Source organism: Numida meleagris, chromosome 3, assembly GCF_002078875.1.
Source record: "Numida meleagris isolate 19003 breed g44 Domestic line chromosome 3, NumMel1.0, whole genome shotgun sequence".
In the NCBI taxonomy this organism is placed as follows: domain Eukaryota; kingdom Metazoa; phylum Chordata; class Aves; order Galliformes; family Numididae; genus Numida; species Numida meleagris.
In genome coordinates, this window is record NC_034411.1 from 48,353,002 (window position 1) to 48,483,595 (window position 130,594).

At 41.1% G+C, this 130,594-nt stretch overlaps 2 protein-coding genes across 5 annotated transcripts in view; both read left to right on the forward strand.

Annotated features, from left to right (window-relative positions):
* UST (uronyl 2-sulfotransferase) overlaps positions 1–18,279 on the forward strand; it is a 189,259-nt gene extending 170,980 nt beyond the window's left edge. Inside the window, exon 11 of the mRNA XM_021390489.1 lies at positions 1–18,279. This exon is cut by the window's left edge and continues 1,154 nt beyond it. The gene's annotated coding sequence lies outside the window, so the exon portion shown is untranslated.
* On the forward strand, positions 58,145–121,205 carry TAB2 (TGF-beta activated kinase 1/MAP3K7 binding protein 2). Of its 4 annotated transcripts, none has more exons than XM_021390189.1 (7): positions 58,145–58,686; positions 99,926–100,115; positions 105,308–106,817; positions 115,108–115,268; positions 115,908–116,001; positions 117,212–117,292; positions 119,169–121,205. In XM_021390189.1, exons 2-7 carry the CDS (start codon positions 100,014–100,016, stop codon positions 119,312–119,314), a joined length of 2,094 nt encoding a protein of 697 aa, XP_021245864.1. In that variant the 5' UTR covers positions 58,145–58,686; positions 99,926–100,013; the 3' UTR covers positions 119,315–121,205. The 4 variants fall into 4 exon arrangements, with proteins under 4 accessions (XP_021245864.1, XP_021245865.1, XP_021245866.1 ...); XM_021390190.1 differs by lacking the exon at positions 58,145–58,686 and adding an exon at positions 59,832–59,856; XM_021390191.1 differs by lacking the exon at positions 58,145–58,686 and adding an exon at positions 63,116–63,224.

The following is a 130,594-nucleotide window of genomic DNA, read 5'->3' on the forward strand; positions in this document are numbered from 1 at the left end:
TTGGAAACTGTTCAGCAAATTTGACCTCTGCTTTGTTTTAAAAATATCACAGTGTCAAGCAGCATCGTGCATGCCTTATCACTCAAAAGCTGGGAGAAGGGGATGGAATTATGATGTAGTCAGCTCTGATTTTCCAAAACAATGCCTTTTGAGTCAAAGGAAAAGTTTGAGCTTCTCAGAGAGGGAAGCAAATGTCCTCTCTGCTTAGGGGAAGGGGGCTTTTCTGTAGCCTGCTCTGACTCTGCACATGCACGTACCATCACCCTAAAGGAGCCTAAAGTGTTTTTGTGCAATGGCAGCCAGCTCCTATGAGGAAGACAGGATGAGAACTGCCCCATTTCTCTGTTCTCACCACAGGAAGGGGAACAGAGGCAGCAGCAAAACCTTGGCCAAGACCAGCTCTGATCAAAGCTAGGAACTGCTTTGCAAAAAAGGCAGAAAAGTGCAAATTACATAGGAAAACTTACCAGATAATCGAGAAAGTCCAGGAGAGGGTGAACAGGGAAAATGCATTTAGCTGCCAGTCAGCATTTTTCAGGAGAGCTGCGTCCTTTGCTAAGGTGAACAAGATCAGGCCCTTTCTTCCCTAAAAAAATGCACATGGTCCTGTGGTGTCCCCCTCCCCAGGCTGTGGTGTGGGTCATGGTGTAGGTTGTGGTGTGAGTTGCAGTGTTGGTCGTAGCACTGTCTCTGGTGCAGACAAGCACACAGAAGCATGGATGCCTCGGGAGCCCCGCGCAGCTGGCAGCCCAGCCAGCTGCTGAATCGCTGTGTGGCCTGGCCTAATTGCTTAAAGCTTTCCTCTCCCTCACTGCAAGAGCTGGAGCAGAGAGTATTTATCTACTCTGCAAAACTTTATGGGAATTGGTGCCGTTTTGTAGAATTCCTAAATAATGTGGATCACAATAGCTGTGGCAGAGCCAGGCTTCGCAAGCTCAGATGTTTGCGATGGTTGTCTTATTCACATGCAGCCTGTGAAGCCAGGGCCTCATTCAAAGAGAGCAGAGAGCTTGCCCGCCTGCCTCCACCAGCCCCAGCAGCATGTGCCCTGCACCCGCTGTGCCCCAGGCTTCAACCTCCCTTTCCCAGCACCTGAAAGGAGCCAAAAAATGCCTCTTTGCTTAGAGGGATCAGTGCAGGCTAATCTACAGGAGCCTCTTTGCTGAGGACCAGGCTGCATGCCTTGATGCCCGGAGTGTTGCTAGCTCTTCCTTCCTCCCTCCCCTCTGGTTCAGTGTAGATGAAACAGCCTCCTATAAAAAAAACAGCAAGCCTAACAAGACCAAAGCATGCATTATTTTTCCAGAAGCTGTTAGCTCAGTGATCCAAAAAGTATTGCTCCCATTCCTGTTTGCATTTCTTGAGAGGAGAACTGGCAGAGAAATGGTGTGGATGAGCCCTGAAAACTGCTGTGGGTACCTGACCCCCAGGGAAGCGCTGCATTATTCGCTGGGACTCCAGCCTGGGAGGCTGCGTGATGGCTCCTGTTGTCTGGCCAGGGACAAAGGATCCTAAATGGAGGTGCCACCACACAGGGCATGGCAGTCTGAAGAACACAAGTGGAGCAGAAGCAAGCTGGAAGGCCGCTGTGTAGCACTGTGATTAGACAGCCAGCACCTGCTGGGATACAGGGGAAGGTGGAAACAGCAGGGCATGGAGGACAGACACTCCCCATTCAGGTGCTATGGGGCTGGGCAGCCATAAAGGAGCTCACAGTAAGCAGCACAGCCACCAGCACAGCTGTAGGCACACTTCATGCAAAGCCGTAGCGGTGGGTCCGGGTGATGCTGTTTAAAGCCTCGCTGGCTTTCAGGTGCTGGAGCCAATGCGAGGGAGGCTGAGCAGCCTCTGCAATCAGCGCAGAGCTCATGCTCCACAAAAACACATGCCGAGCTTTCAAAGAATGCATCTGTTCATAATACCTCTTCGCAGCCCGCGGAAACTGGGGAAGGTGAAAAAAAAAAAAAAGACTTTTCTCTTCGGAGGCTGTCGTCTCAGGTACAGCTGTCCCGCCCCGGCCCGGCGGGCGCTAGGGGGAGCCGCCAGCGCGGCGATGCGGTGCGGTGCGGTGCGGGCAGGGGGAGCGAGTCTGGGGGCGGCAGGGGCCGCGTCCCGCTGGTCGGCTCCGAGAGTACCGAGGTGCTGCGAGGTGTGCACGCCCACAGCCCTCTGTCAGTTATTTTGGTCAGGATGGCACGTGGATCCCAGGACGGGGGCACAGATTAGGTGGTTTAAATCTTATGCCTCGGGCCCCTCTCCAAGGAAAAGCTGCTGCTGACTTACAGCTGTCTCGTGCTCTCTGTGGAATGAGAGGGAAGTCCATTCAGTCTGGTGAAAATAAACCCACCGTCATAGCTGGCATTCTCGGTGGTAGTCTCAGTGCAGAGGCCAAGGATTTGAGGGCAGTGACACATGAGGCATCTCACTCCTAAAGAGCTCGATCTGGGTTGAAACGTGTCATCAGAAAAGCATGAGGAGCCTTGCGCTCCCGCTGTCAGTACAGTGCTTGCCCTCTGCACACAGACCAGCTTTCCTTTTCTGTCCTGCCCGTCTGGCACACAGCACAGGGACCATTTACTGTACATTCACGTTAAAGGAGAAGCGCACCCACTTTCTTCTCACTGAGCTCGAGGACTCGTCAGCCCTGCACCTAGTGCTTTTCCATCGCCATTTACCCTTCTCTCCTGTGGGTTAAAAGTCTGCACCCAGCCTCATCATCTTCCCTATGTCTGTGCTCCTCCCTGTTCCTCTCCCCCTTGGTGCTGGGTGCCTGCAGCGCCTAGATGCAGTGAGGGATGGGCGGGCTGACAGGGTGAGGGCAGCTCGCCGGCCCCGTGCAGTGGCAGCACCATGTATGCCACGCCCTGGCAGCAGCCATCCTGTTGGCTCTCCTAATTATGGCTGTGCAGGGGTGTGAGGGACACTTCCAGAGTATGCCAGCCCCACAGTACCAGCCCACTGAGCACCTGTGAGATGGATTTCTGTGAGGAAAAGCACTTCTGTTTTCTGGAGCGTTGCTGGCTGGAGGGTTGCAAAAACGAAGCATGCATATTTTATTTGTTGCTCTTCACATCACTTACAATGAAGCTCCTACGAGATGTTGAACAGGAATTAACCCCCACTGAGGAGTTGCTCGGCCCACTGGCCCACCCCAGGTACAGAGAGCAGCGCGGTGCCACAGCTTGCAGGAGCACAGCAGCCGTGTGGCCTGTGTGTGCTCTGCCTTCCCTGTCAGCCCAGGATCAGGAGCGAGTCCAAAGGCCATCCCAGGCAAGAAGTGCTGGCTGTAATAAGGATGATGTGAGAAAGTGGAAGCTTTCATCATAGATGCCTGGAGTTCTTTCTTTGCTGTGTTATCAACAGGTCTGAGAGGTTATACAGACTCCTCATAAAGGGTGAAGCCAGCTTCAAATGGGTGTCATACCATTTCCTCCTGAATTCGTGTGATACGATAAACATAACTGCAGAGCCCAGCACACAGGCTGCATCCTGCGCCCTGAGACCAGGAGGTGCAGACAGCAACGTGGTGGCAGCCATTCCACCCGCAGGGCCTGGCGCACACCAGAAGCCCTCCAGAAGGGTTTCTGTCCCTCAAAACTGACTCGCCGCCCCACATCGCTGCTGCAGTGATCTCATGCTTCACAAGAGTTTCCCGGTGGAGCCCAATCCAGCTGCCAGTGCCTCTGTGGGTGAAATTAAAGAGATGCATCACCCTGGAGATGACCTGTGATCATACTAAGTTGAAGAGCACTCTGGGAAAAAGAAAAGAAAAAAAAAAAAGGGAAGAGTAAGAAAAACAGTAAAATAAAATCTATCGAGTCTCCAGGCTTTCCCAGGCAACTCTGGGTGGCCCAGTTTGAACTCTTCCCCCTGCAGCCACTGACATAGATATTTTCTTGACATGGCTTCCACACACTCACTGTGAGCCCTCCTCGGAGCTGAATGTGCTGTCTTCTCACTCACTAAGTAAAAAAAACCTAAGGTTGGAAAACATAAAACGCAGCAAGGCCATGCAGATGGCTCGTTGGGGTCTGCAGCACTCGGCTCCTGCGCACCTTCCGCTGAACAATGTGGAAACGATTTTTAAACTCAGTGGTGCCAAGAGAAGAAGGGAGGCACAGCTGCTTGGAGTCGTTGGGTGAGGAAGTTGAAGAACACCAGAATTAGAGGCAGGTCTTTCACGCAGCTGATTAGTGCGATGGAATGTCACATTTTGCAAAGAAAGTTTGCTTATCAAGCTGTAGATTTATTAAATGTGTTCCAGACTTGCATTGCTTCATTCAAGTTTAACAGAGCTGTAATACTTAAGATGCCCTTTAGCAATTTAATACTCTCTTGTACAAATCATTGGAAAATTTAAAATAGAAAAATATGTCCAGGCTTAACTGTAAGAAGAAGGGGAACTCTGTACGAAAACAGAGCAGAAAGAACGCATGGGTAAAGCTGAGTATTACTGAATATCTTACCACATGTACTATTCTGCTGAGTTATTAGTACATGCGCTCTGATCCGTAGGCCAAAGGAGGAACTAAGAGTAATAAGTTACAGAACAACAGCTTTTGGCATCAGGGCTGGAGACTGGCATCACACCATGCCCAGAAATCACTCTTCAGAAAACACGTTTTATAGATTCTTTGCCTTCAGTGAGTACAAATGCGGGTTTCTTCTTGAAGGAAATGAAAGGCAGTTGTTGGTCTTGCTGGTAAGAGGCAGGAAGTACTGCTGTCAAACATCAGGCAACTGCTTTTGCAAAAAAAAAAAAAAAAGGATGTAAACGTTGAATTGGTACATCATTAGGACATTAAAGACACTATTTGTTGGAGGCAGAGGGAGGGCAAGCCTGTGAAATGCCTTGCTGCTCCATAATTACTTGTGAATATAAACACATCCACATAAACATATTTGTGCATAAATGTTTTGGGCCACATACCATGTGCAAGTAAGCTCTTCTGAGTCTCTGCGTGCCCGACGTGTGCAGGGATCCATCCCAATTTAGACAAGAGGATGTTATTTAACATTGTGCATGCATGTGGGAAAGAAGAGAAGGGCTTTATTTTGCGGTAGTCAATTAGAGTGCTCGACTTTTTTTAAAAGAGTAAAGGCTCTTAAAGCAGCCTGCCCAACCCATTAGCTGCCCTACAACGCGTGCTCCTGAACCTGCAGCTGCTCTGCAGATGGCTGGAGCAGAAGGTGCAGCAGTGCCTGCTGTACCACACCAGGAGACCTTCCTGGGATGGAAGAGAGTGGCAAGCACACCTTTCTGAGGGCAGGGGTGAAAGACACAAAGCTGTATAACACAACACTGCACAGCAGCCACTTCCAGGGGCACCAGAAAGCTGTGTCACTCAATACACGGCTAGCGTGTGCTGAGCCAGAGAGCCAGCAGCCAGGGTGAGTCAATGGCATGCACAGCCCACGGGACTGCACGGAGGTCGGGAAGAGCCAGTGCTCCCAGGGGACAAACGCACTGGGAGTGTAAGGGCAGCACGATTAAGGATTTGCCAAAATTCACAGAGTTAAGCGACAGCTGGGCCTTGGATCTCCCCTCTCCTGCCCTCCTCACACACTACCAGGCCCTGAGCCATTTTTAACAATTATCGTTGCCTTCCCCTGGCGACCTCACACTAACTCTTTCCATACTATTTAAGGGCTGCAGGCCTGGAAATGACCTCCTGAATCACTGATCCCAGTCCCGTCTAATTGGAGGCAACCGCATCATATGATCCCAGTCAGAAATGCCTCAAAGTGAGAGGGTGGGAGGACTCGTAATGATTTCATCCTTCCAAATTCCAGAGGCAACACCCAAGCATTTGTGGCAGAGATTGTCTCTCACTTAGACATTGTGGGAAGACTACCATCGCCTGCTAGCAAAAGGAGTTTGTGCTGAAAGGTGTTTTGGTTTGCTTGCAGCTTTCTCAGTGTGGCTATGGCAGTGCAAGTGAGATGGGATCTGAGTAGAGCAGCCACTCATCTCTCCCACAATGCGTGTAGCAACTGCTTGATGCACAAAGCAGCAGCTTGCCAGCATCTGAGACACCAGGAGAGCCTGCTAGGCCTCACAGAACGCTACTGAAACAGAAGCTGGTGCAACATAATGAAGATTGGCAAGGTCTGGTGTATGGTAACAGGGCCTAATTTAAGCATGAATGTGCTAGCACCTCTGCCTTTGAAAGACAAGTGTTTCACGGCCTCTGGATACACAGAATCTATTTCCCTGAGCTAGGGTGGGGGGCTTACTTCTCGTTCTCCATTATCTTTCTTCTCTCACTTTGCTGTAGCTCTAGCACTTGGCAGCCTGCCCCTGAGCCTGCAGCAATGGCAGGAGAGAGGACCTGGGCAGCTGGTGGTTCTGTCTCTGCAGGGTGCAGGTCTCTGCATGTTTTTTTTCTTTCTTGTCACCTGATCCACTTGGTAGAAGAGTTGCACTGTGGGATCAACCTTCTTACTCACTGGACAGCACATCCTACAAAGCACATCTCCTACCAAAACAGGGAGCGGGGTGGAAGAAGCACAATGTGCCTCAGGTGGGGATAATTGGCAGTGGGAGAGAGACAGGTGAGTAGGTTTGCCTTGAGGGTTGGATAGAGAAGCAACCAAAACAAGAGGCACAGGGCTGTTACACCAGCCTCTCTACAGACCTTGGTAGCTGCTGGAGGCCTGGGTTACCTGGATGCTGCTTAAAAAGTGCTCTTGGACACAGATGATATATGAGGGAGTCTGAATACTGGCTAGAAGCATGGAGGAAAAGGTATGGAAAGTAGTCTGGAAAGAAGAGAATGGATACTTGTAGCAGCTCCTGACTGTAGACCATGGACTCCTAGCAAGAGTTGGACTCACCCAGGTATGAGGAGGCCCAGCAGCATCTTCCATGGTGGTGTGGCAGAAACAAGCAACAGGATCTCTGGACTTCTGGCCTTCCACAGGAACAACCCCCTTGCGCTGCTGTCTCCAAAGAAGCAGCCAAAATATAATGGTAAACAGCTACATGTTAAAGAACAAGGGCCCACTGAATATCAAATAGTGTTTTAACTTGCTCCAGAATGCGGGGATGAAATTCAGTTTCCTGTCACCACTGAATTGTGACAAGCTACTAGCAAAAGTGACTTGAGAGAAGCTGGCGAGGTTTCCATAGCTGATATCTGAAAGCTATGTAGAATTATCTGCCTCAGCAAAGTGAGGATAGCAAGCAAAAGAGGCTCTGTTGTCAGGAGTAGGCAAGAGGAATCACATAGCTGAGATGTATTGAGGTAGATAATGCAAATAGCTCAGGGGGGTTTAGTCTCATCTTCACCAGATACATCATATGAACTCAGTAAAGCCGCTTTGTCAGGAAGGAGACAGGGTACTTGTACACACTGTGTGGATTTCTTCCACATAGCACTAATAAGCTGCTGCTATCACTGTAACTCAGCTACAGGTTAATCACTTACATCTAAATTTTAAAATTTAGAAACAACGCTCTTATGAGTCCTGTTATTTAGGGTGGTGTAGATTAGGGTAGGATAGGAGCCCAGGTTTTGGATTTGGGTTGAGAAGAAGTAGTGTGAACCTTTTCTGAAAAACTGGGCATTCCTACAGCTAATGGCTTGAGAGGTCAGTCATTCACGGCAAATAACTGAAAATAACTGGTGGGTACAGAGAAGTTCATCACAATCCCAAGCAGTTAAAGCTGTTATTCATTGCGGGGAACTGCACTGCCAGGGGCTTGGGCATTCTGTGCATTAGAGTGCACCCACAGGCAGCCAACCTGTGCAGGGTTTTTCCTCTCTTTTCATAAAACCCTGGCATATCTGTGGGAGATGAAGTCAGAATCTTTTGACTTGCACAAAAGTAAGAAGAATGCTTCATCCATTTCTGCTGGAGATATATCTGGTTATTTCTCCATGTGGTTGTGTGAAATTTCTTGGCAAAGTTCAGCTCTTAGGAAGGCTATTATAGAACAGAGATTCTGCTGCATCAGCATTGTGTGAACAGATATTAAAAATAGACATAAATAGGAATGGCAGGTGTTGGTAGCATCAGTCTGTAAGTCAATTGCATGTGGTTTCCATAAAGTTCATTCTTTAAGAAAATCAATACTAAGAAAATATGATGACTTCTGCACCTACTCTGGAAACAAAGAGATCGCTGTGCGAGACCTGAGGAAGAGATCTCCTCAGCTGAAAATGGAGTAGCTGCTGCAGCTCCCATTGCCTGTCCTGAGTCCTCAGCCTTCTGCTGTCCCTGGTGCAAGAGCGGTGGCAGATAGCAATCAAGGAGTCAGGACTTCTGCTCCCACCACTCTTTCTTACCTTTTCCGTGACTGCTTTGTCTCCCAAAGCTGGTCACAAAACACGTGGTGTGGCGACAGGCTTAGATGGAGATGAGGAGGAGGAGTTAAACAGAAGCATTTTCAAAAATAATTTGGAGTGTGCCCTGATGGTGTGGTAGTGGCTAGGAGTGGAACAGCACAACTTCTTAATGTGTGGCAGGTCAGAGCTAAAAGCTCAAGAAAACGCTGTGGTGAACAGCTGGTTTTTCCCAGTGCCTTATGTTGCTACGTAGGCAAGTGGAAGCTGCCTCTGGAGGTCCATGGATGAGTGCTCGTTGCAAACTGACAGACCCAGATGTCTCTCAGCTTTCAGGTTCACAAGCACATCTCTCTAACAAGAGCAGTAGGTTTGGGGCACTCTTTGTCCCTCTTTGTCCTACAGATTCTCCTTCCACCCCATGTTTCTCCAGATTAAGTGATGCTAGCACTGGGGCAGGACAAACTTTCACCTGCCAGAAGCCCGTTCTGACACTGCTCCTGAGCCATTTCCCCATGCACTTCCACCAGAGGTAACACAGCCTCACATTATCCCATCCTACAGCAGGCAGAGGGGGAGCAGCTATCACCGAGTCCTACAGCAGACCGGCTGCTGTCAGCAAGAGAGGATTTAGCCTGGGGGATCTGAAGATTTTAATTTCCTTTCTTCTCTCTCTGACTTTGCCAGTTTCCTTCCTCTGAGGTCTTCTATACGCACAGCTTGTAAACAAGAGCAGAGGAGAGAAGGAGGAAGGGTCTCAAAATAGCCTGACTGCCTGCTAAACTCTGATCAGGTGGTGGCACTTTGCAGGTCTGTCGTGAGGAAAGGCGACAGGCAAGGTAAAGGTGGATTATGGGAGTCCAGCCAACAGGATATTAGAGAGAGAAAACTTTATAAATTTTTAACAGATAATTTTTTGCTTCTGTAAGGAAAATATTCAGCTTATGTTTACAAGAAAATACTGGCTGTCCAGGCACATCTTCACTGTCACAAACGGAGCTATTATAAATGTGCAAAAAGGTTCCCCCATCCAAAGCTGAGATTCCAAAACTACCTTCTCTGTGAGTTCTGTTAGAGATGCTGGAAGATGACCACGGTCTGCCAGTTTCTTAAGGAGTGGTTCTATTTGTTACAGTATTTGAAATGCGTGATCCTGAAATAATGGCTCAGGGATTGCTCAAGAGCATAGGATGCATCATCTCTGGGAAGATTGCTTCTCTCCCCTCTTTCTGCTTTCTCACTTGTAAGACAACATCTTCTGGAATGGGGCTTTTGTGCACGTTGCCAAAAATCAGTTTGTGAATTTGTGCTTCTGAAGCGAAGATGTTGAATGATGTAACCCAAATTGCCAGTCAGCTGGGTAACGCCAGTCAATATTCTGGAGCCTGGAATGGAATAAAGTTCACATACCTGCATTCCTTCTAGTTGTAGCTCACTTAAGCATTTGAAATATCCACTGAGTGAATACTCTGGGGTTTGGAGGTCAGCAGTGCTAAAAAGTGCTCAGAGGCTAGTTTGCGGAGCAAGGTCTTTGACTGGAGGAAATGAGATACAAACCAGCACTTTTTCCTGGGGCCTGAAAGAGAAAGGATACCTTGAGAGCTTGAACAATCTGCCCTCTGTTACAATACACACCCTGTTTTACCTAATTCAGTGTCCAGGTCACAGCAGCGAGCTCCCAAGCATTGAACATCTATGATTTATAGCAGCACAGATGAGGTCTTCAGCTTCTGCACTGCGCACCTCACAGTAGCAACAGTGATACTGCTACAAGAGAGTGAGAGGAAACTAACTTTGAACAGGAGAATAGTCACAATTAAGCCTTTTGGAGAGTTTTTAGCATTCTGAGCCTAAGCATAAGGAAAAGGTGCTTCTTCAGCTTAATGCTTTTTACATAAACAAATGCTGACTTAGTAGTAGTGTGTGGATGGGTCCACTGAACATACAGGTTTGACCTGAACGATGTATTCCCCCAGCAGTTTCCTTGGATAGCACATCTGTAAGGGCAGGGCCATGTTACTGGCTGGCCAAGCGGAGTGAAAACAATGGAGCTTGACCTGCAGCATAGAGATGTTGGCCCCAGTAAGCTCCCTCCCTGCTCTGTGAATTAGTTTTGTACTCACAAGAGGTTTGATAAGAGACACAGAAGTGGCATGGAAAGTGAAAACATGATTCAGAAGCAAAAGAAAATATGCACAGTAAGTATCTCTTCCTGCAAACCTTGCCTGGCTTTTATCCTTACCCTGTAACTCCTAGAGCTACCCCAAGTGCTGACTCCCTCTTCCTTTAAATGGTTAAAATCTAACTGTGCTCAGGAGGGCAGAGGGTAGTTCAAAACATAAATAAAGATGCGAGGCTAAACATCGGGCAAGCCACACTGATGTTTCAACATTCAATGGGGTCGTACACTGAGCCGTACACCCAGCTGGACTCTGCAGGATATTTATAAAAATTTGCCTCAGTAAGCCCATCTAACTCCACTCTCATTTTCCAGTGTCCAATATTGGATGTCAGTTCTGCTGTTGCTGCACTAACAGCATCTCATTTACAGTCTGTAGCCCTTCCGCTCACGTACACGAGGACAGAATGATTCAGATTAGTCTTGCCAGCCTTATTTTGTGTCTGGGCTTCAGAGAGAAGGTGGGGTGCCAGGCTCACACAGCAGTCAGTGAACCCTGGGAAAAATTATTACCCCAACACAAGGCATAGCATCCTCCAGTTTATCAGAGATGACTGGGACCATTGTAAAAGGTGACAGCAAAGTTATGACAGGCAACCATACAAGGAGATGAAAGTCTTTTGTTTCTTTAACTTACTGTCAGTCTCCACCAGTGATTACTGGAAGCAGAAGGAGGGGATAACTGGAGATGCAGAAACTATTTTCTGTTGAAGAATGTTTGTATCTTCATATTTTGTTTTCAAGAGCATCACAATCATTGCCTTGAGCACAAAATGTCTCTAGATATCTCTACATGCTCTATATAGGTAGAGTGTATTGAGAGACTACAAAGTATATAGAGAGAATACAGAGATATACTCTCCATATCTCTGTATACTTCGGATCATTGGATTTGACAGCCCATTATTTGGGGTGATGGGAAAGTGCCTGTGTTTGAACTGCCAACCTACGCTTGCCAGCCCATTATTGACCTTCTTCTGGAAGTGAAGAGCTGGAGTCCAGCTGGAGCACAGCCTGTGCTTTAGAAACACAATCGAGGCATGTTCTGATGTTGGCAGCATAAGCCCACCACTTCCAGGGTTGCAGGAGCCTCAGACCTCACACTGGTGAGACTGAGCCCTGGAACTATGGTTCCCTCTGTATTGATAAATATCTAAGGAATGCCCCTGAATGCATGTCCTTAATTACTGGAGCTGTGGGGCCTAGAAGGACAACATAATCAAGCACCCTTGCTTAATTGTTTAAAGTGCTGTGCATGTTGCTTGGATTCCTCTTGACACTGCTAGATTAGCTATGAAATAGGAATGCTAAACTTTGAAAACAGGACAACCATATGCCTTGGTAATTGCCCTTCTCTTTACCTCTCCTACCTTGCCCCTTCTCTGTGCTCCACCTCATGCAATTCAATCATATTTTATTGCTATATTTTATGGTGGTGTAATTAGTCCAGAGGACTAACAAATATATGCCTCTACAAAATGCATATTAGTTTCCATAGTTGTTGGAATCCAAAATATTTTTCTACCACTGCTGTGTGAGCTTTTTTCTTGTTCTCTGAGAAACAATGTTTTGTGTTGCTACTCTGGCTCCTATTCCCATTACTTCCCTTATAATAACAAGAAATTTCTGGGTGTTAGAAGCTGTCCTAGGGCCAGTGAGCTCTTCACCAAAATTTCTTCTCCAAAAGAGTGGTCAGGCACTGGAATGGGCTGCCCAGAGAGGTGGTTGAGTCACTGTCCCTGGACATGTTCAAGAAACGTGTAGATGTTGTACTAAGGGATATGGTTTAGTGGGGAAATACTGTTGGTAGGTGGACGGTTGGACTAGATGATTTTGTAAGTCTTTTTCAACCTTGATGACTCTAGGATTCTATGATCCACTGCTATTATTGTTGGGATATCATGGATGTGTCAGTCAATCTATGTGTAACTGAGCAGGGTTTTGACTGAAGCCCCCATAAATACTAATAGCAGCAGCAGCAATGAGACAGGGCTGTTCCCTACGCAGCAGACATTGCTGCTTGTGTTTAATTACTAACTGGTCTAGGAAATTCATTGTATTTCAACCATTGCTCTAGGGACTCTACCTGCCCACCAGCACCACATTAGCTCCAGTCAGCAAGCTGCTGGACACTGACTTGACAGCAGCCCATGGCCAACTTTGTATGCTCTCTCTGCTGAGCAGATGGAGGTATCTGTCCCTTCCCATGCAGTGCACCCTTTTCTCACTGACTATCCAGTGTCTAGGGGAAAATTTCCTCAAAGCTACTATCTCAGAATCTCTTAAATAATGTCCCAACAGGGCTTCTTGGACATGTCTGCAAGATTGAGCATTAGATTTGCTTCTAAGAATTGTGAACATTGCTACTTTTTTGAGAGGGCAAATTTGGCCCCTTCTGTGCTGCCAGTGGAACTGAAATGGTCTCATTCACCTAACAGCCACTCTTCTCAAGAGAATGCAATAAAACCTCCCAAAGTGAAAAAGAAGCAACTGACATTTGCCAGCTTCATGTGAAAATGATCATTTATTGTAGGGAGCCAAAGAAACCACTGGAGCAAGCTATCCGAAGAAAGTTTTCAGAAACAGATGACTCCTGTTGAAGCAGGTCAAACCAAACCATCTCTTTCAATTTCAAAACCTATGAAGCTATGGTGAAACACAGGAAAGCACCCAGAGAACTCTTCTTTCACTGTGAACAAGATACAAATGAGAGGACATGACCACAGTGTTACTCTCAGGAAGTGCTAGTTAAATCTCCCATCTCTTTGCAGTTTTCTCCTCGCAACTTCCCCAGTGGGCATCATGACTGCACTGATCTTGAGCAGAGGCTTTTATGGTTTTGTCCAAGATGACTGGGCATTGTGTAGTACCCTATGCCAAAATCAACCTCTAGATCTTTCATAATTTACTGAAAATGTGATAAATGCGCCCCTAGAAAATGTGCAAGCAAGAAAATCTCTGTTTGCATTTTGTGAAGCAGTGAATCTCACTGCAATCAATACAACATCTCTTTTCATATTATTTGCTAATAAGAGTCAGTCACTTTCATGGGGAGACAAATTTTTTTCACTCACTTCTCTGCAGGGCAAATGTCTTTCCCTCCCTGTAGATGGCAGCGTGCAGGGAGACCCTCTTCCAATAGGAATGGCTGCATTTGGCCTGCCAGCCATGGGATTTGTAGGTGCTGTGGGATTCAGCACTGCAGTAGCAGTGGGAGGCTGATGTGGTGCCCACGGTACAGCCCTTCCACCAGCAGTCAGCTCAAGTCCTGTTCAAGTGCCTAGTGTGCCACTGCCAATACGAGCACACGGGGGCTCACTGACTTACCCACACAGGCTAGTGGTAAACAAGCGACACTGAGAGCAGTCTTGCGGCCTCCTTTTACGGGCAGTCTGAGTATAGCCATGTGCCTTACAGCATGTTTTTTCTTTTCATGCTTATCTTGGCCAGTGATTGTTTACACTCATCTGTGGGACTGAGGAAATTAAAACAGCAAGCGAAGGTGTGCTGGTGGGCCTGTCTGTATTTCTCACTCCCTACTCAAGATCCAAATTCTACCTAAAATGTAGCATGGAAATGTCTTCCTGCCAGGCTCCTGCTAGGACCATGCCATGCCAGGGGTCTCGCTCAGAGAGCAGCCTGACGTCGTATGAGGGCAGCAAGTGGTGGTTCACGTGGTGGTTTTGCTTCAGGATATGATAAAGAGGTTTATGTTGAGAAAAGCGTAGCAACAGGTCAGAAACATTCACGACAATGAATGCATTCCAGGATTGCTTATGCTTACCGTGCCTTCACAAATATTTTTAAAAAGCAGTCTGTGTTGATAGAAAGCAGTTCCATTGTATCAGGAGGCCCAGTCTCAACTGTTTTCATGGAGCTGGGCATTCGCTCCAGTGACTTATCCAGAACAACTCATCTGAAGACATGGTATCGCACTGAAAAGCCATTTCCTGGTAACATGGCATCTTCCTTGGCAAAAGCTTCTTAAAACAAACAAAAAAGGCACAATAGATACATTTCTCAACTCCAGACTTGTTTTAGATCGTATCTGCCTGACAGTATGCACTGTTGGTCACACAGTAAGCAGCTTTCCCTAGTTTTCTTATTCCTGCTAGAAGATCCTGCACACCCTTTATGTATGTTTGCAGATATAGATCTATGATTACTTTGGAAGTGCAAAATACTTGGCATAAGGGATTGGGACAGAGTTTCCATGGCTCTGACAAATCTCTGTGCCTTCAGATTTGGCTGGCCCAAAACAAAATCTGTGCTTCAAAACGTGATTTGGTTTTTCAGCAATAAAACAAACATCTCAGACAGTGCTTTTTGGCTTTGTATCACCATCTGACCTTCTGCCTTCAGGGCTTAGGAAGGAGGCTGGGGGGAGAACACACGCACAGCTGAAATTGGCATTTCAGAGTGATTTCTGGCTTTGATTCCTCCTTTATGGAATCCTATCAACCAGCCAGTTGTCTGAGTGTGAGTTTCTGAGTGGTCCTGCTTGGCCTCTTCAGTGTGAATCAGCAAGTGCATGGGATACCACCTACACCTTTGAAGACAGCATCAAGCAGGGATTTAAGGTTATTTGTTGCTTAGGATTTGCTATGGGCTCTTTGCTCTCAACTATACTCCATTCTTGAAATGGACAATTTGTGCTGCCTGCCTTCCCCTTTCTACTCCTTACATGCTCCTGCTTCTTCTTTCTCCAGCCAGACCTGGAGAGACTCACAGTAATGCTTGTTACTGAGTTTAGGACTGCTCAGAAGAGCTCCACGTGGTGTGTATGTAGTGTTAGTGAATGAACAGTTTTGTATTGGGACATTAATTACCGAGGGGCCTGGCACAGAGCAGGAAATACAAGTCCTTTTCTTACATAAACATGTTCAGTTTTGGTTGGCTGAGTACCTGGATACCAATTCCCTATGGGTTGGGATCACTTTGGTGTACTTATGCAGTTACGTTCCTGTTTTGAATTTAACAACTCCCTAACTATCATCACCAAGGAAGAAAAAATATTGATATGCAAGTTACAAGAGACAGCAGACAATTTTGTTTTCCATTTCAACAGAAACGAAGAAAAATATTTAGCCAGAGGCATCACTAAACAGCCTGCTCTGCTCACGCAGAAAACTGGATGAACCACATTTGTCATTTCTTGACACAACACAGTATTTCCTAATTTTTGTTCTTTTCAGAATGGGGCCTTAAACAGAAGAAGTTCTCTCTGTGTACCTCTGATAATTATATCTTGTTATAGAAAGGAAAAAAAAAAACCAACAAAGTAAAAAACCTACACATGTTGAAATGGGGGGTAAGAATCCAAACACTGCATCACACATGCTATCTAACTGCACAAGTATCAGAGGTTTGTGCACTGTAAGAAATACTGTCAACACTGAAAATAGTCTGGGAAACGCTGCTTTGAGTTTTAATAATATGGAGTGTTAATTTAAGAGGTCTTAGGATAAGTACAAGCATCAGCTAATTACGTTTTATAAGCAGAATATAGGCAGAGGCTTTTCAGAGATCAAAATGAAGTACACTGCTTAATACAGTGGAAATATATGGGGAAATAGTTGGAAGTGTGTCTGTAAAGTAAGTTTACTGATTTATTTACCTCTCAGTCAGCCTTACTCTCTCTGTCCTCCTTCTATTTGCTCTGTTTCCAGCATAAAGTCTCAGATGCAGATTTTGGGAGGGCTGTGGAGGAGAAGATAATTGCTTTATTTTTTAAAAAATTCTGAAGAGGCAGGATTTTCTTGCAAGATAATCCCGAGAAGAATTTCCAACAAAAGGCTATTGTGGCCAGAGAAGCAAATCTTTTGGTTTTCCTTATGTTAGATAATGATAGTTAGTCTGAAACATGATAGTAGCCTGCCTGTAGCAGCATGGCATTCAGTAGGGACAGAAGACACTACTGATGAGGGGTAGACATATTTAGAAAAATATCTTTGTGGACCTTTGAGAAGTTGGCAGAAAATAAAACAAGGAAGGTAGAAGAAGAATGATTATTAACTTAGGAACCAAAGTATTTTATATCATATCAAGCTGATTTAGTAATTTGGTGCAACTGAAGAGAGAAAGAGAACCTGAGTTAAAAGGAAGTAAACCAGGACAGAAAACTGATCTGAAGTGACCCACACCATTGCAGTGCCCACCCTCATTCAAGTTTCCAATATCTGGTGAAATTCGAAGCGCATCACAAAAGAATTTGAAGTCCCTGAAGAAGACAGAATATTCTAAAGCATGGCTCACATGCCAGACTTCAGACTATATGAATACTTCAGTGTCTCAGAAAATTATCTCCAGTCATCAAGAGCAATATTCAAGTGAAATTATCTAAGCACCAGTAAGAGATAAAGTATGGAGCGTTAATAATATGGAACCTATGCACAAAGCAGTGGAAGATGGGAAAGAAGGGGGTGGCCTTACTTGTGTTATAAGCAGCAATATGACTACTTTGACACAACACATAAAGAAGAGGGAAGTAGCCACATGACAGATGAAGATGATAAGATGATCTATAGTGACACAGAAAAAATACTTACTCTGTTTTTATTTGTATCTGGGAGACAGAAGCTGATGTGCATATATGCCTTCTTTCTTCTCACAACTAAAAAGGACTATATTAGACTACTCTGACTGGGAAGAAATGTTTTGAAAATCAGAAAGCCTAGATTACTTGCAGTCAAGAGACTTACAGAGATGATGGAGAAGACCCTGGCCTAGAAATAATGTTACAACAAATCCTGAAACACTGGAAGGACCCTAGAACAATGCACAGCATTCAGCCAGCATCCCAGTAGGTCACCAGGACACTTGACAGCACTGCAGTTCAGTTTGCCTGAAAGGGGATCCTAGGCCAAAAAATGGGATAGCAAGCAGAAAAAAATGAATTGTTAATGAAATTTGACTGGAACAAAGTCACTAGAAGTCTACACTGTTTTACAACATAGCATTCTTGTAGGAGACTAATGATACACAATGTGTGTGTAGTTTCTTCCAAAGGGATTAACACAGGGATTGAAGCCACTCCAAAAAACTCATTAGAGTGTTCCTTTCAGATGGCCATGCATGTGCAGCAGGTTATTCTGTGTTGCGTAGGTATGAGCTGACTGAGCCAACCAGATGGTAGTTTGACTACAGTGTCTCAGTCATCAGCTATGGGTCACAGGTAAGGCTGAGGCAGCATTGATCTTGCCACACTGGCATTACTGATCTCTGCTGTAAAAACTCCACAAAGGACTTTGACAATTTGTTCTTCTGAAGGCAAGTCAGATGATCAGTGTGACTGAGCATGTGAGCAAGAGACACTAGCAAAGCACCGAAGGGAGTAGGATCTCAGCAGCTGGAAACGAAACCAGCTCCTGGTAGGGACTGAAAAAAAAAAATGAGATTGTAAGAACAGAAAAGTTTCCTGCCCCAATCCAGTTTGAGCAGGGGTGGGGTTTTATCCCTGTGTACAGTACTAGGGAGATTGTTTCAAGGCCCACAGTTTTAGAAGGCAGTTGAAATACTGGAGTGGGTGCAAAAAACAGCCACAAAAAAAATTGTGCAAGGCCTAGAGAAAAATGGCAAAATAAAGACTTGGAGAACTCAGTTGGTTGAGTGTAATAAAGACTTGTAAAAAATGAGAAGTGACTTGATTACAGAGGATATCTCCCTCCTGTGGGAAATTGTCAAGGACAGAAGAGCTCTTAATCTAGCAGAGAAATGTGTAATAAAAGCCAATAGTTGAAAGTGGAAGCCTGAGAAATCCAAATGAGAAAATAATCAGAGATGTTTGACAGTGAGAATAAACATTAAAACAAATTGCCAAAGAAAGTGGTGGGTTCTTCATGTCAAGCTATCATCACATCAAAGCTCCAGGCCTTTCTAAATGATGAGCTTCTGCTAGACAGCCACTGAGCTCCTTATGAGAATAACCGTCCAAAACTTTATAGCCCATCCCAAGGACTGAAACTTAACTGGCTTCAGGAGGCTCAGACCAGAAGTGATGTTGGCCTCTCTAGCCCTCATTCTGTGGGTCTAAGAAACTGATATCAGTTAGTTTAAATTTTAGAACTCTTATCTACCAGCCTTATATGTCATCTCCCATAAACAAAGACTTCCTGCAGCTATCATCTGATGGGACTCTGCAGTAGGTGAACAACTTTATCTGCATGTCTGGAGTTGCTGCTGCTGACCAAACCTCTCACTGTAGCTAAGTACCCTGCAGTAACAGGGGCTTTTCTCAGACATTTCTGTTTTCCCCAGAAAAAAAAAAAAAATACCAGTTTCTCCCTCACTGTCTTCCTCTCTTTCTTTCTTTCACTCTTTCATTTTCTCTCCGTCTTCAGTCACAATTGCCAAGTCTCCTGGAAAATATTTTCTAGCTTCTGGAACAGATTATTATCCCTGCTTGGTGCAAATCTTCTGTACTCTATTTCTCTGGGTGGTTTTCAGAGCCTCTTGGGGCCCACTACTTCCTATGATCTGGCAAAATCCCTGACCACCACATGAGACCTTGGTTTGTTTATTTTAACATTTATAGTGCAAAAAAATGAAACCAGCCGATGCCAACCATTGGTACAGAACAAAAAAAATTAATATAGACCAAACACATTTCTATCCACTAAAGAAAGATGTAGAATAAAGGCCTCACTCAGTGTGAAATTAAATAAAGGCCAGAGTTAAAAGTTCTGTCTTGCGACACATCCTACAAGTGTCCAAACTGCATGGTGAGAAGCAATAAATACTGGAGTCAACGGCTTGGGGGTACGAGTCCTCCTGCCTGGTCCCAGCAACTGAGGCCCAGAGATAGAGAGCAGGAGCACTCTGGTCCGTTTCAACAATTGTAAAAATTTAACAGCCCAAGGGCAGATCCCAGCTCCTGTTGGAGAGAGCAGGGCTTAGAAGGCGCTCAGCTCTAGGAAAGCTGGCATTGTATCAAGGTTCACGTGACACAGGCGCCAGAGGAACACTTTTTCTCACCTAGGCGCCTGCTCTTCTGGCATTCCTGTTTTCTTATTTCCCTGCTGCTCCTTGTTGGAGATGGACTGTGGAATTGACTTTCTCCATGTTCTTTTCTTTGGTCTTTGCATCTTTCTCTCCACTCTTCCCAGCTTGGGAGATTTCTCCGCTCAGCTGAAATACGTGAGGTTAAGGAATTAAGTGTCACTGAGACATTTGGGAAAAGCTGTCTTACACTTCATTGTAGCATGCATGCCCACATTGTAAATGGCAGTCTGTCTTCACTTCCTTTCCGAGGTCCCTGGTGTTGCTGCTCACCCCAGTAGGGCTCCTGGGTTTCCAGCCCTTAGTTCCAAGGCTGAGACAGTGCCAAAGCTATTGTTTTTTGTGCTGGAGTTATGTGATTTCTATGCCAGAATCTTAAGTAAACCAAGGAAATATATTAATGTTTTTGTGTAAATTTATGTAACTTTTTCCATGAAGACCCTCAAAAATGGCAAAAGTCTTGCCTTGTCATTAACCACACAGAAATGTATGGGATACGTGTGTCTTCTCAAAGGAGCAATAGTTTCTTCAAAACTCATGTTTGCAGAGATGTTGGGTAGAACACCACTATGTATGCAACTCTCACCAAAAGGCCTCTGCAAAGGCACAGATAATCAGAGGGACATGAAATTGGTTTTCCATGCAAACTTCTGTCTACAAGAACAGCTGCTGCTGCTCCTGAGCAGTCACAAAGCATGGCTACAATGCCAGTTAGGTTGAGGGCCAAGGCCTACAAAAAGATGCAGCATCCCCCAGGTCCCAACATGGTACTGCTTTTCATCATGAGTGGATGTCTTTTCTGTCCCAGAATGGGAGCTCTGCTGGATGGAAGAACAGTAGTCATTGCCAGCCATGTGCTCATGCTCTGGGTCCTGCTGGCTTCACTGCTGCCTCTCACCTTGGGCCCCAGCAGTGCTCCCTTTGCTTTCCTACCAGGAAACTCTATTGTATGTGAGATCCCAAACACTTTATAAAGTGCCTTCAAGCCTTAACATGCGTATCAGCACTTTGTAAAGCACACAGGGATGGAAACACACATGCCAGACTCTTTGAGCAGTGAGACTGATTAGCAGTTCAAGGTTCGTCCTGATTAAATGCTTCTTTTCACAAAACGGTGGGCTGCTGTCTTTTCTTGGAGCAGCCTTTTATTGCTCAGGAGCCCAGACACACCCTGTGAAATCTTCAAGCATTTTTGAGGTTGGTGGGTGGGTGTAGGTCTGCTGCAGAGACCTGCAATGCAGATGCTCAACAATTAAGCCGTAAGTGGACTCCTACACACTTGTAAGGTACACAAGACCCATGCAGTGCCTGCCAAGTTCCCCAAGCAGTAACAATTCATGACACTCTTGAGATATCTGCCAGATGCCGACACAGTGTTCTGAAGTTCCTATTTCAGGACATAATTTTAAAAATACTTCTAGCTCAGGATTTAGAGTGCCAGAAGGCATTTGTGTATGAATTGTAATGTAAACCATAAACCCAACAGGAAATATCAGAGCCTTCTCCTCTTGTAGATATGATGCAACTTTGGAGCGTTAAGAAAATATTCCTTTATTGGCAAGAAAACAAATACATTTTACTGTCCCATATGTGCAAAATGAAAGAACCAATTAACATATATCTGGCGAAGAAAAAGTATTTTTACCTTCCATCATTACCCACACATCCCAAATTGTATATTGATTGCAACATGTGAGTATTGCACAGGGGGCAGATGGTGAAAACTGCTAAGCACTGAGTCTGGCTGACAAGGAGGCACTGCAGTTTCAGCAACTGAATCAGCAATTTGCTTGGCCTGAATTTGCTCATGTTTCTGGAGCTCATGCTGGGAATGCTCAGCGACCGAGCAAAAGCTTTAACATAGTTGCATTCATATCATCAGCTAGCTGGTGTAGCCACTCTCAGAGTACTAATTCTTAACCTTTCAGCATATGCCAAAGTTAATTGCAGTGGAAAAGGAGTCCGAAGAAGAGACACTTGTCTGCTTCGTCTAATGTAAGATCTACCTTCTTGGGTCTAAGTTGAATAAAAAGTAAGTGTGCATGTATTTATTTCAAAATACTTTGAACCTGACTTTATTATTTTCTAAGTTAAGATTCAGATGGGCACAAGGAACTCCTGATGTTATCAAGATACTAGCCTTGTTCTTCTCAGTGTATTTTTACACGGTAAACACATAGACAACAGCAACAGGGTGACCTACAGAATGCAACTCCCACCCCTGCATCAAGCCATCCTCAAAGTATTTTCTTACCCCAAAATCTAGACCAGAAAAAAAGCACGTATTTGTTGTTTCTGGGTTATCATCCACTGGCTCTTTGTAACAGCCGAACAGATTCAAATATCCCCTATCACCATTTTGACGCCCACCCACTGACACACCTACTATGCTTCCTACTAAATTTGTGAGATTAGGTTTAAGAGTCTGGGCTCTCTCAAACATGATTGAAGCTAGCTGACAGGAGAAGGGCTGACTGACAGATGGGCTTTACCCTTGTTCCTCTGAGCCCTTGCACTGTTAAGTGAGATTAAAGTGCTCAAGGAGTGGAGTTATGATACCTCCCTAATTGCTTAGTTCAAATGAATCCAACACTTGTAATAGCGTATTAAATGTATTTTAAAATATTTTAAAGCAGCAGCTTTACGACAATACATTGTGTAGCAAAATACAATGAAGCATCTTACCGAAATAGCCTACTACTTTCTGTTGTCAGACCTGCTGCACAAAATCAGCATTTTACATCACATTATGATAATGAAGAGCTTCCAAACAGCCATTACATGGCATGAGTATGTGGGAAACTTCTCATTGGTAATTTACAACAGAGGAAATTTTGCAATTCTGGAAGAAAGACTAGTAAGTGTAGTCAAAATGTTCCTCTTTCATTTTCTCTTTCACCGTTTCCATACCAGCCCAGTGTGTAACCAGATAGCTTTCTAAGACCTCTGTTAGCAAGCAGAGTTTAGTTTAGTGTGCAAGCACCAATCCTAATATTATGAGAGCTTAGAGGTCTTTGAGTGCAGAACAAATAGGTTTTAAAAGCAATACCAATTGCTAAAAAGATCATGTTACAATAATAGATTTGAAAGCTTATACTCCAAGCAGTGCTGTGGATGAGAGCCGACAACAGAGATGAAGAATTTTGTGAGCTGCTAGGAGCAGAGCAGGACTTGCTTATTGCACTAATGAATGTGGGTTGTGGGACAGCTGACACCTCATTGAAATCAGGCCTCTCAATCACTCATGATTACTGTGGGACTCAGAAGGGATAAAGAAGTAGCTCTATGAGACTGGTTGAGGAAGGTAGGAGGGTTTGTATTTGTATATTTGGTAGTGGTCTGTGCTGATTGAGGTGAATGTTGTTGTGGTAAGTATAATAGTAATTAACTCTCACAGCTAGATGGAAGAAAAAAATGAAGAGAGTCTCAAGTAAAGGGAACTAACCTGCATTAGCTTGATAGAAGACACTGAAAGCTATTATTCAAATGAGAAGGGATGGATGGATGGATGGATGGATGGATGGATGGATGGATGGATAACTCTGATGATCTGAGCCTCAGTCTGGAGAGACAGTGAAGGAGCTGGGAGCCTGCTCAGCTGCTGCTTGACAGACTGCTTTTTATTTATTTTGAGAGGAAGCCTCAGAAGATGAGCTCTTGGTATTTTTCAGAATGCTTGTGCTTCTGGGGATTCCTAACACTTTTATTTACAGTTTTGTAATATTTGCATTCTGGTTTGCATGTGGTATATGCATTGGAAGTAACTTGAAATGCTGGAGGTTTCTTTGCCTGCATGCCTAAATACAGCAACACCTTGCTTGGCAGAGTAGAGAAAAGATTGAAAGTGTTTTGGCTGTGAGTCCTGATCATGGTCAAATCATGTTATGGATGGCATGTAAGATGAAGTACTGACAAAACAGCACAGCAATGAAATTCTGTTCATAAGTTCACTAGTTTCCAAGCAATTGTTAAAGGCAGCTTCTTTCTGGACATCAGCAGGGCAGGAATGGAAGACAAAGTGAGGAGCAAGGGAGCATGTGGCCCAAGAGTGGCATACAAATCCTGCCCACACACACGCTGTGAGAACAGTTGAAGCTGACTCACAGGCAGCATGAGATGAGTATGTTCTGCAGCAGATGCCACTCTTTGCTGTATCCCATGGCTTTAGTATTTTACAAACATCCTGCTGCCTCTCAAATGTCTGTAAGGATGGTTTTGAAAATGTAAGCCAAAGATAAGCAATGCAAAGGTGTCTGGTTGAGTCCACAAGCAGGCAGAACGAGTCTGAACGTTTGCCATTCATCTTAATGGCATGTTATTACTAAAGTCATGCAGCAATACATGGTTTAGGATTGTTAACTATTTCATTGCAGGGTAAAACTTGCAAGGAAATGTTAAATTGATGAATAACGTGTAGGTATGCTTTAGTCTTTCTCAATGCCATCTCATTTTGGCCTTATGTTGTTGTAACATTTTTATGTGAGCTTTGTATTTGCATTATAAAGGACTGTCTAGAAATTATTTCCTCATTGAATTAGCTAGTTTTCTGACTATTATGCTGCTTACCTAACAACCTACCTTTACATCACAATTTGACACTTCTGTGACCATGAAATTATAAGATTCGAGCTTCTGAGGGAAGCAACCAGGGTAAACCTTACGTGATAGCAAAGATCAGCAAGAGCCACTCAGCTAAATGAAGTCAAAAAATTTGATGTGTGCATTGTTGTGTCTTGGGAATTCCACAAGTTTTGAGACACATGCTGTCATCTGTTTAACTGAAGGAAGCAGATGTCCCTTCTCCAACTAAACATAATGTGCAGAACTTTAAAGGTGGAGGGGGACTCCAAGTCAAGTGGAAATTTGCAGTAGATCTACCAAATTGTTTTTCACAAGTTGGGTACTGCCAGGACTGCAAAAGAGCTTTTAATGTCAAACTCATTTTATTATAACAGAAACTGGATCCTGTAGCTTTTTTAACAGATAAAATTTTGTAGGAGACAAAACAGAAGAAAAAGCATTTGGAAACTGAATTCCTTCTTGCCCACTGTGTTCTGGCAGAAAGGGTCCTTTTTTCAGGCTTCCTCTCAGTTCAGCAGCTCAGGAACTTTCTGTATTGCACCAAAGCCTCCTCTGAGAAAGATCCCTGAGACTCTAGGAAATATCTTTTGTCCCATCACTGAGGCCTGGCTGTGTGTCTGCTATTCTCAGCAGTTTGCCTGTCTCTGCCTGTGATGCAGGCTCTGTGCCTGCTGAGTTCTCCTCACATCCTCACAGGAGTACTCCCACATTTTACTCAGCAATTAATTATTTTAATTTTATTGCTATTTAATTGAATTCATAAACTATACATTATCTAAAAAAGCTCACCCGGAAAATGAGAGAGGCTGATTAGAGAGGAACTATCTGGGGGGTGAGGGGAGGGGAAGTTGAAGGCTATGAACTGTCAGATGAAGTGAATTTTTAAGACTAGCTTGGCACTGAGTGTCTGTGGTGAAAGAATATCATGAAGAGCAGTCTCTGGCCAAGTCTTTGGGGGCTGGTTTCTTTGTTCTTGTTCGCTTTAGTGCTTAATCCCATAAAAACTGTATGTGGTGTTACTGAAAGAACTGGCCCGTGGAGAAGGCTGGTATGGCTGTCAGAAGAGGACAAAATAATGAAGGTCTTTGGAAAGAGCTATAGGAGATCAGGTAGAGGAAGAGCTATGAGAAGTACAGAAATATCAAGCATTGCCAGAAAGAGAAACTTGAATGAAAAGAGAGGAACTTTGCACATGGTAAGGTGTTGCTTTGTAGTAATATTGAAAGTACAGTAATATATTTCAACCTGCACACAGAGTCTTCAAGAAAGGTAAGTCACATGCAGGAAGGAAATTATCTAGTAAATATGCCTTAATGTGAGAATTTAACTCTTCTCACAGGCACCTTTTCTTTTTGATGAATAAAATACAGATTTACTCTCAACATAATATAGTTTTGAACCCATACACCTGAAGCCTCATTTGTTTGCTGTACGTATAGAATTAGAATCATAGAATTAGCTAGGTTGGAAAAGACCTACAAGATCATCCAGTCCTACTGCAGAATGTGGAAAAAGCATTTTCATATTTAACTTTGACGTTATTCTAATTAAAAAAAAAAAATTGTATTACTCTTAGCCAGAGAGATAAAACTACACAAATAGCTTTCATTTCTTTTGCTTTTGACAGGACTGCCTGCCCAGCAAATTTTGCAGACGCTGTGGTCAGTGCACCTTGAGCCCCAGGAAGCTGTGCAAAGCAGAGCCCCAGCTAGTCCCCTGGTAACAGCAGGCCTGAGGCTGTGTGGCTGTCAGAGTAAATGCCACATCAGCAGGGATCTGGTCACAGTGGGGAAACTGGGCTGCTGGCAGTGTGTGGCAGGGGGATGCTCTGGGCACGAAGGCAGAGCATGGTGCCCTGCGTGCTGGGATGGAGTCCCAGGGAGACCAGTATAATGCTGCGGGTATGTGCGTAGGACAGAGCCGCTCCTTAATGAGCCCGCAGCGTGCCAGCCTTTGATTGGCATAAGGCAACCACATGGGTTTCAATCTCTTCCTCTGCACGCATAGTGACTATTAATGAGAGGATTACTGTGAAGTGCCCTGAAACTAAATGGCATGTGTAGAATCTCATGGCTACGTAAGTCACAGGCAAGCTTGGATAGCACAAGAAAGGTGCGGCCTTCTTCACGTTTTCCAAAAAGAAATGTGAAGATCAAATGCTCGGTGTCAGGCTCCTGCACAGAGGTACTTGCTCATAACGAACATCAGCTCTAAAAGTTCAGTTGCCATTGCTGGTATGCAAATATCTGGCATGGTTGTCACCTTCTTCCTATAGTGCAGAAAGTCTAGTGCTGGGAGAGGTGATCCCATCAGCTGAGAAAGCTGACAAGCCAGTACCTTCTGCAGATCTGATTTTTAAAAATGTTGTAAACAATCATATGCCTGGATTTACCCTGTAGGACAGTATAATACCTGGCTATGGAACTGTGGGGTCATTGCTTGCCAAAATAAGACTGAATAAGCTGATGTTTTGCAGGTACTCCAGGCTCACCCTCATCTCCAGAGCACATTCTACAGCACTTCATAGTTAAGGTTACACAGACACTCTCAGCAAAACAAGATCCCTTCCACTGGGGTGAGGGGAGCAGAGAGATGGCTGCTAGCTGCCGGCCTAGAGTGGAAAGTGAGTCATGGTCATGAAATAAGTCACTTCCACTCCATGTGAACGCTCTTAAGTAGTATTCAGGTTGGTTTCTGTAACAGTGAACAGCCTGGGCTCGGGTTTGCTTCTGGGCTTGCTGCTTCTGCTGCAGATAAGCAGGAAAAAGTAAGCTGTACAAAAATGGGTGTTTTCAGCTGATGAATGTATGATTGTGGATTCTGGCAAAATTATTCTAACTTCCACTGATTGAACATGTGGTTTAGTTTTGTTTCATGCATCTATGTAACTTCTTTTTAAAAGAAGAAAAAAAAAAACTCAGTAGCAGCTGCATTGGCTTCTGCTAATATTTGCTTCCCTAACAGAAAACCTAAGCAGTCCAGCAAAAGATGAAACCCTTTCTTTATTTTTATTTCAGATCACGCCTTTGAAACGCGAGTTTCTGCTGGCAGATAAAACGCGAGCCTATCTATAGCAAGTGGGAGGCTGTGCTGGGAGCCCTTCTTTTGGGAAGCTTCTTTGACCCCAAACAGGACATTTTACAACATTTGAAGATCTAGAGATGATAGCAGTATTTTTTCCAGGACATATCTCAGAGAAGACGGAGGAGTGTCGTTATTGTTGTTTCACCGTAGCAGATAGAATGCTGTCTGGAGACACCGCCCTTGCTGGAAAATTGATTGAGGTTTGGATTTGAAAGGTGGGCATTTCCTTTACTTTTAGTTACCATATTAGGTTTTCACAGAGGAAAAGAAAAAAAAAAAAACAGCCTTGTTTCTCTTGTTCCTGTTACCTCCCTATGTCACCAGGACTCGCTGCATGAGAAGTGAGCTGCTGCTGCTTTTTTTCCTCCCCCTCTAGGAACAGTTGCTTTCGGAGTGATTCTGGTAACCTGATACCACTTGATGTATTTTTGCTGGAATATGCAGCCTACATAAATTGCACCATAAGCAAATTTCTTTATAATGGAAGGATCGGGAAGCTGCAGCTTGGCAGGCCGCTTCATTGGTGTGTGGTTTTTTTTCTTTTAAGGTGGATTTTCCAGACACTTCTTAACAGATGGTATTTGCTAAAAAGGAGAATGTTGCTAAAAGGTATTGGGAATATGTGGTTGCCACTGTTTGTACGGAGCATCCCACCTGTAGGCTAAGTGCCCCAAGTTCAAAAGAGATGCTGCCAGATACCACTCCATAACCTAAAAGGAAAACTGCTGCTGTTTGCCCTTTCCTACTTTCCTGACTAATTATTGCTGGTGTCACGGGAACCCAGGGGCCCTTGCTGAATGTAGATCCCATCTTCACAGTCTCAAATGCAGACTTCTTTAGATTCAGGATGGAGAGGTGTCAGTGTCTCTGCAACATGGTGTGATGCAAGTGGGGCCCTTGCAGCATTAATCCCAAAAAGGAGCTGGAACAGAGCTCTGGGTGAGAGCAAAGATTTTATCAATCATGGCTAGAAAGAGATCAGCCAAACCAGCATGAGTGCAGCCCAGGACTGCCCAGCAGTTTGATCCCGCCCCAGCAAGCTGAGCCTGCACTCCAAATCTTTTTCTTTTAAATTGTTTACACTGGAAGTGCTGTTTATTCAAGGAGCCAGAAGAGACTTTGGGCGTATATAGCAAGTGCTACAGTGAGGGAAGCTTCCCCAAGCTGTCCCTCTAGTGTACATTTGGATCTTGTAGGGCTTCATCTCTGACAGAAGAAGAGAAGCAGAGCCTTGGGGTTCCCTTATTATTCCCAAGGACGCTGACAGCCAGGCTGTCAAACAGGGCCTGCAGCACCAATGCCACAGCCTCTAACCAAACTCACCACAGCAGCTCTGCCTGCTGGTCTCCACTGCCGTGGGCTGTGCTTCAGTCGGTGAGAGCCTTTCTGTCCTCTTGCTGAAAGTTGCATTTCTTGTCTGGCATGGGCTGAGGTGCTGGGGAGTGCTCTGAACTATGCAGACCATGCAAGCTCTGTCATCAGTCACCCAAAAGGGAGAGCTCTATTACAACCCATTAACGCTCCCAGACCACTCAGGCTCAGTTGCGTTGTCACTACAGAACTATCTGTTCCCAGAACGTGCTTGGGGCTGCACCATCCGCTGGCTTTGCTCGTACTGCAGCACAGCGATGCACATTGTGTGCGGCAAAGCTGTTCCTCAGGCTGTGCAGCACAGGAATTTCTCCTGATAAGGTAAACCCCCGTGGTCTGCACAGAAATGGAGCCTGCTCTGCAGGAGGAAGGAGAGAAAGAGTTTCCCACTTCATTCCTTTCACTGAAAAGGATGCTACTGGGTGACCAGGTTGGAGCAAGCAGCAGGTGCATAGAATCACCAAGGTTAGAAAAGACCTCCAAGATCATATAGTCCAACTGTCCCCCTACCACCAGTATTTCCCCACTAAACCATATCCCTTAGTACAACATCTAAACAGGGTGGGAATGCGGCTCTTGCCTTATCAGCTGCAGGCCCCTGCCTCGGAAACCCTTCATCACAGCATGACATTTATGGAAGGCTCAGCACGCACCAGAAAGGCTTCTGGATTTGAGACTTCTACTGCTAAATAACTTGTGTGATGATGAATGAGTACTTTAAACTTACAGCACATTGCTTCATTCATCTCCACAACTAAGCATTTCCTCACAGGAATTTCACTGGGCTCTCTGGAAACTCAATGTTCATAAATCGCTTTGAGAGCCTTTCCTCAAAGACTATAAAGACGCAAAACATTTCTTCTTGTTATGTACATATAGAGTAAAAACCATAACTCCAGGTTATAAATCCACAGCCAAGTGGTAAAGATTGCCTCAAATCCACACTGCTCAGGGTTCAGGTGCCCTGGAGCAGGCTGAGTGTACTCACACTGTACGGCCTTTGGCCTGCATTTCCTCTAGGGCCCACAAGTCACAACTGATGCTATGTAACACAGCTTTTCTTTCATATTATTTTCATGTAGACTACACCTTGACCAGTGCAACTCCGTTCTAATTCTTAATGAAACAACTTGATCTCCTGATAAACTACCAAGTGAAGTGAAGGTCCTTCAGAAACAACCTCTCTGGCTTCTTCTGTTCAAAGAAAAGTTTGTAAGAAAAGGCAAAGTGTGCATCTTCACTTGATAGTTGTGATAATTAGGTCCCACCCCTTAGTCTCATGCTTTAACTATTCAAAAAAAGCTATACCATTAAAAAGCCCCTTTTTGAATGTGTTTATAACATGTGCCAACCTGGTTTCCCTAAGCAAAAGATCATCTCTGCTGCTTTACTAACTGCTAAGGAGAAGTTGGTCTGTGTCTGCAGGAAGGACTTTCCCCAGAATGCTGTACCTGAGGATACCAGCCATCAGGCACCATCACTTCACGTGCACCTCCAGCTCTGAGGGTCACCCAAAGTCATCTTAGCTTGCAAGGTAGGCACATTCCCTAGTTCCGGGGTAAGATGGTTGCTTTCTGTTGTTATTTATTTCTATATGTTTCGTTTATATTTTAGTATATGTTTCATTTTTATATTCACAGTATTTTCATTATTATATTTTCAAATAGGAAGCTGTCTTTTGAAATCAGTTTTCCAGATCGTGTTCTCTTATTCCCCAAACTCCCAAATGCTGCTGAGATTCTATTTCTTTCCTAACAGGTATCTTGTCCTATACAAAGGACAAGAACTAGATGAGAGACAGGAGGCAGGAAACATGTCATTTCACTATATCTGTGCAGAAAATGGTCAGATGCTGTGAATGGGTATTGGGGATGCAGAGGCAGCCATACCCATGAGCATCCATTCCGGCACTAAAGGGTATGTGGGAGGAGTTTGGGAGGCAATACACCTGGCTCAGAGATATACAATTCTTCTGAGAAAGTACTTCAGTCTTAGGAACTCCTGAAGATCCATCCAGCTTGAAAATCTTTTGCCTTTGTGTTGGAACTCAGCTGGAGATCATGGTAGAGACCTTCACCAGCTTGACACATTCACCAAAAGAGGAACAATCTGATCTAATAAAAGAAGGAAACGAATTAGGAAGCAGTTTGCTGAACTGGATTTTATTCTTTACTAAAACTTAACTCTTGTTCAGTTGGACTTTTGTTTTTACTGCCTTGGTCTAAGCCCTCTTGTTGCAATTTTAATGTTTCCTTTTTGGCTTTTGTAGCCTTCCTCCTGATGTGCAGAATTCGGAATAAAATTGAGTTTAGTTATCCCATTGAGACATATGAAGGAAAGAGGAATCAAACTGAAAGAGAGCCTTGGTAGAAAACACGGTGTGTCTAACAATGCATAATTGGCAACAGAAAATGTGTCAGATGGGATTTGTTTGGAGAAGAACTTCCAAAGAAGGCTGAGAGCCAAGCTGAAGTAGTCACCTAAAGTTACTTTAAGATTTATGTGCTGATGATAGACTGTGGGGCAAGCATTCACATGGAGAAGATCATGCTCACTAGTTCACTTGGTCAGTTCCCAATAAAGAATTACCATTCCTGAGTGACATTGTTTGGAATAGGTATCCACCATTAAAGTTTTAAAAACACAGAATAAAAAGCAGATCATCATGATGTAGATCTTGTGGCTCCAGGATGATGCTAAAATTATATGCTATTTAGTTATGATAATAGGTCCAGTTCTCATCTGCTTCGGATGGAAAATGTTCACAGAAAAATAACAGCAGTGTTAATCAGAATTCACTCAAATTTTTCTGTTGTATCAACAAAATATTACTAAAGATATTCAAACAATTAGTTACTTTCCAGAGAGAATAAACAGCAAGGTATTCACAGTAGAACTTGTAATATGCTGTGACCTGATCACGGCCTTTCAATTTCTAAAGGGGTGCTACAGGAAAGAAGGGGACAGACTCTTTAGCAGGGTCCATGGTGACAGAACGAGGGAAAATGGCTTCAAGCTTAAAGAGGGTAGATTTAGGCTGGATGTAAGGAAAAAGTCTTTATAGTGAGGGTGGTGAGGCACTGGAACAGGTTGCCCAGAGATGTTGATGCCCCATCCCTGGAGATTTTCAAGGCGAGGCTGGATCAGGCCCTGAGCAACCTGATTGGCTGTGGTGTCCCTGTTCCTTACAGGAGAGTTGGACTAGATGGCCTTTAAAGGTCCTTCCCAACTCTAAGGATTCTATGATTCTATGCAGGCTATGGAGTTTAAGCTGCTACAAAAAAAAGCAATAGCTTCTCATTTGAGGGTGTCAGTGAGAGACCAGCATAACGTTGTTGGGAAGGAGGGAATACATTGTTCAGTGTGAGAGAGAAATAATAAAAAGTCAAGAGGCATGCGACATCTCGTCTTTCCTATTCCCTGTATTCAGGATTAACACTTTCATATTTGTAGTATGCTAGAAGATGAGGATAAGGTGGCAGATGAAATTCATTAATGAGAAACACAAGCCAGGGGACAGATAGAACAAGACAAATTCATTTCCTTGTGCAGAATGCTGGAAACTGAACCATGAGGGCTGCTCCAAGAGTAATGCCTCCTATTTTTATTATATTGGCCCATAATATCAGAAGCAAATGGTGGTGGTATGGCAGTAGATGTTGAACCTTCCCACCAATATTCCATTATATTTTGTCTCTGTAGGACAGACAGTAATAGAGGGGCAGACTGACAAAATGGCATCTTACATGGAAGTATCTATAAAGCAAAGGGGTTGAATTGAATTCCTTCATGCAGAAAAAATGGCACTCAGTGGTGGCAACAGTGACAGTGGGTCACCTCCACTGGTGCAGATGTTTACAAGCATGACATGCAGGCTCTTGTTCATCACTGGTGAAAATGCATAGCAAATGGTGGTGACTTGAAAAATTGTGTTTTGTAGCTGAGAATTTACTTGATCAGATAATATTATTGTGGTCTTTGTGCCTGTTGTCATTTACACAGAAATAAGTAGGAAGCATGACTTTCAGAGACACTTATGTATGTACTTCTTGCTGCTTAGTAAAGAGATCTTGGGGTCACTGTAGCTAATGCTCCGAAAATGGTTGTGCATGACTCAGAGAAAGTCAGAAAGATTCTAAGAAAGAGGAGTGAAACAAAAACCATCGTTGTTTCACTGTGTGAATTTATCATCCACCTACACTGTGGTTACTGCAGGCAGTTCTTTTCCCCAGCCTCAGAAAGGACTGTCAAGTGAAAGAAAGGTTGGGGAGAGGTACAGAATGATCAGAGCTATGGAATGTGAGGGGAAACTAGAGAGACTGCAGGTTTTTTTTGTCTTGAAAAAGAGTGAATTGTTAGGAAATGTGATAGCTATAAAACCAAGTCAGCAGGGGAGGAGATAGATAGGAAGCACTTACTCATTACAACCTGCATCAGAAAAACTAGAATGATCAGGCATTCGGTTTAAATCAATACACAGAGAACACAATTATACAGTGGATTTCATTCCCACAGGATGCCATGGCAGACAAAAATAAATTAAGTCACAGTAGAATACTAGACAATTTACAGGGAATAGCTCAATCAATACCTTATTAATGCAATATGCTACCTCTGGATCCAGAAAACCTCTACCTGCTGGTAGCTGGACAGGAACATCAGAGAAAACATCACCTCGTTCGTGATGCTTTTGCTCTGTCTCTAATAATCTGCTATGGACCATGGTCAAAAATAGGATGCTGGGTCAGATTGATCAGTACAGATGACCATATTGCCCAGGCTTGCACTCATTTTGTGATCTTTCTAACTCTTCATGATGCCATCAGAAAGTGAGCATTATTCATAAGATCTGAGTTTTCCAAAGAATCAGCAGCCCTTAATATAGCGTTAAGTTGACCAGAAGTGTCAGTAATAATAAAATTAAATACAGAAGCAAAGTCATATTTTTTCAAGTCTTTAGAAATAATAGTAACCTCATTCAATCAACAGAAGATTGATTCATTGGATGCCTGCTTTCCTTGCCAGGTTCTTTTTTCCCTTTGGGAGTGCAGAACAACTATTAGAAACTAATCATCATGGTCCTTAATTTACGCCCAAATTACAGAAACATTATTTATAACAAGGAGAAGTTATTGCTCCCCTCAAGGTGGGAATGTGAAACTTTTTAAAGCCAGTGACCTTTTGCAGTTCAGGAACAAAACCACTCCCCAGAGGCCGTCTGCTAGGTGGCCCTCATGATGCCTTGCTGCAAGAAAAGCTCTGAGGCACAGGAGACTGAGGAACTCTGCAAAAGTGTGAAAGAACAGTAGCATTTGTCTCAGTATGTAAAAGCACTTCCTATTTCTATTTCAAGACAGATGAACTTTTGATAAATAATAACCCATTTGGGTTCTGCAAATCCCTTGACAGCCATAGAGTGAGTGCCTACTGTAGCACAGGTCTTTCCAGATAGTGCTTAAGAGCCCTCATAGGACAGTGAATGTCAGCACCTTGATGGGAACATGATATCGTCTAAGGCAACGAAACAGTTAAGCACAGATAAGTATTTGTATGTAATAAGAGACATTAAATAACGAATATTAATAAAAAATATAAATAACATTTGCATACATCCACAAGAACACATGCAATTATGTCTTTAATATATTCAAATAAGTTGCAATTTTTTAATCAGAAATTGTGCAAATGGATCTGAACGACAGTATTCAAAATTATTCATTACCTCTGTTTTTTTTTTTCCAGCAATTCTATCCTTTTTGTTAAACATTTTTTTAAAGAGTTCTCTTTGAACTCCTGTCAAATGTTAGCGTTTGCCTAAAATGTTTGTTTCAGTTAATGAATACATCTGTGGATTGTTTGAATAAAATTGACTATAATATAGAAACTTTTCCACAAAAAACTGTCGGTAATGTTTCACTCTACAGAAAAATAAGAAGACATTTTATGCTGAAAAAGATTTCTCAGATACAGATTTTTGACTAGTTTTAAGAGAAGGTCAAAGAAACAAAAACATTCGGGCCTCTCGGCTCTTGCCAACTCCTGCTGCTACTATTTATTTTTAGTTTATTACTTTACTTTTTTTTATTACCAAGCACTTATTAGTACTGTAGTAGTGCCCAGAGCCCTCACAACCATCGTGACTACACCTTGCAAGCAGGGCAGTGCTCACAGCCCCAAGATGATGAAGTGGTTTTTGTTTCACTCTTCTTAGAATCTTTCTGACTTAGTCTCTGAGTCACGCACAACCATTTTTGGAGCATTAGTTACAGTGGCCCCAAGATCTCTTTCCGAAGCAGCAAGAAGTACATACATAGGTAACTCTGAAAGTAATTGTGCTCTGTGCGTATTCAAGGAGTGTTTGGACAACGCTCTCAGACATAGGGTTTGAATTTTGGGTGGCATTGCATGGAGCCTGGGGTTGGATTTGAAGATCCTTGTGAGTCCTTTCCAACTATGGATATTCTGTGATTCTATGAGTGATGTGGAGAATGTGGAGGGAGTGAAAGAAGACTGATGAAACTTCGTGAAAAGACATAAGGAGCTAGATCTGCTGAGGTTGGGAGAAGGGGCTTCATCACCCAGTGCTCCTTCTGTGTCACTCAAGGTCTAGTCACTCAGAAGAAAAGCAGTCTCTGTACACCAAATGTTGAATCCATGTTCTTTATAAATACAGAGAGGTTGGGAAGAAGGTATGAGGAGGCTGAAGACACCCTCTATTAGAATACAACAGCTAAACACCTGATAAAGGAGTCAAGTGGAAAGGGTGCAGGTGGAGAGGTGTAGGACTGAAAAAGAGAGGGGATTGGTGACATTGTAGTCAAAGGGAAGGACTGGGAGGTCTTGGCTGGGAGCACCTGAAACAAGCCCAGTGTAAGCCTGAAGAACAAAGAAATGAAGGGCTGAGGAAAATCAGGCAGGTAGGGCACTGAAGTGAGGTGGGGATGCGGAAAGCGGCAGCAGGGCAGCACTCTCCCAGCCAGCACTATAAATAAAAATAATTCCCTTGAAGCTAATGGATTCAGTTTGGCTTTCATTAGGTGAGGACAGTGAGGGGATGAAAGAAAATGGTGATGGTCGTGCAAGAGAGAGCTCTGGAACATAACTCATTTCTACAATGTCTGACTCAGGCAGGGCCACACAGCCAGGGATAAAACAGCCAAGGAATAACTCCCTGTCTGATTTGGTGCTGAGGCTGGAGGACAGAAAGTGAGTTATTAACTGCCACTTTATGCCAATAGAACCATAACATTGATCTTGTAATGATCTAAGTTGATAATAAATAATAAGAACTGTTTGTGGATTATTCAGTGTAAATTAAAGCAACAATGAGTAAAATATAATCAGATACACAGTAAATGTTAATTAACACATTAGAGACACAGACAGTCACTGGCAAACATGATTGTAATTGCTTAAATAATGTAGGAGTTGAAAAGCAGATGTAAATTAAGTTAAACGGACAGCCTCAGTGATAGAGAAGAGACATTTAACAGGTAGTAAAATCAGCACACAGAAATGTATTCTGCAGTGCACTGAGAGGTTAACACAGGGACGACTAGGGCAGTTCTACAGTGTTGCGTATCAAACATTCTGTTTATAACATGGCCATTATTTATACCTCTTTATAAGAAAAATATCAAATAAAACATCTATATTCAGCCCATCAGAGAAATCACGTCTGCAAAATACACTAGGGCAAGTCTGAAACAGTATGGAAAATTATCATTCATTTTGAGGCAATAATCTGCCTCAGTACCTGCCTTGGGAATGTAGTAAATACATTATTTGCAACAACCACTAATGCTATATTAAGGATGAAATCCAGGTAGGCTTAGCAATTTACAGCAAACGAGGGTAAACTGGCGTGTTAAACCTATAGTTTGCTTATAGAATTCATATTAGTGGCCTCATACAGAGAAAAATACAGCTTATTGGAATACAGTGGTTATTGTATGTTTCTTTTGACTGTTGGGAATAGTGCTGTAACTCAGATAATGCCAACAAAGAATAAAAAGCCTCTACCTGAAGTGCTGCTGTCATAAGGCATTTGTGTTGCTGATAAACAGGAAAACATTTGCTCCACATCTCGGTGCAAGGCCATTGTGAAACAATAAATGGTTTCTGAACCGGAACTCAGTTGTTGTAGCCTGTATTTTAAGGCTAAGTTCTGAAAAATGGCATGTGAGATAGAAATTCTTTTTTCCATTTGTGTTTGTTCACTCCTTCATCCCCTCCCAGTCTCTTAGCCACTTTCATAAAATCTAGAGTTGCAGGAAGCAAACCTTTACCTCTACAGCTGCTGCTGTTTGCTGGTGCTTGCCTGAAGCTCACGTGGCAGGAGTTCACAAAGGCTCGCAGAGTGGTGCAGGCAGAACTGAACCTCTGAGAGGGAGCTGCCACACTGAGCTCTGGAGCTTCACACACTATCCCAGGTGGGGGAGAACTGCACCCTCAGGTCAGGTTTTAATGGGGTAACTCCTAATCTGTGGTCTTTCTACCTTCTCCTGTCTTCAAATATCTATTTCCTAGATTGTGTTCTCAAGGGATATTAGGTGCGATCTTCTTTAGAAACTCCAGAGAGAAAGAATAAAGAGTTCTCTTCCTTCCATACAACATGGCATGTTTGTCTTCCAAAGTAAACTGTTTCTCTATGTGATTCAATTAAAAAGAAAAAAAAAATCTCTTCTGAAGACAGAATGAGTGAAAGTTCCTGCTTTGAAAAACACATTTTACATTCTGTTTTTTTGGAAGGGATTTTTATTGCGCCTTTTTCTGCTTAATTGTTTTGTTTTTGTTTAGTGGAGAGGAATTCAAGGGAGTGAAATTAAGCCTGTGGACTAGTACCAGTAATCACATTAAACATGGGAGAACTGAACTAGCAATTTCCCCCAGCTGTAGGCAGTTTGTGAACCAGGCAGTAAATCTACTGCCGTCCACCACAGAAAGAGCTGCTGCCTTGTTTCTCTCCCCTCTGCCTTTGGATTTCCTTTGTATTCGGCTGGGTGTTTTAAATCCTTTGCCCGCATTCAGGACACGATCTAAGAACAGCCAATGGTTTCTTTCTTTGCAATCCTTGACCAGGGCAAGGCCTCTGAGCATTAACCATGCTTCACAGGATGAGCTGGTGCTGCAGAGCACCAGTGCTACAGAACTCAGAAAATAGGTCAGTCACCCTTCAGCTGCCTCACAGCAACAACAACAACAACAACAAAAAAAACAGGAGGAGGGGAGAAAGAACTTGTTTTCCTTTCTGTCCTGTCAATGTTGCTCCAAACCCAGAGGAAAACAGCCATTTCCCACAAGCTGTGTGGCTACTGCTGTTCACAGTATTGACCTTTTAATCCTTTTTCTGCCCCAAATTTGGGGCTTCTGGCACTGCTCAGGTGCACAGGTGTGTGGAGAGGGCCAAGGCAAGTTGATTTCCCAAGTACCTTGGTGCTGGGCACTGCAGCATGCTGCTTCTACTGCTCCCAGCTCTACAGAAAGACCTCCTTTCTCTGCCCTGGCTTTAATTTCCTCATTAGTCCTGCAAACAGGTTTTATTTTTTTCATTGGTTTTTCTCCCCTCTGCACAAAAAAAAAAAAAAGAGGGCTTATACTTGGCATGTAGCAGAGTAACATGAGCATAATAAACAAGAGTGGCTGTCCCCATAAATAATAAAAGGAATGTTTCTCCTCACATGGCAGCTTTTCAGAAGAGAAAAGGCAGGGAATAGGTAGCCCTGTGCTAATGTGCACGCCTCAAGCTCTAATCCCCATTTCTGTCACTTTTTTGGCAAGCCAGCAGCTGGTGAAGCAAAGCCACCTCTGTTTTGCATTCCCTTCTAACTTTTATCTGATTTCTTATCTCTTGTACCTTGTGTCTGCTAGGAATGAGAAGGTTCCTTAGAAACCCCATTGCATTTCTTTCCTCTGTTTGGTGTTCTCAAAAAGATGGAGATGAGCTTGGACTCATAATACCATACTGGAGGTGAAAATAGACCCTTCTCCTCCTTAACATGGCCCTGATTTATGCTCCTGCAGCAAAGGCGATGAGCATGTGATACAAATGAATAACTGTATCATTAGAAAATGTTTCTGATGTTGTTTCAGCTGCTTATGTAAAAAATGCTAAGTTTTCCCACCATTAGCAATGTGATTTACAGACATGTCAAAATTTTCCTTTTCTGGCCACTCAAGTTCAAACTTTGAATATATTGCAGTTGGCTTCGATCTGCAGAGCCATGTGTTAGCTACTGCAGTAGCTGTAATGCATGCAAATTATCCCTTTATTCTGGCGGAGGTTACAACATTAAAACAACAACAACAGAGAAAGGCCTGTGTGGAGAGTATCATAAATAATTTAGCTTAAGTGAATGCTGAAATTAGTCAAGGCACCACATTGCTTGGCTCCGAGCGGTCTATTTGCAGCCAGATATGTAGAGTGCCCTCTGGCCAAAGCCTAGCCTTTCAAAAATGGAAAGCAGGAAAAACAATATGATCTTCTTTTAAAGCTGTGCGCTGGAATGACCCGCGGGGTTAAATATACCTAGACAGTCCTCCGTGCCATAGCTGCAGTGATCTCAGGAGAAAACAGCCTGCTTATAAAGAACTACCGGCTAGGAAAGGAGATAACGAAGTGTGTGTGTATATTATTGGCAAGTGCTCTGAATGGCAAGGCGAGCGAGCTGCATACAGTATTATCTTGCATAATTATTGGGTCACCGTACTGTAAATGAAGTGGTTGCTATACTTAGTGGCACTACTGTGCTGCGCGCCTGGCTGAGGGCCGGATCCAGCCCTGCCCCAAGCATTTAGGCTGAGCACAAAGCTACAGGCCAGGGCCCTGAGCAGTGACAAGCTCCGCCAGGCCCAGCTGCAGGGAGCAGGCAGTGGTGGCTCCCAGAGCAAGAGACTGCCCTGGCAGGCCATGATGGCCTTCTCTGGAGGGGGATGACTGGGGGAGAGAAACTGGGCTGTGAACAGAAGTGACAAAAGAATGGGAAACGAAAATAAAATGAATGCTCCAGTTGGTTAAAGGGAGAATAAACAGCTTAAGCTTTGGGAGTGTGCAAGAAGAGAGGATACATTAAATTGAAAACTTGTGTAAAGAAAGTACTAGGAGAGATCACTGAACAACACTATCATGGCGAAGGACACATCCCAAGATGCTAGCTGCAGTATTTTCTTCTAAGAGGCAAAAGTGGGCTAGATTTTTTTTCTAATTACCCTTAATCAGTGCTGCTACGTTTCCCTAAATGGTCGTACCTGCAGCTATGGCAGGCCACTACTAGTCCTCTCTCTGATAAGTTTGCAGTATAAGGGTGAATACAGAGATGTATGAAAGTGTAGGGTTTTTTTTATACTCTCGCATTGTCTGACACATTACTAATGCCTTTCACCTCCCAGGGAAACACTCTAGGTTACTCTATCATAAGGTCAGCTTACAAGGGTTCCTGATAATTTGGACTTATTTCAGTTCCAATTTCATGGGAACCAAGTGTATTGCTGAACTCTGAACATGAAGGATTTCCTGCGTATACATCTATCCTCCCAGGACAGACACTATGTCATTGCTGGTCAGTGCTCTTGCATAAAATGATGGCTGTAACAAAGGATTTCTGCTGCCCATCACTCTGCCCTGCCACTGTGCAACATACGAACTTGTGGATATAAGGAATGCTAATGCCCTCCCTGCAGAAAGAGGGGCTGGTGAACATGCTTATTCACGTCTTTCTCTCTTTTTTTCCTTTTTTTTTTTTTTTTTTTTGTTTTTGACTGTCCAAAAGTAACCCAATAGCATATCATTCTTATGGCACAAAAAATCAGCTTTGGACTAAGGTGAGCCAGTTCAGTTTTGATAACTGGCAGTTGGTTTGAATTCCTTTGACATTTCTACCTGCTTCAGAGCTAGTTAGTTACTCTAACAGGTAGCCCAGTTGTTGAGGTTATGAGAAGTGCAACTCTGTAAAGTTGCAAGTGAAGTCTGAGGCACACGAGTGAAAAGCATTTCCAAAGCTTATCTTTCATGGGAGCTCTGTTTGTTTTTTCACTTTTAAAGAGACAAAATCTGCCCTATATACAGGTTAGGATTAAGAATTTACCTTATTGTGCAACAGTGTTTGTCATACTGAGTTGTGTTCACTCCATGTGCATTGCCATAGTACTAAACAAGGTGTCACAAGGGTTAGATTCAGTTATTAGAAACTTGACGAACGAGAATATGAACTTGGTGCATCTCATCAACAATCTTCAAGTCTTGCTTTGTGGAGGGATAGGAAAGCATAGGATCCTCTGGTGAATATTTAGTGGAAGTCTAACTAAATGTTTCAAAAAGAAATTATTTTTTTGAGGTTTTTGACCTTCAGTACAAAACAAATTGCCATGACTGAATAATCCTTCTTTGAATCCTTACAGAGCTTTTTTTTTTCTTTTGGCTTTGTTTTTCTCTAGAGAGAGGGAATGAAATTACGTTTGCAACTTAAGCCTGCACGGTGTGCGTGCAAGGTAAGAGGAGGAAAGAGTTATACATTCAGCAACCTCTGTATATTTATTTGTTCAGCAAGCTAGCTCTTGTGCAATTTGCTGGGAAGGAATGCCTGCAAAAATAAAGCCATGAGGTGGCTCAAATAAAAAAGCCCAGAATGCTTTGAAAGCCTCCCTCCTGACTTCTGATTGAAGGGATCTGTAGAGTTTTTGACACGTTATAAATCTGTGTTTACTAAAAAAAATAAAAGTCTATGTCAGCCCTAGTTTATAGAATGTCAAGTGCTAATAACCCACAATAAATTGAAGACAAAATAAGACTTCAACTGAATTTTGGGTCAAAACATGAATAGTATTAAAATCTAAAAATACTATGCAATTTGATCCTAAGAGAATGAGAAGATCCAAATTTATTCCAAATTGTTCCAGCTCTTCTCCTAGAAACTTATCTGTAAACTTTAAATGTAAACCCACCGCTGAATCTGGCCTATTCTTTATTTTATTTGCCTTGCAGCTTAAAATGTTATGCGTACAAAAAGAATGCCCCACTCCTAATATCTTGAGCCACTGAGAGAGTAGCTCATGCGAAGGACTGAGTTTCATTGTGCCTCTAGAAAGGAAAAGCAAACTGTAGTTCCTCAGCCCCTTTTATCACACTGCTGCATTTCTTTCTCTCCTAAATACTCATTCTAGCCTTTGGTGACATACACTCACTTTCAGTTTATGATATGGATCCATGTTAAGGTTTAGAAGTTATTTGAGCACAAAATTTATCAAACAAGATAAAACCTTTCTTTATGAAGTCCTTGCTAGCATCAACAGAGTAAGGTGACGTTTCATTATCTTATTTGTTATAATCCCATTTGTCAGTTGTTCACATGCTTCCTAAGAACTGGGGCAGAAGAGTTTTCAGAATAGAAAATTGCCTCAGATATCAGCAATCCAGGAACCCAAACTGGAGCCCTAGAGATGAAATCCAGCACCCAGGCATGTGAGATTGTGTCATTCTCTGTGTGGTGCCTCCTGAATTTTCCTGAGCTTCTGCCTTCCGAGTTTTCCTGGAAATTTTCACACTTCGCTTTGCGTATGCATCCCTCATGCACCCCAATAGAGTCTGCTAGTAAGGATGATGTTCCAAGACTACACAGACTCAACTGCTCCTTGGAAATGGTGCCACATACAGAAAAAAAATATATCTAAAACAATGCTAAAGTGGAATTTAATGAGCCATCCTTAAAATATGCCATGCTTTCTAGCACCCAGGGAGACCTAGGCATTTCTAGTTCCCCTTCACCCCTGAGGTTCTGCTGCTACATGCTCAGGACAGCTGCTCCTTGATGCCATGGAGCATCTCCACTGCTGCTTCTATCCAACCCCATCACAAATTCACCAGTAAGATGTCCCTGGTCACTTGAGGGGCTTGTTTCCACAGGGATACATTGAATTCAGCACACCAGTGTCACCATGTGCTGAATTTCCTCATGAATCTTCTTGTCTTTGGCCAGGACTCTGTCTGTGATAGTGCTAAAACTGACCTCTACCAGGAAATGAAGAATGCAAGAAGTTTCCTTCATCAATACAACAGCTCTGAAAATGTCCATCTTGTGTGTTAGAGTATCTCTGCCCTGCCTACACTGCACATAAATCTTTTGAACACTCAGCCCTCATCCTCATATGACCAGACAGACAGGGAAATAAGGCAACCATAAAACCAGTATTATCCAGAGAAATGTAGGACAGAGAATGCCCAGCTGGTTCTTTAAATTAGCTTCCCAGTGCACTATGGAAAGGGACCAAGTGCCACCAGTGGCCACATCCCAGCAAGGTGAATGGACTTTTCTATCTTTGCAGCTATTTACATGTGGGAACTGGAGGTGTGCTGCACTCTGTGGGGGAGCATCCAGAAAGCTCATTCTGCATACTGCAGCAGGAGCATGGCATGCTTTAAGGGGTCAGGGACTGGAGGCTGGAGATCTTTACATGAGCATAGAGGGAATTACAAAAAAATGCCCAAGTTAAAAATGAGGAAACTTCACTGATAAGCAGAACTCTACGAAGTTGCTTAAAACAGAAAGCCTGTGAGCTGCTTTTCTCTGCACTAGTGGAGTACAGAGTATTGCTGGCCTTTTTTATATTTATTTTGTGTGAATGAGGAGGCAAAGGAAATGCTCAAATGAAGAGCAGGACTGAATCTTTCTACCATGCTACAATGCTTTGTTTATTCCTGCATTTTATCACTGGAAACTTGATCATCTTTGCTGGCATTTTAGAGACTCCACAGTTGCTCTGCTCTCAGCACTGCCTGATAACAGATTTGTGAAAATCCCTCTGCGCAAAAGAGAAGGGGGTAGACAGAAACAAACTTTTCACAGTGACTCAGAATTATCTCAGAGGTAAGTTTAGAGACAAACTGCTTTTTAAAAGTCCCTGCTGCCTTTGGAACAAACTTGGAGGAGGAGGAAGCAGTATTCATTTACATTGTAAAGCATTCCTTTTTAAACAGAGAGAAAGAAAGAAGTATTTAAAGGGGGAGAGAGAAATCTTGTGTTTTTCATAGCAACACTTCACTTTCTACCAGTAGTTCTAGAATTTCCATTAGGCAGAAAAACAAATATCAAGGCTGCCAACCACAGAGATGAAAGAAAAAGCCAATGGAGAGAAACAGTTTTTTTTACAAATAGTACAGCGATGACAAAATACCAACGCTCACTGACAGCATTGTCAAAGGTTAAAATTATAGCTAATGATAGAGTAGTGCTTCTCTGGCATTTTAAGGCAGTGTGGCACACAGATTTCTCACCATATTTTCAGTTTTCTTGTTCTCAGGACAGCAACAATCTTAAACTGATCCCACTGCCTTGTGATAACGACCAGTGCAAAGCAATTATTGTCTCAAGCCATAGCATAAACTAGGTCAGGCGTTCCTCTGGATACTTTGTTATCAGCCTGTTGGGAGCAAATATAGCACTGTAGTATATAAAGAGTCATTAGTTCAAGTCAGGACTTGGGTGACTGAGCAGGTGGAAGTTATACATGTCAGATGGAGGAAGCTTAAAGCAATATTGAGTAGCAGTTACATAAACTCTGCTAGGGTGTTACTGCTCCTCTAGAGAGGGGCAAGCTGCAGAGGTTAGGGGAGCCTGAAGTGGTCAGGAAAGTCAGGTAATCCAGAGGCATAAACCTTCCTTTAACTGCAGTTGGACTAAGGTTTTATCAGCAAATAGTTAATCAAGAAGTTACTCTGTAAGCACTGAAGTACTCACATTCGGTTTAAAGCAGAATTTAGGTGCGTAAATGCAGTATGCAAAAAAACCAGCCTACCTGCTTGCCTGTCTCTCCATCCAAATTCATGATAGTTCACAGCACAGCAGTGGGTTTCTCTCCCCTGCACCATCAGTAAGCACCAAAGTGTGAGTGAGATGCAGCATTTTCCATTCACTCAGCGCTTTTGTTGTGAATCCAGTTTGGAACTTCTACCTCTCTGTGCCTGGCTATACCATAACAGCCTGGCAGATGGGACGAGGAAGGTCCTGAAAGAGAATTTCCTGCAGGGGAATGGCTAAGAAGATGTGTAGAAATGATTTGGACTTTTTCTAGTTGAGGGAGACTCCATCCAAATTGCCTTGTTTCTGAAGAGGGCTGTAGGCTACCACACAAATGTTGCTGGTGAGAATACTGCCTGGGGTCTTCTACTTTAAATGAGAGCCAACAATCATTTGAGGAAAGGTTGAGCATGAAAATATAAATTAAAATAACCAGGATATGGAAAGGACTAGTACTTTAGCACTTGAAATGGAATTCAAAACTGAAGATTTTGAATAAATAGCTGACATGAAGTCAGAGGAAAGGGCATAAACAGCAAATACTGTGCCTATGATTGCAGTTGGATCTACTGTTCATATCTCACCCCTATGCAAAGCTTTTAAATATAGAAGGAAATATAACTGATGACATTGAGAAAAATTAAAAAATAAGATAAAATACAACATGTACTTTCAGAGTAGATTATGCCATGCTTATAAGGTACTTGTCTTTACCGAATGATCTTCTTGCTGACGATGAAAGCAGCAAATCCAAGCCATTTGGATGTCAGTGAAATGTATCTGGGAAAACAAGAGTTAATGTCACAAAGCTGAGCATTAGTAGACAAAAATGGAAAGTGGCTAGGAGACCAGCTAATGAAGAAACAAACAAAAAAAAAACTTAACCCAGAAACTGAGGGCATAGCACTGCTGTCAAAGTGAGGCAGAAAGGAGATATATTAGATAAAAATCAGTGCTGGCGTAAGAGCAAAGTAGTATAAACCACCCTAACTAAACTTACACTGAAAACTTAAGAAGTTTTGAAACATCAGAGGAGTGTGGTCTGGAACAGGCATCCAGTGAGTATAATGAAAGCTGTGTTTCGAAACAGAACTGTGCAAACAAATTCGAGCTTGATAAATTATAGACTACAAGACTGACTCTGATAGCAGGAACCTGGTCTTGATGACCCAGGAGACCCTCTCTAATACTTTGTATATAATTTGGGATGCAGGAGCTGGAATGCTTGAGGACCAGACTGATAATGCATGAGATGACTGTTTCAAATAGCATTAAATAATAAAGTAACTTGTTCTTTCATCACTTGTTAGTCTGAAAGGAGAGGTGAAGGAAAGAGAGCCTTTTTGAACAGTAAAAATTTGTAAAAACACATTTTTTTCCATTTGTATTGACCAATCCTTTTTTTTTTTTGCGTGTATCTAAAATGGTAGTATTTTAAACTGATAAAGGAGTTGGTCACAACCATAAAATTTTGTGATAAGCTAGCAAAAATGGTTGCACCTTAATAACGGGGGTGAGGGGGGTGGGGGTTGTATCATCAGAATAGTGCAAAATAAAAATAGGCCTGGGGAGGATCTTAAAGAAGCAATGTAATCCACTCCCCTTCTCACAGACTCTACCCTACAGCATTCCTGACAGATGTTTGTATATTAACCTGTCGGTAGACATCTCCAAAGGCGGACATGTGTGAACTTCCCCAGCGGCTGCGCTGCTTTTGCTGCACTCACTGCTAGAAATCTTCACTTACGGTCTAACCACAATCCTCACAGCAACTGAAGTTTGTTTTTTTTTTTAACAATTGTCCTATATTTGAAGAATGTTGATTTACGCCTTCAGCCTTTTTTTCCCCTGATCAAACAGTGCCAGTTGTTTCAATCTTTTCCTCATTGGTTGCATTCTTTGTCTTCTAATCCTTCCTCATCTCCCTTCCTCGATTTCAGTAAAATTGATCTAAATCCACTCTGACCAGTGAAACCCAGTGCTGAGCAGTGCAAGATTACTTTCTGCATCTTGCTGACTTTAGTTTTGTTTATAAAGCCCCAAATGACATTGTTAACTTGGAAGTTCTTCTTGTTTTTAAAAAAGGTCATCTTGTGAAGGTGAGAACAAGCGTCAGCCATGCGGTTGCAAAAAACAGAACTAAAACAAAGTAGTATGAATGATGACCAAGAGCTGGCTTTTAGTAGAAATGCTTTTAATAAGCCACAAATAAGAAAAAAAAAAAAAAAAAGCCTGCACAATTACAAGGCAAATGTTTCCAGTTTTAAAAGGAAACACAGAAGCACAAATAGCAAGGAATGTTGCTTGTTAATAAGTCTAAATCTAAGAGTTCTAAATCTTTACCAAGAGAGAGTACCCTGGAAGAAATGAACCAGTAAACATCAGTGGAAGTTTAGCTTCTTTTGTTTTAAGAATGTTAGGAGCTAAAGGAACTCTAATAATAGCTAGAATTTGATGTAATACAAGATAGAATTGTTGATCATATTAGGGAAGAGAAAAAATGTCCATGTACAGGAATGTCTCTAGATTTTGAAATAATCTGGTTGATTTCTTTCCCAGTTTTTGCTGTTGGTGGGGTAGTGGTTTCTAGAGCAGGAGTTTTCTGTGTTTTCAGGTTGCTTTGTGTCAGATGCTTGTCCAACAGCAATGACTCTGTGCTCCCCATATGCCTCCCTTCAGCATGAGTTTCCTTACTGCGTGCTCAGGGACTTGCTCTGCACTAACAGGAAGGACTGATCCTCTGCCCAGGTAATTGTGCTGCTCTTTGGGTTTTGGAAACCTTTTTTTACACACAGATTTGTTGGTTACAAATCTATTTGTTGCTGTGCTGCCCTCCATGCTTACCTTTAAATTAAGACAGAGTTAGATAGATGGGACAATATTTGTGTGCACTTTTTTCTTACATCAAGAGGAAATAAAAATTTCACAGGTGAGCATCTTCCTATGGAAAAAAAAAAAAAGGTTAAAATCACAGTGCCCAAAATACGTCCTTATTAACACTGTTTCAGATATAAATCCAGACAGAACGTCTTGCTCAGTTCTTACTGTGAGCTGTGCTCAGTATAGCATCTTAAATGCATATTTGAACACTCTAATTATCCCATCTTCGTAATTAAAGGCAGGGCACTGCATTATCTCAAGAAGAGGCAGGCTGATACTGATACTGCCACTCCTCTGTATTTCAATAGCTATTTTCAGGTTAATTTCAGTGCCTAGAAGTGATACTGCCATGGTACTGCTAAAAGTATGTCCCAAAGTTATATTATACGTACTTTTCTTTAAAATTTGTCTCAAATTATTGCTGTTTCAAAATTACCTACTTTTTATGTTCCTCTGTTGTAAGATGCTTGCAGCAGTTTCTAGGAAGCGTTGCAAAGCAATGTGAATAAAAGTCAATCTTTGCCCAAATATAACAATAAAAGGGTTCGTGATTTTCGTGAAACAACCTGACAAGGAACAAAGGTGTGCTATCTGCAAGCCACCTCCTTTGTTGTAGTGCATTGTTTTTTAACGTACGCTATTATTTTATTGCATCATCTATGGCAGCACATCCTTTCATTTAAACACAGAATTACACTCTGTACTGCAACATCTTCCCCCTCCCTTTTAAAACATTTCTGTTTGATTCCATTCTAAAATGACCGGATGATATTTCTTCATCATTACATTGCTTAAGAGTGAATGCACAGATGTAATTTTCCTGTACAAGTCATACTTCTAAAAGAAACAGTTACATTGCCTGGTTACACAGCCATGTGGTTCCTGTCAATTCTTTTTTGATAGTGCATTATTGAACCTGAAAACTGCAAATCTACACTTGAGATACAGGTATGAGAAATAACAGCAGTACATTAAGGTAGACAGGATTATGACAAGTGAATTGTGACAAATGAATGGTTTCTACACCCCTAAGCTACAAATTGGATGGATCAAATTAATGAGGTGTCACAGGTGAAAGGAAGCCTGTTCTTTTGGGTGTACTTTTTTGTATTTTCTCTCCCTCCCATGTAAGCGAGGGAACCGTCATATGACAGGTAGAAACTAGTTTAGGTTTAAAAGTACAGATTTAAACCCAAAATTTCCTAAGAGCACTAATCATGCTTTAAGCACACTTACTACATAAATATTTATTGCCTTGGGAATGTACAGGTGTTTCCGTACTTTGACATATGCAATGCCTTAATAGAGCTTCATTATATGGAAGAAATTTTGTACAGTGCGGTAGGAATTACACATATATTAGAGCTATACAGGTAGACAAAACTGATTTCTTTAGCTGCTAAAAATAGAAGAGTCTAAAGAAATAGGAATCCCTTTCTAGTTATTGCTTGGGATTGTATTCCCTACCTTCTCTAATGCAAACTACTGATTCTGTACAGTAGTCATTGACTTATCGAATGGTTATAATGCAAATAAATTACATATTAATGTATTTCCTTAAAATACAACATAAAAAGGTCAACCTCATTTTAAAGAACAATGTGGTTTTTTTAAAGATGTAGAAGATTTCTCGATAGAAGTATTACTCCTAAAAATAAAAGTGAAACTTCCTAAATAAAAAAAAATTAAGTGTATCCATGCTGTAGGGCATCAAATATTTACAAGCAAGCTGACCAGAGGCTTATCAGAAAAAAAAAGTTACCAAGAGCGGTTTAAATCTTCTGGTTTCCTGAGGGTGATGGTCTTAGTAAGAAGAGACAGGTGACAATTATTTTAATTGGTAACAGCTCGATGCATGTACAGATTTCAGATGACTGCCAGATCCCGCATTTTGGTAGCTGGGAAACTGAGCTGGATGAGACCCCTCTGGTTCATTGAATGTCGTTCTATGAAGCTGCAATAAGATTTTTTTATTCCATTTTGAAACCAGTTTTCACCCTCCATTACTTCTGGGTGACTATTTCAGCACTTCATTTCTGTGATTATAAACTTGTTCTTACTTTTTCTGCTTTAAAAGCAGCCTGTTACTCAGTACCAGGATTGATTCTGACAAAGATTAACTGAAACAGGTAGGAGTTTTGCTTGCAGAAGGGCTGATGATTAAGCTTTAAAATATGCAGTGCACTGGGAGAAAGCTCCCAAGCTGGAGACCTCAACCTGATGGGAGTTTTTATGGGTCCATTACTACAGCTATTTAAAAGCACATCATAGAGTTAACTGATGGTGAATCCAACCTGTTCTTCTGGCTTTCCTGGTACGTGCGGCTGATTTCTACATATAGGTTTTCTCCTCTTGGCTGAGCTGGCTGCCCAGCTTCAGCCAGCCATAACCTTGATGCTGTCGTCAATAAATCAAGTTTCCATTTTCTCCACAGTTCTGGTCAATCTGCAGGTGCATACTCAGGCATCTTTGCAGCACTGAATACGTGGAGTGCAGCACAACTTTGGCTTGTGCTCAGAATCCCTGGCCATCGGCAGAAGACACGCATAATTTGGAAGTGAGGTTTGACTGGTATGGTGCTATTATTTCCAGCCAAATGGGCAGCACAGTGGTTTAATGGAAGTGGTGTTTGCCTCTTTGTACCCCAGGCACTTTCTTAAAAACTCACATTTAAATGCGTCGGCCTGGAAGCATCCAATGAGCTTAGAAGCTGTGGCTGAGGAGGATGGATGTGCACGCATGAGGCTGGGAACTCAGCAGTCTCATTCCCTTTGGAAAACTGGCTGCAACCAGAAGGCTAGGGAAGATGGGAGAAAAATCTGCCTTGAAAACAAATGATATGCCGTGTCTTTGGAACCACACAGAAAACACAGCGAGCAAGTGCCATGCCTGGTGATACAGGTGTGAAATAGTGCTAGAGGAATACGTGAAGCTGTTAGTGTGCAACTTGAGCTCATTTTCTGTGTAAGGACAACAGTAAGAGGATCGCCCACTGGTACAGCTGCTGGGAAGAGGCGATGAGCTACTGCAGAATAAGCTGCAGTGGTGTAGCGTTAAGTCAGATCTGCTCTGAACAGGGCCAGGTAGCACTGCACCACAAGCTAAAGGAGCCCTATCTACACTAGGATTCATCCTTTGTACTGTTGTTAGCAACAGAAAGTTTTTGCTGGAAAAAATAAAATCAACAAAGGCACCTTCTAGAATTGTATCCATTCCGTTTTTGCAAATTAGCTAAGTTCTCTTTAAAGGCCAGGCGCGCAGGACCAAATATTTAGAGAGGTTCTTAATGTTAAAAATAAATACACATCAGTGCATAGCACATACAAGAGAATTAGTTAGCTGAATTTATTGTATATATACAGTTATATGATTTACTTGTTGAGTAAATCATTTGAATGAGCAAATTCAGGTGCAAGCCTTCAGTGAAACTCAGTGTTTAGAAAGCTTGGCCTCCGCTCCCTTTCTCTGGGGAATGCAGATGTATCTCTGGAGCAGGCAGGCTGTCATGAAGCATTGGGAAAGCTGCTTTTGACACCTGTGCTTGGAAAACATTGTTTTCCTTGGTGTGAAGTTTAATTTGCTTTTAGAGATGCAAGGATGCAAGAAATGTTTTTCATCAAATTAAGAAAAATGAAGGCGCTTCTGTAGCAGACTAATTAGATAGCTATCTAAAATAAATGTTTTGTTTAACGCCTGATTTCTTTTTTAAATATATAAATACCAGCTAGTGGTTTAAAGCTCCTGTAGTTGTGAATGGCTCTGCTGTCCCCCACTGCAAACTACGTTTTTATTACTTCTTCCCAAGAAATTTATTTTGCTGACATGGGCCCTAATCCAGTAAAGTGTTAAAACACATGCTTAATTTTAAGCACAAGAGTAAAGCCAACAGCACAAATTTAAGCACAAATTTGTGTTCGGCCTAGCTGGGGCTATAATTTCTGGGTTATGGTCTGGTGGATTGTGTGCTTTTCTTAGAATAGGCATCCTCCTGAAAGAAAAAAAGACTGTTGTGTTTCTTTAAGGTATTATGTTATTTATCAGAAGATCTTGCAAATAAATGGACAAACAAGGAAATGCTGAGAATTTTTGGATGTCAATGAATTCTTTTAAATATCAAAGTTATGCAATCTTAAGAAAATTCCCGTAGCTCTCCTCCTCAACCTCTGCATGCTATTGTAGTAGGTGAACACCTCCGAGGCATGAGCTGACTGTTTTCATGAAAGACCAGCCAGCCACCTCGTGAATTCCTCCTGATACTTTCACATGGAGAAAGCCTTGTTTTCTGCATGGGCTCTTCTAGTCATATTGAGTATTTGAGCTAAGAGAAGGGGTGATCTTCCTTATTTCTAATGAGCTGGTGATGAGTTAGAAGTTCAATATTTCTTAATATTTTGCTCAGTGACACTGAAACATTTTTAATTGTGGATATATACAAGTGATCTTTTCTCATAGGGAAGGTAAAAGCTTGAGAGATGATGCGTGAAACATAGCTCAGATGGAACCTGACAGTCACACAGGTTGAACAGGAATTTGGTGACTGTGATGCAGTGCGCAGAGGATGGCTGGTTGCACAGTGAACCAGATTCCTGCAATTTTCACTCCTGCTGGCAGTCTCAGGCAGACCTAGGACAGAGTGGACCTGCAGTCTGAGCTGCCTTCTCCTTACAAGGGCTTGCATGAGATCTGAGATGAAACAAACCAGCGTGATGTGTATATAAGTTTACATGAGTGATTCTGTTTCATTACACTGGTGAGTTTTCTGCAGAAATGGCAAAGACAGTGCTGCTCTCCATCAAAATTAACTGTTTCTAATATATACCCACATTAGAAAACTCCTGGTTACCTTTTTTTTTTTAATATAGGATGGCTTAAAGGCTTTGTGTGTTCCGTTTGTGCCATGCGAGTTGTCAAGCACTACAGCTGAACGGAAGAAAGAATGTGGGGAATCTCTGCTAAGCTTTAATTTTACATACTTAAGAGCAGGCACAGGATTTGTTCAGAGCTTTATTATTGGGTGAGGAGTTAAGGTAATTACAGCAGCGAGGCAGAAGGCCAAAAGATGATGAAGAAGTCAAATACCAGGAACCATTTAGGTTTAGAGAGCACTGTGGGTTATTTTTTAAAACGTACTAGCCACCTACCAATGACCTCCTCCTGGGGGAATTTAAACACAGTTTAATTATTGCACCTCATGTGTTAACATTCACAATAAGATTAAGGACACTGCAGTTTACACTCTAGTGCTCACATTTACAAAGCGTGTAAAGGAAGGGGATTTGGCTGAAGTCAGTGAGACAGAAGAGGTTAAAATCAGTAGCTGGAAAATGAAAGAGCTGTAAGGCATTCTGCATGGTTTCTTACTATGAAAATATTCAGAACTGATTTGAATCTGGAACAGGAAAGTCATTCGTTTGGACTTCAAGGCAGGTTTCCTGCAAGCTGTACCTGTTCAGAAAACCATTCTTTGCCACAGGTTTCAACACAGTGTAAACTATAAGTAAGTGGTTGAGAGGAATCCTGAATAGGGATGCACCCTAGCAAGAGACTAGGTGTTTTGCTGAATTAAGACCCTCAAGGTATCCGTTATTATATAAACGTTAAGAAAAGCAGAAATGTATTTTTATCATTGTTTTCTACTGAACTTCCCACAAATGGTAGGAAACGGTGGACCTAGGAAGAAACGTTACTGATACTTCTTTATTTCTTCTGGACCCTCAGATGATCTTGGCTTTTTATATCAGTGAATTATCAAAAAAAAATTTCCTGAGAGAGGCAAATGCTATCATGAGATAATACTAAATGTGTCCCACCTATAGGTAGTGATTCAGCTGTACAACATGTGAACGAATATGGCTTTTTATTCAAACTTTTTGTATTCTCTTATTCAGAGCACTGAGAGACCTGTAAACTATTGATGCTATCAACTATGCACTTTTTCCATCTTAGTAAAAAAAACTGATTTAATACACCACTCTTTCCCAGTTCAAAAATGGCTATTTAACAACATAAAAGAAAAAAAACCCATAATTGCTTTAGGTAGGCCAAGATATTTTCCTTCCAAAGTAAATATTCTTCTAAGGTTCTCATGATCAATATAAATGAATGCTTCCTTTTCAAGCTATGACTTGAGAAAGAAAAAAAAACCTCTCAGCAAGTCTCAAAAAAAGGTATTCTTGTTGTATGTCAGTTTAATACATAGCCTATGATTATACTCCACTGCACCACAGCTCACTAAGCTTTTAAAATTGAAAGGCCAGGATAGGCTGCCTCTCAATGGATTTCCCTTAAGCAAAGGCCTTCCTTAACCAAATCTTGTGAGGCTGCTAGAACTCATGAACCTCTTAATCACGCCCTTATCTCAAATGTCATGTCTGCTCTGGACTCCTAAATAGATGAGCTGTGAGAAAGTAAAAAAGCTGGTGCTATCTTGAAGAAAGGAAGGGAGCAACCTGGAAAACCAGGGGAGTCTCAACAGTGATAGCGCAGCTGCTTGTGTGCTGGGGGTCGACAAGGAGCACATCAGGGGACAACAGCTTTTCCCAAAGGCACACACATGCAACCCAATCATCTAGAGCTCATTATAACCTTTGAATAACTTGAGCTGAACCATTTTTTAATCAAAACATTTTCTTCTACTTGAATGATCATACTTGTTTGTTATTTTAGGTCTTTTCATAAATTCTGAGCTCCTAGAGCTGTTTCTGATTTAAGAAGAAAGTGTTCTGGGTTTGGGTTTTGTTTTCTTTTGTGTTTTTTTTTTTTTAAACCAGACTTAGGATTACTCTGACGTTTATAACAGAAGGAAAAGGAACTAAATTAGAGTATTGACACTAGAGTTTCCAATACACTCCTCCAAGAAAACATCAGGAACTGGACTAGTCCAACACTGGAAGAAAAAAGGTGTTTTTTTGAAGCTTGACATAAAACAAGCACTCAGATGGAACACGGGAGAGACAAGCTTTGAGAACTTTCACTTGAGCAAACCAGTGCTGTGTTTGACCACAGCTTTGGCTTCGTGCTGTTGCTCTGTGGCTGAATTCCCTTTCAAATCCAGCAACATCCATTTCTGTACAACAGCCTGGGCAAGTTCTTGTGCAGTGGCACACAGCTGATAATGTCTAGATAGAACAGAAAAAGCACAACGCATGAGTTTTGTGAAATAAGGTGACTTTCTGTATTTCCTTGTCATGTTAGTAATATAATATCTAATTGACTTTATGGAAGAAGTTGCAGATGCAACCTCAGACTGGGGCCGTCAAGGACTGTCCTTTGGCCATTGAATCCAACCTCTGTATTTGTCAACCTGAAAACTGACAGACTTTAGGTCTAGAAAAATGGAAACAAAATTACCAGCTGACTGTTTAAGTGAAAAGTGATTTTAAGGCTCTCAGTGTCACTGTTTTCCATGGTGGAAAACTATTTTTAAACTCGATTTCAGATATAATTATGCCAGTTGTTGTGGATAGCTTTTAACTGCCCTCGTTCTCTTAGCTCTTGTAAAAACCATTCAGGGGATTTCAACATCAGAAATGTCTGAGCTCGTAAAATTCACTATAGTTCACAGAAGCAGTTTTCCTGTAAAAAAATATTTAGAATACATCCCAATCCAATTTATAATTTCACTTTCTCTCTGTGAATAATATAAAGTCTGACAAAGGCTTGAAAAACACGAACTTGTACTTTGCATTGCCAAAGTAAATGGGTGATATTTAAAATCCACAGCTACAGGTGAGGCTCTGAATTTACCTGACTACTGGGCAGGCAGCTGCCTGCACCTCAGTGATGACCGAAGCCATGATTTGCATCATTCTAGGAGTTACACCCTGATTTTAACATTAGATTTATCTTCCTACTTCTTGTTTCAGATACATAGGAAAACAGTTATTTCTGAATATCAATATAGAGAACGATTTTCTTAAATACAGCATTCTTTTCCTTTGGGAAGGTGTTAAAAATGATTTCAAATTAGCTGTTATAGACAAGAGCAATTTTAGCAACAGGCCCACATACAGATGCAATGTGAACAGAGTCTGGGAAGAGGAGAAAAAAGATAGAGCAGCTCAATCACACGCCGCGGTGCATAAGCACTGCAGCAAATACTGCTGATGAAGCTGTGAGAGATGGGCTTTCACTTTCCTGTGGCAAATCCCTGCTTCAGCAACTGCAGGCAAAAAGGATCAAATATTTAACTTGGTATTGAAACAAAATGAACACATCTGCCTGAAAGGTCAGGTACTGCTTAGCAGTTTGAAACAGTTGCGCTGGAAGAGTTGAACAGCAGTGTGCCTGAGTAGATGACTGAGCATATCATGGCACAGATTGCAGAAGACGTGATTAATGTAACTGTGAAATTACAGTGGACCAACTCAGCTACCACTCTTTGTGATGTTTCCATTGCATCTTTTCCTAGATACCCCTCTGCTCATTATTGCAAGAGACTACATTCAGTTCTGGCTGGTTTGGGGGAGATATTATTTTATCTACAATTAACATATTCCAGCAAACTCTCAGCCCTGTATAACCTTGACTCAAGACAAGATAGGTAACAACCTCTGGATGCGAGCATTTCATGTGCTGTAACTGCTGATGGACAGAACTGCAGGCTTCTCTGTTGCAGTATATGAAAATGACTAATTCTCACTGAAATGTATATATATGCCTATATTTCTGTATTTTAGAGGGGGAAGACAACTGTCTTCCTTTTCTTTTTTTTCCCCTCCTAACGTAACATCTCATTACTGGAGACATTGGTGGTGTGTCCCTGTCTGCTATATCAAAGAAAAATAGTCTCTGCTATTGCTTATCCTGGGATTCTCTGTTTGGCAATTTTAACTAAATGCAGTTGAGAGGGGTATTTTTTATGTTAGTACTTTCATTTGGAAAACATTCACTGTTGGAACATCAAAGTTAGTTTCATTTCTTGGAACTGGACACTTAGCCCAAATCATGTCAAAAATAAGTTAGTTCCTGCCTAACTTTTTATTATTATTATTATTGGTTTATGTCATTTTATATCACAAATGTCAATTGGCCCATCTCTCATCTGATGTCCTGTGAAGAAACCAGAGCCCTTCTCATCACGCCACTGCAAAGGCTATTGCAACTTTTAAGGGTTTAAGGGCAGACAAGAGAGATGGTTTAGAATGATGGCAGCCTAGCAATTTCACAGTTCCTTTCATATGCTGGAAGGCACTGGAAATCACTGGTGCCTCTGGGAGTTAAAACATCACTGTACTGATTTCTGCACAGTACTACTTTGTACTGGGAAATCTGAAAGTCCCTTTCCCTGCCAGGCCCCCTTCTAGGCTGCAGAGAGACAGTTCTACCCTGCCACCAATTATAAAGATTCTTTCTAAAGTATTTCTAACGTTGCAGATGAGGATTACCTAAAATCAGTGTACAGGCAGTCCGTTGCTAAACACCATGGGTCAGAACCTGCCAAGGGCAGCAGGGATAAAGAAAACGAGAGACGCAGGAAGAAAGGAATCGGAGGAAGAGTGGGAAAGTCAGTGGTGTAACATATCGCTCTCCACAAAAAAAAAAAACGCTGAGAAATGTAATGATTTTATGAACTCATCTAAAAGCCGTCTTTCCACTTAAGATGAAATACAAAGACCGACTCGAGCGTCCCACTGAGCCCAGGGATGCCTGTCCTTTCCCTGGAGGAGGGATGTGAGTTTGGCACGTTCGGACCTCGGGGCCTGCAGCTCCTCAGGCGGGGGGTGGTCCCCGTCCAGCCGGCATGCAGACCCGCTCTGCCCCCGGCTACTTCGGGAAGTTAGGCTGAGCGACAACCACGTACTCCGCGTGAAGCATTTAGACAGTTAGAGACGGCACCAGTATTTCTGACAGAAAGTGCCTGGCTCCCCCCTCTCAGAACAATTGTTTCGCACACAGGGGGGGGCTTTTTTCAAATCCAGCCTTTCCCAGTTCCCTTTTTTCCCCTCGGACGCCGCCCTGCCTCCCTCAGCTTCCTCAAGGAGCGTTTCGTTTCCCGCGGAGCTCCCTTTCCCAGGCGGGCGGTGCGCTCAGCCGGCGCCGCCGGCGGCCGCCACTCCCCGCGCGTGCCGGGGAGGCGGGGCAGGAGCCTCCGCGCCGCTGGTCCCGCCCGGCCTCGTCAGCTCCGCGCGGCCAACCCTCTCGGCGGGGCGGCGGAGGCCCGGCCCCTATTGGCGCGGCCCGCCCCCTCCCCCCGCGCGCGCGCGCGCCGCATCCCGTTAGCGCTCGGGGCTCGGTCTCGCGATGCTGGCCCGTCGCCGCCGCCGCCGCCGCCATATTGTGACACTATTTTGATTTGGAGCGCAGCGAGCGGGGGGAGGGGGAGGCCGGGAGCGACGCGGAGCCGCAGCGGTTCCAGCGGAGGACGGGAGCGGCGCCGCAGACACTCAACCACCCCCGGCCTCCCCGCTTCTCCCGCCTGCGGCGACGGCACGAACTCCCCCTCCCTTCCCCCTCCTCCTTCTCCTCAGCCACCTCCTTCTCCTCCCTCCCCCCCGCAGCGGAACGGCGGCGGCGGGAGGCTGCGGAGCGGCGGCGGAGCGGCTTGGGTCGGCGGGGTCCCCCCTGCCGGGAGGCGGCCGCGGCGGCGCTGGTGGCGGCGGTAGTGGCGGCGGCTGCCGTGGTGGGGGAGGCGGCGGCGGAGGAGGAGGAGGCGGAGGAGGAGGAGGCGGAGAGGCGGCAGCAGGGTAAGGCAGACCCCGCCGAGGCGGGCCTGGCGGCGGCTCCCCGAGGCCGGCTCCGCCGCGGGGCCGCTCCCCTCCCCGGGGGCTGCGGGGAGCGGCGCGGGGCGGCCCGGCCCGCAGGCCCGAGGCTCCGGGGCGGCCCCGAGCCCCGCGGCGAGGCCGAGGCGGGCCTCGGTGCGGGAAGGGGGCGGCCGGCACCCCGCATCCCGGCGGGCGGGGGACCCCGGCCTCCCGGAGGAGGGAGAGGGAGGGAGGGAGGGAGCTGCCGGGCGGCAGCGAGAGGTGGAAACTCCTTTTCCTCGGCGAGCGGGGAGGGATCGGCTCCGCGTGTCGCCCCCCGCGTCTGCGGGAGCCCCGCGTGCGTGGCGGGGCGGGCGGGGCGGCAGGTGACAGGTGCGGGGCGAGGCTCCGCCATTTGGGAGGTGCGGGGTCTGCGGGCTCCGAGGCCATATATAGGCCACCTCCGGTTTCCATTATTCAACTCGGTTTAATTGTTCGGTAGGAATTCTTGAAGTGGTTTTTGTAAGAGAGGTTTGCAAGACGGGAGATGAGTCCGGTTGGCTTTTTCTCTTGCTTTGTCCCCCCACGAGAGTTAGGAAGGCAGCAGGGAGGCGTGTAGCGCTTGGTCTCATTCATTGAGAGGCTGTGTCGGTGGTCTGAGCGTCCCGTCCTGTTAGCTGCTGTGCGGCCTTCGGGGCAGGGCCTCGTGTTCTTTGTGCTGGTCAGCTCGGCGGACCCTGCCCTGTGCCCGAGGCCCGGAGGTGTGTCCGTACTAGTGACAGCAAGTACGTACCTACAATCCTCAGAAGCCCTTCCTTGCGAGGAGTGGATTTCAGGTATGGTTTGTGGTCCTCAGTTTTAGGGTGTTTGATATGGGTTGAAAAAAGCTGTTGCCGAGGCTCTTCTCTAGAGAACTGAAAATGGTATTGCAAATCGTTTTCATTATACAGATATGTGGAAGATAAACGCTGAAGTCATTCTTTGGGACTTCTGAACTTGTTTTCCGTCATAACTATAGATGCTAGAGTTGTGCTGCACGTGCATTCAGTGAGGAGGGCTAGCTGCTATATCAGCATGGCCATGATTTGCTGAAACTGGGAATAATTTTCAGTTTACCCAATGATTTGCTGGATAACCAGGTATTTGCATTTTGTATCAGTATTTCACTTATTTGTTCTTTATCTGTATTGTTGAAATTGGGCATAGTCAGAACTCAAAATTCTGATCTTGGCAAGAGGGAAGTTCCACTGACAGATTAGGAGACATACATGTCACCAGCTTTGGTAAGTTCTGCTCTGCAATTTAAATGAGACTTGAGTCAGTGTAACTATTGAAGTTACTCAGATATTAAGCTTGCAGAGGTTCAGGGTAGATAGTACTTTGACCTATGCTGTAGCTGAGCTGGCTGTCAGTTTCTTTCATAACCTGGGAAGACCTGAGTCATTGTTTCTCATGCTGCTTCATGGGAGAGCCTGCAAAAGGGGAGGGGGAGAAAAGCTATTGGAGGAGGTACTTGGAGTTTGGGTCATCCTGATGTTGTGACTGAGAGATGCTTGATAGAGCTCCCTCCCCATCACTACCTGCGTGGGCAGTGCCATCTTCTTGATATACTACCCTTGCTCTTGCCAACTCTCAAAAGCTTTGTGAAATGTGAAGCAATTCCCATCCCAAGAGGAGTTAACGGGTTCTTCTCTCTTCCTCTAAATATATTGGTATGAATAGACTTCTTGAAAATGGACATTCTTCCTGTGGTAGTGTCCTGGTAGAAATTTCTCATCCAGTGACAGGATGGAAGAAAGCAGTAGTTTTTCTGAACATGGCATTGCTTCGAAGACTGAGATGCTGCATTGTTTCATAAGGGTTTCATGAATAACTAGTATGCCTTTCAAGCCTTGTAGAATCAAACCTGTCATCTGTTGAAGAGATTATTTTCTGCAAACTTATATACTTTTTTTTTTTTTTTGCTAGGGAGCTTTAAGAGCTTTTGGCAAACTTTCTTTGTGAGAGTAAGTACTTTGAAACATAAAACTAGATTGTTCTTCATCCTATGGCACGTTCCTCCCTCTTACCGTGATCTCTGGTTGGAAACACTGGAAGAAATAAGTTGGTCAGATGTGACCTCGAGTTTATAAAATGACTGTAAATTTAGGACTGAGGGATCAGGCTGATCTTTTCTGAACTGTTGCAGGCGGAATGCTGAATGATGTTGCTGTTGGTGCTTTTACAGGAAATAGAACAAAAATTCCAGTGATTCAGAACTGGATTTTTTTAAAGCTATACTCAAAACTCAAATATTTAAATGATTGTACCGAAAGTTAACTTGTTTTCCACTAATGTGTACCATGATTCAGATTTTGCATTTTTTTCTCTTCAGTTGCATAGTAGATTACCTCAACTGGAAAAGTATAGACTTTGTATTTCGAGCAGGAAAGATAATGGTGGATGCTCCAAAACATCTTGCACACTGATTAGCAAACTAATTGTGTTGGGATCCCCACGCATAAATTCAGCTGAGAGGAAGAAAGCTGTCAGATTCACAGTTGGATAAAATTTTTGATTAAACTCATAATTGCATTTGGAGGTTTCAGTATAATGGTTGTTTCAGTTTCTCCCTCTCTTAGTTATTCTTACCTGAAAAATCACTGTGATAGTATTAATGCTGTCCTTAACAGAAGTTTTTGTAGACCTTCTTTTATAATTGTATTAGAGTGACAAACGTATCTGTTATTGAATTGAACAGCAAGCTCAAAGTATTCCAACAGTATACAGATGTATAGAGTTCCTTCTAGCTTTGTGTTGTGCTGCCTTTGGATTTTTGTGTTCCTCAGTTAGTAATAATCAGGTTCTGGTGAAACCGAGTGAGGTAGCGGGACGTGATTGAAGTTGAGAGTTCTGTGTTGCGTGTACATAGTATCTGGATATTCCTGGAACACGTCTGTCGTAGAATGAAAAGATCTCTAAAGAGGTGCAGTTAAGGTGTGCTAAATAGTTAATATTTTTAGAATGTTCTAGGTATAGTCAGATATTATGGCATTATGGACAATAGCTCTTTACTATTCTGAACAGAAATTGAGATCAAGTTTTACTGTGTTTAATGATGAGTGGTTTAAAACTCATTCAGATCCTGGTTGTACTATGAGCGGCTGTTAGTTTTTCCTTTATTTAAATGTCAGTGTTTCAGAATGGATGTAAAACTTGTATTCTTTCTAATGTTTAGAAGGATGTTGACTTAAAAATACGTGGTAGTAAAAAAACAACAACAGAAAAAAATGTACATTTCAGTTATAGGTTGCGTGTAGTAATTCTTAAAACATTAAAGAAAGAAGTATGCGCACGTTAGTCATTATATTATTAGGTTTGCTGGAATTTACAAACAAGAGAAAGAACAAAGTTGCTATACATGCTCAGTACTTTTATGATGTTCTTAAGTTAGCCTTCGAGTGTTTATCTAAAGCTTGTTTCAGATTTAATGCAATGTGGTGTTACATGTACGGGGACTGGTTGGACTGCTGGGGCTGCCGGTGGGAAGGCACATGTCCACGTGTTTTCTCCCCTCATCAAAGACACTAATTTGGGTTTCTTTTCTCTGCAGAGCTGCTAGTTTTCACAAAACCCGTAGAGGCCTTTTTTAATCTTTGAGACTTTTACACCTCCTTTAAAATGTCTTTGAAATTGTCAAATGATGCAAATTGTCCTTAAAAGGACAACTAGAACTTGTAAAAACAACTTCTTTTAAGAAAGCTTGCTTAGTTGTACATAGTAGAAAATAAAATTCTTGCAGCTTGAGAACTCAGCATCAACTGACCTCGCATGGATAAGATGTTGAGTTGCATCTATTTTCTGTGAAACTTTCTGAAGAAGAGGAGTTGCTGTTGAAGAGATTGGACTTGAGTTTTGTGCAGGTGCTTCTGCGTGCTTACTCCAAACCTCCTCATTTTCCATTTCTTTTCACTCTCTTTGATGCGTGGGCTACATTAGAAGCAATAAAAAACCACTGGAGAAGTGTATAAAGATTGAATAGAAAAATGTTTCAGACAATACTCAAAAACAATAAAAGTGTTGCTCCAGACGAGTTGTTGACATCTTTTTTAATATGTATTTGTGTAGTGTATAAGCCGTCTTTAATTTATTTTTCTAAAGACACAAATCTTGAGCAATTACCTTTCCTCTAATCCCATGCCTCAGTAAATTTTAAGCTTGTCAGCTAATTTCAGCAAACTAGCCATGGGGCAAGGTCTTGGAGATTTTACATTTTAGTAATATTTAGCAGGAATGTTCAAGTTGATGGCTTCATTCAGTAGAAGATCTCTTCGGGGGAGAGTTTTGCATGGGTTTAGCACTACCTGTATTTAACATGCCATTTGGCCAACAAACGGCTGTCTTCAGGTTAAAAACTAGCTATGATGTGCAGTACTCTTTTTACAGTCAGCAGTTAGAGGATGTGAGAGGTTAAGTGTACTGTGGCTAGAGTTTGGAAGAGAGGGGGGAAGATAATAGGCATCTGGGATAGAGGTGGAATGCAATTACTTGGAGCGTGGGGGCATGGCTGCACGCAGATCTGTGGGAAACGGGGTGGTGATCTGCTGTGCATGGGGCAGTTCCTTGAACGGGAGGGCTAGCAGCATCTGCCAGTTTTGGTTGCTGAACAAAAATCATGTTGCGTTAGATTCTTAAGAAGATGAAGACTGAAGGGGGGAGGAAGTGATGGGTGAGGTAGCAAGGCAGATGGCTGGGCTGCTGAGCTTGTGTTGCGGCAGTGGCACGCTCTCAACTGCGGTGCTTAAAAAAACTCTGAGGTGGCTGTTATGTGTGTGGTGGTGATGTTACTTCCACTCTTGAAACTTCTTCTGTGCCTGTTTGTATGGGTCTGGCTCAACGCTTGACTGCGCTTACACCTATCCTGGCACGTGGCGTGTAGCAGCATGGGGCAAGAATGTGTGCCAGTGAGGGAGTAGTTGTGTAAGCTGCACAAGGAATACGTGTTGTTTTCAACGTGTTTTATATCAAAAGCATTGTTTCATTGTTACGTCTCATTTTATAGTGGAAATGACTTAGGTGTTTGATGTTAATAGTTTAATTCATTGATGCCTATGTGAGCTCTTGCATGCTGTGGTATATTTAATGTATTCCCAAGTGCAATAGATGCATCTGTGAAGTAGCATCAAATTATTTTAATAACCCTAAGGTAATCTATTTTTTATTACACCTCCAAGTGAATATTTTACATAGTTCATGGAATCTTGAACTAAGTCTTTTTCTTGTATTTTGTAGATAAGTCTAGAAGAAATAGATGAGAACTCACTGGCAGGCTCATGAAATATACTCCTAACAGTGAACTTTTCAATTCTGTTTGCTGCAGCATTTGTTCTGTTGGGTAAGAAGATGCTTTGCCTTTTTCATAGGTGACTTAGGTGACTTTTACAGAGACCAAGCATAAATATGTGGTTAAGGAGTGATTATTAGAAAAATTCCTAATGGCTGCCAAACTGGGGGCTTTAGAATGCTTTTTTTTTTTTTTTTCCAGAGAAAATTTACAGGTATGTGCTTTTTAAAAACAAAGAGAACTCACCATTGTTTGTTGATCAGTATGTTGTACTTTTTCAGCAGTGCATGGTTTCAGCGCCTAACTGCCTCCCCATACAGTAGTACCTGTTTTTGATCAGATGCTTCAGAAGCTGCAAGTAAAAAGTACATCCAGATAAATCATCTATTTTCCAGAAGCTATTTAGAAAAAAAAATGGCTTGATACTTCATATTGAAGGTTAGAAATACAGGAAAGACTTTTCCCGTGTTTGTCCTTAGTGTGATTTCCCCAGGTGGAAAAAATAATGCACAGTTTCACCTTCATGGGAAAAAGCCCCACACACTTCAAAGAAATGAAGTTATATAATGCAGCATCTAATTGTATCCCTTGTCAATTCATGTTGTCTTTGAACCCTTAAGAAAGTCTCTACCTCCTCTACCCTTCCTGGCGTGAGCATCTCTCTTTATAGTACTCAGCTTTTTACTGAGTAAAACTTTATTTTTTTCTTGACTTTTAAAAATCTGTCTATGCAGATTTTGTAGAATGCAGAATTTACCTCCTCTAAGCACCATTTTACTCTCATCCTGTCGTAATTGTATGTGATCTAGAAAAGAACTGATCTGTTTGTTTGTATGCTTTCTTCACTCTTCCTTGCCGTTAGCCAAGTATGTGATATCTACTTCACAATTCGAATGTTAGTGCCCTCTTGTTTATGCTTATTTATACTTTTCTTTGGTATTTCTTCTCACCTGTTCCAGTCATTCTTTTTAGGAATTCATTTTCCTTCTTAATAAAACAGATCAGCGCTTGTCATTTCTTTTTGGTTCTGTTTCTTCTTCTGAGTATCTGTTGCTGAGTTTGTCCCTACTCTGGCCAGGCTTTCCGGAGAGAAAAATAAAGTGTCATGAGTTCTGTGCTTGGATTTCTTTCAATTCATTCATCTGCTTCAAGTTGCAACTTTCCCTTTGTTGGACAAAGCGTTTTTTGAAAGGGGATGGTAGGTTGTTGTTTTTTTTTTTTTTGGAGAGCCTTGTTTAACAGGTCTAAGCAGTTGTGAACAACAGTGAGAATCTCCATGGGCTCAGCAAAAGTGTGCTTAAGAGGCAGTTTAGTTTGCTAAGTACTGGTTGGCTCATGGAGAAGGTACTTGAATTAAAAATGTTAGTGTCTTGTCCTCCCTTAAAAAAAGACAGAGCATATTTGTCTGATTTTTGGTAAAAGAGTATGGGTTTTGTTGTTTTTTGTTGTTGTTGTTGTTGGGTTTGTTTTCTTTTGTTTTCCTTGGACTGTGTAGTTTAAACTGTTCTGCTGAAATAGTTGCCAGTACCAGATTATTGTATATCTTATTTATGCTTTGGTGTTGGCTAGACAGCTTGACTTGGATTTGGCTCTATTGTACAAGGCACTATATAAACATTTGTTAAGTCAGCCTCAGAAGAGTTTGCAATCCCATAAATTAAGTAGGTTTACCAACATGCATATATTGAATTAGGCAAAGGCATTTAGCTAAGTATTTGTGTTAGCTTTAATTTGTTACACTGTTGTTAGCTCTTCAGTGAGCTTAAACGGTGCGTATCTTACAGGGGGGAAAAAATGAGATTGTCTGCTTGCTGTGGTATTATCTTTAATAGTGGTAATTCATTTAGCTGTTTTGACACATGACTTTTAAAATCTGTCCGAGTGATTCATGCAAAAGTTATGAAGTTACTTAAGTAGAACCTCTCTGTCCTGTGTTGGTCGGTAGCTGCTTAGGGTAGAGGTAGGCATATCAAAGCTGGGAGTTCTGTTGGAGACTGTGGCAGTGGCTCACGTTTGTGCTACTACACTCAGAGCTTCAGTCGGAATGAGAAAACTTCTTTGTAAAATGAGTTAATACAAATAAAAATGTATTTTTGTATTTGGGTTAGGGCTTAACACCTGTATTAAAGGGGTTCATAAAGAATTAATTTCAGCTCCTCTATGCAAAGCACACTTTGATGTTTCTTTCCCGTCCGTAAAGAAGTACAGTACTTCTGGGGTTCCTCTTCCACATTGTCTGATAAAGGAGAAGAGAAAAAAATTGTAAGCAGCAGGAGAGCAACTGTTATTCAGATTGGGGAAATTTCTGTTTTCTCCAGCCTCATGTTTCTAGCAGGTAATGTGTTGAGCAGCAAGGTTCAGAGAAAATACCCGTTATTTGTTCCTTTTTCCTCTACATAGGGCTGAAAACCCCTGTGGTTTCCACACTGAAAGGAAAACATCAGTTCTTCCATTAGTGCTTTCAAACACGCACTTCAGATGAAAACAATATCAATATGGTAATCTATTATCTTTGCTTTTCTGGTGAAAATAGGTCTTATCGAGGCTGTGAACGGTACCAACGTATTTGCATTATTTTTGATGCATGAAAGCATGAAATCCTTCCATAATACAGCAGTATGTCTGCAGGGGTTGCCAATATAAATGCAGTTGTGTGTGCAAAATGATGGTTTTTCTGGGAGGGCTCCTACTCACCCAAGTGGAAGTGTATTGATGCAACGTATGCCTTCACTGCCACCAAAAGAGTGCTCTTGTCAGTGTGTCTGTGTAAATGAAATGCTCTTGGAATATACAAAACAATGTAGCCTTGAGATAGCAGCTTTAAAGAAAAAATGACAATGCAGATGTTTCTGAGCAGGTGGGCCAGTCTGAGAGCTTGCTGTGATGGAAAGATGAAAATTTCTTTCACCAACACAGATAGTTTGCCTTTGATATGTTTCAACTGTTTGTGAGCCTGGTCAATCTGTGAACTGGAAGTTAGAAAACTAACCAGAGAAAAATGGATTGCTGTTCACTTTCCTAGGTGATCTCACTGAATGAGCTGCAAGGTCAGTTCAGCAGTCTCCTGTAACATCATGCTGATGGTGATGTTTCAGCATGTGTAGTTGCCATCCTTTCCCTTTCATTCACTGATGTGGGTTTGTAGTATAATACCACAAATAACTTTTTCTGCACAGCTGAGGTAAGGAGAAAAAAAAAAGGCATAAAGAGTTCTTAAAAGCTTTGTTGCTGATGGATTTCCTAGGCCTAGAGAGAGACCTGGAGTTTGATGAGAGGCTGAGGGCGGTGTTACAATAACCAAGTAGTAAGACCAGTTCAAGTGGCCACTTCTGCCAACCTGTGGCCCTGCAGCTGTGTACAGGGTTACCAACTGAATCACTGAAATAATGCAGATTGAAAGCTATTCCTTGATGCAGGACAGGAACTCCTTGAGCTCACTTCACCAAGAGAACATGCACGTGGATTCTGGCAGTGAGATCTTCACCAGTGGCCTATGTGAGTGAAAGATGTTAACTGTGATTTTTCTTGTTACCTGGAGATAATTGAGGAATCTCAAACGCTTTAAACAGGCATATTTTCATTAGTGCACTTCAAGTGATGGTGCCTGTAAGAATCCTAGCAGTCTCCTCTTTCCCAGTAGGAATGGCTAAGTTTTTCAGAGGCATTTAATCTTTAAATGTTGTAGCTTTATTATTTTTTTTTATTATTAAATCTTTTGTAATGGGTTTAGTTTCAAGTAAACTCCCGGTGACAGAGAGGTATCCTAAAGTCAAAGTACCACCTAATGGTGTTAGCAGAGTTGATGGAGCTACAGGCTTCCTTCCTGTTGAAAGTGGCCAAAAGACCAGGCCAAACTGTAGCTTGTGTTTCTGCAGCGTAGAGCCAATGGCAACTCTGCGGAATGTTTTTTCCACTCTCTGTCAGTGAGCAGGGAGCTTCTTGCCAACGCAAATGAGATCTTGAGACCTGTAACTTGACTCAATATAGTTAATTCTGAAGAAAATACTTGAGCTAAAAAAAATCTCCAATGTTGTAATAGTATAAGATTTTGTTAATCATTTTTTTTTTCCTGGTTTGGAGTATTTAGGGGGGAGTACTGGAACAAAATAATATTTCAACTCTTTCCTGTGATTTCAAGCTTCTGCCTCTGCGATAAGGGCAAATCATCACCTTACGCTGGCCTGTCAATGAATGTTGCAGAATGCCTACAACAACTTCTCAGGCTGTCGAAGTTCACCGACTCCAAAAGCACTTTCTCATTGCTCATTTTATCATTGCTGTTTAGCACATCTTTGCCTTCTGCAGTTTTGTTTTCTGATGTAGATGCACTGACTAGCTAAGATTTCAAATACATTTAGGAGAAGCCTAGCAGTAGTGCAGCTTCTGAACTTAGGAATTTGTTGTCACTGCTTCATTTCTGAATCTTTTGTGAGAATCAAACTACATGTAATTAGAAGGAATAATGCTTATTTTTTTATTCATCTATGGGGAAAAAGTATTTTTATCACGAAATTAAAGCGTGGAGGTTTTCTTCATACCTTTATTCTTGCCAGCTCTTGTGAAAAGTCCACATCTGTGTTTTTAAATTATCCCAGCCTGCAAACCACAGCTTAGTATTTTTGCAGGACAAACAGAAAATTGGAATGGGTGAAAAATTGAATTCTTATTAAATACAGATCTAAGTGTAGTAGTTAGAAATCCTTTACCACTTAATCTGCATATTTTTCATCTCATCTTTCAAAAGTCAGTCTGCTTTCATTAACAGCCCTCTTATCTTTATTGCAAATGCAAGAAATATATTATGATGTCTAAGCTGTGAAGAGCTATCCAGACTGACAGCCTTACTTTTTTCCCCCATATGCATTTGTTTCGTATGTTTTTTTAAAATAGGATTTCAATTTAGTTCCCTGAAAATACCTGGTATCTGTTTGTATTTGTGCTTAGAAGAATAAGCTTAAACACCGAGGTTTAGCGGAGTACCAGTTCTTCTTTTTTGTATGTACTTTGATATTTTGCAAAGAGACAGAGCTAATTTCTTAGCTAAGGGCTTTGTGGTGATGTAATATTTAGAGAACACAGGTAAATGTCCGATCTTGGTGGGAAGATAAATGATTAATAAAGGAAGTGGGAAATTCATTTTTAGAATTATTAACAAGTTAATGTTTGCCATTTTAATAATCAGTTAAACTATTAGCTTTTTTTCATATGCCACTTTCAGAAAGCAGCTCTTCTCTATTTTTGCTTCTTGATTATAGTGTAATCTTGATTTCTTACTTTTTAAGTAATAATTTCTATTTTTTTTCTGTCCACAGTTTGCCAGAAAGAGCTTGAAATAGTAATAAACCAGGGACAGAATCTAGCTGCAAATGCTCCGACTTTTTTTTTTTTTTTTTTTTTTGGAGATGGGGGGTGTTTTTTAGTCTTATGTAAATCTTGTCACTACTGCAGGAGTCTGTTTTCCTCTGAGGCGGCATGACAAAAAATGGAGAACCTTAAAAGGGTTGAAGCTTCTTTCTCACCCTTCACTGAGGCATCTTTTCTATTCTTTCTTAACTCCCAGCTATTGCTTTCCTCATCTGCCTTTTTAAGAGCAGGATATTTTTAATTTTTTCCTTTGGAGTATCTTGTTGTCTTGTTAGTCTGTATCTGGTGTCAAGACCTTTATAAGGAGATACTGTTAAATATGAAAAAAGGTGGCAGATAATTTAATTTGTGAAAGGATCAGTGGCCATTTTTAAAGCAGTGCCTATTAAGAGGCCTTGAGTAGGGCATTTCTGTTCTTCCCAACTTTCCCCATCACTTACTAAACTCCTCTTCCCAAATCCTATGTGGAATGAAGTGCAGGAAAAAATTAGTATTAATCCTTTACATGGCAGGAAGTACAGTAATCACATCTTTCTTTCCTTAATGGAAGCTTAGAGAAAAAGTAGCATCTTTCTTTTCTTTGAAGAAAATTTGTAGTGGGAAACTCTGGGGAGGGAGGGAGGGAAAATGATTCCTGGGTAGGAAATCTGTATTTTTTCCTCTACAGAGGGTAAGTATGGAAAAATAATTGGAAGCTAGAGGTACGGCTGTTTATAGATGTATGTGTCTTTTGCCTCCTTGTAGAAATACAACAGGAAAAATAAGATATTTTGTTGACACATGCATGAGTATTTCTACTTGACTCTTCCTTGCTTGTGTGTGTTACCTTATCTTCATGTGAGGTTGTTTTTGCTATTGTTTTTTGTTGCTGTTTTCCCCCACGTTTATGTGGGTTTTTGTACTATTTTTGACAAAGTACTCTGAAATTGACAAAAAGTAAGTGGAAACGAGAAGGTTCCTTCCAATTGGTGCATCAGAGGCCTTGGTTTTGTCTTTTTGTGTGTTACTTTGGGAACTAACAGAGGAGAAAGTGAGAACAGTTCCTAGGTTTTGTGATCATCCCCCTTCCTTTCTTTCCCCTTTCCCTGGCAGCATTTCTGTGACAGAAATCTTCTGTTACCCTAGGACCTTCTGCCACTGCAGTTTTCCAGGTGAAGATAACAGCACTTAGATTCAACCTGAGCTCTGTTAACCTAAAACTACTGCAATCTTGCTGTAGACTGCTTCCTAATATAAGCATCCTTGCTATCCAAGGGCCTTGCTTCCTCTCATAGAGAAACAGAGAGATGGAAAAGTGGACTTTCTGTGTCCATATTCTTTTCTACAGCATTGTGTTTAATAGCTGAAGAGTTTTTTCCTTAGCTGTTGCAGCTTCCCTCTTGAGGGTATCGTACCAACCTTGCTGAAACTTAGCCACCCGCTCTCACTTTCTGTGCTGTCTTTTAACACTGTTGTTAAAACACAGCCAAACTAATCTTGTGTAGTTGGACTAGATGTTTTGCTTCCTCAGTGCTTATTCTTGTGATAAAGCAACGTAAAATCAGAGAGGTCTCTTTTACAACACTACATTGGTAAAAGAGGGCTTTTTCTCTGTCTTCCAAGATTACTCTTGGGAAAACCTAAGAGTGTGATTTATAAATCTGAGTTGGCTCAGCCCCTTTCCTTGTGTTGGCACTGGCATTTGTCTGACTCAAAGCTAATCTAGCAGAAAATTAACCCTCTTTTTTCTTTTTTTCTGGTTTTGCTCCCTGAGCTGGCTCACAGCAGGATCAGATGCATGCCAGCCTTGGCTCGGATCACAGAAAGGAGGGAGGGATACGCTTGCCTGGGAGCAGAAGGAAAGGCAGTGGCAGTACTGAATTGGTGTTCTAAGTGCCTGGAGGATCTAGCCATACTACCACTGAAACATAACCAGTAAATGACGGATTAGTAAATGGGATGAGTCCCTGACTAAGATGCAGAATGTAATTTGCCAGAGTCTGGCTTATAGTAGTTCTTTACCCAAATATTGGCTTTATAGGTGGTGGATCTCTCATTAACTACATAAACTGAGTTTTGTAAAGAGGGAAAGTACGAAAAAGAAAATGGGACAGAAAATACTCAACCAGCCGCAGCAACCCAGAATTAAAAATACGCATGTTATGTAATCCGCTGTAGTCCTTGACCAGGAGAGAACAGTAGTAAGGGTTGCCGTGAAATTTAACATCCAAGTTCGTGAAAGAAACTGGGATGATTCTCAAGGTGTGTCTTGAGAGCCAATGATAAGGGGTCAGAAGTTGTGTTGTTTGGGTTGCTGAGGGAAAAGAAGTTAGAGATTGTGGGATTTAGCTGCTTAGTTATCTGATTCCATGCCCACTGGTCCAGTTACTACAGACCTTTCATTCTGCTTGCATCTGTTTCTGTGGGAAATGAAGCCTGGGACACTCTCTTCTCTACCTAAGTGTCTTGCAGTGGTCGTACATTTTACTCTTCTCAATGTTCAGTAGCAATAGATGATACTATTGCGAAAGGTGATAGTGTTTTGAAAATGTACTTCCAAGCAGTGGGTGGATTTTTTCCTTGCTCATTAGCCTCCTTCTGCCTCCCCGCCCCTCAGCTGAGCAAATTATTATGGAAGGGGAGTTAAGAGAGGCTGTGCCACTCTGGATGCTACAGGACAAGGTGTCGGTAGTCCTGCTAAGTCAGACTTCCAAGCCTAGCAAGGCAATCATTTTCCTTTAGTAACCACAGCTATTTTCTCAGGAAAGTATGGGTAATGTAAGGGAGCAGTGCACAAAACTGAAGATGTGTTCTGTTTTTAGACTGTGGGACTTGCCTCTTAATCATACACTTCATTATTACATTATATCTTTGCTGTTCTCAAAATATGATGTCTTTGAATAAACCTCTTGCATGAGAATTTCCCCCAAATCCTTAAAATAACCAAGAATGTTTGTTCTCATTAGAACTCTGCTTTTACTCTACTGTAACGAGAGAAATCTGTGACTGATTGCTTTAGCTGGTCATTCTTGAAGTTTTACAAGCATTTTCTCTCCTTCTCTCCAAAAAAAACACAACTTTTATCTTTCAAGAAGAAGAAGTTTTCTCTGACTTGGGCTCTTCTGCTTGATACAACTTTTGTCTGTAACATATAATTATTTTGCATGGTATATTTTAATAGATACGTGAAACTCTTCCATATGCTGACAGTGTTTCTCTTCTGGAGTGAAGAAGTGGTATTGTCTATAATGAAACACTTTAATTGCTATCAGTATTTCATTTTATTTTTATTTTTCAAAGAAGCCTGAGGATTACAGGTGTTTGTAAGGAATATATATATGTTTTTTACTTCAGCAGTTAGATCCTTAGAGCATCACTGTCCCTATGATCTGTTAAGGGATTATGATGGCGATTTTCAGTTACTTGCTTTATAATTAGACAAATGTGTTGGTAATATAATAAAATTCTTTGGTTGTTCCAAACATATTTCTACTTTCTACATCATGTATGTAGAGCAGACATTTGCTTTTATCAGTATCTAAGCACATCGCAAGCAGGGACATAGCCTCAGGTATAAAACCTAAGTCTTCTCTGATAATCAGTTTTGAGGCTTGGAGGTTTCTCAAGTTTTAATCATCTTTACTTTTTTGTGTGTGTGTTTTTTTTTTTTTTTTTTTTTTTTTAACTTGCAGCCCACTTACCTCTTCCCTGGGCTGAGAAAATGAAATTTAAAATGTTATAGACTGCTGGAGATAAAGGGGGAGTGAGTGAGCTTTGAGTCTTAAAGCCATGGAAGTATCGTATGTTTTGGTGTAGATAGCAGTGTTAGCAGAGGAGCCAGTAAAATTATCTTTAATTGGCAGATGGAGTTTCCAAGAACTGTATCAGCGAGACATGTAGGCACGTTGGACTTTTGGTGCGGGGGACCTTTTGTGTTTAAATAGTACTTTTCACCTTTCCCAGGCTGACAGCAGCGTACCCCTTACGCACTACGAAAACTCTTAGGTTACAGTGCTCTTGTTACTGATTGCTTGAGGACCTTTCTCCTATGTTCTGGTCTTTCCTGGATATCCTACAAGAAAATATGTACTTTAGTCTTTCTGTATGTGTTCTTTGGCCTTTTTCATCTAGCCTATAGTGACAGCTTTGTTTCAGACAACATCTGTTGCTGTTGGCGTTTTGCTGATTGCAGCAAGTGGAAATTCTGTTATGATTTGAAAGTGAAATTTCTAGTTGTGGTTGCTGTTTAGCAGATGACTTGAGTGGGGGAAGAAGGGATGTAGAGTAATTGAAGTGTTGGTTTCAGAATACATTTATTCTGTGATTTCTGAGTGTATTTTTTTTTTGGTTACTGGTAGGATGTGTGTGAAGAAGTGAGAGGAACCAGTAGCAAAGAAAACGTAGTACCAACTCCAGTGTTTCTTCAGTAATTTCCACGATACTTGGTATTCTTGCAGCCTCAGCGCTTGAAGTCAGATCATCACCTCAGAATTTGAATGTTCTTAAAACACAAAATTATGCCTTCAGGGCGAAAGAATAAAGTCTGCTGAAATAATTCAAGGTTACAAATTTGGAGAGTGGTTATTGTTGTTTGTTGGTTTGTTTGTTCATGTTTATGAAAATGATGTTTTCTAAATCAGTCTTTTTTCTAAGAACCGGATGATGTTGAATGCTTTTCTTTCTTAAATGGGTTAATTCCCTTCCAAGCCTTTCTGTCAGTTATAATTATCAGGTAGAATAATGCTATTGCTGAAGCGAAACTGAAAGTCTGCCGAGTTTACAGCTGCTCAGAGTCCTAAGCTTCTCGAGTGGTTTTACTGTCTTCCTTTTACGCTGTCAGACAGAGGCTGTGTGGAGCCTAGCATCTTGCTACGTATTTCAGAATTTCCCAAAGCTTCAACTATAATGCTTTATCTGCTCCATTAAAGAGCATAAATGCTACCTGTTTTGAATGAAACAGGGAAAAAAAAGGAATAAATCTGATACAAATTTCTTCATTCTTTCTTATCTGAAGCTTTTCAGAAAAGCAGAGCTCATTTTTAGGTTTTTACAGCAACCGTTCTTGGTGTCTTTTTGGTAACAGTTTCATAGTTTTAAAACTGAAACTGTGAACGCTTTGAGTCAGCTTCTTGCTGGTGATGACATTGGATGAACTGCAACTTTTGTAAAATGACACTCATGAAGTAAAACCATCCAGCTGAGAATGTAGTATTCTGAAGGGTTTTCATGACTGAGTGGCAAAATACCAGTCTGAGCAAAAGTCTCACCATTGCAGTTTTGTTACCATGCTTGAGGCTCTTTTGGTAAATTATCGTGTACCTTTACAATTTAGGTTATGTGATATGCTTTGTTCTTGCTTCATTATTTGGATAATATTATTGTCCGTGTTGATGTAGAGCTGTTCTGTGGATGTGTTCATGGAATATCTGACGTTTGGGCCAACTTGATCTTAGTCTCTTCATCTTAGGTTCTACTTTAGGGGACTTAGTTCACGTTTTAGGAAAACTAATGGAATGATGAATCACAAGATTGTTTAGGCTGGAGGGGACTTCTGGAGGACATCTGGTCCAATTTCCCTACTCCAGTAGGATCACTCAGTTTCTTTTAGCAGTGTTGGTACAGTAAGATATTTGCTGAGGATTGTTCGTTTATAACGAAAACATCATGTAATTGTTAGTGCAAGTGCGTAGTCGGTATTCTTGTTCATGTAATTGGAAATAAAGAGAGCCAATCGAATGACTCTCTACTCTTAACAAAGGAGATGCATTTCCAGCCAGTGCTTGTCCCCTCATGTGTGCTGGTATTGGCACTTCTTAGGTCCCTCCTGTAGGCAGTTAAATTTGCTATACACTGATTCAGCCTCCTTCACCAGTGCAGCTAGTATCTGTACCTTCCCTCCCTCACCTCACTACTGCTAGTATTTGATGTACTGGTAAAATCAGCGGCCTCTCTAAAGCGTCCCGTGAGCAGGAGAACCAAAGAAGAGTTAAGTGTAGAGGAAAAAGAAGAGTAAAGCCTCAAGACATCTTCCAACAGGTGGCAGCAGCAACTTGTACAGGGTTGAATTGGCAGGGACGGAAAAATGGAAACAGGTATGCGATAAAAAGATAAAGAAATTTCACTTAGGATAATTTGCTGGCTTTTAATAAACAGCGTCCTTTTAAAGGATTTTTATCAGAACTCGGTCTGCCAAAGCCGTTGTGATACACAACACTGAGTTGGAGGATATTTACCAAAAGAGCTCTGTAAAATTATTTAGAAAGGAATCTCTGCAGGTGACAGCTGTTGTTTACTGAACTACCTGTTGTAGGATCTTCTGAGACGGCAGGTAAATGTAGGTGCATCTAGGTAACAACAACGATATCGTAGGATTTAAACAAGAGGAAGCGCATTTTTAAACTACGTGCTTTGGATTTTTTGTGTGTGAGCAGATAATGCATTGGGTATGTGGGCAAATCAAAATTCATTACTCTTCCCTGATTTATTACAAACTAGATCTGTTGCTCATGATCCATTTCTAGGAAGTCCCTTTGCCCAGTGATGACAAGAAAAAATGCAGTCTATTCCTGGCAATCATTGATTCTGAAGAATTTTTATAACACTCGATAATTATTCATCAAAAGAAGCGATAAAAGTCAGACTTGACTGTTCAAATGCTTAAATTGAAAATGCACCAGTGTTGTTGAAAAGGTCTATTAGATTTATTAATTTTTAACTCGGGTGAATATAAAGCATGTATGTGCAAATAAGATAGGAACTTACCTGATTGACTTGCGTAATTCCCAACATTTTTTCACTTTTTTTTTGTTCTAAATAAAAGCATGCATTTACTTTAAAGTATTAACTTCAATCCTTTTAAAAAGGAAGAAAATAATGTGCCAGGGATGCTTCTTTTGAGCATAGCCAAAGCACAGGCGTTGACTCGGGCCTGCTGTGCTTTGCATGGGTGCTATCACAACTCACAGTTGCTACTGACTGGAAGTCTTCTTCATGTAATGGTGAGCTTGAGGAGGTTGTATGCCGACAACTCTTGTCCCATAGAGCTGAAAGCACTTGCATCAATAGAACACAGGATTTGTGCCTTTTTGCGGCCTTGTAGATCTGTTTATTCAAGAGTTCCTTTGGGCTGTAAAACCTGAGAAATAAGGCAGATCACTGAAGGAACAAAGGCTTGTCCTGCTGTTGCTGAAGGTAAAATCTTAACAAGGAGATAACATGCAGCACTTGTATAAACAGGGTACTTAATTTTAGATAAGCTGATTTTTCTTAGTCATCTTGTTTATTATAACACAGAAATGTTCCTACATATAAAGGTGCTGCAGATTGATGTTATTGTCTTAGCTTTCACTTTATTTTCCTCTCTTTTTCCACTGCTCAAGATTTATTAGGAGAACAAATGCCGTAGAATGTTGCCAGTTTGTGTGAAGGGCAGAGACTGAGTACCAGTTATTGTGTGTGAGCTAGTGAACAGACATTTAATGATATAGTACACTTGTTCTTCAACCAAAAACAGGGAATGATGATTTGTTGGTTATATTTTTTGAACTTCTATTTCGAAAAGCTGTGCCTTCTATGAGAATTCCCTATAGCACTCGTACAGTATTGCCTGAAATGTAGGTGTAGGCCTCCTGCTGTTTTCTTAATACATTTGTGAGGTGGTATTCTTCTCTTTTATTCTGCACTGTTTGGATAATGTACTTACTTGGGGAACACCAAAACATTTAAATTCCAAGGGTGTAGTTTCATGAGCATTTCTTTCCACGTCAACATGGGCATGAGGCACCCTGACCTTAGCTGCTTATTCCTTGCCCCTCGGTTGCACTAGTGTAACTGTTCCAGGTGGCTGTGCAGCAAAGCAGATTGTGGAATTTGCCATCAGAAAAATATTATTTTTAACTTGGATCGATTCCCTGACCGGTCTCACTGCTCAGCTGCACAAACAGTTGTGCCAGCACAGCTGAGAGATGAGGACTGCATAAGCTGGTGCTGCAGTGAAACAAAAGTGCTTGTGAAACTATAGCCTGTGGCATAGTCTGTGTATTGTAGGTGTTTTGCTGGTTCAATTAGACTACGTTGGCAAAACACACCTTGTACAGATGCAGCTTTCAACAGTACAGCATATTTTGATTGCTCTTACACTTTCGTGTTGTCAAAATATGTATACAGCGCTTCAGAAAATGTATGTTAATTCTGTACAACGTGCTTTACATAAACAGTTTTGAACCACTACTGATTTTCAGAAGATGAAAGAACTATCAAGTGAAAGCAGTGTTTGCTTGTGCTGCCTACTTGGAATACATGTAATGTTGAGATCATGGTTTCCATCTTTAACTGCATTGTTACTCCTCTAGATGGCAAAATGAGGTTCTTACAAGAAATGCGAGTGTCAGTTCCTAAGTAGATACTATAAGAAGCTAAAACTTCTTCAGAAGAGGTTTGAGGTTGCAGAAGATAAGAAAATCCATGTTAAGTGTTACATTTTTGTTACTGTATTTGCAAAGGTGATCATGTATTTTGGGGCTTCTTACAACCACATTTGAATACTAATGTAAAATTGATTTTTCATTCTGTAAACACAGTATTTTATAATTTATTCTCTTAAACTGATAAATATTGAAACTCATACAGCTATAAAACAATTTTATTGATCTTAGTTGGCAATTAGTGTTTGGAATGCATTATGCCCAGTTTTACTTCCAACTATCAGCCTGGAATAGACTTTGTACTACTTAAATGGCAATGAGAAATCTTCGGTTTTAAACCAAAATGTTTTTCTGAGTAGTTCTATTATTGATTATAATCATGTAATGTTGAACAATTACAGATCAATTGAGAAATTTAAGTTGATATTACAGTAGAAATCCGTGCGTATTCCTATAAGAGTTTATTATCCCTATGGCAGCAACTAGAAGGAGCTTTTTCTAATTATGCAAAGTTTAAGGTTTCATTTGAAAAAAAAAAAACAGGAAAAAAGCAGCTCCTAACCTTCTACATTTTGTGGCTTGGAGACGAAATACAAATCTGTTCTTTGTAGGCAGTATTTTTGCTGATTCTTTGTAGCTTTCTTAAACACTGAAGCAAAATTTTAATATGTGGGTAAACTTACTGATCTACACAAGAGTGAATTTGCTAAAATCACTGATATTTGAGAAAGTTGTGCAATATTTGAGAAACTATGAAGAAAACTGGAGTAGAAATTTCTTTCGGAGATGGAAAAAGGCATATGGGTGATCAGCTACTTTCACTGGAATAGTAATTTCCCTTGCTTTGGAATCTGTTAGAATGCTTCAGGCTTCCAGTCTTCTTTGTAAGAGAGTCATCTTTTATAGAATTTTAAGAGTTAATGGGAAGAACTTGCTATTGTCTCTTTTCTGGTATAAATTAAGAAAGAAGGCATACTTCTCAAAAGGCAAGTCATATTTATTGGTACAGAGTTGGTCTGAAGTGATTATTAATGTAATGAGTGGCTAAATTAGTCTTCACTAGAAACCATTACGTTGTGGATGTAATACATTTAAATAGACTGTTTTGAGTATTAATTTTGGTATTAATCCTGACCTAGAAGCATTTCATAATTCTTTATTCCAAATTCGTGTAACTGAAATGACCTTCTTGTTCGTGGTGGATTCTGGTTCTTCAGTGCACTGGTTTGGTTTGTGTCTGAAAGATGTGGGTCTGTAGATTGCCTCCCAGGTTGATGTTATTGGTATTTATTTCTTTATTTGACTGGAGCAATAGATCCTGTTCTGATGGTAAATTGGGATTGAGTTCACTCTAGCTGAAATGGTGAAGCAAGTGAAAATACTTCAGATCGTTTTAATATTGTGAAATGGCATGTCTTTAGGTTTATTAATTTTATTTGTGATAATCTGTGTCTCATTATGATGTATTCAGTGGATTCTGTGGAAGACTCGCTTTGCATTTTATTTTCTTACTTGAATGCTGCCTGTAGCCATTCACTAAACCTCTGTTTTAGGGAGTAAAATTAGTTGTGTTTTAAAGCTATTTAGTTCTCATTGACGTAAATGGGTGCAATGTGGTCAAAATTCCAGCTGCAATGCCTTGAAAATTTATCCGGATGCAATTTTGTTACTTATTGTTAGCTAATGTGCGGGAGTTTCTGCCTCCTGCTATTTATGGAATCTTATTTCGAGCTAATTTACAAAAGCAAAAAAACCACGACGTTATGTATCTATCCTACGTGGCTCCCAATGGAATGGTTAAGATGTCTTGCACAGTGTCATTAATACTATTACATAATAATGAGAGCTCTAATCATCTGCAAACTGAGCAAGATTCCAGGAATGCCTGGACTTCGATGCAGTATGATTCCTTCTAGGACCCAATCATTAGAACTGTTAGATTTTATAAAAGTGTATAATATATCCTGACAGTATTGGAATGAGGAGGATGTGATGTTGGCATTGATTCCTTACATAGATAGATCACTGACTTTCTACCTTAGCCTTACAGCTGTGTTCAGCTGCAAATCATCAAAGTCCAAAGAAGATCTGCTCTCCCAGTTTTATTTCATAGGCTGTTGTCTTTGCTTTTACTCTGAGGATCTCTCAAGTACTGGCCAAAAATGATTGCTTATCTGCCTGTTTCAAGACTAACCGATGGGCTTTCTGTGGTCTGTAGGATAAGAGGAACCCACAGCATTTTAAAACATTTAATTGTTGGCTCTTTTTTTCCACGTAAGGGATTTAATATACCACCTCATTTAAAATAACTAGCTATTCATTTGCAACGTGGTGGTAACTTTTATTTCATGGAAAAAGTATAGCAGTTTCCATTCCTTATTGGAAAGAAGCTGCATCTCAAGGCAGTTTGAGGGGGGTTTCAAAATTGTCTGAAACTGTTTTGTCTTTCCTTAGTTTCATAATTGGTGCCGGTAACTTCCAGTAGTCCTTATGGTATCTAAATGCTCTTTCACTTACAAGGCTTACTGTTATCTTAACCAGTAGATGGCTATTCTGTGTTTACTCACAAAGCCAGGGCAAGACCAGTCAGCTGCTACGATCAGGGTAGTTGTGGCTCACACACTGAAAGGCTTGGTAGTTGCTGTGTTGGTTTTGTTTAAACTTAGTCTAAACTGGCATGTAAAACTTTACTACTCTGAAAAACATTGTTAGCAGTGGCTTTGATTTTTGGCATTAAGAAGTTTGGCAATTTTAAAATTGAATTTCAAATATTTAAATTGGTTCTCCAGTGTCTACGGAGGGCATTTGTCTGGGCTAGGAAGAAATAGGTCTTATTCAAATGGAACTAAATTCTGGTGAAACGTGCCATCTAACCAACGGAGAGGCAACTGAAGGTCTCTGGGAAGAAAAAAATTAGTTGAGGTTCGCATAAGTTACTTATTAAGATTCTACATGGAATCCAGCAGTGGTACATAAATACTTGGTACGGAGTTTTGGATTGAGATCAGGTACAGTGTTACAAAACACATTCAAGGCTGTAACTTTCCTGTAGCTTTTTTTTCATATCATATTCAGCCCCTCAACTTTTGTTTTTCTCTTTTGTTTTTCTCTTTGTGTTTTTTTTCTATTTCAAGTTCTTTTGTAGATAGCCATCAAACTGCAAGCTTTTCTCCAGGTTCTGCAGGTTTTCTGTGTTCCCAGAATAATCAGAATGTGTTCAAGTGTTGAAGTATTGCACACGTAAAACTAGAGAACAATATTTCTATACTAGTCATTATAGTTCTTTAGGTAACCGCTTTTATTTAGGATACAGTTCCTGATGCTAAAGTACTGTAAAAGCCTCAAGTTAACCTGATAAAAAGGCATTTTCCAAACAGCAGCTGTGATTCGAAACTGACTTCAGAGAACCTCCCAATATGTCAGTCTTCTCAGAGCATAGGCAAAAAGGGCTTTGCAGATTGTACATAAATAAGAACATAGCCAGCATAGCATGTTGTAGAATGTGATTATCCCCTCTATTCAGCGTGAGATGCATGTGAAAGACTGCCTTGAGCCTGTAGTTGCCAGAGATGCCAACAAATCAGAGCAAATTCGGTTGAGGGCTGTGGAGATGCTTAGTGAGATATAAGGAGAGGCTGAGGAAATGCAGTTTCTTAAATGTGGGGAAGAAAATGCTCAAAGTGGATTTATGTAGAGTCTTAAGATAACTTAATGTGAATCACAGGCAAGATTGGAGGTAGCACCCTTCTCAGAGGTGGTTAGTGTAAGTGCAGAAGCAACAAGGGAAATCCCAGTTACGTACAAGGAATAAACTCTTCTCTGTGAGAGCAAGTAGATACTAAGAGGAGGTTTCCCAGAGAGCTAATGAAATCTCCGTCTTTGGGAATTTTCAGAGTTTGGTTGGCTAAGGTCCTGTGCACCTAATTTGAACTTTGGATTAACCTTGCTTTGGCTGGATGTTTGGATCAGATGACCTCCGAAAATTCCTTCCATCCTACTTTTTCTTTTAGAAAATATTCCAAATCAATGCTGTATTATCAGGGATACTCTTGGAGATTGCAACTATATAAGGTTGCTTTGTCTCAAGTTATCTGTTTGAGACTGTAGATCAGGAGCTTCCTAGGGTATGTTTTCACGTCTTTCTTAGAAATTTGGGGGTTGAGTATTGGTTTAGTCAGTCTTCATTCTTATGCATCTGTTCTAGTTGAGGAATTGATTTACTATGCAATCCCCAAAGGAGATAATATTCATGAATATCATGCAGTCATAGCAGCCGGTATTGGATCAATGTAAATATATTATATGGCTCATAACTCACTATTCAGATTCACCTTTTGATTTACTCAGGCTTGCAGGGTCTCTTATTTAAATTCTTAATGAGTCTTGGAAAACAGGTGTGATTTATGTTAGTCTCTTTCATCGTTCCTCTCATTTAGCAGTGATATCTTTGCTTTCCAAACAGTACCTCCGGGATTTTTGTGTGCTTGGATCTTCCTGTGTGCCCTACTGTCTGCTAGCTGTGATTAAGCGAAGTGTACCCAAGACGTGTTGGGCTTGCGCAGCAGTTCATTGCTGCTGAAGCATAAAGGATAATCCAGGAAAAGAACAGTATTGTTTCCAAATGGATTAATATTATGGGTTGGTCTAGAGAAGAGGCCCGCAAGTATCATGGCCAGAGCCAGAGAGATGGTGGAACCACAGTGTCAGAGCAGAATGGACAGAGAAGGAAAGAGTTGTTCTCTTGCTGAAGCTTTCAGTCTTAGATTTCCTGTGCAGTTTCACTCTAAGTCTCTAAGCACTTCTTTAGTAAAGGAGTGTGCAAAACTGGGTATTACTGTCAGGTAACTAAATAACTAATAACAATAAACCACAGATCTGGCTTATCATAGGTGATCTCAAGTCTTTTCATGGGGGAAGTCAGTTTACAGTCTGTTCAGTGAATTATGATACTGAACTCTAGTATTCCTCATAAGCATTCTGCAGGCTGAAGCTAGATAGAACAAAATCACCTCAAGGTGGTTGTCCTTTCCTGGTTAAGGTATCTTGTACTCTAGGCTTGTGTTTCTGAAGGAAGTGGCTGACAAACCTAGTAATGTCAACGTCGTTCATTGTTTGCATCTACAACCCTAAGTGGCCTTTGTACTTGGCTTAGAAAAGTTCGTGAGGATTGGGGCGTATATCATTCAGAGAATTTTCTCTGCTCCTTCCCCTGAAACACAGTAGGCTAGATTTGTTCATTCAAAAATTACTTTCAAGAGCTGAGAATTGGAAAAGTGAGTTTGACTAGTCATCTTTCATTTGTGCCAGTAGATTTTACCTAAAATAGTTGGTATTGATATTTTCTTGGGGAGGGAGGCCTTAGTAATAGTTTTGTATATTGTAGTCTTGTAAAACTTCATATACTGATTTGCATTAGTACCTTAAGGTAAATGTCATTATTTGTTTAACAAAGAACAAGAAAACTATGAATCTTTAGGAATTAATTTTACCTGTAGAGTCTTTAAACTGAGTAAGCACAATTCTGATTCTAGCAACAATTTTTTTTTTTTACTTACACACATTACGCTTTTAACATACATCATTGTCTTTGTTTGGCAGCCTGAATATGAAGAGTAGTCCTCCTTCCTTGACACATTATAATCAGTATCATTACTATACTGGGCAGATGATTTACATTACTGTATGATGATATAGATTATTTTATTTGGTCTGATCGAAAAGCTTTGTTCTTGAAATGTGAGTGCATAAAAAAAGCAAGATGCTTTTTGCACGCACAGTGGGACTTGAGAGTGCTTCCTGAAAGGAGTATGTGGAAAGTAGAGCGCATACTTTGGGGTTACTATAAACTTTTTGGATTCTTTGTGGCTTTTTGCGACACATGCATTCACTACTTGGTGAATGCCAGAGAAGGTGTAATTTGATCACTGAGCCACGATTGGTAAATACTAGTTTAGCAGGGACAGCTTATTCTGTCCATAGGGGAAAAACACACTGCCGAAGTCTAAAAGCTTTCTCTTTTATTTGGTTACATATTCTTTTCCTCTGGGCTACCGAATCGTGAATGCGTGTTACTTATGACGCTAACAGCATTCATGCTTGCTGTAATTGCTGAAGTGTTTGTTTGGTCAGCAAGCTATCAAACTATACTTGTGTCGAAATCTGGCAAAATACTTCCTTGAGAAAAAAATGCTTTGGTTTTGTGAATTTTGTCTACCGTGTGGTCATCAGTGAAACATTAAGATCTGATGCGATACCAGTAGTCTACTGCTGCTTGGTAACTGTTTGAATACTCTTGGTCTGGTATCTGTAAAATAGAAATGCCTGCGTTCTGTTATTTGGAAGCAGTTTTGGACCAGCGAATGAAAATAAAGTACCTATCTTTCTAGACATACATTTGAAAAACCATTCCAAAAGCTCTTTTCTCTTTGGCATCAGATAGTACTTTTTTTTTCCCGATAGGGAGGAGCATCAGGGAACAGTGCAAGCATTAGTATCCTGTGAAGTAGTTTTTTCATCTTCGCAGCATGGTTCTGAGAACTGTTTCATCTGGCACAGCTTCTGCCAGTCCCAGTTACTCCTGTTGGCATAAGCATTTGACTGGCAAAATGATAAACAAGGCTGGGTAACTGAGCTAGGTTAAAATTAACCTAGCCACAAAAAAATGACATTACTGGCTGAGTGGACTAAAATCTATTTTGCGTAAGTAATTTAACATCTTCACACTTCATACAAGTGCTTGTACAAGGGGCAAAATGGAATTACCTTGTCTAGGATAGAAAAGTGGGATCTAATGCATGAGAGAAAAGGAACCTTAGGCCGCCCTAAACTGCGCTTGTCCTCACCGTGACACTGTCTGGTATAAATGTATTTAAATTACACACGAATGATTTTAACGTTCACTAGTGTCTGTTAATGAAACCTAGTTGAAATACAAGGCATGATAGTTTTACAGGGTGCTCTTAATTGACTGGTTAATTCTGGTACTGAGTTACAAATAAAAGCCAAGCAGTTTAAACTTTGTTTACGTCTGCATTGAGATGTGAGTGGAAGGATTTGGTTTTTGCTGATGAATACTCAAATTCTGGATGTGAATCCAGTGTCTTGAAAAGCAGCGCTTACGTACTGAGGAAGAATTTGGTGATGACAGTTGTGAAGAAGTAAAACAGCTAATTCGTTTGCTCTTCTAATGCAATACATTGGCAGCCCGATCACCTAGGTATGGGTTGCTACGTAACTTGAGGCAGCTGAATGGGTGTCTTTTTATGTACATTGTACACAACTAGAAAGTGCCATCACTGGTGTGACTACAACAGATTCAAGAGCCGCTGTTACAAAATTTTTGCAGAATGTCTGTGTTGTTCTCTGCCTACTTAGGGTGCGGGGAGTTAGAGATGCATCTTTGTGACCTGGGAAAGTTGTTGTTTCACAAATTAGATTCGCTGCTGTCCTTTTAGATGAGATCAGCAGAGAGTCAGTGTTGATAGGACTGCTTGCAAAACATCATAGTTGCAAAGTATAGCGTTTTGCCTAGTCAGATAGAAATTGATGAATGTGCTGGAATATGGTAACAGGAGAAAATCTCTGTGGTTTTGTTCAAATGTGTTAGAATCAAAGTGTATTTTTACTCCTGCTATCTCTGTGGACAGGCGTTTTGTGGCGTGTGTGTAACTACAGGTCATGTGGCTTAATTGAAATGTTGCTTTTTTTTTCTCTTCTATTATAATTTTTTTCAAACATAATGCTACGTAGACAGCCTCAGAAGTAATGCCTCCTGATTATTTCCATGGAAACTACAACAGTGGCTAAGAGCACAATAACACTACTTGAGAGAGCAGATTCTCAGCTACAAAACGCAGTTTTTCGACACAGTCACCACCATTAGCTGTACATTTTCACCAGCGATGAGTAGGAGTCTGCATGCTTCATTTGTAACGATCTCATGGCCAACTGGAACGTGCCTTGTCTTTTACGTTGCTGTTACCACTGCTGAAACACACAGCCAGCTGTGCTCACATCCACTGTTGATGAATGTCAGTGGGGGCATTTTTAATTTCCATGTGGAGGAACTCAGTGATGCCCCTTTGCTTCATCCGCACTTCCATGTCAGACACCATTCTGTCGGACTGTCCCTCTGCTGTCATCTGTCACACGGCAACAGCATGTAATGGAATATTGGTGGGAAGATTCAATCTCTACTGCCAGACCACCAACGTTCCTTCTGATATTATGGGCCAACGTAACAAAATATGTGGCATTACTTTTGGAGCAGCCCTTGTATTTCATGCAGGTGTCTGTTTCAAGTCTTTACTAAGTTAAGATGTACTGAGTTAAGTAGCCACAAATATGGAAAGTTGTGCGGTAGATGTATCAGCTGCTCAGTATGGCGCAGCAATTTAAGATACACATTTAAGGATGGTTCAGTCAGGTTATGACAGCCAAACTCTAAAAATAACATCTGTTTTAAGTAAATCTTACTTTAATTTCCGATATTCTGTTATTCTTCATTTATAAATAATACAAAATACTGCAGCTAACTTTCATTTCCCTTCGATATATAAATGCTTTTTTGAAGCCTCTTATTTAGGTATTTTGTCGGTCTGACCTTTGTTGGCATGCAGGATAGATAGTCGGTGATACCTTTGCTGCAGGATGAGCAGCCGTTAGAGCTATAAAATAAATGAAGGATGCAGAGATCTGGCTCCTGTGCTCTGGGAACATTACAAAGAAAAGGTTCTTCTAAGTCATAGAGCAGAGGTGGTTGTTCCCTCCAAATAAGTTTTCCAGTGCTAGTATTTTGCTTTCTGCAGCTTCTGCTTATGGCAAGCATTAGCCTTATATTCTTTACGTCCCCTTTTACCTTTATAGCTACTCTTATATTTGTCCTAAATAAGAGAATTGAACTGCCAGCACACTTCAGCCTCTCTCTTCAGACAACAAACTCTCATATTCATTCCTTTTTATTGTCATATAAACATTTGGAGTCAAAGAATAAAAATGCATGCTGCAATAAGGTGTGGAAGTAGGTTGTAAATCCTAGACTGTATTTCATAGGTCAATGAAAATACATTTTATTTATTGTGTTGACTTTGTAGCTCCTTCCCCTCAGCGTCATGCAGACTAAGTCATTTTAATAAAGATAACAAGTTTTTCTGGATTAGGGTCTTTGTTTCTTGTACTTATCAACTGTCTTGCGTGGGCCATGTTGTAGCGACTAGTGTGTGCTGAAGTGAGTCATGGTCTGGACTAGGGCTGCACCTCTGCAGAAATAAAAGTTTGAGTTAAAAATTAAAAGAGGAAGCTAATTTGATGACTTCTTTTGTATCTTCTCCAAGCTTATCAGTGAAACAATAAAATCTCAGAAAAACTTATATAATCTGGAAATAGGCTGTACGTGATGTGTACCCAAGAGAGGCAAATGGTTTATGATTTTTTTTTCCATGAGTTCAGATTTTCAATAGAGGCAGTAATAAAGCTTCATCTTCATTAAATATATATATATATATTCAGGATGAGCTTTGTTTCAGAAAAACTTGTTAGTGCATGCTTGTCTTGTATGCTATGACAACTTCTTAGGCTAATATATAAGCAAGTCATTTTTGTCCTTAGAAAAATGTCACTTTCTTAAGAGATTATTAAAAAAAAAATTATAAAGAAGGGCTCAGCATTTAATGTGAATAGGAACAGCTGACCTTCTTGTTACTACTAGAATTTTTGTGAATGTTTTTCTAACGTAATTGTAGGCAGATGACTAGCTATGCAGACTGACTTCAGCAGCAGTACCGTCTAGCTGTTGGGAAAAAAAAGAAATTCTGAAGATGTTTCCTAATATATTGCATTTTGATGCAGTTCAAAAGAATTATGCACATGCTTGATCTTGAAGTCACCAATGTGCAATTGGGAAATAACTTTGACCACTGAATATTTAAGTACTGTGATATTGGTGCAGTTTCTCATAGTGGCTTTTTGTCTGTTTGTCTCTAAGTCTTGGAGGAAAGGCTGCATTGTTAATTGGCATTGAGAACTAGCTCACCTAAAAAGACTTAGAGTCCAATTATCCTTTTTAATGCGGTTATCATTTAGGTCACAATGTAAGTAGAAATATAAAAACAGTGAAAATGTTCTTAAAAACACTGTACTGAACTATTTTGCTACTGATACTACTGTTACTGGTATTTGGTTGATAACCTTTTATAATAACAACATGTTTAGCAAAATATAAAACCTCAGTAAGATCTGTACAAATAAGCATGAAATGTTAATGTAGGTGATACACTGTATTGGAGTGTTGTTTTAGGAGGCCCGTTCTTACCTGTTAAATTTCTTACAGACAGTTTTGTCTCTTTTTTTGGTCTCCTCCTGGTCTCCTTCGCCCCTTTTATCTCTGCACTTTCAGTGACCTAAAACCATACAGAATCGGGAGAACAAAAATGCATTCAGGTTCAAGAAGAGCAATGTTGAGAATAGATACACGCTGAAGTATGGAACCCACTTCATTTATTGGGCCCGCTCATTAGGAAGAGAGATTTAAAAACAGAAAAACCTAAACGCTACAGGCTCTCCTTCAAATTTCACTGTGTAATTTCTTTCAGGTGATATAACCATTGACTTAAAAAAGAGAATATAGCGTGTAGGACATTATTGGTAGTTCTGCTATCCCACTTCTCTTTATTTCCCTCCCTAGCTAATATTAGCATATAACTGTGAATAGAGTAGCTATTCTGAAAACTTAAAGTGAGATTTTGGCATTTTGTGTTCGTAAGGGTTATTTGTCTCTATGTGTGGGCAAATATTGAGAGACATGCTTTGATTCTGAAATGTTGCACCTAAAATGCAGCCATGTCTCTTGATACCTGATTTGCTTCACTTCTGGGGATACTTGCTTTAGTATTAGTGTGAAACATGCAAACACCTTGCAAATAGCAACCAAGTCATAAGCAAAACCACTGTAAGATGGAAGCTCTGAGATTTGTTGCTAGCTTTGGTATTGAATTGCAGCAGTTAGATATTTGCCTGGGTACTGAGATGTTCCAGAGCTTCCTCCTGTAAACCAAATGATCCAAAATACGTAGAAATTGAATTACCTCACAAGCAGTGATAATACAAGACAACCATGCTTGTCGTGTTGAAGTTCATTCGCAAAGACTTCCCACTGAATTCTGGAAATGTAACAGTGGGATAATTTTGCATTCAGCAGTTCTAGGTATCTACAAATGAGATCAAAAACATTATAAGTGATGCATGTAAGTTAGCACTTCAGTCTTTTTCATTCTTTTGTTTTTGAATTCAGAATTGGCAATTCTTTTGTATTTGAATTGTCTGGGGCCCCCAACGCAAGAAAGATGTGGAGCTGTTGGAGAGGGTCCAGAGGAGGGCCACGAAGGTGATCAGAGGGCTGGAGCACCTCCCCTACAAAGACAGGCGGAGGGAGCTGGGCTTGTTCAGCCTTGAGAAGAGAAGGCTGTGGGGTGACCTCATTGCAACCTTCCAGTGTTTAAAAGGGGATTATAAACAGGAGGGTAATCAACTTTTTACTCGGGTAGACAGTGATAGGACAAGGGGGAATGGTTTTAAGCTCAAGGAGGGAAGGTTTAGACTGGATGTCAGGGGGAAGTTCTTCACAGAGTGGTGAGGTGCTTGAACAGGCTGCCCAGAGAGGTTGTGGATGCTCTGTCCCTGGAAGTGTTCAAGGCCAGGTTGGATGGGGCCCTGGGCATCCTGGTCTAGTACCAGATCTGGAGGTTGGAGGCCCTGCCTGTGGCAGGGGGTTGGAAATTAGTGATCCTTCAGGTCTCTTCCAACCTAACCCATTCTGTGATTGTGTGGTTCAGTATGGGAACAGTATAGGAAAAACACTTTCAGTTAACAAACCAAAGACGCTGTTGTTTTTTTTAAAAAACCTTTTCATGGGTAAATCTGACAGTTACTTCAAGAACACAGCAGTTAGGTTTAAAATGTGTCTGATGGTGTTTCCACTGAGAAGACTGTAATAACTGTAATAACAGTACTTTATTTCAGAACTTACAATACAACTTGCTGCTCTGTTTAGAGTGAGAGTGGGTACATACTAAGAGCAAACTACATAAGTGATTAATGGGAAACTTTATGGCAATGCTGTAGTAAAGGGCCGTCTCTGCAAGGGTTGTGTGTTAAGGTGTAAATAAGAAGTTTCGCAAAAGCTGTTGGCTCCTCAGTTGAAACTCCAGTGGTTATTCTTCATTTGAGTATGTCACTGTGGATTTGATTCTCTTAGTTTTGCTTTTTTAAAATGCAATTTCAAACTGTTTCCATCTGTATTTATTTCTCTGGTAAATCATATGTCTTCTAAAAATAAACTGTTGATGTATAATTTTGAAGAGAGCTTTACTTTGAGGAAGCCTGAGATATTGCAAGTGTGAGGGCTTTTGAGGGCTAGAAGTGTCGTGCTTGTTCTCTGTGCTTCGTCCCACGTGGTGATGTCCTTTGGTGGCTCCCCTGATAGTAATCGTGTGCCTCTGTTTCTTCAAAAATGGTTCAAAAATGAGTTTGCATTTGCTGTTGTTTTGTTTTTAAACTGGGGGAAAAAAGAGTATTAGGAAAGATCCAGGGTTATGGCATCCTGGAGATCACAAGTCTTGGATCATCAGATGACTGATTCATTTAGCAAAAGAATGTTAATGGAAATATTATGAGTTTGGCAAGCGTAAGCTGAATCTGACCTGGTAAGATGCTACTGTGGGACTAGGGACTAGTGAGTCTCATTGAGGCTCACAGCTTTGAGGCAGCCAGTCATGCTGGACTACAGTTCTTGGTGGCAGAGCCAGAAATTTGAAAACTGCGTTGCTCCAAGTATAGCTGGAGTGTGGTTTTGTGATATTGAGAGTGTTTGGAGTCGAGAGATATCGAGATGGGCTTCTGTGTACTTGGGCTGCAGGGTAGTGCCTTCTGGCACAGAGTCGACTATTGTCGAGGCTCCTGAAGCTATTGAATGAACTTGTCATTCACGTCCATTTTATTGCAGCTGTTAGTAATAGGTTACTGGCAAGTTCCCCAAATATCTACAGTCTTTTAGGGGGCAAGTTGTTCAAGGAGAACTTAGATCTGATTTGGACTGAAGTCAGACACGAAAACTAAAAATATTTTACAAACTCTTCTGGAGCCAGATCCCTATGCATTGTTCTGTGTGTAGAGTAATGATTTAAAATTTATGAAAGCAAGAGTATAGAAGTAAACCAGTCAACATTTTCAGGTGCTTGTTACCCTACTTGCTGGTTATGATCACAGTAACAACAGCCTTTCCATCACAAGGTTGACGGTTTTTATTCTTAGAGTTTCAAAGAAGGGAAAGCGTAGATGGGAATGAGGAGTATCAGTAAGTGACTCAAATTCCATTATGTGGTCTTATGGTATGCAGCAGCTTGGGTGATGCTCACAAGTACTATATTCAGAACCATTGTTACAATTCAATATAGAGAGCATGTATTTATGGTGGTTACGTGAAATGACTGGCCTGGTGTTCAGCAGCAGCCAGAAAAGCCTGCGGAGACCCTCCTCTTGAGTACTGGGTCCTATAGCCTGGGTATTTCAGGGAGGATATACCGGTGTTGCAGAAGGTGGGCAGAAGATTTAAAAAAGAAAAGGCAACTTTTGCCTTGCAAAGGGTGACTTTAAAAAGTCCGATTTACTAGTTTGGAGAAGGGAAGGGGTATAAAAGAATTCATGCTTGCAAATTCACAAAGGCAGTGTATGCAGAACTGTTACTAAGTCCAGCAACCTTAGGACACTATAGCACTAAAAGCTTATAGGACAGGATACTTCTGTTTGCTTTTGCTTGGTGATTGTTGTTGTTTGTTTTTGAATGTTTTTAAGCACTGAGTAGTAAACTTCTGGAGTCTTTTGCCACAGGATATTGTGGAGGCAGAGAAATTTCAGTAAATTAAAAAGCCTATTGGATAAATACAAGTCAACAGGTCTATAAGGGCAGTAGACAGGGATCTGTTCTAATCTCCTTAACCAAACATCTGTATGTACTCAAAGAATGTGAGAGGAATGTACTACAGAATGGCTCAGGCTCATGTGCTCTTCCTGTTTTTTGTTGCTGCTGTTGGAGACAGCACTGGGCTAAAAGGGCCGTTTGTCTGACTCATGGGAATATTTCTTACTATGTTAGTGTGTACTTTGGGCAGAGAATCTGTAAGAGACTGACTGAAGCATCTAGTTCCATTTTAAACTTGTTGTTTAAAAATACCACTTCATTTTTCAGTCTGGAGAAGAGGAGGCTCAGGGGAGACCTCATTGCTCTCTAGAACTACCTGAAGGGAGGTTGTAGTGAGCTGGGGGTCAGCCTCTTCTCTCTTGTAACTAGTGACAGAACGAGGGGGAATGGCTTCAAGTTGCGCCAGGGGAGATTTAGGCTGGATGTTAGGAAATACTACTTTTCTGAAAGAGTGGTCAGACGCTGGAATGGGCTGCCCAGGGAGGTGGTTGTGTCACCATCCCTGGAGATGTTCAAGAAACGTTTAGATATAGCGTTGGGAGACATGGTTTAGTGGGGTTATTGGTGGTAGGTGGATGGTTGGACTGGATGATCTCGTAGGTCTTTTCCAACCTAGCTAATTCTATGATTCTATGATTTTAGGAAGCTTTTAAATTTTTTATTTCTCCAGCATCGATCAAATCAATCTAGTCGAGCAACGTGGAGAGAAAAACAAGCCTAGTTAAAAAAAAAATATGGCTTATATGTAGACTTTCACTCTTCTTGAACTATTTTTTAAATAAAGACTGGTCACATAAGTGTGTGTTTTCCTGCTGCTTCTTTGATTTTTTTATTCTCCCCTTCTAAATCTCAGAGCAGTTGCACTAGAAATAATGGCTACTCTTCAAAATACCTGTGCTTGCATTTGAGAGCAGACTCCTAGTTATACATGTAGGATTGTCTCTGTGGAAGCTGTGTTCTAGCCATAGAGGAAACCTGACGGTACTGAAGGAGAAAAATGTGGAATATACTTTCTCATGCTTTTAATATGTAAAAGAAACCTGATACAACCACAGTTGAGGATTTGGAGGTTAGTATTGCTGCTTGAACTTCTGAATTAATGGTGGATTGTTTGTGAGAGGAGAGGTTGAGGAATGGAAGTGAATTTATTTAATGCATTAAAAATAAATAAATTTGCTCAAAGGTGAAGGTAATGGATTACCTTAGTAAGAGTGACCTGAAGGATGCTAAGACCGAATCTTAATACAGTCAGAGTTTAGAGTTAGCATGGAGTTAATACAATTCACAGAAACAGGCTGATTGGGTTATGTCATGCAATTCTTACCTTGTCTACTTCACTTCCATATGATGTCCTACGTTAGCTGCGTTGCAGGTGTTGCAAGATGTGGGCATAATTGCTTCTTAGGTAGAGGAAACAGTAGATATGGCATTCAGTGGTAACGATTTTTCTTCTCAAATATATTCCTTGTTTACCTTAAGGGCAAGAGCCCCTATTTTCAGATTCACATTAATACCTAATAAGTCTCTGACTACTCAGTAGCAATCAATTGCAATTTTACTTCATTTATAACGGAGTAAAAATAAAGAAAAGCAACTTGCTTAAGTTTTTCTGCTGTGATCTTTTCATTTCACCTCTATGAGTGAAAATGGATTCTAGAGAGGCTTAATTTCTTGTGAGGCAAAGCTTTCAACGTTTGTAGAAAAACAGAGTGGACAGGAGAGCAAGCACAGACTATTGCTCTTAAATTGATGGGTACATCCTTGAGGGTAATTGTTGAAAGAATTTAAAGTTTCCAAATGCAAATCTATGTTATTAATGTGCTATGCAAAAAATACAGACCAAATTTTAACCTGCCACCTGTAACAATAGCTTAAAGCAAGCTTGACAGCTGATGTGATGGATTCTTCTGTATGAAACCATACACCTGAGGAATTACTTACTGATCTGAGAAACTTCATTTCTGAGGTGCTCACGAGTGAGAGTTGTTAACATGTTGCTGAGAGATGAAAAAAAGTTACCTGTACTTTTGTTAGAATTACAGAAATGGCCCACAGTAAAGTGACCTTGATTCCAATTAGCTCTGTAGGCATCCGCCTATAGATGTGTATATGTATGTGTGTGCATGTGTACATATATTAACGTGAGTGACCTGGCAAAAATTAAAAGAATTTGATTTAAAGACTATAAATTAAGAATTAAAATTTAATTTTTCTATGAGTAAAATGGGAAGTAGTACAATCCCTGCTAATTTTCTTGAAAAATAATCAGTAATTATCTAAGTGCTCATAGTTTCTAAGGAAATAGCTGACAGATTAAACCTCTTAAGGACTTACTGTGGTGGATTGTTATTCAGAATAGAAGTTAAAAAGACACGAAACGTGTTAAATACTTATTTCTGAGTGAATATTTGTAATACCATTTGGGTAATACCAAATCGTGGTCTAAGATATGAATCTTTTCCAAGTATGGTCACTTAAAATAGATCTTTCGAAGGAATAGATTATTTCTTTGAAATGTTGCAGGTTTTTCCATCTTCCCCAAGCTCATCATTATTTGGTACAAGTTTTTTATCTAATATAATCGTACCATGTGTGAGGATGAACTCTTGCTCATGTTGTATTTGTAATTCTGATTTTTTGGTTTTGTGATCGTGTGGCCAAATCAGTTTCATATCCTCTCTCTTGTTTGTCTTCAGAACACTGTAGAGATTGATTTTAAAAAAAAATTGAAGTATCACTGTTTCGTAGATTAAGGATAGGACCAGAAACAGTACGTTTGATAAGCTGATATTTTTTTCTTTATTTAAGAAGTGGGTGGTAACAAGAGGAGGATAACTTGTATTTTTGATGGGAAGATTGATTGATTGATTTTAAGTAGAGATACTGCAGGGGCTGTTGAAATGGCTTTAAAATAGCCATAGGAAGGCTGAGCAATGTGTTGTGAAAATTAAATTTGGCTGGTTTTCTATCAGTTGGTTTCTACTCTTTCTTTAAAAATGCGCATTTAAAGTATTAGTGATATTATTGTAAGCCCTGTTGTTTTTCTGTTGTTTCACTTAATCCCTTTTGCAGAGTGAGTATGGGAGTCTTTGGTGGAATGTTTTTGTTTCAAAATTTTCTCCCTACTTGCTTTTTCTCAAGTTTTAAGAAAAAAAAGTCTGTACTTTTTGGCTTTGTTGGCGTTCAGAAAAAGTGTGTTGTGGCTAGGTGTGGGGAAACAATTGCTTCACTATTTCATACAGTTAAATTTCTAAACTACTTTTGTACTTCAGCATCCCTAAGATTCATACAGTTTTGGTCCTACTCTGTTTGGATTTTGCTTGCTCATGCCCTCCGATGCAAGTTGTCCTTTTTGTAGCTAAAACTGTGTAGTCTTCATTACAGCAAGGAACCTATTTCTTTAATGTGAGTTGGCCTTACATGTGGTGATTTCCATTGATTTTTATTTTTTTTCCCTATATGCTAAGAGCATGTGGCAGGAATTTCTAGTCTTATATTTGCAAGGACTGTCTGATGCAGATGAGGAAAAATAAGAAAGGAGAAAGAGCTGTGAAAGTTGTTGCGGAAGAGGCTGGAGAGGCAAATGTGGCACTTAATCTGTTTTTTTTGTTTGGTTGGTGTTTGTAGTTCCACTGCCATAAAAAAAAAAAAAAATACACCTCTGGCTTAGTTCTAGGGGGAGGTACTGACACATAGCAGGTATAAACTGGTGATCAACTTCTAATGGTTGTTATTGTCAGAGAACCCATTTAGGGATGTTTTGTGGGTAGAAATTGATAAGCTTCTGATGTGGTTACCGGTTCTAAGCATAGACCAGAGGCATCTCTGCTTTCTTGAAAGAGGGCTGAAAGAAATAATACTGATATCTCTATCTTCTCTACTGGATGGGGCTTTGAGCAACCTGGTCTAGAGGGAGATATCCTTCCGTATAGCAGGGAGGTTGGAACTAGGTGATCTTAAAGGTTCCTTCCAACCCAAACCATTCTATGATTCTATGATAACTGAAGCTGTTTGGTGTAAGGGAATCCTTGCAGGAAAGTGACCTCCAGTTGGTCTGCAGTTGAGCAATCAACTTGGAGTGTTGTGTCAGAATTGGGATCTGGCCGAAAAGAATGGTCATCTGGTTTTTTGATATTTATTTTTGACTTGATACTCAGATAAAAAGTAGCTTTTTGTAATTGCTTTTATGCTTCTACTGTCTTTCTGCACCTCTTGGATCCATGAAAAGAACTGCCAGGAGTCTCTTGGCCTCTGTCTCAGCAGGCACTTTAGCAACCTCTACTGGCCTCAAACTGTAACTTGGTGCATCTCATTTGCTGTCGTTAGAGAGCAGTATTTTATGTACAACATCTATAATCCGCGTCCTTGGTTGCTCTGAAAGTAACGCCTCCTATTTATTTCCATAGAAACTACAACAGATACAAAGAGCACAATAACACTATTTGATAGAGAAAATTCTCAGCCACAAAACACAGTCTTTCAAGACAGTCACCATTAGCTATGCATTTTCACTAGCCATGAGCAAAGCCTGCATGCCTCACTCGTGTAAAAAAGAAAAAAATATCTGTACCAGCAGAGGTGACCCACTGTTACTGTCATCACTGCTGAAATGCACTAACCATCACCTCACTGAGCTCACATGCATCATTTGGTCTCTGGAAACGTTCAGCAAGTGTCAGTGAATGTCAGTGGGTGCCATTTTTTCTACATTCAACAACGCGTTTGCTTCATACGCACTTCCATGCCAGACACCGTTTCGTCAGACTGCCCCTCTGCTGCCATCTGTTGCATGGCAACAAAATGTAACAAGATACTGATGGGAAAGTTCAACCTCTACTATCTTACCACCAACATCTGCCTCTGATATTAAGTGATATTATGGACCAGTATAATAGAATAGGAGGCATTACTTATAGAGCAGCCCTTGTACAAGGAAGTGCGCTCTTGTTCTTGCATTTGTAGCACTCAATAAATATTTACAGACAGGTTTCTAAAATAAACCGCTAGATGAATTATTTTTCTAGCATTTTTAGCTAAACAGCACAATGTGATTTAGAGCAATTCATCTTCAACGCAGATCACATGTGATCAGCTGGAAGGTGCAGAAAAGCATACAGAAATACAGATGGGCTTTAGCATCATTTTAGCAGCACGATTACAAACTGAGCACTGTGCCCACCTTTTCTCACGCTGCACGTGGGAGAGGGGAGGAAAAGGAACTCTCTGCTACTTGGATTAGTGTAGAAAGACTGTTTTCCAACTTCATTTATTGCAATTCTTACTTTTTTAACCATGCTAATTATAATGTGCCTTTATTATAGCTTATCTCCATAATAGTACACTGTAAAAGCCTGGCACCTTTTCTGGTTTAAAAAAAAAAAAAAAATTACTTTTTTTTTTCTAGATTAGATATTTGTGTTTCTTTCTGCCCAAGATGATTTCCTTGAATTGTGTAAACTGAAATTTGCTGCCTCGGTTTGCTTTTGAACAGTTTGAGTTGTTCAAAACAGAATATTTAATCTTTTATTGCCCATTGTTAGTTTCCAAGGTCTCTCAGATGTGCCTAAACTTCAGTCTGAGGTGTGACCACAGCTTGTTTACGTGTAACCATGCTACCTTAAGTTATGGATCCTGGGTACTGAGGGCAGCTGCTGCAGGGTACCTTGTGTAGCAGTGTGCTTTGGTATTTCTGTCCGTTTGAGATGGTGCTCCTGGGGTACAGAGAATAAATTTGTGCAGGATTACTGCAGGTATGTCTATTTTAGCTGAACTCTTGTCGTACTGTGCCTGCTGCCATTGGAAGTGTGCTGCCTCTGATTTACTTGTGTAGGAGTTCCTCCCGGATTTTCTTATTGATCACCTCTGCCCACGTGAGGGTTTTCAGTTGTATGGGTCTTACTGAAACCAGATCTAGCTCCTAAACAGTTGGGCTGCTCTGTGTCTGTTATTAAAGTACATGAAGAGAAGAAAAGCTGAACTTGAATAGCCAGATAAGCAGAATGTGTGTTCTAGGGAGAAATTGCATAATCGGAGTTTCCGACTCTAGCTTGACTGATGCTTGTTGCGCGTTAAGGGCTTTCAAAGTTGTGGTGTTGTTTTCAGTAGTAGAATATTACATTGTTATGTACACTAAAAGTTGTGGGTAGGACTGTGGTCTTTGCTTTATCGAAGCATCTCTGAGTATTCTAACAAAAATTACTGTCCTGTCCCCTACTTTTACGTATGTATTGTGGTTCCATTGTAGAGGATGGGATTTATGAGACTAAAATAATGTGCATATGCTCCCTAGAATATTCTTAGGACCTTTAGTCTTCTCTGTTTCATTAGCTAACAAGTTTTTATTCTGTATGTGTGTATATATATATATATACTGTATATAGGTAGAGTCATCAAAGTAATATATATTTTTATTTTTTTCTTCCTCTGAGAAAAATCTTGAATTGTTGGCAGACACTTGAAAAGCATTGCTATTTTAGATCCTGCTTATGTGATTGGAAGTGTTTGGGCTAATTACCAGTTGACTGGTAATTTTACCAGTTCAGACCACGAAAGACACGGGAGTTGAAGAGGTCTTATAATGAAGTGATTCAGGCCTTATGTCCTGGAAGGCATTATGCCTGTCTTGTGATTCATGCTGGAAATCATGTGCTTCGTGCTTTGTCATCAATTCTTTGCAGGTTTCCTCCATCTTTTCAGTCTCAAGAAAAGCTGTGGCCGTTGCGCTGATTACACTTGAATCACAGTAGTGTTAATGCTCTAGAAAATGACTAGAGAACTGGCATGAATGCTTCCTAACTCCCTAGTAGTATTCTTCTAGGGAACAGGGGTATAGGAAAAACAAGCATGTAGACTCATTTGCAGAGAGAGCGTACTGGTGGGGTTGTTGGGGAAAGAGCTTGAGTTGCCAGGATCCAGGGAGCCTGTAGAGGCGCCTGGCAGTGCTGGCAGCAGGGCAGTGCTGCAGGGCTGTGCTCAGCAGCTGAGTGCTCAAGCAGGGGGTAGAGCTCCTTGTGGGCAGGGAGGAAAGTCCTGTGCACAGATGAAGGGGGAGAAGGAAGAGGAGCTCCACAGGAAATGCAGATGTGAGCGAGAGAGGGGTGTTTGTTATGTTTAAGGATTCAGTAATATGCTTTAATTTTTCTCAAAAGCTACTTCTCTTCGTAACCGGAACTAATGTTTTTCACTGGGCTCAGCAAGACCTCAAAATACTGATACTGAGTCAGAAAAGCTAGCAAAAATCAGTTCCCATATTAAGGTTTGCCTCATAGGTTATTGTTGTAGAGGAAACTAGTCTAAGTGAATACATAAGGAGACTGGTGTGCATTTTATGGTGTTTTAAATCTCAAATGAATTGAATTGCCTTTATCTCTGAAGATAAAGACATCGAGTGTGTTGCAGTAGGAGAAGCTCCTTGTTACGTTTATAGTTCATAGGCACTGACTAAAAGTAAAGACAAATAAGAAGTGCTCCCATCTTAACTGTAAAAAAAAACTTACGTTGTCTTTGAGTCTAGCTTAGTATTTTCTAGTGAAGAAACAGCTGAGTGAAAATCAAATGAGGGCAAAGTATGCGATAAATAATTGGACTAAAGTAGTATTGGGTAAAACGTTAGAAGAGTGTGTAGAGCAAATTACTAAGGAGGCACTGTAGGAAAAGACATACCTCCGGGCAATGTATAGTGAGCAAAAAGAATCACAGAATCACAAAGTGGTTTGGGCTGGAAGTGACCCTCCCCTGCTGTGGAGGGGTTAATGGTCTGTCAGTTACCCAGGAGTGTTACATATTCTGAATATATATATATTATCAAAATATAAAATATATATATATATCAAAAACAAATCTTAAGTACTGTGAAATCAACAGCAAAATTACTTGTGGATTTTTAGTGTGGTCTTTGCTTTGTAAGAACGTCTTTATTTTGATTTGAATACCGAGTTCTTAAATTACTTCTTTAGCCACGTGTGAAATGCTTTTAACAAAAAGTGTTAAGGAAGAAGTAACAATTCAAATGTTTCCAAGCCAGTTTAATTTTTTAGAGTACTTCTCATGGGGGGGGAAAAATGGTGTTGCCTATAGCAGTGTACGTGTTCTACAGGGAGATAGCTGGTGCAGTGCTCACCTGTGAAGGCTAAGACAGCAGTAGGGTAATGGTGCATGTTGAATGTGAGGCATGAAAGGGGGGGGTAAAAAAGGGAAAAGCAGGCAGAGAAGGGAAGGGAAAAGTGCATATATGGTGATATAATCTTTGGAGATTAGTTAACTTGTGAAGTAGATGAATGTTGGAGTTGACTACTATGTGTAAACTAATATTACAAATGAATATGTAAGAAAACAAAGGAGATACCGTTCCCTTGCTTAACTCTACATTCTTCCAAATTTGATTGCTGGAAACTGTTCTTGGTATAAGCATGTAGACACTGTAAGCTCAGGACAGATATCTTGTACAAATATGACTGGCTGATTATGGTGTATTCTTCATAATTTCATTTAAAAAATTAATTGAAAAAATAAGTTGCTATAGGTTGTTTCCTTCTAGTCATAATTTCAGAAGTGCATCAGGTAAAAACAGGCTATTGCTAATAAATCCTGAAACTTACGAAACACTGAACTTCTAGCCCCAATTTTCCGTAATAAACAGTAACTGAATATATAACTACATGCAAAAGCTAAATTAACAGTTTCTCCCTTTTTTGATGTAAACTTCTTTGCTTGTATTTTTGTTTTAAATAAATAAAAATGCTGGTCCTAACACAATGGATTTTAATATTTTCAGAAATTTTTATTCTTTAAAAAAAAAAAAGGAAATTGATTAGTTGTGCCTTTAAATGAGCACTTTTCAAGGTTATAAGAGTCTGAATAGCAGTTTGTTAGCCAAAGTGGATAGTCTGTGGAAAAATACTGACATAAAATGCAGATTTAGATTTAAGAACTGTAGAGGATTTTTGTGATTTTCTTCAGGTTTTGTTTTATGTTTTTACATCAATAGCGTCTTAAATTTTTCCTTTTTCTTTCAGAAAATGCTGGGTCAGAAGAGATGAGTACTCCCTTTACTAAGGCCTAAAACTGCCTGTTGAAAAACAATCCTGACCAGGCAATATACGAATGGCCCAAGGAAGCCAGCAAATTGATATTCAGGTTTTACATGACCTGCGACAGAAGTTTCCTGAGTTACCTGAAGGTGTTGTATCCAGATGCATGTTACAGGTCAGTGTTCTGTTAGTGACTGTATAAGTAAGTGATTATGCTTATTTTAAATGTTAACTAATCATGTGAGTGTCTGTATCAAAATTAGGTTGTTTTTCTTTCTGTTTTCTTCTTCGAATGAGACAAATATACACAGCCAATTTGTTTATTCCACATAGCAAGCTGTGTTGGATTGGCCTCTCTCCTTCTGTGAATTAGGATTGACCCTAAGCAAACCATCCTGTGAAGCAGCGTGCATGGAGGCTACAGTCTCGATAATGAGTATGTTCGTTGCCTTTTGGCCATCTCAGGAGCCAAAGTTAATTGTGGCCGAAGGAGAGATGCAAAGTCCAGCAGGGATGTTTTAAGACAATGCTGTGGTTTTTTTGTGTGTGCTTTGAGCACATCAAAGCAAGTCCAGAAGCAGTTTTGTCACCTTGATCTCCATCAGACTTTGATCTCATTACTGGGCACCTCCCTGCCCCAGCGCACCTGGCCTGCAGAGCTGGTGCTGGTTGCCTTACATATGTGTTCTACAGCAGGGAGCCTTAGAGTGGAGTAATCCCCACACACCCGAGTCCTTTGCCTTGTTAATATTAGCCGGTCAGGTAGGCAATCAGCTTAGCATTGACCATGCTACACCTGGGCAGATGTGATGTGCTGATGTGTTTCTGTCCAGTTCTTCCCAGGCCTTTGGCTGCTAGATGGCCTTAGTTTGTTTTATTGTAGCCTTGGAATCCATGCTGCTAATCTGCGGATTCCTTCTGGTCTCAGAAGTAATAAAGAATTTGTCTGATGCTACAGTTGATGCTGTGGCTTTGGTTTGCCATGGCATCAACTACTTCCTCTACTGCCAATGTCAGAACACTCGTATACCCATATTTTATATCACTTGTGCTCTATAACAGCACATTAGTTACTTTGGAAGGTGGTTTATTATGCCTGTCCAAAGCTCATGGAAGCATGAAACAAGGACACTGAATGCCTAGAGCTAACAAATTCTGTTAGGCTTACTTAACTGTGTTGCTTAAATGTGTTTGCTTTGCATTTTCTGGTGATCCCAAAGTATCTGTGCTGTTTGGATTTCATCATTATCTAAAGTATTCAGCCTTTGAGTACTCTGGGTAATAGAGGATTGTGTAAATACTCATATTGGTCAACAATATACAAAATTTGCTTGGAAAAAAGATAGGCAATATGTTCCCAGAAGCTGATTGTCTCTGGACTATGGCTATGGTATGTCTTTGATGATAAAATTATGCTATAAAGAATGCTGATTGTTTTATTTTTACATGTTTTAATATGTAAAATACGCGTGTCTATACTTACATATGACATATATATAGTCACACGTACCTGTATCCAAATAGTGCTATCCCTGTTGTGCTGTTGGAAGTGTGACTGTGCCAGTTTAATGTTTGAATTTTCAAGACTTGATCATAACTCTACATTTGTAATAGAGTGAGAATCTGTGACAGCGGCAGTTGTTGAGAGAATTGTTTTTGATTTGAAAGAGGACTTGTGAGCTTTCAAGTTTTCCCCAGCCCTTTCTCTTCAATTATTTAACTGAAGGGAAAATTGAACCAGACAGTAGATAGCTTGTATTTGTTCTCAGGGTCGTTCACCGCTATTTTTTATATTAGCTCTCCGTAGAACTAATCTAACTTTCGTACTACAATTACAGTTTTGTTCTTGAAAGGAAAGAATTGCTTAGTGAGTAAGGTCAATTATGTAGGAGTGAATGCAAGTGTCTTCACCTTTTGGATGTTCCGTTCTTGGTTCTTTGAAAGATAGTGCATGGCTCTTCAATACTCAGCAGTGTTTGAATACTACTGAATACAGTGGATTTGTTTTTTTCATATAAAAATAAACCTTAAAACTGTGAAGATATTGTGCATCCTGTACTTTGATAGAGGTATGGGATGAGGGTTTGGATTTTGATGGAATTTTTTTAGGTCAGCTTTCGTAAGTGTGTTTAAAGGAGAAAAAAAATTATATAGGGTAACTTATGTTCCATATATGCAACATTATTACACTAATTCAGTATACCCTAAAGCTACTTATGTTGTTGTTGTTAGTAGGTTATGCAGGGGCTGAGATTTTCTAAGACAAAATCCTCTCAGATTGATGTTTGAAATTTCATGAGCTCTGGTTTCTCTGAATCAGCTTCTGACTATGCTACTCTGAGATGAACTGCTTTAAAAAATAATAGTAAACCTTTCCAAATTGAGAAATTGTGTACTTGAGTTGTAGGTAAAGATTGGACAGTGGGGTTTGAGAGTACTTGTACGTGTACTTGCAGTGCTTCTGGATCAGTATCGGCATACCAAGTCGTGCCCTGTAGTGGCTGAGCATGGTGGAATGAATTTCTGGTAAATGTAATAACTGTAGCTGAGCTCAGAGGTACATAGTACAGTACATTACTGGTTATAAGAAATGCTGTGATTTGCCTTGCCCTCACAGTATGTGTCAGAGTGAAGCAATTTTTATAACAGGAAGTATAAAATATCACAGGAGAGAACCTGAAAGAGTTCAAGCACGTATGCGCTTCATAGTGATTGTGACAAAAAGTTTTTATTGCAACAAAAGCTTCTTAAGATCACTATGAATTGTGCAGGAAAACTATACAGGTATCTCAGTGCTGTTCTTTTGCCTGGTGTTAAAATATCTGAGCGATATCTAGTATCTTGAAACCAGAGGACCACCAAAAACTAATAGATGTAAGGGAAACCTGTATCATCTAGGGATCTGACGATCTTACTGCTTTCTTGGGCTAACTGCATTGAGTGTTCCAGAAGAGTTTTGCATCCCTCCATTCTTCCTGGCAAGCTTCCTGCGTTCAGGCCTCCCCTTCTCCTCATTTAAAGGGATTGCCACAGCTTCCTCTCTCCGTGGACATTGTCCCCTTTGAATCTTTTTTTTGTGTGTGTGTGTCTGGGGCATTTTATAACCACCTGCTCCTAAAATCTGCGTCCTCTCCTTGCTTCCTAATTTCCCTCCAGCATTCTTATTCTTTCTTTTTTTTTCTTTCTCTTTCAGGGCGCCAACATTTTAAACTCAATTGGGACATGGGCAGAGCTAAGATGAGGGGCATTGTTTTGCTGGAATATGCTCAATTCTGCCATCAACCGGTTCTCTGATCTATAAAGAACTAGAAGCGGTTGAAACTCTGCCTCTGCCAGCCAGAAGATGCCAGGGGTTCCATGTGCCCCCGTTTCCCCCTTGAGTTCTCCAATTTGCTCATTTACATCACTGAAATTTTGGAATTGATTGGATGCAGTCTTTAAAAAAAAAAAAAATTGTCCAAAGAAAATGCATTCACGTTGAACGTAAGGGCCTCGCAAGCCTGACCTGTTCCTTTTTGGTTTGATTTTTTTTTTTTTTGCCTTACTGTTAATAATTTTAATTCACCGAAGTTCATGCAAAATCTTTAAGATCTCTAGCAGTTCTTCTGTGGCATCCTATCTTTGTCCCTTCTCTGACTCCCTTTTCTTCTTTGCAACAAATACAAGGCTACTGTTACTATATTTTCTTACCCACTGTTCTATCTTAGTTTGATTCCTTTCTTCACTACTAACTTAATTTGATTACTTCGTCCTCTGGTGCTTATTCCAAATGAGAGCCATTATATGTACAATCATTTGACCCACTTTATCTCTCTCAAGACATTTCTGCAACAATTCTTTTATATGATTGGCTAGTTACATGGCCTTTAGGGAACCCTGTATTTTTTGTGATTTTTTTCTTAAGTGTCTTTTTTTGTTGTTTGGTTTGGTTCTGGGTTTTTTGTTCTTTTTTTTAAATTATTATTTAAGAATTCAGAACTTCATCTGGCCTGTTTCAACACGTAGCTTTGGTTTTGTGGGTAATAACTGTAGCTCATCTTCCCTCTCCCACTGTCATGTCTTTTTTTTCTTACAGTAATTTTTTTCAGGTAGAGACAGGCTTGCTTTGTCTGCACAACTCTGTCCAAGCCCTCACCTTGCTGAAGGAGCTACTATCTGCTAGTTTAACAAAAATAACTTAGTGCAAAGCTTGTAGCATGGAACACTTTCTCTTGCTTGTGTGTTCTTTAACTATTTGATAGTGTTACTACTTGGCATGTACAGTATTTTCCTTGATCATTTTTCTTCTTTCTGGTAACTGGTGTTTGGTGTGTTTGGATGAATTCGACACCTACTTTGTTTTTACAACATCTGGGCCTTAACCAGGGCTTTTCTGGCAGAAAGCATTAACTTACTTCTTGCGGCGAAGGCTGGAGGGAGGAGCGTACAGGAAGTAATATGGACAGAGCACAATGTTCTGAAATTATGCCACCAGTGCATGTTGGCTCTTCTAGCAAAGCCCTTGTGTAGGGAAAATGTTCCGGAGATCTGAGTACAATATTATTAAATGCGTGGAAATATAGAACTGGGATTAGCAGTTAGTTTCCTTCCGATATGTTCTTAAAAAAGCAAATTAGCTAGGTGGTGGTTTTTAAGTTTCTCTATTACAGGTTTTATAAAGTAATCTTATACAAATGTAAGTATTTAAAAGCTTTTCAAACAGTGGTTTAAATGGCCCCTGGGTTTTCATTAATATTTTCAACTTGCGAAAAAAAGTGATCATATGATATATGTGCATAAACTGAATTTTTACGTTACTTCTGAAGTCATATGCTCCTGTGCAGCTTCTTTGCTCTGCACGTTTCTTCTCTGCATAAGATTTAGCTTTCATTTTCTAGCAGGAGTTACTATGTAACTGGTATTGAAGAGCTTGCAAATGTTTGTTTGTTTTTTTTTAAGTAATTTGATTTTAAGTTATTTACCAGTCGTGTACACATGCAGGTACTCTCAGTCTGTCTGTCATTTTCTTCTCAAGCCAGAGACGTGGTCATTGATGAGTATTGTTCTGAAATTCAGAAGGAATAGCAAAAGTATTCATTCACTGTGTATCATACTGTACCAAGTTAGCTTATCAAGATCCAAGTTGTCGCTGTCATTGCTTCAGCAGCAATGCAGACCTCTGTTTTTGATTCCAGTGACTGAGTTGCTGTTATCAAAATAGTAAGCTTCACATGCAAGCCTTTTGTGTAGTTGCTATGCTGGCCGACCACCTAAAGCTTTCCATTTGATGCTACATTGTTAACTTTTCAACGATGGTTCTGTGCCTGTGTATATCTAACCGTAACAGTATTTTATCAGTAATGTCAAACTTTCATCTGTCTCTTATAGAATAACAATAATTTGGATGCCTGTTGTGCAGTTCTGTCTCAGGAGAGCACCAAGTATCTCTATGGTGAAGGAGACCTAAGTTTCTCGGATGATTCTGCGATTCCTGGACTACGAAATCACATGACATCTCTTAATTTGGATTTGCAGTCACAGAACGTGTATCACCATGGAAGAGAAGGAAGAATGAATGGAAGTAGGACTCTAGCTCACAGCGTTAGCGATGGACACCTTCAAACCAAGCAGCCCAACAATGAACTATTTCAGCAGGAACCACAGACTGCACCTGCACAGGTTCCACAAGGATTTAATGTCTTTGGAATGGGTAATACAGTTAGTGCTTCTAATCCAGGGCAACATCTTGGATTTCACCTAGGCAGCAAAGGAGTCTCTAACTTGTCTCAACAAACACCCAGATTCAACCCCATCATGGTAACTTTAGCCCCAAATATTCAGCCTGGCCGCAATACCCCTACGTCTTTGCACATACATGGTGTACCTCCTCCTGTACTTAACAGTCCACAGGGAAATTCTATCTATATTAGGCCTTATATCACAGCTCCTAGTGGTACAGCTCGACAGACACAGCAGCAGCCAGGCTGGGCATCTCAGTTTAATCCTATGCATCCTCAGCAAGTCTACCAGCCTTCACAGCCAAGTCCTTGGACTACTCTTCCTACATCCAATACTACGCCACATACCTCATCGCAACACTCAACGCAGCCAAATCAGCAAGGCCACCAGACTTCTCATGTCTATATGCCTATCAGTTCTCCTACTACTCCACAAGCACCTATGATTCATTCATCTGGTAGCTCACAATCCTCTGCTCATAGCCAATACAACATACAGAATATATCCACAGGACCTCGCAAAAACCAAATTGAAATCAAACTTGAACCACCACAGAGAAACAGTTCTTCTAAGTTGCGTTCAACTGGCCCTCGCACCTCCACTACTCCCTCTTCCCTCAACAGCCAGACATTAAGTAGAAGTCAGCCCACTGTTTACATATCGGCCAGTCCTCCAAATACTGATGAAGTGATCACACGTGGTCAGCCTAAGGTCTACATTTCAGCAAATGCCACCACAGGAGATGATCAGCTTGTACGGAACCAGCCCACGCTTTTCATATCGACAAATCCTGGAGTATCTGCCACTTCTAGGAATATGTCTGGTCAAGTAAGCATGGGTCCTGCATTTATTCATCACCATCCACCCAAGAGTCGAGCAGTGGGCAACAGCACCACTGCAACCTCTCCTCGAGTGGTTGTTACGCAGCCTAACACAAAATATACTTTTAAAATTACAGTTTCTCCAAATAAGCCCCCTGCAGTTTCCCCAGGGGTAGTCTCCCCAACCTTTGAACCTACAAACCTTCTAAACCTTCCTGATCACTATGTTGAACCAGAGGGTATCCAGCATCTTACTGACCCTGTTTTAGCACATGTGGATAGGATCAGTGATGCACGAAAATTGAGTATGGGATCTGATGATGCTGCCTACACGCAAGGTAATATTCTTAATATAAGTAGTAGAGATTTCAACCAGATTGTCAATTCAGTATGTAGACTACAGAGCGTGAAACGATTGATAAACCTTTGTGATATTAATATGTTATCTTCAACTTTAGCATTCTTATTTCCTAAATAAACAAAAAAGGTTTATAAGCAAGTCATAGATTTCTTTTTATGGCAAGGACGTGTAACTGAATATTTGGAGATAATTCTCATTTGTCTTAAGAAGATATGTTATCTGTTTAATGAAGCGGAGTCACAACGTCTTTGTTTTTATGTTGTTCTGAAGGAAACATCTAAGCTTGTTTAATTTCTCCTAATGATTTAAAGTTACAAGTCTACTGGCAGACATTTGGACCAGTTGAGATACTGTTTCCATTAGATACAGTTTCCAATTTTTTCTTTTTGTGAGTGCTACTTAAGAAGCAGGAAAAGCAAACTTCCAAAGCAATTAGTGGGACAAAATATTTGCCTCTGTTTCCTAATGTGTGCCTGACAGTAAAATGCTGAAAGTGTTTATTCTTACGTTGTTAAAATGTGAAAAGGAGTACCGTACCAAAGACAATTATTTTAAAGGATTGATAGTGTAACAGGAGGATAAAACTTAAAATGTGATACGGTAACCCAGTCTGTTAAAACTTTTTTTCCATTTTCATATTTTTTTCATGCTTTTGTTACTATCTTGATGGTTTATTAACCCTGTTGTGGGCTTATGTATGAAGTTGTTGAACGGATCTTAGGATATTTATGTAGTATTCGGGATAGGTTGTCAAAATCATTTGTCTTTCAATTTATTGGTCCTTTTCAGACCTAGCAACAGTTCAGCATTAAAAAGCTGGCCTGTTCTTTGAGCACTCTAAATATTCTTCAGATTATACTTTTTGTGTAAGTACATTGATTAGAGCACTGAAAGGCTGGTGCACATCTGGAGTACACTAGTAATGAAGTTAATTGAAAGTGATTATAGCTTATGCACTTCTTCTGGATGCAGTTATATTGTTGTTGGTGAGAGTTTGACTTCTGCACAGTCTCTACAGGCTGCTAGATATCTAATTTATCCAGCTGAGGCAAGCTTGGAAAGCCCGTTTCTACTACGCAGCCTAGAATTCAAAAGTTTTGAATGGCATATAGCTTTTGTGGGGCCCAGCTGTTCTTGAAGCCAAGACAGACACAGTTTTTAGAGTAGATGCATGACATGGGCTGGTTTAGCTTTTGTCTCCATGTTGACTTTGGAGAAATATCTTCATTTTGTGTAATTCATTTAGTAGTTCATATGAAGTACACTCTCGTTTCCCAAGTTCTCTATGTTCAGAAATGTTTGGGATTTCTGGTGTTACATTGCTCTATTTCTCCTGCAACGTATGCAGTATTTTTTTATTTTCTGTTATAATTTAATCTTTTGAAAGTTGAGAAGTTTGTGACTTACTGCTATGACCTTGATTTCTGGAAGACCTACTTACTACTACTAGACCTAGATCTTTTACTTAGAGGTGGTTGGGGTTTTTTTTTTGTTTTGTTTTGTTTTTGGGGGGTTTTTTTGGTTTTTTTTTTTTTTTTAGAATACTAAATGTGATTTGAGTTACTTGATGCTTTCCATTGTGAGGGCATGTTCTAAGCTACATCAAGTTTAGCAAGAGTGTACAGAAACCTAGGTGCTTGTTTCACTTTAATTTTAGCCAAAACAGATGAGTAGTTTCTCTGGCTATGATTAGAGAAAAATGCATTTTCATCAGCTTTTCCATTTCTGCCCAGAATGCTCCGTATCTTGGCAGGGAGAACTAAATCTGGCTTAGGATAGGAGGAATGTGGAAAGTAGAGTTGATTTGGTGTCAAAGGAGATCTCTTTCACTTTGTTCCAGTGAAATGGATTCATAAGCACAGGAGAATAGAAGATGTTGGACCTATCTGCTAGTGCTGCCTGCCACTGTAGTTTCTTTGCTGAAAAGCAGAGGGATTTGCTGATGACAGGATTTATTCCATCATTTTGATTTCTGCTCAGATGGAAATACGTCCCTGACTAGGATGCCTAAATATCAGAATTTCAGCTTGATGTCAACAGGCCGGGTGAAACAATTATCCCAAAGAAAGGAAGGATAGTCTGGGACAAGGATTTCAGGTGGACAGTAGTACCATGGGATATAAAGAGCTCATGTCTAACCAACATGGAGCACAAAGACCTCTGGCCCTGAGAGAATACTCTGTTCACTGAAAACCTAGAGCAGATATTGGGAGTCAAGAATAATATTCTTCTGACAGCGGATGGCCGTGGAGCTCTCTGTAAAGCGCAGGGCTTGTCTGCATGGTAGTTTATCTGTAACCAACAGTTAACTTCTTGGAATAAAGTGGCGGGTTCTTATTCTGTAAATCTGAAAAATCTCAACCCCGCTGATGACCCTCAGGAAGGCCAGTTTTCCATGATTGAGTTTCTTTCTAGACTCCCCCTGTACTCAGTACTGGTGAGGCTGCATCTCAAGTATTGTGTCCAGTTTTGGGCCCCTCACTGCAAGAAAGACATTGAGGCCCTGGAGCGTGTTCAGAGGAGGGCGATGAAGCTGGTGAGGGGTCTGGAGCACAGGCCTTATGAGGAGCGGCTGAGGGAGCTGGGATTGTTCAGTCTGGAGAAGAGGAGGCTCAGGGGAGACCTTATCGCTTTCTATAACTACCTGAAGGGAGGCTGTAGTGAGCTGGGGGTCCGCAAGTTGCTCCAGGGGAGATTTAGGCTGGACATTAAGAAGTACTACTTTTCTGAAAAAGTGGTCAGGCGCTGGAATGGGCTGCCCAGGAAGGTGGTTGAGTCCCCGTCCCTGGAGGTGTTCAAGAAACATTCAGATGTTGTGTTGAGAGACATGGTTTAGTGGGGTTATTGGTGGTAGGTGGATGGTTGGACTGGATGATCTTGTAGATCTTTTCCAACCTAGCTAATTCTATGATTTTATGTTTTCTCTTGAGGGAGGATTTTAAAAACACAAACAAGAAATGTATCATTCTGTATTCATACAGAGTTACAAAATCATGAATCCAAACATCCAGAAACGAAAACATTTCAGAACAAAGGTTACCTTAGGAGCTTTCTTTCGATTATGATGTGCGTAGGCACTCCAGTCTTTTTCTTGATTCCATTTCTGCTTTTCTGCTGTGGTTTCCGCTGCCGTTCTCTCCAGTAAGTCTCAGTGGGCAGTAGAAGGCTGCTGCAGATTTTTGTTTAGCTTGCTGCCAGAACTAGGGGTTGTACGATGCAAATAGGAGTAGGGTAATACTCGGATCAGACTGACGTAGTTAAGACATTGACTGTTAGTCTGGAATACTAGATTATATCTCTGCGGCTGGCTTGGTGATGTCAAGAAAGTCACTGTCGGCAAATGTTTCAGAAGCAGTTGCTAATTGTATGTTCCTTGTTTTTTGGAATTCCAGTTTGAAATCCTGTGGACTTACTCATGGAAATGTTGACAGCATTCATCCACTAGTGAAATCAGTAATATTAATAATGTTAGAAAAAATCTTACTAGGAGCATGCTGAAAAGCCAAACAGAGATACATTTTAATGCTGATGACTTTAATATTAATTCTCTCTTTATCCAGAAGTATCAATTCCCATTGGTTAAGATATTTCAATGCATAATACAATTCTACGAATACACTTAACTGAGGTTTCAATATATTCTGCTAAGTGCCTTAAGGGTGAAAAGGTGAAATTCAGTTAGAAACTGAGAATTTGATACTCAGAAGTATTTTTGTATTACGTACAGTCACTGCACATGTAGTCTTATGTTGAATAATAAGGCTAAACAGTTGTTAGTAATTGCTTATTCTCTGTAAAGCATTCAGCCTCTGTATAGTGGACAGGCAGCTGTGCTGTGAAGAAAATACATCAATTCTGTAGTAAAGTCTTTAGCTTAATGTTTTCCTACTAGTGAGTTTGCTTAAGTCCCTTAGTTCACTGCTGCTTGGCTTTTACATAGTAGTTACAGACTTAATCATCTGCACCAGGTACAGGTATTTTCTGTGGATGTACATTTACTTAGCAGATCTTGTCACCGTGATTTAACGTAAATACACTAATTGCACAACTAGTTAGTAACTTGACATTTTGCACAATTGCATTTGTTTTTCAAAGCTTTTAAAGCTTTCAAAAGGAATAGAAGCTGAAGTAAAGAAACTTAAAGTCCCTACCGAGCCTCACAGATGTTCAAAAATAAAAGATTTGAGTGATACAGATGTGCCCCAGCTCCAAGAGGCCTCAAGTTAGTTGCATCATGCGACATAATAAAATATACAGCGTTATATTCGGCTCTGCATATCAGGCATATACACTAAGTGGTGCTCAGAAAAAGGTGAAAAGAGTATTGGAAGGAGGAAACAAGTCAGAACTGTTGAAATTACATAGTAAATGGTTGAATTTTCTAGAGTTTTGAATGTGGATTTTAAAAGTATGCATGAACAGCATTCTTAAGAATTTCACAAATCTATTGACACAGAGTAATTGCGTTGCCAGAATTCCACTTTCCTCCAAATTTGACCAAGACATTTTGAGACCTATAGAGTAGGGTGAAATCACTGTGTTCCTGGATTAGCTTTTCTCTTAGAAACACGTAAGCGGTGATTGTTTAAAAAATTCAAATGCACAGGTGCTTTGAGAAAACAATTAGGTGTACCTCTTCAAACACAAGTTAGATTCAGTATCTGTTAGAATGGGTCCCTGGTAAAGGAGCCGTGACCTTTTGTCCTGCAGAGTTTCTTGCTTCCTGTAATTAGAATGGTTTGCAGCTGTTTCTTGGTACGTGCCACTGTTTCCTTTGACACTGAAGTGCACATCTGCCAGAGAACAGAAGTGGACTGTTCTTTCCAGTCAGCTGAATGTAGAATGCAGAAACTGAACAAAGCTGTATGTGCACGGTATTCTGTTTCCACTTAACGAAAAAACTGGTCATCAAAACTGTTCAAATTGTGGTACACTAACAGTGAGTCAAGGAGGAGGTCTTTATATTTCTCATACTAGGATGATTACAGTAAATAGCTTCTTTTTAAGGATGTCTGAATATGTAAGTGCAAGCCTAAACCGTTCTGGCTGGTATTGCAATTAGCCTGTGGAGAGTAAACTGTGATGTGCCAGTGCTTCCTGCAAGTAACACAGGATTATCAAGAATAGAGCATTAAATGTCTCCACTAGAGCTATTACCTGAATTGTGCAAGGGATGCTCCGAAAGTGATGCCTCCTATTTTATTATGTTGGCCCACAACATCGGAGGCAGATGTTGGTGGTAAGGCAGTAGAGGTTGAACCTTCCCACCAATATTCCATTACATGTTGTTGCCATGTGACAGATGGCAGCAGAGGGGCACCCTGACAAGTTGGCATCTGATGTGGAAGTGTGTATAAAGGAAAGGCGTGTCACTGAATTCCTCCGTGCAGGGAAAATGGCACCTATTGACATTCTTTGGCACTTGCTGAATGTTTCTGGAGACCAAACAGCAGATGTGAGCTCCGTGAGGTGGTAGGTGGTGCATTTCAGCATTGGTGACAGTGGGTCACGTCCACTGGTGCAGATTCTTACAAGCATAGCATGCAGGCTCTTGCTCATTGCTGGTGAAAATGCATAGCTAATGGTGGTGACTGTGTTGAAAGAGAGTGTTTTCTAGCTGAGAACTTGGTCTATCAAATAACCTTATTGTGCTCTTAGTAGCTGTTGTAGTTTCCGTGGAAATAGGTAGGAGGCATTATGTTGGAATGACCCAAAGTGGTTGATTCAGAGTTGCACTTAGCAGTTTTCTCTTAACATTTCCAGTTGCTCTGATCAACGCTAGGGGGGGCTGATTACTTACTTGCTGTTCTGCATTAATAAGTACTGAGGAGGTGAGTGGATTTTGTCACCTCATTATTTCTCTACACCTGCCAAGTTAATATTTATGCAAAATTGCCAAATTCTATATGAAATCCAACGTTCGAACCAATGTCTTGTCAGTTCCTTATCCAAGTTATTTTTAATAGAAAATGTTTAGCTTTGCAGTATCAAATAATTATTTTTCTGTAATAGTAATATAAATTTTATGAGTGTGTTTAAAGTCTGTTGGGATTTAAAATGGTAAAATAGTTGCAGAGCTTCTAGGAGAAAAAAGGAAAATGCTTTGGGCATCCATCAGACCTTTCTGCATCCTGTGCCATTCCATAATGACAGCTTCATTTCTAAACCAAAGTTGTGGGAGAATATTGAAATGAGTTGTTTGCTTTCCCTTTATAAGAACATCTAGGAAAAAAGCCTTTCAAAGAGTCCGTCTTATTCATGGTCATACTCATGAATGCGTGTGTGTCCTGGAGGCACTCTGGTTAACGCTCTTTTTCGCCTTCCACATGCAGCGTTATCGCTGCTAACCGACAGCCTGCATCTGTAGTTGGACAGGGCTGAGGAGTTCCACGTCTGCTTGGTAGAGAACAGCTGTGTTACTGTAGGTCACATACCAATAACTTGGCCTTCAAGCAGTTGATTCAACAGTAATACCAAGGCAATGAAAATAGAAGAGGCTATGTAAAAGTGGGAAAATAAGTCTGGAAGGAAGAAGGCTTTGTGTGTAGTTGGCAAGAGTAGGGGCAAAGTAGTCTTTGATTTCTTTATCGTTGCAGGTATGTTTCTAGCTCCTGGAGATGATAAATAGAAAACAGTTCTGTTCTTCAGTTGTTCATAAAATGCTGTTCAAGTGGGGAGGCTGTCTTTTGAGACGACTTACCTGATCATTCCCAGTGTTCAATGAAAATCTGTGTCTTGGAGTTTTGGTTACTGTGCTTTTAGGCTGCGGAAGGGCGCAGCTGCACCTTCTATTGTAGCATGGATAGCGGCAACCACAAATAAATAGATCTCTTTAATATAAACAATTCTAAACTGAACAAAAAACAAGTAGAAACCTTTACAGCTCTGTAAATTTCAGTATCTTTTAAACATAAACTCAAAAACCTGGACGGAATCTGGGTGCAGCCTTGTGGTTCTGTTACTGTACAAAAATAGTTTGGCACAGTTCCTCCTTCTGAAGAAAGACCAAGTATGATGTCTGAATGAAATGGCAGGAATTGCAGAGGAGGGCGATTCTACCTGCTGAAAATGTGAAAAGTGTCATCTTTTGGTATGCTTTTATTTTTTTTTTTTTAACGATGCTACTGCTTAGGAAACCTAGCCAACCCAAATTAGAGTGCTTTGACCTTATTGGTACCTGAAGAACACGGATTAATTAAATCCTGCATTTCACCCAGTTTTGTTTAAACGGATTGTTTCTGAGGAAGATTTCTGTCTTTTTTAGTGCTCTCTTATTGCTGTTCCTCAGTAATTTCTGAAGTGCTATAGAAGTACCTATAGTCTGTGAGGACAGTCCATATTTATATGATTTAGTAATTTAATGGATGAATGGCTTTGCAGCAGTTGAAATGACTGGGTTTATTTAATGAAGTACTTCTTTCACTTGTACAGAAAGTGAACTATTCCTTTGAGCAGCATTATCTGTTCATGTGGTGATACTTAGCAGTATACCTATCTTTAATGAAATGAACTCTTTAAATGGTATGTATTCAATTGTATGTTCTACTTATGTTCTTTAGGTTTATAAAGATTTGGTTGAAATGCTAACTTGGTTATCTATAAATTAGGTCTTCTTATGCCATTTAATTTATGAATAGTAAGCAGTGAGAGAAATTAGAAGCTGAGCTAATGGTTGGGGGACGAAATAACTTGCAGTCCAGCCTCTGTGATAAATATAGCTGATGTTTACCAGCAGTATTGCTTGTAGTACTTTCTGTTTTGGTTTCACTTGATGTCTCCTGCTATGAAAAGAGCACTGGATTGTGTTCCAATCCAAATAGCAATAAAGTTAAAAATCTCAGTTCTGACTTACCATAGTGCTCTGTCATGCAGCTGTCTCTGAAGTCTATGTCATGCCATCTCTTTTACCACGAGCGGGCAAAACACAATGCAAGGAAATTTTTGTTAGCTTCTGAAACCTATTCTCATAGATTTGCTGAAGTCTTAAAAAAGACTTTTGCAGATTACAGCTACGTTTTGCGTGGTCATCTGTTATATTATAGGACTTTCTCATTGTATTTGCTTGTTGTCTGTGATTGATTTATGCTGTTTTGCAAAATGCAGTGTTTTCTATCTTCTGGCAGAGGCTTTATTGTCAGGAGAATGGAAAAACAATCTGTAGAAATGTTTGTCTGTATTTTCCCAAAGGAATACTAGCTTTCATCTTTATCTGATGTTGTCATAGAAGGGATAATAAAGTAGATAAAATGGGACTTTATGTATTGCAGCTTTATTGGTACATCAGAAGGCCAGGATGGAGCGACTTCAACGAGAACTTGAGATTCAAAAGAAAAAGTTGGATAAACTAAAATCAGAGGTCAATGAAATGGAGAATAATCTGACACGAAGGCGGCTGAAAAGATCGAATTCTGTTTCCCAAATTCCATCAGTAAGTTGAAACGGCTGTAGGCTATAAGCCTAAACCACAAGCATGGGCTGTTACAGCAAATTAAAGGAATAGTTGCTCATATATTGACAGCATACTAGCAATAGGTAGCATACCTGGAATTAAGCAGGTGAACAGTGTAGTGCAGAGACTAAACATGACTGTTATTTAGCCAGCAACCTTTCAGATCACCGGTTGTTTTGTGAAGTGCTGCTTTCAAAGGCAGTCACAAAAGGTTTGCACCTGGTGGTCCTTCCTGATGTTTTTAAAGGAATGGTCACCTAAAGGTTTAGATTACTTAACACTCATGCGGCTATCCACAGAGTATTTTTTTTGTCTGCTTATACCAATCTCAAAGAAAACTGATAATGCACGGGTTTTCAGTCCAGAAGATCAGCCATTGATCTGGTGGACCATTGGCTGTGTTCTAACCACGATCTGGAGTTTGTTCAGTCAGCTCTGAAGTCTGATGAGAGGAGAATTCAGTGGGTCTGAAAGCTTTTTCAAAGCTTATGCTTGGTCTGACAAGTAAAACAGTAAGGGAGGATTCTTTTATCTTCACTTCTAAAATTACCTGTGTGTGAATGATAACTGATAATAAAATGGGGAAACTTAGTCTAACAAGCAGATTTATTTTTTCAGCTGGAAGAAATGCAACAGTTAAGAAGTTGTAACAGACAGCTGCAGATAGACATAGATTGCCTAACCAAAGAGATTGATCTTTTTCAAGCAAGAGGTACAGTATGTTCTTAGTACGTCAACAAGTGTGAATGTTAATTTTACTTTCTCCTTTCACTGTCTGCATGTATCAGAAGTGGCTGTGTTACCAGTATATACGCTGTTTGCAAAATCATCATGTTAGTTTAAGTGGAACTATAAAAGTAAGTGTGTTCTAAGCCTTTTGTTTCTGTTGGCTTTATGATTTTCCTAATCCCAGGGTCATTCATATCTCTTACTTCCCTCAGAAGAGAGAACTGTGATGCCATTTAAAAAAAAAAAAAAAAAACTTAAAAAAAGCTGTTTTATCACTTGAATATCAAAGAAGAGGGGAAAAGTTTCCTAAATGCTGTAGTCATACCTACATGTCCTTCTTTCTTGTCTTGCACTTCTGTCTTGTATTCAGTATCTAGTTAGCAAACAAAGTACCTTTGTAACACTGTGCTCTCCTCGTTCAACTTTCTCTGTCTACAGAGACACAGCCTTTGGTCATGAGGGAGAAATTAAGACAACTGAGCCAGTTTAAGAGCTGCCAGCACGGTGTCCCCCTCTCTACTTGCTCCCCCATTCTTGTCAGTGTGTAGAGCACTACTGTGCTTTACTTTTAAACCCTTTACGGAGATAATTCTGCACTCTGTCCCAGGGGGAAAAGAAAAAAAAAAAAGAAATGGGGATTACTGGAAACATCTGCAGCTGGTGTGAGGGAGAGACAGGAAGGGAGGAATGAGGCAGTGAGAGAGAAGGGACTGGTGCTTTCCACTTTCAGTAGTGGCAAGGTGTTTAATCAGCTCAGTCATGAGCCATGCAGGTTCTCCTTTAGACAGTGTACCTGCAGATAAGGAGGAAGTAAAAAGCTGTACAGGACATAACGCATAGAAGATCAATACAGTTAGAATTTAGGAAAAAAAATCTCCGGTGAAATTAGTAATAAAATGCAGTTAAATATATAAGAACGAGGGAAATAAGTTGTTTTAAGAGATTGGGCAGTCAACAGAGAAGCAGGCTGTAGAAGTCAGGACTCCTGAATTTTGTTTCTGACATTCTTATATTACATATTTTAGTAAGTTTGTGTATTCTTGTTGCCACTAATATCTCATGTGGGTTGGCACTGACGCCTTGATATAAAAGATAAGTTAAATCATAACTACTGGAAAAAAATATATATATGCTTTTGTACACAAGTGTATTTTAAAAACAGTTGCACATTATTTTCTTTTTTTCATTTTTAGGACCACATTTTAATCCCAGTGCTATTCATAATTTTTATGATAATATTGGATTTCTTGGTCCGGTGCCACCAAAACCCAAAGGTACTGTATTGGTAAAATTTGGAGTTTTTTAATGCTAATATCCGGTTTGCATCTAGTACTATGTTCTTTCCTGTGATTCTCGATTAAATGTTGACTGTGAAATAGGTGATTTCTTCAAAAGCGTACAGTTTTTGCCATTCATACATTCAGGAAACTGAAATGTATTAAATGGGCTGTGCTTAAAGATGGCTAGTATGTTGGGAGATAGTTAAAGTAAATGGAAATATCCATCTTTTTAGAAATGAACATAAGATAGAGGAGTAAAACTCAGATTACTTTGTCATTGTCCTTGGTGAAATTACTTATTACGCTGTTACCTGGACTGGAGGATTTCCTTGCACTTGTACAATTTATGTGAAGTCCCATCTGACTAGAGTTAAGTAATAGTCTTAAGTAGCTGAAGAGAGAGGTGTTGCCCAATAGAGCAGCCAATATTCTGGAACTTATTAGTCTTGAACATTCTACTTCCCCTTGACTTTTGCATGTGAATTTTTTTTGCCCTAGTGGGACAACCAAGCAAAATAGAATAATCTCATGTGTTAAGTAAAGTAAATAATAAAATTAACAGCTTTGCAGTAGCATCATTGTATGACCTAAAAGTAGACCACCAAATGGAATAATTAATCCACTGCTGTTTCTGTGCAGTTGTTCTGTGCAGGAAGTTTTCCACATATTGTGTGTGTATGGTTGGTCATTACAGCATGCAGTAACTTTCACCACATAATCTCTTCAGAAGATAATTCTTTTCAGAATGGCCTAGATAAGTTCAATTTTCTTTTATACTTTAAATTGTGTGCAGCTCTTCCAGACTGGTACTGCTCTTCATGTTTTATAAGTTTGTTTTTAATGCTTCATTACCTAAGATGCTGATGAAAAACTGAGCAAAAATAAATCCTCATACAGTCCTTAAGAGGTTGTTTTTATAGTTGGACCATGAAGAAAGTCAGAAAGTATCAGTTCTGTCAACTATGTAGTTCCCTCTGCGGTAAATAAATCTAAATGCTGTTGCTTTTTTCCCACCCACCAACCTATCATGGAAGGAAATGAAAATTAATTTTCCATGACTAGTTGTTAACGTGTATTGAAACTCAAAAATTTAAGTGTCTAATAATTGGGTACAAGCCATCTTGAAAATGTAAATTTAACCCTGAGTGGTTTATAAACCTTTGATCTCCTTTCTTTACTTTTTTTTTTTTTTAATAAAAGGATCGGTATTGTGGTTTTGGCCCCCATTAAATTTAATTTTCACTTCATTTTATCTCATGTTTCCCTTAGGCTGTGATAAAAGCTGTTACTTAGACCAGTTATCACTGTTCACAAAAGAATGAGAAATAATTTTGCAGCTGTGATCTGTAGCATTGGGCTTCCTGAGGCTCACTGTCATCTTGCAGCAGTTGCAGTTGGATGATCACTAATGAGATGTTCTTTAGTTGAAATAATTGGCTAAAGACTTTGCTGCAGTTGCATAAGCCAGGAACCTTCACATTCAGGAATCGCTCTTTTTATCTTTTTCATCTCTTCTCATCTTCTATCTTTTAAAATAGTTGAAGGTTGTTGTCGCACATGCAGTAGAAAAAGATGCGCTTGTTTGCTTGGGAGGGTTGCTGTACAGCATGACGGAGCTAGGCTTTGATTTTTCTTAGCTTTGAGCCCAAGGAGATGGGAAAGTTGCTTTGTGTAGTTCACGTTGTACCATTTGACTGACTTACAATCAAGATGTAGTCAAGGGGGTGGTAAAAAGCTGCCTCTGTCACTAGCAGGAACTGCAGTTTTCAGAGGAACAAGATAGTTCTCAGTTACTGAGAAAAACATCTCAAAATTCTTTCCGTGCTGTTCTTGGTCAGTAACTGTTTATCTTATCTCTTTCATGTCACAGATCAGAGGTCCATTGTGAAAACACCAAAGACTGTTCCAGATGCAGATGAAGATGAGGGAGCTCAGTGGAGTTGTACTGCCTGTACTTTTTTAAATCACCCGGCCTTAAATCGCTGTGAACAGTGTGAAATGCCCAGGCATTTCTGAGCCAGCAGGCCTGTTGTCTTCTGTAAAACCACAGCAAACGTACAAGGAACTATCCAGTCACTGGGGGCAGAAAAAGCATTTATGTGTAGGATTTTGTATAATTGAAGGCGTGACGAGATGGTGTTTTGTTAATGTTAAATGTCAGCCCACAGAGCTAGTAATGCCTCAGTGTTGTGTCACAGGCAGTTGAGATTCGTCGACTGAAAGGTAATCTGCTGAAAGACTCGGTTGCCAGCTGCCTAAACCATGTACAGTATTACCATATCCCAGTAACACACACTGTGTTCAGTGCTTGGGTGTTGCCCATCCTCTTCTCTGCCCCGGTGTCACTACTGAATTTTGACAGGGGAAAGGAATAGAGTGCTCGCGTTTTTGTTTTCAGATCTTTCAGTGAAACACTACATGCACAGAGGAAATTTAAAAGGATAAAGGTTTAACTATTTAAACTGTTTGCTGCCACATAGTGCCTTTGATAAAGGGAGGAACTTCATAAACCAGTGGTACTCTTTGCCTTGTCTTCCCTGCAAACATCTCTGTGAAGCCAGAAATCAGTACGATCGCATCTAAAGATGAAAAGGAAAATCTGCATGCGTTGTCTGTACAATACACACAGTGAAATACCCCAAAGCTTTTCCTACTGTACATAGCTCTAGAGCCTGCTTTAAGTGATTTCTTCTCTTCACCTTTATTATTTTTCTTGTACTTCTGTATGTATAGTGTAATAGTCTTTTTGTTAACTTTCTTTTTTTTCCCTTTAAGTGATTAAGCACGATCATGTCCCTTTTTTTAAGCTTTTATCTGAGAGAAGCGATGCCTTAAAATAAGAGCATTAATAAGAAACTATGCACAAAATAGCTTTCCTCTGCTCATTCTGTACATTGCTCTTGTAAATGCTGATGATCTGTGAAGACCTGCAGATGCAGCGTGGTAAAAATGCAGGAAAAGTTGGAAGAGTTATGCATATAGTTCACTCTGTACACTGAGTTTTACGGTGGGTGACACGAGGTAGCGTTTTGTCTGGCGTGAGGAAATAAACTAAGAAACTTTCAACCCACCAACAGATCAGCTTCCGATTTAAGCTTGCTTCATCTGCTGAGTATCTTGCAGACTCCTGAAGAGAGATTCATTGGGGAAGTACACACAGTGCCAAATCAACAGCAGCAGCATCATACAGCTTTGTTCAAGAACTTTTAAATGCTTTCCTGTTTTGGCAGCCGGTTTCTAAACCTGACTTGTGGTGAAGTCTCATATTTATAGAAAACAAGGATAGCAATATTTAGGACAACTGAAATAAAGGCTGGAAAAAAGAAATCAAACAGACTTGAACACTGAAGCAACCTCAAGCATCTCTTTTTTTGATGATCTATTTTTTTAAGGAAAATATTCACATGATCGGGAACGTATGTAACAGATGGAGAAAATGGAATTACAGTATGTATGAAAGACAGCACACGATTATGTAGCAGCACTTAAATGAGGCTGGAGGGAGTGCTAACTATGTAGCAAGAGATAAAGTAGACTGTCACCCACTGTAAACATTTGCCAGTGGACATTTTCATTAGGAATTTTACAAGTGATCTATGTGAATACACAAAGGCCTTTGTTTTGAAGGCTTTGCATTTTTTTATGTGGGAAGAAAATGCCAGTCCCAGGTAATTAGGCAGTAGACCCAAAGCACTTGCATTCAATGCGTTTTGTTTATAAAACGAGGCCTTGTTTTTCAGCTTCATCTGCAGTTCTATGTGAAGATTGACAAATCAGTTTTTACCTGTTTATTAATAAAACCTAATTTGGATATCTTGAGTTGATGGTTTTGTGATTTAGCTGGGTAAACTGTCTTTGTAACAGATAAGTTATTTATAAAAATTAAAAAAAAAAAATTATATTCTAATGTTTGTTTTTTGTGATTTGTTTACTTATTCCATGTGGTGGAGCAGCAGAATGCTCAATAGAGCAATAAGTATTAACAATATTAAAAAGAAGATGATTTCTTATGACCACAGGTTTCGTATAAACTTTTGACTTGTATCTTGCCTCCATGCATCGTAATGGGAGGAGGGGAAATGACAGGTGTAATCAATGCGCATTAAAGGTGTATGACTTTAAAAATAGTTTTCTAATTCATAATGAGCAACCACGTTGTCCAAGGTAACGTATGAAATACTTCTGTGCACTGTTAATGTAGACATAGTTTAAGGACTAAGCTTTATTTTGTTGCATTGTATATTGTAATAGACATGGAATGTTCCTGGACATGTCTCTTCTGCTTGCTCCCTGTTTTGACAGAGACTCTCTGTGATACTTGTCCTTTCCTGAGACACAGACTTTTACCTTCAGGGTTTTTGTGTTCTTTCTGTATTTCATGCTACGTATACCATTGGATCTTGCTTAAAATTGCTGTCAGTATATCCAAGTACCACTATTTGGTTTTTAAAGGGTGGGATTTTAAGACTCTGATTTTTTTTGAAGATGAAATGGAACTAGATTTCACAGCTGAATTTTTTCCTTTTCTTCTTGGAAGGTAAATCTAAAACACTGAATGCAGTAAGGTTGAAATTCATCTTGTGGGCATCGGTAGTTTATCCTGGATAGTGACTGGTGATTCTATGTTTCTGTAATGTCTTTGTCAGGGATCTCTGTAATTGTTAAAAGAAATAGATGATGTCATTTCATCGCAGAAAGGGAGAAGTACACTTCTTGACTTTTAGAGATGCTCGTATTTATTTTCCATGACTGAGATAATCATCGTTTGGTCAGGCTTCAAGGTTGGAATAACTTCAGTAACGCTGGCAGTGATACTGAGGTGAGCTGTACTGCTGTTGTGTGTAGAACTGATTTCAGTTCATGTTGTTATAGCTTTCTGTCTAAGTTAGAAAACTTTGCAGTTACTAGTCAGTGCAGTTGCCCAGGAGTACGGTTATGTTTCGGATTAATAGTGAGATTTGATAATTTCTGATTTTAAAACTGTGTGATAGTATTGGCGCCTGTTTGTTTTATCTGTGTGAAATTAGGAACCAGCTCTATGATCTTGAAATTTACACCTTCACTGTAAATTGTAGGTGTCCAGGGAGAACTCATTTTCCATGTTAAGGAAAGCATCCTTGTAAGTGTTGCATTTCTTGAATCTTATTCCTCTATCTTGTATGTGTTGGAGCTCAGACACAAATTAAAGGAAGAGCTGATTATAAGATACCGAAGAAGCATGTAGGTGTGCGTCTACCCTTTTCAGTACAAATTATTTGGTATTCTAAAATCAGAGTATTGCTAAAATTGTAGAAGAAATTTTGCAATAGATCTAATGAACAGGATTCTTAGTGATTCTTGTGAAGCCATGGCAACTCTTGCTAATATTTTGTTCTACCTTCAAAGAGCAAGGAAATGCTTTGACTTATTTTATCTTTTGTTGATAGTTTTTAAAAATTCCTTTCCTTGTAACTTGAACAAAAAGAACAAGTGTTAGACTTCTGATTCCTTTCATTTTTAGAGTATGATTGCAGTCCTTTTTCCAACCTTGACTATACTTATTTTTTTAATTGCTAGTTTTGAGGGATGGTCTTCGATTTTATGTAGTCCAGTATGTCTCTTGAGGTCCATTTTTTATGCAAGCTACAAAGAATGAGAGAACAGGAGTTAGTATGAAATGTTTAAGGGCTCCAGACTCTGTGATGAGCTTAAGTGGTATAGAAACCCTTGATGCTGAACATCGAGAATGATGCGATCTGACTAAATTTCAACTTTTTAAAATTTTGATGTAATTCTCAATGCTTTTTATTTGGCTTTCTATGACAAGCAGTTCTGTACCAGGGATGTGCTTGCTTCTATAACAGAGTAACTCAGATACTACCACCTTGAAGGAAGGAAGGGTGCAAAGAAAACAGCCAGGCTCTTTTCAGTGGTGTCCAGTGCCAGTGCAAGAGACAGTGGGCGCCAGCTGGAATAGAGGAAGCTCGAGCTAAAGACCAGGCAGCACTTCTGCACTGTGCAGGCAACGGAGCACTGGGACATGCTGCCCAGAGAGGCTGTGGGGTCTCCTCCTCGGAGATCTCAAGCCCCGCCTGGACACGGCCCTGGGCACCCTGCTCTGGGTGTCCCTGCTTGAGCAGGGGTTGGACCAGATGGACCCTGAGGTCCTGACCCACCTCAGCCAATCTGTGGGTTCTGTTCACAGTGCGTATTATGTGAAGTTTATTTAAAATTATCGATTACTGTCATATTGAATGTGAGTGCAGTTTTGGGAGAAAAGTAGCGTATCACTTTGTGTATGCTTATTGTACTACACAAATCAGCAATTTGGAGTGATTGTATAAACCTAGTGTATTTTTTATGGATGTGCATTGTGTTATATTTTTAAATTCTATGCCTCCATGCTATTTTTTCCACACCGCTTACAGGAGCACAGTGCCAGTGCAATTTTGATGTAGTTAACTTGGTAACAAGTGGAAACATTTTGATGTGCTGGGGTTTTTTTACTTACTGGGTGCTCAGGAACCACTTCCAGTTTGTGACTGATACACATTGCTGAAATTCAGGTTCTTTTTGTAGTTCAGATCCAGAATTGAGAAAAGACGTGGTGATGTGGAAGAGATGGAATGAGGAATGCCATCCCTTTTGTTCTTGATATGCAAAAATAGGTGGTGGTTGCACCCCGCTGTAATTCAGACTCAGATATGGTGAGCATAAATCCAGAACCTCAGAGTTGGAAAGGGTGTAAATATTAGGAACTTAGAACTTCATATGTGTGACCGTGAAGACTTTCTTGTGTTCTTGGTCCAAAATGGTGACCTTTGAAGTCCATTGGTACCAGTAAGTGGTTTTATCACTTGGTGGAGCCAGTCATGAGAGGGAATTCATTGTTTTCGTGGTGGTTGATTGAATTGATCAACGTATTATATTCCTCAGCAACATGACCAGATATGTTTCTGATAGAGACATAAAATACTTCCATTTCTATGCAGACTTGTACAAGGCAATGTTAAATAAGATGAGCAGAGCAGAATAGCATTAAGCTTAGGGAAAAGCAGCATCAGAATACTGTGGATTTTTACAATTTTTACTTGAGAGGCAACAACTGGAAGCCCAGTCTGGTTGGGTGGCACCCAAAACCTATTTAACACTGAACTCCTTTCCTGTTACCAAGCAGACGTGCAGATGTCACTGTTACCTATGTACAAGACATTTGGCTGAAGCAGTTTGTCTAAAGGGACTTGAAGAGGAGGGGGAAACAGAATGCTGTAAGAACAACCTTCTTTTGGAGCAACTGAAGCAATAACAGGTCTGGAGCTTCATTGTGCTGGAAGATTTACGATGCTGTTGTAGAGTCTGTATGCCTTCTCAATAACCTGTGAAGACAGCCTAAAAATAACATCCTTTCTCTCTCTCTTTTTTGTTATTTGTCTTTATGTTGCAATGGCTTTTTTTCTACTGGCAGTCAAAGAAAAAGTGAAAACTTGGAGAAACAGTGAAATGATCACAGACGATACTTAACAAAAATTGTGAAGATCCCTCAGGTGGCAGTTGCCACCACAGCAATCTGAAGCCAGGCATTTAACTCAGCAATGTTGTTACGTCACTGGTCCACTTTCTAGAAGATGCTCTTTTGGTGACAGGCTGGCGTAGTTCTTAGAATCATAGAATGGCCTGGGTTGAAAAGAACCTCAAAGATCGAGTTTCAACTGCCCTGCTGAGTGTCAGGTCGCCAACCACTAGACCAGGCTGCCCAGAGCCACGTCCAGCCTGGCCTTGAATGCCTCCAGGGATGGGGTGTCCACAGCCTCCTTGGGCAACTTGTTCCAGTGCATCACCACCCTCTGAGTGAAAAACTTCCTCCTAATATCTAACCTAAATCTCCCGATATCTAACCTAAATCTCCTCTGTTCCCCTCTTTGCCTCTCTTGTCTTCTCAGCTCTCCTTTCTGTTTAATTAGAGACTGGAACAGTCACACGGTAAGTACACTGTTTTGTTGCAATTATCCAGTATTCCCAGTGAAGTCTGGGACTAAAGCTTGGTGTGCATCTTCTGTTTTCTCCGAGTGTTTTCTTTTTCTCTCTTCTGGGGCCAGAAGTCAGTAAATTAAGACCTGAGGATAGAAAATGCTATCTTCTGACAGATGCCTGACAGTTACCAAGCAATTGTCCTGTGAAGTGCTTTCTGTCTACAGCAATCATCTGTTGGTAGCCAGACCCTACACATGATATTTTTTGAGAGAGGCTTTTGGATCCCATCATCGGGGAGTGGGGCTGGAACTTGAAGCTTGGATGCAATTCAGGGCTGTGCTGCAAACTGGCAGAGTGCCTGGGGGAGGTTACCCAGGCTACCTACCTCAACTCCCAGTCTGACCATTTAGCAGCTGCAGGATCGCCCTCCTCATTTTTGCAGTTTTCAAAGCCATTCCCCTGTGACTGGGGAAGCATTTGGAGACAGATAGCTCTTCCAATGTCTTTCACGTTAATAAGGTCGTTAAGGATGTCATCCCTGTGTCTGAATTTTAAGGTTTGCAAGAAGTGGGGCTGTGTATTACAGGTTTGTACTGTGCCAGAGTAAGATGCTGCTGTACTTCAATAATAATAACACAAAAATAAAAACCACACCTTAGCAGTTGGCTTCAGAAACATTTCCTAATCCTTTGGCGCAGATTTCATGTTGAGCATTTTTTTGAGATGGAGGACATGACAAATGCTTTCCTTCTTTAATAATGATTACCAACTCTTTTTTTTTTTTCTACTGAGCTTGGTATTTTTAAATTGGATTGTTTTAGGCTGTTTGAACCTTCTAGGAAGCCAAGTGCTGCAGGGCCTGGCTGGTTCTACCCCTCCAAGCTCCACTTTTAGCCATGGGAGTTTGGACTACGTGAAGCAGAGGTGCCAGCTACCCAGGGCTGATAATTAAAAGCCATTTCCCCTTGTCCTATCACTATCTACCCCTGTCAAAAGTCATTTCTCCTCCTGTTTATAAGCTTCCCTCAAGTACTGGAAGGCCACAGTGAGGCCTCCACGGAGCTTCTCCTTTCCAAGCTAAACAAGCCCAGTTCCCTCAACCTTTTCTTCACAGGAGAGGTGCTCCAGCCCTCTGATCATCTTCATGGCGCTCCTCTGGACCCACATCCTTCTTGTGGTGGGGGCCGCAGGCTTGGGTGGGAATAGTCCAGATGGGGCCTCACAGAGGTAGAGGAGAGGGGAACAATCACCTCCCTCGCCCTGCTGCCAACCCCTTTGTTGATGCAGCCCAGGATGCAGTTGGCCTTCCAGGCTTCAAGCACACACTGCTGGCTCAAGTTTTTAATCTACCAGGACCTCAAGTACTTCTCTGCAGGGCTGCTCTTGAGTTCTTCTTCTCTTGGTTTGTCCACATATCTGGGATTGCCCCTCTGAATGGCTTCCCTTCCTTCTGTCTCATCAGCTGCACCACTCAGTTTGGTGTCATCTGCAGACTTGCTGAGGGTGCACTCAATACCACTGTCTGACATTGATAAAGGTGTGGAAGAGCACCAGTCCCAAGATGGAACCCTGGAGGATGCTAGATGCTACTCACGACTGGGTTCCACCTGGACACAAAGCCATTGACCCCAATCCTCTGGCTTCAACTGTCCAAATAATCCTTTATCCACCAAACCGTCCAATCTTCACATCCACATCTCTCAAATTTAGAGATGAGAATGTGGTGCGGGACAATATCAAAGGCATTCCAGCAGTCCAGACAGATGGCATTGATTGCCCGCCCTTTGTCTACTGATGCTGTAACTCCATCATACAAGGCCATCAGATTGGTCAGGCACAATCTGCCCTTGGTGAAGCTGTGCTGGCTGTCTCATATCACCTCTTCATCTTGCGTATGCCATAATGTCTCTACCAGGAGGATCCACTTCATGATCTTCCCAAGCACAGATGTGAGGCTCACTGGCCTGCAGTTCCTTGGGTCTTCCTTTCTCATTCTTAAAAATGAGTGATGTCTCTCTTTTTCCAATCACCAGGGACTTCACTTGACAGCCACAATTTTTCATATATAACTGAGAGTGGCCAAGCAACCCCATCAGCCATTTCCTTCGGGACACTGGGATGCATCTCATCTGATCCCATAGACCTGAATGCGTTCAGCCTCATGAGGTGGTTTTGGACTTGCTCAACTCTTACTGTGAGTGAGATTTTGCTCCCCCAGTACCCACATAGAGGCTTGATGCACCAGTCATGCACTGAAGCGGACTGGATCACCCCAGCTGGAACCGCCCTAATTACTAGCTTAGAGTTGTGCTCTACCATCCTTTTGCTCTCCTTGGAGCTATTAATTCTGTGTTTTGGCACTGGAATGGCACAGCCTCTCATGGGGTAACAGCAATGCTATGGTTAGTGCTGCACTATTGCTTGGTCACAGCTGCCACTTTCTAACAGGCACTTTTAACTCTGAGACCAGAAGGAAGGTGTTGCCCAATGTTACATAAATACTTATAAATACTGGTTACTTTACAGCATGGTTGGATTCTGCTGTTACTACCATAGCGTAATTCTTTTTCAATTTTTTTTTTTTTTTTTTTTTAAGAACAAAGGCATTTAACTGCAAACTTATAGCAAAGCAATGAGTAAAACATACCAGGGAAGAAGCTGTAGATAAAAATCAGTGGTATGTGGTGTAAATCTGGTTGGTCATTGTTCTGATTGTTCTGTCCATCATCAGTCAGCGTCTCCTCTCCAAACCATCGGCTACCACTTTTATTTAAAGGAAATTGGTTTTTCCTTCCCTTCCTTTTGGTTGTTCCCGCAGAACTGTTGTTCCCTGGGCAGGCAGGAGGCTTCAGAAGCTCCCTGCTGGATCTGAACTTTAGGATTAAACAAATACCTCTATAGTCCTTGTGGCCCAGGTGAGATGCCAAAGGCCCACGCTGCCAGCAGGGCTTGGGCAGTGCTGAGCTGGAATATCGCCTGCGCTGTGCTCCAGCCCCTGCCCTGCTGCCCCAGGGCTGAAGTTTCAGTTTTACAGAGATATGGGTGCACAGCCAGCTTACCTTGTGCACTCATGGAGCTGAGTAACCCTGCTTCCTGAATACAAGGAAGGAATGTAGTAAAGGAATGTGATAGGATATAGTGACATTTTGAGCTGCTTTTGTGTGTCTGTGTCCCACCCCCTCTAACCCCCCCCAATGCATCCTTACAGTTGCATGCCTGGAATGCTTGTCAAATGCTGCTTAACTCTTCATTCACATATATGCAAGATGATAAGCTTAATTAATTAGAATTGTCTGTACTCAAGCTGACCAGCAATGTCCCATGTCCACCTGGAAAGAATTTGGAGGTACAGTTTGTAAGGTAATGTCCTCTGGACTCAAATAGAAAGTGTTTTCCTAGATAATTTCTAGGGGTTGGCCGTGACACTTTCCCAACTGGCAAACCTAGTCTCAAATTTCAGCTTTAAAATATAATTGGCAGCTCAGCAAATTCATAAAATTGATCCCCATTCACACTTATTTTTGGCTTGCGTTAAGAATGTGCCAACCTGGAACTCTAAACTTAACCCGGCGTGACTCTCCCAGCGCTGCCCTAAGAGGGAAGCCTGGCAGCGGCACCTGGGCGCCCGCCAAGACAAACCCAACCCGCGCAGTGGATGTCAGCGCGACAGCCAGCAGGGCCAGAGCAAAGCAAAGGCTGGATCGCGGGCCGTGCCCCGTTCCTGGGATGACCCCAAGTCTGACTCTCCACATTTTTGCCCGCAGCAACCCTTCTGCGATTTCTAGTGCTTGCCTGGAGCTAAAGGCAAGCACGTGTGGGTCGCTGGATTCAGTCGTGCCGGTTGCAGGCTGGCAGAAAAGAATGGGTCTGCCGGTGGGACTTGGGTGTGCTGTGGGCGTGCTGGTGGCAGTCAGCCCTCCAGAGCAGATTCTGCTTTTCTGGTGCTTCCACATCGACACCTGGTGGTGGAGCCGGCCATCGCGTTCTCAGAGATGTTTTTATTAGGGGCTGGTTGGTGCGCGTCTTCCAGACGTCGATTCCTAGATGCATCCTCCTCCTGTTTGTGCTCACAGCTCTGCATGAGTTCCGTCGGACGAATACGAACACCAGAACGTCCAAGTGCAGATGCTGCCCTAAATAGCATCTCACAGATAGCACCCCCACCTGTGTTTGCAGCAGCATGAAAGGTGAGCGGACATAAACACTGCAGCTTATTGCTTCATTTTTTATTCAAGCTCGTGTAGAATGAATATAGTTGATTCTCTGCCTTTTTCTTTTGCTCTATTATGTGATTTTGACTTCAGTTTAAAATGATAACCACAACTTTTTTCCTCCTCTGTGAGGCTTAAACGTGCCCCATGTAACTTAAGAAAGATGCTCCAAAGCCTTAAAGATCTTCCATCTGCTTTTTTAAATGAAGACAGGGCTCCAAACCCACCACATGTCATGTATTACAGAGCTACTCATTATGAGCAAAGGGATGTTCAGATGCTGAAGTTCTTATCCGAGAATGTTTCCCTGCTGGAAATAACATTTTTACAAGCTTCTGTATTCCCTTCAGCCTCTTCCTAACAGGACCTCCTGTGGGGAGAACTTAGTATTTCTCATTCCGATGATAGTTTTGAGTAACATTTATAATTGTCTGCCAATAGCTGTGTATTTTTTGGCAATAACGAATCGCATTCAAGCTTGTTTCCCTGCTAAAATCCCTTTAGCACTGCTTTTGGAGCAGTGGTCGGATGGGCTGCTGCTTCTGCCCAGCTATCGTGGCATTTATGAGTTTGGTTTCCATGAGGTTGCAGAATGTGGTATTAATTATGAAGTACATTTTGCCATTTACAATTTGAAGTGGTAAAAGCCACTGCATTCCCCTGCATTTCTCCTGAAAGCTTATACAGCAAATATTGGTTGGTCTTCAGTTCTCCTAAGCTACTCTTATCTGTGGGCAAAGGATAGGTGAGTTTTAGGATTTACTGTAGTTAAATGTAGGATGGCTGAGCTTCTGCTACCACCTCATTTGTCCTTAGGGAAAGCTGTGTAAGATCAGCATAAGCAAATGTGGGTTGAATGGGGCCTCCATCTCCACACACGAAAAGTTTTTGCTGATAGGGCTGCTTTAAGGCAGGGTGGGAAAACAGCTTGAGCACGTCATGCCTCTGCCAGGGTGAAGATATCCACTCCAAGTTTAAAGAAGAAAACAAAAAAGCCACACTGCTGGACTCTGTATAAGCTAGGAGGAGAGAGATTAGAATTTGATGAAGGGTACAGCAGATATTTCCAGTTAAAAACTGAACGGAAATGAGACTGTGGAAAAGGGGTGAGGACACCTGGGGCAGGGTAGAAGGA

Excerpts from the sequence above, each read along its gene's own strand:
- TAB2 (XM_021390189.1), top strand. The coding sequence starts at position 100,014 with ATGGCCCAAGGAAGCCAGCAAATTGATATTCAGGTTTTACATGACCTG. Across the intron at positions 115,269-115,907 it reads CTGTTTCCCAAATTCCATCA|CTGGAAGAAATGCAACAGTT; the intron begins GTAAGTTGAAAC and ends TTATTTTTTCAG. Across the intron at positions 116,002-117,211 it reads TGATCTTTTTCAAGCAAGAG|GACCACATTTTAATCCCAGT; the intron begins GTACAGTATGTT and ends TTTCATTTTTAG.